We start from the raw sequence: 144,179 nt of genomic DNA, 5'->3' as shown, positions 1-144,179 counted from the left end.
GGGCGCCACCACTTTTGCATCCGTTCTGGAGCACCAGGAGTGGGTGGTCCCCGGGAATGCCCCGTGAGCAGCCCCGTTGGGGTGGTCATTTGGTAATTTGTCCACATGTGCTCATTTTTTACACTTGGGGGTCCCCGAGGCAGCTGGGGGTCCCTGGAGCTCCGGGGGTCCTTGGAGGGTGTAGTTTGGCAGGTAAGGAGTGTGTGTGCAAAATCTGGCATGGATCGGGGCAACGGGTGCGGAGATATGAGCAGGGCAAAAGTGTGACGGGACGTGTGTGACGGAGGGACGCACGGACACCTGGAGCAGGTTTCTATAGTAAATGCGACCTACGGTCGCAATTAGTCCTCCCTAATGCTCATTATAAGATGGCACCATTTATGTCTAGCCTGGCATGGCCAGACTAATATCACTGCGAAGATATTAGTCTGGAATCTCTGTGTGGAACCAGCATTTCGAGGGGCAAATTAAAAAAAAATGCTTCTAGTGATAAACCCGCCGCATATTTGCATCATCGGAAGGCAGGATTGGTCATTGGTCATTTTTTATTGGTGCAAAAACAATGGCTTCCATTTCAGAACACTAACTTTCCAGGAAGAGATAGGCTGTAGTTTCTATTAGCTTGGAATCCCCATCGATGATGTCATTGGTAGGCAGGTTTCTGAACTGTTCCAGGCCCACCAAAGAGTCACAGAGTGAGTAGACAGAAATGGTTAAATCGTGTACTGTAATTCAGGAGGACTGGTGAATCGATAGTGTGCATCCGTATAAGTGACAGTGTGTCAGTGATTGTCTGCCCTGGAAACCTGTCCCATCTCTTGCCTTCTGCTCAATGCATCCTGGGATACTCTCAGGCCCATGTCACGGTGAATTAGATAAGTGGCTCTCAACCTTTCCAAGCCGCGACCCCAAAATGTTTGCCCGTTTCTTATATTATTTGACAATTTGGTCAAAATTTGACCAGTTTTTTTTTTTCTTTTTTTTCCTATAGTGTAGTTTGTTGATTACTTTTGATGCAGTATCAAAAAAGGTCTTAAAAGTCCTTAAATTGTTACTTTACGGTCATCTGGAGACCCACAAAAAATCATGGGGACCTACCCACAGGATTCTTTGCGGCTTCCCGACCCACAGGTTTGATCAAGCAGGTCAAGAAAATGAACGAATGACTCTCAATTTGCAATGGTGTGTCAGATGTACTTTACTGACATCGCTTTTAGACACGCATACAATAGAGCTGATTGCGTTCTTGTTAGTTGTGTATTGCTGCTCTCAAACCACAATAGGCTCTATGCACAGCAGCCATGGCCTATTAGAAAGAAAGAAACTTCCTTATTTCCTTCACAGGTCTTACCAATTATACTAATTAAGGCTCTGTTCCACTTAATGTATTCCAGACCAGAATAATGGCAGTAATATTAGCCAACTACTTGAATTTGATGCATTAAGACCAATTCATCTCACTTCCGCAAACGTTTTATAACGGTGGCTCTCAACCTGACAGCGCAGCATGTGAGAGTGGTGAGCCTGAGCGGACTGCAGAACAAATAATGACCACCTGTCCCCTGTACAGACCACCTTCAGAGGCCAAGTGGGACCAGAGACAATGGCGTGGCTACATGACACTGAGTTGGACATTTGACTATAATGAATTGCATTTTTATAGCGCTTTTCCAAGTGCTCAAAGCGCTTTACAATGGTTCATTCAATCATACAGGGGGGGGCATTGGGAGGTGGAGCGGCGAAGAGTCAACGCCAGCGCCCCCACTTTTTCCCACATTCACACACCAATGGTGGCAAGCTAGCGCCGACCGAATCGTTGGAGGCAATGTAGGGTTCAGTGTCTTGCCCAAGGACACTTCGACATGTGGACAGAATTCAAACCGCCGACCCACGGATCATTGGACGACCTGCTCTACCTCCTGAGCCACAGCCGCCCTCAAGACGATAATACACGACGATGACACACGAAAAAAGAAGTCAACCTGTGGGCCGGGGATCACTAGCGGGCTGTGTGGGTATTGCAAGTGGGCCCCCCGAATAATTGGCACAACACAAATGTCAAGGGGTTTTTCTTTAAAAAAACGTGAAACGTTTGAAAAGTGAGTTATACTTTTAGTATCAATACTGTTTTAAGTAAAACATTTGAGTACTTTTTCCACCACTGCAGAGATGCAATGTTGGTTAGGTGTGAATGGGGCATTACTCAACAGCACAATGCTGTAGTAACACACATGCACCACAAGAAGGCAGCAGTGGTCAAAAATAGTCTAAAAATATCCCCTGTGACTGCAGAAACACTGCGCCACAACTTCACATTTAAGTGAGAGAACTCCAACTAAAGAGTATGGAAACAATACAACAGCATAGCAGCGTGAAATTCACTGATATTAGTCATGAATATAAAACCAAGCAACTCAACAAATCAGTTTCTACAGGCAGCACTTATCTTGTACTATACTCTATCAAAATTCTTAGTCTGGATTCAATTCAGGCAGATAATACTGATAACACAAGAAAAGTGTCAGATGTCTATCCACCTATACATGATTTTTGTGCTTTAGTGGTGGGTTAAATTGGGAGATCAAGTGCTTCTCAACTCCGTTTGAAGTTTGAAGCCCACAGTGTTCGTTTATAAAATGCGGTTCACTGACATCAAGTCTTTATGCAACAAGCCTGTCCACTGGTTTTGCTGACTAGACCTGTGAATAATAATAATAATAATAATAATAATAATAATAATAATAATAATAATAATAATAATAATAATAACAACAAAACGTTATCATCAAGCAGCTCAAAGTGCTTTACATTAAAGAGATAATGAATAGGAAGCAAACTAATTTTCATTAAAAAAATATGGCAACACCCCCCCCCGCCCCCTCCCCCAAGCAACCCACCCCACCCCACCAGTCCAGTGTCAGCGTCACGCGACAGGTCCTGCACTCACCTGGTCGTGTATCCTCATGGTGTTGATGCGCTCCAGCTTACTGGTCCAGTACTGAGCCTCTTCATCTGGGATATCTGAGGATCCACAGGGAGGAGGAGGAGGAGGAGGAGGAGGAGGAGGAGGAAGCACAAGAAAGTTAAAAATGAATGAGAAAGTGCTGGTGTGGGCGCTGAGAGGAAGGCAGGACACAAGGAAAACCCATATAGATAGATAAACAGACAGACAGACAGACAGACAGACACCAGCGCTGGAAGAGGTACTCAGATATTTTACTTAACCCACTAAGGCCGATTCTAAAAATGTCTTCTAAATCCTATCAGTTTTTTTTAAAGAACTTGTGTTGCAATATCAGTGGTGCTCAAAGTTTTTCATGCCAAGGACCCGTTTTTTTTCGGAAAACTGTTAGAACTGTTAGAAGACATTTTTAGAATCAGCCTCAGGTCTTAATGGGTTAACATCAACCATACAGATGAACTAGTTATATTGTATAAAGATACACAGATTGATTAAAATAACATACAGTATATTCATTAAAAGTTGTGGATTGCAGCCTTAACACCTACTGTACTGACAGTCAGATGGAGAAAGTGTGAAAGTGCTTTCAGAGAGATTGGTGATTTGAGTGTTTTTGGTGTTATATATCGGGAGCACACTGGGTTTTAGGGATTCTCTTCAAAACCGTGTCAAAAACTGTGTGTGCGCGCGTGTGCGTGCGTGTGTGTACAAACCAAAGGGCAGCTCAAAGCGTGTGTCCAGCAGCACTTGGTGTGGCGTGGGGCTGGTGGTTCCACAGATCTCATCCTCTCTCATCAGAACCTCTGAATCCAGAGAGGTCCATTCTCCTGGACCCTCCTGGAGGCAAGCGAGAGAGAGAGAGAGAGAGAGAGAGAGAGAGAGAGAGAGAGAGAGAGAGAGAGAGAGAGAGAGAGAGAGAGAGAGAGAGAGAGAGAGAGAGAGAGAAAGAGAGAGAAAGTGAGTGACTGAGTGAACAGGAAGCTAAAAACACAGACAAAGTCATTCATCAAGAACAACGGTGTCATCAGAGATGAGGGCAAGAATGAGGAAGTGAAGAACACAGTCCAGTTCAAGTGGAGACAAAACACAAGGAATAAATTCAAGGCGAGGAGGAGAGGAGGGCTGAGGAAGAGGAGTGAGGAAGATGAGCAAAGAAGAGGAGTGAGGAAGAGGAGTGAGGCAGCAGTGCATGGTATTAACCGTTTGAGACAGAGTACACAAGTCCAACATTAACAGTTGCATTATTGATGACCACGCACGGACTGACTCACTTTAACACTGAGGAAAATGTAACAGGAACACGATGCAGAGGCAGACGGACCGCCCTGCCTCAGAATACTGTCTGCCAACATGCTGTGTTGTGTGTGTGTGTGTGTGTGTGTGTGTGTGTGTGTGTTACCTCATCAGACTGACGGATAGCGTCCAGGGGTATGAGGGCCGTGCCAATCAAAGTATCCCAGATCAGACCTTTGTTCCACAGCTCTACCACCAAGCCAGAGTCCAGGTGACTGATCTCACTGCAACACACACACGCACACACATTTTAATTCTATATTTGAATCCACAAATTAATATTAATTTACAGGGAAACAAATATAACAGCGTTAGACAGTTCATGGACACCTAAGGGTACATACAGTACTCTATAGCACCTTCTCCTCCACACAGTCAAACTGCCTATAACAACTGAAACAAAGCAATAGTTGGCAAGTTGTTTGGCTTTGCCCTTTGTCATGCCAGCGATTTTCAGGCCACTTGTGGTAAGTTTACATGCATGGCCCAGGCTTCCAAATATGAGTATACAGAGTCTACATCTGTACCCAAAGTGTCTTATGATTCCAAGTAACGGTTGGTACTTTGAATGTTTAGTTGTAATTTACTGTTTTATTGGAGCATACTGTAGATTCTCTTATAATAAAATGGAGAGCGGACACTCCCCTCACTTTGACAGTATGAAAGCTGACCGAACGACAGTGCAGAGTCAGACAGTAGGAGAGCTGAGAGCGAGACAGTGTAGGAGAGACAGACAGCAGGAGAGCTGAGAGCGAGACAATGTAGGAGAGACAGACAGTAGGAGAGCTGAGAGCGAGACAATGTAGGAGAGACAGACAGTAGGAGAGCTGAGAGCGAGACAATGTAGGAGAGACAGACAGTAGGAGAGCTGAGAGCGAGATAGTGTAGGAGAGACAGACAGTAGGAGAGCTGAGAGCAAGACAATGTAGGAGAGACAGACAGTAGGAGAGCTGAGAGGGAGACAGTGTAGAGAGAGACAGACAGCAGGAGAGCTGAGAGGGAGACAGTGTAGGAGAGACAGACAGAAGGAGAGCTGAGAGGGAGACAGTGTAGGAGAGACTCAAAGTAGGAGAGCTGAGAGGAGACAGTGTAGGAGAGACACAAAGTAGGAGAGCTGACAGTGTAGGAGAGACAGACAGTAGGAAAGCTTTTGGGAAATGTCCGATATGTTTGATATTTATGTTTGACAATATCACAATTTAACAATTTAATTTAAAATGTTAACCCTAACTCTAAGAAATGTGATCACATTACACCCATCCAGGGGTCCTCACCATGCTGGCTTGTGCATTTTTGTCAAAATTCAAGTTTTGCCATGGACATACTTTTGTGCACTCTCAGAGTAATGGGGGTCCTTTATGTTATGAAAATAAAAAGGTGAAAACCACTATTTTACTCCTAATGTGCCATAGTGTCACAGTAAATCAGTGTCACATATATTCTGAAGAAAACCTGGAGACTGACAAATTGGGTCTTATGATCAAAATGACATTATGTTATGTAAAGATTTGCCACGGAAAAGGCCAAGCCTTGCCACGGACACATTTCGTCCATGTACAGTACAAACACATTGATGACCTCTGCACCCATCTTAGCTGCACTTCACTGGTTACCTGTTTTCATTTCAGAATAGATTTTAATGATAACTTTTAACCCAAATCTTTGCTTCTGGAGGTCCCTAGAACAAAATATTTTGAGATGGGGGGGGGGGTCCGCGGACAAACACATATCATTTTGGGGGTCCTTGACATGAAAAAGGTTTGAGAACCACTGATATTATAGCAACATATATATATATATATATAATTATTTTTTACTGTTAGGATTTAGAAGAAATGTGTAGAATCCCCAGAAGCAAAGATTTGAGTAAAAAAGAAATTCACTTTAAAAAATATATATTTGCTAAATCTGGCCTCCAGCTACATCAAAGACATGCTGACCCTCTATGAGCCTGCAGGGCGCTGCCTTAGATCCTCAGGTAAGGCTCTCCTGGAAGTCCCCATGTCTCGCCTCATTACTCTTTGGCAGTCCGGACCTCAGATCCTCGGGGAGGGCATTCCAAAGCCTGGGTGGCTTTGGAATGCCCTCCCCGAGGATCTGAGGTTATCAAAATCAGTGTCTTCTTTTAAATCACTTTTGAAAACATACTTTTATGTTAAGGCCTTTTCTTAGTGGTTTTGCCTTTTTATCATTTTTTGTATTATTCGTTATTAATAGTTTAATAATTACCGTGTGTTACCCATTGATTTTATGTGCTGTTTTAACTCTTATGATTATTATGCTGCTCTTTTATCTCGTTCTTTATTGCACTTTATAACCTTGTTTGGAAATACAAATAAATTCATTATCGTTATCATCATAACTCCTATCATTATAGCGTCCCTATTTTGCACCAATTTGCAAGATTTTCCAAGATTTTCCAAAACTCGCATTGTGAGCTTGTATAGATCTGCTATTTCTGCTGTTTTTAATGATTTATTTTTGTTTCTTTTTTTTTATTGAACCCTGGCCATTTCTATCCAACCCCACATATAAGGATGCAAGGCAGAGGACAAGAGCATGTGCGTCTAAACAGTCTTGGATCATTCTTACTTTTGGAATTGAACTTGCCAGTAAAAGCATTAGAGAGGTTTATTGAAAGAGACGCAGAAAGGTCAGCATTTGTTTAAAATCAAAACACACGGAAACAACAGCCCACACAGACAGACAGCCAGACAGACAGACAGACAGACAGACAGACAGACAGACACCCAAACAATGACAGACAACTCTGAACGTTAACGCCAGCTTTGTAAATCACATCAAAAGATTGTGAAAGAGAGGATACAAAGAAAAAACTCAGCGCCATTCTAAATGAGACTGATTAATTGAGTTCTTTATCCAATATTGGCATCTTGGGACAGGTGTTTAGTCGACGAGCCTGGGTGTGTGTGTGTGTGTGTGTGTACGTGTCGACTGACAGCGTTGATAATAACATTCTGTCAAGACCTACGGTATCAGCCAAACGCTCAACCCATAATGAATCTCAGCACTTCCTCAAAATAAAAAAAAGGCCTTCTGTTTATTATGAGGATGTTTTAATGCGACATCGGATCATATCTGTTTACTGAGTGTTGTGAATATTATACAATGTATGCGTGCTGACCTTTTCTCTACCGAACGTTCTCTACCTAACTCCTCGTATGCAGTTTCACATCACTGACATAATGAAAAAGTAATTGGCTTTCTTTATGCTAGGGGTGCAAACCCGAGGTGCAGTGCCTCTTAACCTTATTTCCTGTCCCCTTGTCACTCTACCGTTTCGTGGTTACAGCTAGTCTAGCAACGTTTGCAATGTTTGCAGAGGTGATTCGTGGATGGATGTCTTATCTGGTCATCTCGCAGCCTTCCTTCTACGAGAAGAGCCACATGCACCAGTGGAGGAAAGCCACAGCACATCCTACCATCAGCACATCTGTCTGACAAACCAGGATGTGGCAAAGGGGCCCTGTCGATGTCTTCACTTATCTCATCTGATGAACTTTTGCACTTCACTCCACATACAGTACACACATATAGGCATCATTTATTATGCCTATATGTTAGGCATTAATAGCTACACCAATACGAGACCGCCTCGGTGGGCTGTCCAACACAAATTCTGACAAAAATGTTTAAATGTGACTGCCTGTCTTTCAATAAATTAGAACATGTTGACTCGTTTGAGACTCAATGTGTTCCCGATGCATCGCTCTTCTATATGCTGCTATAACTGAGAACCTTGTGTTTTCCAATGATCCACATCATCTGAGTAGACTTTGAAAGACTTCAAGAATAAAAATCATTACACTGAGTGACATCATCTTGTGAAATTAAACGCTATACAGTAAACCTATACCATTCAGACATGGATACACGAGGAGCTGGAGTTGGATCTATTGAAGATAGCGGTTTTAGCAGCCGATACAATCTCGCCCATGAATGACCACAAAGAGAAATCACACTTAACCACCTTAACGTCTAACTATGAAACTAAAATAGCTCACAACATAATCTACGAGATCTACCAAGCTCAAGCCGTGAGTAGCTTTTAAAAATGTTGAATAGGGCCATCATTCTGATTACAGTCTGATGAACCAGGATGCATTTGAAATTGTCAAGTGTACAGGGAATCATTGTGAACTTATTACCACTCAAAAATTATGATCCATTTCTAAGAGGACAGCTCCTTTCATTTGTCTGATGAGACCTTTAATACAGTGGTTCTCAAACCTTTTCATGTCAAGGACCCCCAAAATAACATGTATTTGGCCGCGGACCCCCATCTCAAAATATGTTGTTCCAGAGACCCCAGAAGCACAGATTTGAGTTACAAATGTTCTCTTTAAAAAATATATATATATATACGTATATATATATATATATATATTCAAAGTTTTCAAGTTTTCACAATTTTTCTAAAATAGCAGATCTACAAGCTCATAGCACGGCACTCGGTGCTGCGCTATGCTTGTATATCTGCTATTTCTGAATAGCCAAAGTATAAAAGGTTAAAAATTAATGACTATGATGCTATATTAACACATGCTGGGGACCCCCTGGAACGCCCCCACGGAGCCCTAGGGGTCCCCGAACCCCACTTTGAGAACCAATGCTTTAATAAACTCTGAATTCAATTCAATTCTATTTTATTATAGCGCCAAATCACAAGTTTTCTCATGACACTTTAGATACAGCGCTGCACTTACATAGCTACAGTACAGGAAATAGCCCGCCTATAAACTCACGATATTGTGAACTTGCTACCCTTTTTTTTCTTTTTGCTAGTTTCGAAAATGTTTAAATTTGCCTATATTGACATGCCCACAATGCGGACACCAGGCTGAAAGTGGTTAAACTTTACGCTGAAAGGAAAAGCTAAGTGTTTCGTCTGTCAAAAACAGTTTGGGGTAAAGCTCAAGGCTGCACTGAAAGCATCACCACTTAACCCATTGAGACCGGGAACACATCTGTGTCATTTTAGATTTGAGCTACAGTATAACCATTATTTTTTATACTTTGGCGATTCAAAAATAGCAGATCTACAAGCTCGTAGCGCGGCACCGAGTGCCGCGCTACGAGCTTGTAGATCTACTATTTTTGAAAAATCGTGAACAATCTTTGAATACATGTATTTTTTTTAAACAACATTTTTAACTCAAATCTTTGCTTCTGGGGGTCCCTGGAACAACATATTTTGATGGGGATCTGCGGCCAAAAACATATCATTTCGGGACATTTGACAGTTACAAAAGTTTGCTTGAAAATATATATATTCAAAGATTTGCACAAAATGTTGAGGAAAAAATGCAGATCTACAAGCTCATCATCGCTATGAGCTTGTATATCTGCTATTTTTGAATAGCCAAAGACATCTAAAATGACACAGATGCGTTCCCGGTCTTAATGACTTAAAGAGAGGCAGAGACCAGGGAATTCTATCAGCAGGAGTGAGATTACAGATTTAGAGTCTAGAGTGCAGTTCAGAGAGCAGAACATTTTATTTTTTGTCAAGCCTGTTACAAGTTTGGTCCAATAGCAGTGTGTGGCTCAGAGTACTGAAAATAAAACTACGCTGCATCATTCTCCTCTCTATCCAGCCTTACCATCCACCACACCTCTTATCTCGCTCTAATCTGCAGGGCGTTTGTCCAGGACAGAGTATGAGTATCTCTCTCTCTCTCTCTCTCTCTCTGTCCCCGTCTGTCTGTCTGTCTGTCTCTCTCACACACACACACACGCACACGCACGCACACACACACACTCACACACACACACACACACACACACACACACACACACACACACACGATTTTTGAATAACCAAAGTATAAAAGCTTAAAGCGGTTACAATTATTGTGATGCTATATTAACACATTTTACTGGGGACCCCCTGGAACCCCCCCAAGGACCCCTGGGGGTCCCCGGACCCCACTTTGAGAACCAACGCACTAGAGTCAAGCTGATCATCCTTGCAGGGTTTGAATCCCGTGTAGAACATAAATGTTAGGATTGTAGCAATAACTTTAACTATAACAATAAGGATTTTATAGTGGGTGCTGAGGACAATATGGTGAACATCATTGCTGCCTTATGGGGTGGGGTCAAATTACCTTGTGCGTGCCCCCCTGACTCTGGCTGTGTTAATATGTGCACGTGTCATGTCTGAGCTGGGAGTTAGGACACACGTCCGCCACTATACCCCACTGGTTTACGTGCCTTTTCTAAATCTCAGGTTACAGTTTGAGGAACGCAATTTCTGTTCTTCTGCGAGAAACCTCCAGCAGAGCTCTGCCCAGCACGTTGTCGCCGCTGTCTGCCACTCCCCACCGCTCCCCACCGAGTCAAACTGTTGCTAATGACGGCGGGCGCTAATTAGCCATTTAGCGCTAGAAGTCCTGGGGTTCGGTTGCTCTCTATCTTAAAGGAATACTTCGCCCCAAAATGTTTTTTTTTACGGCGTGGCTCTGCAGGAGGCTAGCCGTCTATGAGAGGGCCTGTGTGTGTGTGTGTGTGTGTGTGTGTGTGTGTGTGTGTGTGTGTGTGTGTGTGTCTGGACTGTTCAGCACCAAACTAAGCACATATGTTTTATATTTTTTTATATTTAACTTCAATGTTATAATGTAAGTCAAAGGGGGCTGTGTCTGGTCGCGCTGAAACTTTGACTTCAGCATAGATACAGTACGTATATGTCATAGGCGAGAAGTTCCCAACCCCCCAGTTGGTATCTTTATAACCAACCTCGAGCGTATGGCGTAAGTCAATGCGCGAATTCACTGTCCCATGGCAGTGACAACACCGACGAATCCTTGGTATCTTTATCCTATACCTCTTTTCAACCAGCGTCGCCGCGTCGAGCGTACATACATCCATGCTACAAGCTGTATTTTTTCACGCTTGCGCTAATGAAACACTAGCAGGATTATCATTTAATGTCAACATTCAAGTACAACTATAGAATGTGTGATAAAAAATGGGAGATCCGGGCACTCAAGAGTTAAAAGAGGGAGCGGCCTTTATTAAACCAACATGTTTCGACCACAAGCGGGGTCTTTATCAGGACTTTAATAAAGGCTTTTAACTTGAGTGCCCGGATCTCCCATTTTTTAAATCTAATGTCTAATCCCGTTCTGATCCAGGAGCACTACTATTTTACTACTTTGTTGACTTTTGCGTCTCCGGTGAGCACCTGGCTGTCTCGTTAATTCTCTCGCCTATTAGAATGTGTAACCCAGATAAAAGAATGTGTCCCTGAGTTGACATAACCTTTTGTAATCATCCTCTTGTGGATAGAACATGATATAATGATAACATAATAATATATATAAATAGCAGTCAACTTCTGTTTCTTGGTGCGGTTGGGCAGTGGTGGAAAGTAACTAAGTACATGTACTTAAGTACTGTACTATAGACCAATTATTTGTTTACCAACATTGAGACGCACAGGTGATTGTTTCACGCAATCAATTCCCAACCTGTTGTTTCGGGGTGCGCTGGTTTCAGCACACCCCGACCCCCTCTTGTGTGTTGGCTAGTGAGGCGCGTCCTAGCGAGACCTGATAGAAAGGGTTTCATTGCGCGCATACTGGTTGCACGCATACTGGTTCTTATCAGTGTGACGTCGTCTGTTAAGGGGTCTATAGTACAATTTTGAGTTACTTTTTACTTTACTAGAGTATTTCCAATTTGCAATACTTTTACTTCTACTCCACTACATCTCAGAGGCAAATATTGTACTTTCACTCCACTACAATTATTTGAAAACTTTATTTACTAGTTACTTTGCAGATATAAATTACTATATTATAAAACGTACATTAACCACTTTAGCCCTATTTTACACAACATAGGCTACTTGATTGATTGATCTACAAGCTCACAACGTGTATCGTGACGTGTTGTGAGCTTGTACAGTAGATCTGCTATTTTCAAACATAAGTACTTGTACTTTAAGTATATTTTGATGCCATGACTTCTGCACTTTTACTCAAGTAGCATTTTGAACACAGGCCTTTTACTTCTAACAAGAGTATTTTTATATTGTGGCATTGCTACTTTTATTTAAGTAAAATATCTGAGTACTTCTTCCACCACGCAGCTGATCAGCTTGCCTGGCTCAACTCAGAGCCAGGCAGAGAATCGGATTCAGCTAGATAACCATAGATTTACTATCCGCTCATGTTCGGGTCACTGTGCAGTTTCTCTTCCCATCCGTTTTATCCAATTCTGACCACAAATTCTCATTTGCCAGCCCACCAGGCTGGACCCCCACAGGCAGCCAACAGTCCCAGTCAATCTCAGTCAGTCCCATTAGAGTCTGCTAGCAAAACTAGCCGCACAGTGAGAGATGTCTGGGTGTCATGTCTGGGTGTCAGCAGATCTACAAGCTCATAGCGCAGCACCGAGTGCCGCACTATGAGCTCGTAGATCTGCTATTTTTGAATAATCATGAAAATGTGTGCAAATCTTTGAATATATATATATATTTTAAAGAGAACATTTGTGACTCAAATCTTTGCTTCTGGGGGCGTCCCTGGAACTACACATTTTGAGATGGGGGTCCGCGGCCAAATACGTATAATTTTGGGTGGTCCTTGACATGAAAAAGTTTGAGAACCACTAATATTAGAGCAACGTAAGTGTTTCAGAAAACTGTTAGGATTTAGAAGACATTTTGTAGAATCGGAACCTCTGGCCTTAATGGGTTAAAAGGGGAAGTCAGTGTGAAATCACGGTCAAAACTGTCAAAGTTGTGTTGACGGCAAAAATCACTTATCAGTCATGATTCTGAAATACAGTATGTGCTTTCATTTTAACTTCATGCCTCATTTCTCAGGCTGGGTCACATAATGGTTTTCAAAGTGCCCCTGCAGGGGTCTGTAACTGTGAGAGCGTACAAATGGAACTAAATGGACCCGTACGGGTTTTTTGTACGCTCTCAGAGTTAAGGGGGCGGTGGCCTAATACCAAACTGAGGGTCCTTAAAAGTAAAAAAGAAAAAAATGTGTATTGAACATAATAGATCACCTGTCCTGCAATTGGAAGGAGAAATTACTTGGGAAGCACATCCTCAAAGGGAAATATAACAACAATTAAAGAACACACACACACACACACACACACACACACACACACACACACACACACACACACACACACACACACACAGTGAGACTTACAACATGAAGTCTTGTTCCCAACATGGCTGGTTTCCACGGACCGTGATGGTGGTGCTTTTCACATTCTGCACTTTTAGAGTCACGTAGGCATTGAACTTATCTGGAACAGAGCAGAATGTCACAGCTGGATTAGATTGGATACTGTGGGCACACCTGAAAAGGGCTGAAATGCTTGATTTTTGCTTGAATGCTTGATTTTTCAAAAAAAGCAGATCTACAAGCTCATAGCGCGGCACTCGGTGCCGTGCTATGAGCTTGTAGATCTGCTATTATTAAATAGCCCAAAGTATAGAACAGAAACATAAAAGAAAGTACTCCAGAATAAGGAGGTCTGAACAGCCATGTGTTTCAATGTAATTCCAACAGTCAACAGTCAATGTCACAGGGTCTGTTAAAGAACAGTTTAACAACTTAAGCCCTATATGTTTTATTCATGAATTTAACCTATATTTAATCAGGCAAAGCAAGTTAAGAACCAATTACAACCGCGGCCTCTTGAGGGAGAGTGGAACGGGGGCTAAAAGAAACCCACAATCAGGTTAAAACAATAAAAATCCCCAAGTAATGATATATACAAAACACAGTTTAAATGCACACAGTAAACCACGCATTATAGACGAGTATGAGCCCAAGCTAAACGAGGGACAGCAGCATTAAGCTGTATAAAGCTTGATGACCTCTGTCACTCTGCTATCCGGTTTGCTATAAACAGAGATATATACAGTACGTGTGTGTGTGTGTGTGTGTGTGTGTGTGTGTGTGTGTGTGTGTGTGTGTGTGTGTGTGTGTGTGTGTGTGTGTGTGTGTGTGTGTGTGTGTGTGTGTGTGTGTGTGTGTGTGTGTGTGTGTGCGTGCGTGCGTGCGTGCGTGCGTGCGTGCGTGCGTGCGTGCGTGCGTGCGCGCGGCTGCGCGCGCACGCACACACACACACACACACACACACACACACACACACACGCAGGGAGGGGTTAAAATAAAAAAATAAAGAAAATAAAGAATTCTGTTTCTTAAGAACACACGCCCATTTCACCTGCTGGGCAGAGAGGACGTAATTCAATAAGTGAGCAGCTGGAGAAAGTAATTTAGACAGATTCCAGGAGAGCACGGCCTAAAGATGAAACGGACTGGAGGCATTTCATTTCCAGAGCAACCGAGCTGGACGGAAGGGGGATCAGATTTGAAATGCCACGGTGGCCCTGAAAGCCTCACCGTCTCTCCCAGCGGGAGAAATGGAACGGGCGACAGGTCGGGGAGGTACCCGATTAGACATGTCTCCTGGGACCTCGGCAGCCTGAAAAAACGCCGGGGAAGATCATTTACCAGCTGTTACCAACACATTTCAATTTTCACAACCTGCTCTCAACTGGCTGGCAGGGCACACGTTTTCTAACCCATTCAATCCGGGGACGCATTCTCTGTCATTTTCTTCTTTCTTTGGCTATTCAAAAATAGCAGATCTACAAGCTTATAGCGCGGCACCGAGTGCCGCGCTATGAGCTTGTAGATCTGCTATTTTTGAAAAAATCTATATTTTAAAGATTTGCACACATTTTCACGATTTTACAAAAATAGCAGATCTACAAGCTTGTAGATCTGCTATTTTTGAATAGCCAAAGAAATCTAAAATGACAGAGATGCGTTCCCGGATTGAATGGGTTAAGTCCCTGTCCACACATGTCCCAATGGTGTGGTTTAAATCCTCAGACAAATCATCTCCCTTCAATAAATGTACATGTTGGGGGGGGGGGGGGGGGGGGGGGGGATTGGTTAACCCATTAAAACCGGGAAAGCGTCCGTGTCATTTTCGATTTTTGCGTTTGCTATTTAAAAAATAGCAGATATACAAGCTGCGTGTCACTTCGTGCCACGCTGTGAGCTTCTATATCTACTATTTGTTTTACATTTTTGAAAAGTACGAGTTGCCCCTCCACTGACGCACAGATACACAGAGGGGGGCGGGGCACGTGGCTGGAGGCCATTCCGATATCTTGTAATTAACAAAAAGTGTCATTTATTGAGCGAAGCAAGCTGCAACACAACCTTGTTCGGAAGGACATTAAAAAAGGAAGGTTGTCAGTCGTGATGGACAAACAAACCAAGGACAGCTGCACATCACTGAATGGTGTATGGGTTCAGCAATATCACCAATGGACAGCAACAGGCCATGTGTGCTGCCATATATATATATATATATATATATATATATATGTTTTAAAGTGAACATTTTCAACTCCGATCTGTGCTTCTGGGGGTCCCTGGATCAACATATTTTGAGATGGGGTTCCGCGGTCAAATACATATCATTTTTGGGTGGTCCTTGACATGGAAAAGTTGGAACACCACTGATATACTGTACTGTAGCAACATACTGTTAGGATATAGAAAACATATTTAGATATGCATTTGGCCCGTGGACCCCCATCTCAAAATGTTTCGTTCTAGGGACCCCCCAGAAGCAAAGATTTGAGTTACAAATGTTCACTTTAAAAATATATATATATATTCATAGATTTGCACAAAATGTTCCAAGATTTTTTGAAAAATAGCAGATCTACAAGCTCATAGCGCGGCACTTGGTGCCGCGCTATGAGCTTGTAGATCTGCTATTTTTGAATAGCCAAACACATCTAAAAATGACACAGATGCGTTCCCGGATTGCATGGCTTAAGTGGTTAACACGTGGTTGGTTTCAGCAAGAGACTCAGATATGTATTTGCATAAAGGTATCACATGGCATGACAGTGTGGTTTTGGGTTGTATGTAGCTGTACTGGTCAGCTCCCGGTACAGACCCCATACAGCTATACTGTTGTACTGCTGAGCACTGGCCAGCTTTAAACCATTTAAACCGGGAACGCATCATGTGTAACCACTTAAACCATTATTTTATACTTTGGCTATTTTTTGAACAATCTGGACAATTTGTGCAAATCTTTGAATATGCCGGTATATATTTTTAAAGCGAACGTTTGTAACTCAAATCTTTGCTTCTGGGGCAGGGGTCCCTGGAACAACACATTTTGATGGGGATCGGCAGACAAAACATCTAATTTTGGGTGGCCCTTGACAAGAAAATGTTTGAGCACCACTGTGGCAACAACTGTTTTTCTGAAAAATTAAGACATTTGTTGAGACATTTGACAGTTACAAATGTTCGCTTAAAAAACAATAATTGAAAGATTTGCACACATTTTCACTATTTTTCAAAAACAGCAGATCTACAAGCTCACAGCCAAAGAAATCTAAAATGACAGAGATTGCATGGGTTAACGCAGAAATCCCAGCCAGTTCAGCTATTCAAACATTCAGCTCAGCTATTCAACCTTCCAATTAAAATAATTTCATGTTCATTTTTCCCGAAATAATCACACAAAAGATTCAATCAGAAGAGACCAGACGGGAATGCAGCATGTATACTTTCAGCCTGCCAACCATGGTCTCCAAACCACTGTTTCTCAACGTCAGGTCCAAGGACCAGCAGGGGTCCAAATGGTCCACTTGCGGGTCTGTAACTCTCGCAGTTAAATAAGCACTGAGGATTTTACGGTGTCTATTGGGGTTCCAGTTTATACTGTAGCTTAGTTCATAGATTCTCAACCTTTTCAATTGCAAGGATTCCCCGTTTCATATGCATATAAGGCCATGGAGCCCCATTTGATACAATGTAACCAAATGGACCATACGGGTCAATTTGGTTCCATAATGGAACTTCCATTTCTACACTCTCTAAGAGTTACAGACCTGCATAAGGGTCCCTTTGGACCACTGGTGGTCCCTGGTGGACCCGACATTGAGAACCAGTCATCTGAAACTGGATAAGTTCAACCATGGATGAGAAATGATGTCTATAGCGGGTCCTTTGTCCTGCGTCAACAGCTGGATAAGGAGACAATCTACCTGAAATGGTAATTACACGGCTCTGAATAGAAGTACTATATTTTCCTCTCTCTATCTCTCTCTCTTTCTCTCTCTCTCTCTCTCTCTGAGTGTCACTTTGTCCTTGCATTCTTTACTGAGCAAAATAAACGACCTGAATGTAAAGTAGACCCCCCCCCCACCCCTGGTCGTTATGCCAATTCTTGAATTCACCACACATTTCGGGACTCCCTCTTTCCTTGGTGTTTCGCCTTGATTGAGTCTAAAACCCTCACATTTAACTTCACTAAAACTACGCCTAAACCTAACGCCAACCCTAACCTAACAAACACTATGCCTAACCGTAACCTTAACGCTAAGCTCACCGAAATAATGCCTAAACCTAATCTCAAAACCCACCGTGTCCGCCTGGGCGAAACACCGGGAAAAGAGACTCTCAAAATCTGCAAAGTAACTAAAGCTGTCAAATAATTGCAGTGGAGCAAAAAGTACAAGTTAACCCATTAAGACCGGGAACGCATCTGTGTCACTTTAGAATTCTTTGGCTATTCAAAAACAGCAGATATACAAGCTCTATGAGCTTGTAGATCTGCTATTTTTTTTTAAATCTTGAAAACATTTAGTTTTTATTTTTTTCAAAAAACTGTACATTGTACTTAGTAAGTAGAGTACTAAAGTCGAGTAAATGTACTCCACTGCTTTCCACCACTGGGCATAATGTGATCTTTAAAGCTCATTAAAGATGAATGGCAGATAATAAGAGCTGAGGAACTGAATCACAGGTGATTTCTGAGAGCAGAGGGGAAGAGAGAAGCAAAAATAATTCAACTAGCAGCCAGAGAGAATGAGATCAAGAGCACAGCTCTGTGGGGAAGCAGATTTCGGGCAGAATTTTTGTGTAATTCACTGATTTAAGGGAGATAGAGCCATTATCCCATTCTGGGCTCATTAAATACAGCACTGTGCACGGTTTATGCTAATTCTAGAGCTTGTTGTAGCACAATCGGCCTTTAATCTCAATCTACTTTGCATGGAGTGTGTATTGAAGACGGCACATCTTGATATGATTGGGGAGAACTTTGTATCCGTTTATAGCTAGCATAAATCTGTATAGGGTAGAGTTTGTTATTATGATATTACTAGTGCAGTGGTTGGGAGGTGGTCCCCCAACTCTTGCTTTGAGAAACTGGTTGACAAGTAGTAATTCCTGAAGCTCATATAGTTTTGTATAATCATATAAAGTTCCTTATAATAAAAAGAATGACGTTTTTAACAGTTCTCTTATGGGCGTCTCTGACTCTCTGACTCTGACACATAATCTGTTCAGATGGAGGTCCGTGGCTAATACGTCTTTGGGGGTCCTTGACCTTTTAGGTCACAAACCCTCCAAAAGAATCATATTTGAACTGGGGACCCCCCACCCTTACAAGCACATAATTCATTACATTTATTTGACTCTTTTGACTCTACATTTGTTTGACTCTGTTCCACAGATAAATTGTAGTTCGGCAATGATCGACAATGTTTGCCTCTGTCTTATATGTAAAATTTGCCAATTTGGCCAATTTGGTATTAAAAAGGTCTTAAAAGTCATTCAATTGTAACTTTAGAAATGTGAGATACCCTGTATACACTTGTACTGTATGTTGGTTTGTTGACTGTTGAGTGAGAAAACAATGTTGCACTTTAAGCTATCATCTGCCCCCCCCCCCCCCCCCCAGACAAAAAAAAAAGAAAAAATTGGGGAACCCCAAATTTTCGTCCCCCAGTTTGAGAAACCAGTGAAAAACAGAAACATGCCAGCAGCTGCCGTGCCGCCGTGCTCGCCGCGGGCGACAGAGAAGAGGAGAACAACAGCGCTGTGAGACAATGAGAAATCAATGAAGAGGAGAAGTGAGCCTAATCAATACATCATCAGAGACAGGAGGGCCACCTGCTAACCTGAAATGACAAGCTGCCATCTGCGGAAAACAAAAGAGCAAGATGAAGAGAAATCTCTCCTCGTCTTGTAAGAGACATGGAGACTTCTGATACGTTCCGTTGCTTTTGGTCTGTGATTGCAAAGAGAGCCCCCATTGGACGAAAGCAAGACACACATAAACATACAAAACGCTCACGTCAGTGGTGGAAAGTAACTAAGTACATTTACTTAAGTACTGTACTTTATTACAATTTTGAGGTACGTATTTGTACTTTACTTGAGTATTTCCAATACTTTTACTTCTACTCCACTACATCTCAGAGGCAAATATTGTACTTTTACTTCACTACAATTATTTGAAAACTTTACAGATATAAATGCATTACATTATAAAACATACATCCACTTTAGCCCTATTTTATACATAGGCTATTTGAAAATAGCAGATCTACAAGCTCACAACGCGTCGCGACGCGTTGTGAGCTTGTAGATCGGCTATTTTCAAACATTTTAGTACTTTAACTTTTGGTACATTTTGATACCAATACCTTTGTACTTTTAATCAAGTAAATTTAGAATTCTGGACTGTAACTTGTAACAGAGTATTTCTATATTGCAGTATACAGTAGATACTTTTTACGTTGAAGTAAAGAATTTGAGTACTTTTTCCACCACTGGCTCACGTATGCACGCAGGCATGCACACACAGACGCACACACACACAGACGCACACACACACACACACAGACGCGTGTGATATTATAAATATCACACCTTTTAGTCGATTGAGGACAAAATCCATATGCAGTTCTATCATTGCGACGTGCTTGCTAAATCCATAAATCAATGCAACGTGGCCCACTCTAATGTCCCAGTTTGGGGACCATGACATGATCCGATTTAAGTTAATGGTAGTGAGCAAATAGATTCTTACTCCTGTGGGAGGGGAGCTGCCATTTCCCCAATCCCACCCGTAGCCCCAATGGCGGAAGACCCAAGGGAGACATTGGATAGTAGAGACACTTTTATTAGTTTGGGAGGGGGGGATTTTAGGTATTATCTCTTCTTTAATGAGTGCAGGTGGTCCATTATTCTGTGTTCCTTTTTGACACGGAAAGCTTTGAGGTTGAAGTTTTGTCAGAAATCCTACCAGACCCTCTCGACCTCTTCTGCAGCCTGACCAATTAATGCTAGATGTTTGGAACTGATGACAATCCTGATTTTGGTCCTAGACCACTGATTACCGATGTTCTGACTCATATTTGATGAACAAGTAAATATCAAATACACACATGAACTGATGACTCATGACTCATTTTATCATCTACTCAGGTTTTTGTGTGCACCCCAGACAGCTTTAAGGTTTCTTTTTTCAATATTTAGATAATTTGATATTCATTTTGTCAGATATAGCAATATAACCCATTAAAGGGGAAATCCACCCATTTTCAATATTTAACTATGTCATTAATATAGCATAAAGGAGTTGTGTGGAAATAAGAAAAAAGTTCCCCCCTTTCTGTGTTGCCTTGAACTGGAGGATTGATTGTGGGTTTAACATTGCAAATTACAACGTGATGACTCATCATGTTGTAATTTGCAATGTTAAACCCACAATCAATCCTCCAGTTCAAGGCAACACAGAAAGGGGGGAACTTTTTTCTTATTTCCACACAACTCCTTTATGCTATATTAATGACATAGTTAAATATTGAAAATGGGTGGATTTCCCCTTTAAGGCCTGAGGTTCCGATTCTACAAAATGTCTTCTAAATCCTAACAGTTTTTAAAAAAAAAAGTATGTTGCTATGTCAGTGGTTTTCAAACTTTTTAAACTATACAAAAAAAAACTGGTCAAAGATTGGCCATATTGTGAAATAATATAAACATTTGAAAACAGCTGATCTACAAGCTCACAACGCCTCGCGTTGCGAGGCGTTGTGAGCTTGTAGATCGGCTATTTTCATAATATTTATCTGTGGAACAGAGTCAAACAAAAACAAAATCCTACATTCCAAGTGCTTGTCAGGGTCGGGGGTCCCAAGTTAAAACATGATTATTTTGGGGGGTCACGGTCTGAAAATGTTGAGAACCACTGGCCTAGAGGATGGAGTGCGGAGGAGGCGAGTCAACAAAAATTAAGGTATTGGAATTTGGCTGATGTCCTTATGTGTGAGGGAGTGTTTTTTCAATTACTTTTTTTCATTTATTTATGTATTTTAATTTTACTTCTTTCATTTTCAACAAAATACATTTAAGAAAAATGTAAAAATGAATGAATTGAAAAGACACTGCCTCCTCACGCTTTAGGACAGATCAGCCAAATTCCAATACCTTAATTTCTACCTACTCTCTCACAGCCCCCTCACACATGTTAAAAATAGCCGATCTACAAGCTCACAAGACGTTGTGAGCTTGTAGATCAGCTTCTATTGAAAAATTTGGAAAAAGTTTGAACAAGTGTTAAAGTCACAAACCAATACAGATGTTGTCAATAAAGTCATGTTCAATATATCAGCCAGACCGATATATCTGGTACTATTTGGGTCTTGTGCAGTTGACAGTGAAAATAATAAGAAACAATATCTTGGATGTCTATTTGTGTTTTGGGAGGGAGCTGTGCCAAATAATTAGGTTTCTCCCATAATTCAATCTCTCCATCTGTGACAGAAGTGTCCTTTTGGCGGTCCACTGTGGCTTAATATGGCTGTACTTTATTAGCCTGCACCTCTACACTGTCTGAGTCACATAGTCATTAAAGTCCACACTGAGTCCACTCATCTTTAAACGAATAAAACCGGGAAAGAATCTGTGTCATTTTAGATTTTAGCTATAAATAGCATATATACTGTAGCATTAGCAACATGCATTTTTCAGAGAAAAAAAAACACTGTTTAGAACAGTGGTTCTCAAAGATAGCAGATGCACAAGCTCCCAGCGCGTCACTTTGTGCTGAGCTGTGAGCTTGTACATCTGCTATTTTTGAACATTTTTGAAAAATCTTGACACTGTTTTTAATCATTTATAATATTGTTTCTACAATCTTCTCTTCTGGGGGTCCCTGGCACAAATCATCTTCAGATGGGGGTCCGCAACCATATATATATATATATATATATCAATTTGGGGGTCCTTGGCACGAAAAAGTTTGAGAACTACTGGTTTAGAAGACATTTGCAGAATCGGCTTCAGGTCTTAATGGGTTAATGGCCAGCTGTGAGTGGTTCAGAGACACAATTGCATGTGATTAAGGCTGAAGGCTGAAGTTTGAAGTCTTATTTCTAATAATTAGAGTTAATTCAATTGGTTCAATCAATTTACAAAGTTGAAGAAACGTGAGCACCTACTGCATTATATCCTTGTTAAAGAGGCGTTCATGCTTGTGATAAGCTGTTTAAAAGCATTGTCATTCCCTATTCATAACCATCCTTATGTACTGTTCGTAGCCTTTCCGAGCCATGTGGCCCATAGGACCTATCTCCTGTTTCAGTAGCGTGAGGCAAACTTGATGTACAAGTACACCCCCTGGACATGACACTATAGTATGTCGCAGGGTCTTACCCGAACCCTACCCTTGATGCTGAGTGCCAAGCAGGGCAGGCATTGGGTCCCATTTTGTAAAGTCTTTGGTATAACTCGACCGGGGAATCGAACCCCCAACCTCCCAGTCTCAGGGTGGACACTCTAACCACAAGGCCGCTGAGCTGGTATCTACAGTATGTACGTGAATAAGCCAAATACAGTAACAAACAGTAAAGTGAAACAGATTTACAAGCTCACAATGTGTCACGCAGTGTTGTGAGTTGTGAGTAGATCCTGTAGAAACTTAATAGGCTCTATGCACAGCAGCCATATTGGAAAAACTTTGGCCCCCTCCCTTACTTCCTTCACAGGTGTTACCAATGGTACTAATGAAGGCTCCGTTCCATTTAGTGTAGCACAGTGGTTCTCAAAACTTAATTTCAAGAACCTCCATAACTCTGAGAGTGTACAAATGGAACCAAATGGACCTTACCATTTGGTTCCATTTGTACACTCAGAGTTCCACCCCGTAAGGGGCCATTTGGAACCCCCTCAAGGAACCCTGAGTGTTTCCAGTGGGTAACCGCCTTCCATTCCGACATCTCGCCACTCCGACTAGTGGCTTCCGTGTGCGGTTAAGGTTAGGGTTAGGTATAGGGTTCGTTAACGTCGGAAAGGCGACATGTCGGAAAGGCGCCATGTAACCTTCCAGTGAGCCAACATGCACAATATCAGCACCCTGACTCTGTTTGACCAGAATGGAACAGAGCCTTCATTAGTATCATTGGGTGACACCTGTGAAGGAAGATGCCCAATTTCTTTCCAATATGGCTGCTGTGCATAGAGCCTATTGACTTTCATTAAAACAGCTTCTTTGATCGTTTTGATGCTTGTGTGAAATCAGGTACAGTATTTGAATGGACGTGGACTTAAAGCTGTCCACAGACTCTTGTTAATCGCTGACTGAATGAAGCGATTGCATTACGGCAAGCAAGACTTCCCTCTCATAATTTCCCCTACACCTAATTGCTTCAGTTTTTTTTTTACGGTTTTATCCACCCATGTCCTTTCAGACAAAATGACTAGCCTCTGCCAGTGGTGGAAGAAGCATTTGGTTAAAATACTCTGTTACGAGTAAAATGCCTGTATTCAAAACTGTACTTGAGTAAAAAAAGTATTGACATTGACAAATATGCTTACAGTTCCAAAGTAAAAGTACTCAGGCCTCTGGGCTCTCTGTCTGCCCTCTTATCCTCCGTCTGTCTCTCGCCCTGCCCTCATCCCTCGCTCCATCCCTCCCTTGTCACACGGTAATAGAGTATTCATTACTGTAGACGGCTCGGTAAATGTCATCTCGCCTGGCCATGTCACACACGCCCGTGTGTAACTGAATATAACTTATTTATTTTCATAAGTCATGGCCACTTAATTATAAATGACACCGGCTGCTCCCCGGGTGTCCTGCTGCATGCTGGGATATGTCCTCCTCGCCACTGTGTTTGTGGGGAGGTGGGGGAGAGCAGGGGTTTGTGGGATGCATCTATGCATGACTGGCAGATACGTCTGTCTGTCTGTCTGTCTGTCTGTCTGTCTGTCTGCCTGTCTGCTTGTCCGTCCGTCTGTCTTCTTTCTTTCTTTATAGGCTCTATGCACAGCAGCCATATTATCACTTCCTTCACAGGTGTTACCAATGATACTAATTTCCACGACCCCCATAACTCTGAGAGTGTACAAATGGAACCAAATGGACCCTTACGGGTCCATTTACGGGTCCATTTGGTTCCATTTGTACACTCTCAGAGTTACACACCTGTAAGGGGCCATTTGGAAGCCCATGAGGGTTCCTGGACCCCAACTGTAGACCCACTGGTGTAGCAGAGTGTTTCCAGTGAGCCAACATGCACAATATCAGCACCCTGACTCTGTTTGACCAGAATGGAACAGAGCTTTCGTTAGTATCATTGGTAACACCTGTGAATGTCTTCATAATATGGCTGCTGTGAATAGAGCCTATGACTACTCACCACTAGGCCTGTGACAACTATAACATAGTTGATTGCAATTATTTGACAATAATCACAATTATTGTTTGTATAATCATCATAAGTGTTTCCGTTCACCTGTATACATTCATCTGTTGGAAAAAAAAGTATATGGCCTGTCCTGGCCATAGTACCTACATCATTTTGATTATTGATACTGGTTTATTGTCAGTCATTTCTTTGTATATTGAAGTTTTTTTTTGTCATACAGTATCTGCCCTGTGCTATTTTTGATTACAAAGCTTAAAGACAAACAGGATATATAATGTTGATATGTTCCAGTGTTCAATGCCAAGAAGTTGAACACAATTAAATCATTAATTGCAATTATTTGTACGACAATTAATCGTCAGCTAAAATGTCAGGACGGTGACAGCCCTATACCGACTGTGTGAGAGACCCTGCTGCCTCCTGTATATCACACACGCTGCAAAGCCTTAAGTGAATGATGGATCTCTTTTCAGTTAGCTCCTTTCACCCTCGTGGCTCCGGTTTCACATTCTAGCCATGCAGGCTCTAGTCTACTCAGACAGATGAAGACCAAACCAACATTGCAGCAGGAGTCCCAATCGTTTTTACAGCATGGCGCCCGATACGGCCAGCCGTCTAGAGCCTGGTTCTCGGGGTCCTTGAGGGAGTTCCAGGGGGTCCCCAGCTAAATGATAGATAGTTAGGAACTAAATTGACCCTTATGGGTTTGTAACTCAGAAGGTGTACAAATGGAACCAAGTGGACCCGTTGGTTCCATTTGTACACTCTCAGAGTTAAATTAACACAGATTTTACAATAGAAATCAGGGTCCCAGAGATAGAAATGCCATTAAATGGGGGTCCGTAGCCTAATGCATGTCAAACTGGGGGTCCTTGAAAATGAAATGGTTGAGAATCACTGCTAGAGCTGTAAAAATCTTCTCTTATGGCGGGGTCCTTGGCATATCTTTTCAAATGGGGGTCCGCGGGCTAGTAAGTGTCAATTTGGGGGTCCTTGACATGAAAAGGTTTGAGAACCACTGGTCTAGAGCACGGTTTGTCTACATCCCTAAATGTATCTATAAAGTATTTACTCAAGTACTGTACTTACTGTAGGTACAATTTCGAGGTATTTTTTACTTTACTGGAGTACAGTATTTCCAATTTTCAATACTTTCACTTCTACAGTACTCCACTACATCTCAGAGGGAAATATTGTACTTTTACTACAATTATTTGAAAACGTTAGTTACTAAGTTACTTTGTAGATTTGGATTATTATTACAAAACATACATATAGACCACTTCAACCCTATATACTTTAGCCGATCTACAAGCTCACAATGTGTCGCTTTGCAACGCGCTGTGAGCTTGTAGATCTGCTACAGTATTTTCAAAAGATTGTTATACATGACAAACTTGTGAAATGGGACAGCTTTAAAGTTTTGCACTTTTTGGTAGAAATAAAAAGAGATACAATAAGAGTAAGACAGTAGAGACACAAGTTACAGAAGCAGTTGATTTTATTACCAACTTCATGTTAAAATGTGTTTTGCAGATATATCAGATGGACAAAGATGTGGCAAAATAATCATACGATGTAATCTATGCAGAAAGAATAAATTAAATGTATGTAAGTAAAGTGCACAGTGCAAGAACTGGCTTAAGCCTAAACGTGTGTAATAATTCACTGAGTGCTGCTTGTGAAAAACTATTCAAAATCTAAAAGATTCAAGACATTTAATAGGACAAAAATGCACATGTTTTAGAATGTCCCATGTGGAGGGGGAATAACAACACTAAAGGCTTCCACTATAAATTATTGACCATGTTTCAGCTTTTATTTTATTCCTGTGAGCATTTTGGAAGCTCATTTTATATGATATAAAGATCTGCTGGTCGCTATAGTGCCAGCTAGTGCCAGCTCTCTAAACCAGAGGTCTCAACAGGGGGTCCGGGACCCCTAGGGGGTCCTCAGAGTTACTACAGGGGGTCCGCCAAATCTTTTTTTTTTTTTGTGTGATTTTTACATTAACCACTTCAACGGAATATCCCTATTCTGAGGAAAGCTTTAGCCAAAAATGACAGATCTACAAGCACACAACACCTTGCGCTGTGAGGCGTTGTGTGCTTGTAGATCTGCTATTTTAGGTAAAGAGGTTTGGTGTAGAGGGAAAAAAGAGCAGACCAAGTACAGAGTGAAAGGGTTTAAGTGGTTAAATGTCTGAAAAACCACATTAGCATGAATCCAACATTAGCATGAATGACGGACAGATCGGTGAACCAATGGGATCTCACAGAACTTTTCTCCGGATATTTTGAACCCGCCCCTCTAGACCAGATATCAGACACGCTAGGGCAGCCTAGTCCATGGCTGACTATACTGTATGCATGCCACCACCACAACCTTTATGGGAAACTTGTAAGCAGGGAAGGAAAAATCAAGCAAAGCTGGCTTATTTTCAGAGAAGGCTTCTGCTGCAAGCTGTTCTCCCAGAAGGAATACAAACTAATTAGTACTGGACTACATGACTGCAGGAATTGTGCCACCACTCAAAAATGCACAAGAACAGTCCAGATCATGCACTTGTCATCATGGAAAGAATTAGAGTTTCACTTACAAAAAGGTATTCAAGTTATTAGGTTATTTGAGAGTCTTGCTGACTTGTTGTCAGCAACACAACACTTGTAATGTTGTAAACCAAGTGTGGTTGTTTTTCTGTTAGTGTGAAAATCTGGTGGCTTGATAGCATTGTCGTAAGACAATGTGAAACTTAGTTTCACATTAGCACGCAGTTGTTTTGTTCGATATTTTGGGGAATTTTCTGCCTGGACTCACAATCACTTGTAAACAGAAATGATCTATCTGCCCACAAAGCCATTTTGTTCCTTGTACCTGCATTGAGTGAGTGATAAATACACCTCTTGAATCTGTTGTATGCAAATATCTCACCCATAACATTATCGGACCAGTTGATATTGATTAACCCCCAATCAGAATGGAAATGGATGGATGGATGGATAGATCAATACTGCAGATAGATAAGAAAATCGATCCTCCGCCGTGTTGACATCAACATCCCAAATAATGACAAACAACGTATTTACCTTCCACACAAATCATCTATTCCAATGAGATTAGGAAGACTTGCCATCCTTTAGAGGTCCCACAATTGGTTCATCAATAGCGTAATGAGAAAGAAAGAAATATAGAGCTCTAGCTACAACGTTGCTAAATTACCAGTGCCAGCCCTAGCCAAATACACTAATTTAGCATTATGCCTAATTCATGCCACACTTCCTGCGTAAGGATTTTTTGGCCAGCTGCCCGAGTGAAATTGAAGGACACCAAAACAAGAAATTTGAATTTATTTTGATACGTTATTTTTTCAGCATTTCCGCTTTGTTGCTGATAGTGAGAGAGAGACAGGAAAGGTGAGAGATGGGCGGGGGGGGAGGTCAAGCGCCTTTGTTCGTATTCAAACACTGCCAGCTATGGAAAGGACAACCCATCCATGCCACACATGCTCTTACCACTGGAGCACCCCTTGAAAAAGTTGATTTTTTATGACATACCATAGAATATCGTTCATAATGTAATTTGATAAGATGCATGTTGTTGTGATTAGATGGGCCAATCACTGGAAGTTTCTCCTCTCGTGGTTGAAGAAAGCAGCATTGCATCCTGTATTAGTGATCAGCATAATGCAATAAAGACAGAGAATAGAAAACTATTCTGAATATTTTTTCCCCCCAGCTTGATTATTTTACAGGAAGGTCAGCAGAAAAATAACCCATTTCTTTGCCAAGAGACCAATGCACAAGTACAATGAGAGGTGATCAATGTGCTCAATTTAAAGTATTTAACCTTTAAAATGTTAAACCTTGACACTGATTTATGTTAAAGTACTGTGTAATCAAATATAGATATATTCAGCGGCTTTGTTAGGATCTTGAGACATTGAGGGCTTAGCCCATGCAGCCAACACATCTTTACACCTTACTGCTGCACTATTTCAGAGTAGAATGAATATAAGATGTGAAACACTGTGCTCTACCAAAACGTTCTACCAGCGTATAGGCTGACTTTCACTTTACTTTTTTTAACATGAAATCACAAATAAACTTGTAAAAAAAAGAATTGAGTGAAATCTGAGTTCAATTCAACTTATTTTTATTTTCTGGAGCAGGATTAAAAACCGCAAGAAAGAAATAATGATGTTGATGTTGATGAGCGTGTGTTTGCCGCACTACTCATCTCCTCTGCTCTCTCATACTGTTCTCTTCTGCTCTCTAATGTCCTGCTCATGAAAGGGATGAAGTCAGCACATAATGCCAACCAAAATCTAACCAAATCTCATTAAAATTGATGTGATGAAAGTTTGCTATGATACGCAAAGTTTTACAGACAGGTTGAGAGTCAGGAAGGGACTGGGTCCGTCTGTGACAGCTCACTCACGGTCACGGACAGGTACCTAGTACAGTATACTGTATAAAGAAGAGCCAACATCTGGGCACCATTCAAGAAAGGCAGTCTAGAAGAGTTAAGTGGTTCTCAACCTTTTAAGGCTGCGACCCCCACCCCAAAAAAAAATATCACAATTGAACTGGGGACCCCTCCACCCTGACAAGCACTTGGAATTGTAGGAGTTGAGGCATTACATTTAGTTTGACTCGGTTCCACAGATAAATAGTGAAAATAGCCGATTTACAAGCTCACAACGCCTCAACTAGATCGTCTATTTTCAAAATGTTCACCTCTTTCTTCGGTCATATTTGACAGGTCAACCATTTTTTTGCGTTGTATAGTTGTGTTGCTTAGTTCTAATGCAGTAATGGTTTTAATATTTTTACTTTTTTATTTTAGAAGTACTAAAAATGCCTTAAAAGTCCTTAAATTGTCACTATAGAAATGTGCAGATAGATACCCTTATACTGCATGTTGGTTTGTTTACTGTTGAGTCAGAAAAAATCTAATCATCTGGGGAACACCAACCATCACTGGTCTAGAAAGAGGATTGTTAGAGATTATGACTTGTATTGACTGCAGCCCGTGTTTCTCTTGTTCATGAACGCTACCAAATTGTAAATAAGTACAGAACATCATTCGTGTCCACTGCACAAAACATCTACAGAGCAGCGCTCCGGTGCTCTCTTATAGCATTGGATCTCAAAGTCCTTGGGGTCCTTGGGGGGGATACCAGGGGGTCCCCAGCAAAATTAGTTAATAAAGCATCACAATAATTTTAACCCCTTTATCCAAATGTTATACTTTGGCTATTCAAAAATAGCAGATATACAAGCTCATAGTGCGCCACCCAGTGCCGCGCTATGAGCTTGTAGATGAAAAATGTGTGCAAATCTTTGAATATATCATTTTAACATTTGTAACTCAAATCTTTGCTCCTGGGGGTCCCTGGAACTAAATATTTTGTGATGGGGGTCCAAATACATATGATTTCGGGGGTCCTTGACATGAAAAGGTTTGAGAACCACTGTCTCATAGCACTACACCCCATGCAGAGGCATAGATATTGTTGGTCCCCCGCACTTCTGAAATGATACCGGCGTCCCTGATATAGTGAATGCCAGAGGACAAGGACAACGACTATGTAAAATGTGGGCTTGCTTTCTCTCTCTCTCTCTCTCTCACACTCACACAAAATGTGAGAATATTTTAGTTCAGTGATTCTCAACTTTTTTGAATTTCATGAACCACCAGTTTCATATGCATTAGTGCACAAACCCCCATTTTATTATTTTTTGTCTTTTTTGTCTAACTCTGAGAGTGTACAAACGGAACCAAATGGACCCATAGGGGTCCATTTGTATATTCTCAGAGTTTCAGACCCCTAAACGTCCATTTGGACCGCTGGTGATTATCCCCGGACCCGACGCCGAAAACCAGGGGGTTACAGCACATCCACCCAATCACACCAGGGTGTGATTGGATTCTCTACGATTTCCCCGGAGACGCCACAATGCTCTGTTGGTAATCACTGTATAGATTGACTGGAGCATTCCGAGGCTAAGTGTCTTGCTCAAGGGCACGTGGGTACGGTGTGGTACGATCATCCCACAATTCCCCAGATGGTCCAAAAAGTTTCGAATAGACTCTATGCACAGCAGCCATTTCGGAGAGAAATTGGGCCTCTTCTTACTTCCTTCACAGGTGTTACCAATGATACTAATGAAGGCTCTGTTCCATTCTGGTCAAACAAGAACTGGAAACACTCTGCTACACCATTGGATCTCAAAGTGTGGTCCAGGCAGGGACCCTCATGGTTCCTTGAGGGGGTTCCAAATGACCACTTAAAAAAGGTGTGTAACTCTGAGAGTGTACAAATGGAACCAGATGGACCTTAACGGGTCCATTTGGTTCCATTTTTACACTCTCAGAGTTATGGGGGTCCTTGAAATTAAAAGGTTTGAGAAGCACTGTGGTAAAACATGGGCCAAATTTTGGTCCAATATGGCTGCTGTGCATGGAGCCTATTAAGTCACTGGCTGAGTTTCGGAATAGCATACTTGTATACTATTCTTCCTAAAAGTACTATAAGTAGTACACAGAATGTGAACATGAATAAGTAGAGAGTGCAAAGAGAACAATGTAGTGACTAGGATACTACCAGGTGAACAGCTACCTCCATTGTGTTCTGCATCCCACAATAATAGTCATTTACAATTCCCTTTTCAAAACAACAGACCTTTTTAAATGCTCCCGCAGGTGAACTTAACGGCCTGGTAGTCATATGAAAGTATAGTACATGATAACATAATGGATATTATACTGCATGCCACTACTACAGTATTCCAAATACAGCCAAAATGTGGTTTCTGTGTATGTGTGTGTGTAGTAAACGCATGCATAATGGGTTCTTTTCTTACCTGGGAGGCCATGGAGTTTGGCTTTCTTCACTGAAAAAGAAAAAAGACAATACAAGTCAGTCTAAAGATTACACAAAATATGTAATGCACAAATAAATGTGATTATCTAGCAAAACGGCAGGCTTTCAGTCTCGAAGCTGCGCTGTGCAATATGTTTGATCATCACAAGGCCTGAAAATATGTGTTGTATGCACATATTATCACACACTATCCCATCCTTTCAAATGAAGATGGCAATGTAAGTTCACTAGTTAAGACCTACAATTTATAATTTAGCCATTCAGAACACGTTCTCATCCAGAGTGACTTGGATGAGAGCGTGTAAGATCAGAGTCAATGGCATGAACCCTATAGTCAACCAACAACAACTTAGCGCTACACTAGGATACCAGGTAAACATCAAGACGGAAGTCAGTGAAGAGAACGCAGAAAGAAAGATCTAGGGCAGTGGTTCTCTAAGTGGAGTTCGTGGACTCCCAGGGGTCCTTGAGGGGGTTCCTCAGCTAAATTTGTTAATATAGTATCAAAATCAGTTTAACCACTGTAACCATATGTTATATACTTCAGCTATTCAAAAATAGCCAATCTTGTAGCTCACAAGCTTGTAGATCGGCTTTTTTTTTTCTTGAAAGAAATGTTGCCACTGGTTAAATAGTAACATCATTTTCAACACAAATCTTCTCTTATGGGGTCCCTGGCACAAATATTTTCAGATGGGAGTATGCGGCCAAATACATATCAATTTGGGGGTCGAGTCAATATCACCATAAGGTACATTTGGGACTTAGCTTTTTTTTTTTTTTTAAACTGTGATTTTCCATTTAACTTTTTACTCATTGTATTAAGTGGATGTTGTACAGTTAGAAATGCATGTTGGTCAAGCTCCCACACTTTTTATGAATTAACTGTAATATATGTCAACAGTAAAATATGTCCACCCTGTCAGGAAAAACCCATAGGGTGGACAAGGACAGGGTGGAACTTTTGGGTCAGTTTTAGGATTTAATTGGCACATGCTGGACCTTCTGTTAGCAACTTAGCTCAGTTAGCAAGGTGACTCTATACTTTTTAACAGATATATTTAAAATTTCAGAAAAGTTTTTATATTCATTGATATTTCAGTATGACAGAGTGGACATGCTAAGCTTGACAACATACAACTACACACACATAAACTATGAAAAATACAATATATATAAGTGTAAATATTTACTGGCAACTTGCCACAGCTTCAGCCTCCATTGAAGTAAGACAGGAAGAAGACAACAAGGGAACTTGAACTTAAGTAAGTTTCTTAAAGGGCCAGTTTACCCCCAAATGACAGGATGGACAGCAATGTCAGGGACACACAAAAAATGTTCAATATGATTATAAAAACAGACTATATCATATGATTTAAGATCAAAATGACTTGTTTTATCAAATAAGGTGTTGTGGACAATCAAACTATGTAAAAATAAAAATAAAAAATAAAAAATGTACCACTTATTAGACACACTGTAGTTAGCAGAGTGGTGTGTGGGACATGCCAAAACCATATACATCCAATGTTACAGATCTGTATAAAATGAAGGAAACACATTTCCAGAGACTCATCATTGTACTGATAAGTGTGTAAATGTTTGGCCATTCATAATAAGAGTTTCAGAGTTTCATTATTTTGTTACATTTTCATGATATTTGAGTGATTGTGGTGAGGACACCCAAATGTACCTTATGGTGATATTGACTCGGTCCTTGTTTTGAGAACCACTGATCTAGGGAAGTTGCAGACCAGGTGTGAACAGCATTCTGCATTCAGTTGTAGGACCCCGTTTGACATTATGGCCGTGGTGTTGCTAGAGAAAAGCTCATTGAGTCACCAAAATCAGAACGGTTCATTCTGCAACCTGCCTAAATTAGATCATGAGATATGGTGTGTGCAAAGGTGGCATTTTGGCCTGAGGGTGGTAGAAAAAGTCACCTCGCCCTAAAGAACCAAACAGTGTTTGAATTGGCTTGCCTCCTTGAGCAAACTAAAGTCAAATTATGAAACTTATTATATAACTATAATAACATATCTCCATGTTGTTTTGAGGGGTGTTTTGCATCAACATCACTGCGTGCTTTCACAGTTCATCAGGAACTGGACTTGGATTGATCTCTGTGTGTGAGGGGGATACTGGAAACTTCAAAACAACATGGATAATATGTATTTATGTTTTCATACTGTACTAGACCGGATCGATGAGAGTCGGGAACGATGGCAGTGTCTCTTTCTATCTGGCTGTGTCCCTTTCATGCACATACAGTACGTACGTATATTATATTTCTGTATCTGTCTGTCTGTGTCTCTTTTATGGCCATCTATGGAGTTCCGTGTGAGGCATGCCCAAATATCCAGTTTGTTCTCCAGGACTAGGGGTCACCAAAATCTGAAGGGTTCATCCTTCGGGAAGCATGAATCCGCTCAGCAGGTGTGGTGTCAATCTGCCTATTAGATTTACAGACGTCTGTGTGCAAGTGAGAGCCCCTTAGAGCCCTGCTGCCTGCGAGGCTAAAAATAGTTTAATAGAAATACACTGAGAACACCAATTGTAGTCATTCACAATCATCAAAGAAGAGGAGAGAGCAAGAGCGAGAGAGACAGAGACAGTGACAGAGAGAGAGAGACAGAAAGGAAGCAAGCAAGCAAGCAAGCAAGCAAGCAAGCAAGCAAGCAAGCAAGCAAGCAAGAAAGAAAGAAAGAAAGAAAGAAAGAAAGAAAGAAAGAAAGAAAGAAAGAAAGAAAGAAAGAAAGAAAGAAAGCAAGCAAGCAAGCAAGCAAGAAAGAAAGAAAGAAAGAAGAGAGGGAGACATGATCTCTATTCTGGGAATTCAAGAATCAAGGGTTTATTTGTCACTCAAGTACAAGCAGTGAAGTGCTGGTGTGGCATGTTCCACAACGACTGTGCAAACAACATCAATGTAACATAATACTGATAATAGTGGATGGATTTTTTTTTTTAAGGGAAATGATATTCTTCCACTCTTTCCTGAAAACTATAAATGATGGAGTTTGTACGGGAAAAAAAGAAAACATAACTGCACCCACTCCTTGTAAACCTGTGATGAATCTGATTCCAATTCTGTGAGTTCCTCCCCTGTCTTACAAATATATTGTTTAATCCATGTGTCATGCAGACTGCTCTGTAAGACATCCTTCTGACCCAGACAGACCTCAGGTGAAAGATTATAGAACACACTGGAGCGGAGGTGAGTTATGTAGTCTCAGTCTACCTGTTACATCCCTGCCCCTCATCCAATCAATGACAGACAATTCGACGGGTCAGCGTCACACCATAGCCAATGACACTGCTAGTTGATTTCACTAGCTGCTCTGTGGCCAATGAGAGGGCTAGATGGTAAAAGTGTCAGTAAAGCAGGGCAGATATAACAGTTGGTTCTCAAAGTGGGGTCCTGGGATCCCCAGAGTGTTTCGAGGGGGTCCCTAGCAAAAAGGAACAGTTTAAACATCAAAGCCCTATTTTATAGTATTTCAGCAGATCAGAAAACAGAAAAAATAGCAGCTCTACAAGCTCAAACTTGAACAACTTTTTTTTTAATATTTGAAGATTTCTGTTTAATAATTTGATAGATTATTAATAATCTATCTAATCTGCAAAGTAACAAAAGGCGTCAAATAAATGTAGTGGAGTGAAAACTAAGTACAATATTTGCCTCTGAGATGGAGAGGTGTAGAGGGTATAAAGCAAGGTAGACTACCTCGAAAATGTACTCAAGTGCAGTACTTGGGCAAATGTACCTAGTTACCTCACTTCGTTGCCAATGAGAGGACTAGCTGGTAAGAGGGCCAGTATAAAGCTGGCCAGATAGTAGCAGGTTGGAATGATTGTTTGCAGTACGGCTGCGTGTTTGTTGGTGAGCAGGGCTGTGCTGTGCTGTGCTGTGCTGTGTGCCTGCTGGGATAATCCCTCTGGCCTAATGCCTTAAGCAGTTGAAATCTACCAGATCCCGCTGCATTGTGAGAGACCAGCGCTGGGTGGGAAACTGTGCACATTTTCCCCTCTGGATTAGGTTACAAGAACCGATACCGTGGTAGTACTTTTACCCTTAAAAAGCATATTATTGTCAGCTTTTATACACATCTACAAATGATTTACAGTCAACACTAATGGCGTTGCCCTCTGGTAGGCACTATAGAGTACTCAGAAACACACTAGACTGCATTCAGTAGTCTGTTTTATCACCTAAATGCCTGATAAATCTGAAATATCTGCCAGCTCTCCAGCATGCAGTGGAAGTCTTTGCTTTTTACTCAACACGACTGATTTAGCTGTAATGAAAACTGAATTACAAATGGCTAGAAACATAATATATGTGTTGTTTTAAAGGAGCTACACCATGAATTTAAAAAATAATAATAATATTTGATATCATATTGTTTATGTCCCTCAAACGTTTTTCAAAAGGTTTGAGCCTAAATCAAGCCTCAGATATACTCATTCCAGCTAACTTCTCTCTGGCTTATAAAGCACTTTCACCTGCAATACCACATTGTCCTGTTTGTCACAGGGCGCTATTGAGCCAGTTTGTATGCATGTTATGTCCTGGTTCTGTGCGGAAAAAGTAAAAAAAAAAAAAAAGAAAATTGTTTAAAAAAAATAAAAATTAAAAAAAATGTTTTTCTTTTTTTTTTTTTCTTTTTTTTTTTTGGTTAGAACTGAAAAACGGGAGGAATTGTTCCCAGACGTGACGTAGGGTGGGGGAACAAATCTGACGGACTGTTTTCAGACCAATTTACATAAAAACCACAGATAGCCTATGAAAGCCTGCATGCCCGAAGTCGGGTATTTGTTGGAACAGAAGAGAGGTGGGGGAGACCAAAAACACACAAAAATGAAGAAAAAGTTAAAATTCATGGTGTAGACCCTTTAATTTGTTTTATTATCTTAGCACTGTAGCTATGCGTGTTCCCTCCTCATACAGTATCACTCACCGTCACGCACACGCACACACACACACACACACACACACACACTCATACGCACACGCACACGCACATGCACATGCACACGCACACACACACACGCAATGAGTTGGCAGCCTGTGATAGGCCGTGACCATGTCACCTTACTTAACTTTGTCTCTAGAGAGCAATGGCAGGTTGTGATCTTGTAGATCTGCTATTTATGCGAAATGTTCGCCTATTATGACATGCCCAGCATAGGGATGCTAGGATTCATGATGTTAAAAATCAAAAGCAGGATAAACATTATAAGCAGTAGATTGAAATAATCAAACCCTCAAAAAAATTGAGAAAATCAAATGAACCTTTGTCTCTTATGTGTGTTTCCAGGCATGGAATGAGATTCCTGCAATCAATAGTATCAAATATATTAGAAAGAATATTCTTTTTAAGTCTGCCCGCAGGCCTGTAAACAGTGAATATGCCAAATCCCATTGTAAAGCACACGTGGCAAATTGAATCACTCTAGGGCAGGAAATGGAAAAATTAGATCACCCTTCCTCTGGAACATGTGATGTATATGTACTAGTAACAGATGTTAACCCATTCAATCCGGGAACGCATCTGTGTCATTTTAGATTTCTTTGGGCTATTCAAAAATAGCAGATATACAAGCTCATAGTGCGGCACCGAGTGCCGTGCTATGAGCTTGTAGATCTGCTATTTTTGAAAAATCGTGAAAATGTGTGCAAATCTTTGAATATATATGTATTTCAAAGCAAACATTTGTAACTCAAATCTTTGCTTCTGGGGGTCCCTGGAACAAAATATTGTACCAATGTTCGCTTAAAAATATACATATTGAAAGATTTGCACACATTCTCATGATTAAAAAAAAAAAATAGCAGATCTACAAGCTCATATTGCAGCACTCGGTGCCGCGCTATGAGCTTGTATATCTGCTATTTTTTGAATAGCGAAAGAAATCTTAAAATGACACACAGATGCGTTCCAGGTCTTATTGGGTTAAGGTCGAGACAAAGGAGGTCACCAAATCAAATTTCAGTGGAGCGTAGACGTAATCAAAGTGGATACGCTGCATGTCATCTACCTTCATTAGAGTGAGTTCAAACTGGACCTCATCCTCTTTGAAGTGATGCTTGTAAATACAGGCTTAGAAAGGAGTCCTAATAAGCACTCAGGAGACTATCAAAGACTGATGTTTAGCTATACGGCATAACCTGGTCCCATAGAGTTAAAAATAATAGAGAGGGCACCGGATATCGCCTCCCATCCACTTGCATTGAGTTGCTCACCCAGCGCATGAAGCGAATTCACCCCTTCTTCCGGGTTGTACAGTGTGATGGGCGTAGCCTATTTGGGGCCACTGTGATACGTTCTGCGTCACAGAAGTGACGCGTTTTACGTCACAGAGGTGCGCGGCCCCGTGCGCAAGCTCGTGAGTCAAGCCCATTGGTCGAAACCGTTTTCGCTCGTACATTTGCAGTGGCCCCGTCCGTCTAAGCTGCAGTACCTACGAATGGCCAGCATGTCCATTTCGCTTCAATGCAAGCACTGGGTTCTGGGGGCTTGCCTGGTCCTCACTGGGATGATACAGCTTGGCTGGACCTCCCTGGAATGTAGGGCTGCTGCAGCTATTGATTCTTTACTTAGCGATTATTCTATTGATTACTTTTTGGATTCACTTTTGGGTACCACTGTAATCGAGATGCACTTTTTAATAGTTTGTAATTGTTTTCAATGAATCGCTGCAAAAAAAAAGGCTGATTAACCACTTAAAGGGATAGTTCACCCAAAACATTACTTATTTTCTCTCACACCCCATGAAGCCTTGAATTGTTTTTGTTGCATTTCTAGGCCAATAATTTGATGACCGGAGGAAAGATGCTAATGTCTCCGGTATGAGACTCGAAGTTGACACTTGTGAGTCTCCTACCGGAGCACATCAAATTATTGGCTTAGGAATGCAACAAAAACAAAAAAATCGCCATGAATTCAAGTCTCCTTGGGGTGTGTAATTGATAGAAACAAAGTCATTTTGGGGGTGAACTATCCCTTTAAGCCCTTTGTCGTACAACATTGTCGCACCAACATTTGCGGATAGCTTGTAGATGGGCTACTTGCGCTATTCTTTTTATTTTTATTTGAAAGAAAGCTAAATTTAAATTCTTTCTCCCAAAATCCATATTTTTTTTATTTAAAATAAAAAAATATTGATTATTTTGTGATTAAATCGCAATTCCGTACTGGAAGGATCTCACACACTGTCACACACAAAGAATTCTACATGCAACAAATGTGCATGCCTTTAAAGCTACATTTGCTACGTTTTATGTCTGAAAAGGTTGAGAACCACTGCTTTAGTGGAAAGGTAAATGAAACAGGTTAAAACAGTAGTTACCCAACGTGCTCAGCAGGCAGACAGACCTATACTATAACCGAGTCATTACACCAGACCAGACAGCGGTTCTATATTTAGCCGTGGTCTTTTGATTTACGATGGTCTACGCGAGTGAAGGTGTGCGACCTGGTGGCTACTGTATGTTAACAAGTCCCGCTGTCATTTAAACACGGCTGCAGCCACTATAAAACCACAAACAAAGAAACAATGCAGCTATATCTATGTTGACAAGAACACACTGATGGAAGTGCGTGCGTGCGTGCGTGTGTCTTAGTCATGAATTGTCTCTGTAGTGGCAGAACTGTCTCAGTAGTGCCAGGGCAACAGCCTCTTCTTGAACGTCAGACTAACCAAGGAGATGATCGTGGGCTTCTGTATGCAACAGCAGAGTTCCTACACACCCCTCTTGATCCAACGGGACACCAGTGGAGAGGGTGAGCAGCTTCAAGTACCTCAGGGTGCAACAATAGTGTGGATCTGACTTGAAAATGCACACGGAGACCGTGGCAAAGACGACTAGACAATGCCTGTGTGTCACCTCAGTCAGCGGAGGAAATTCAAGGTCTCAGAGAAGGTCCTGAAATCCTTTTACTACCTCCCAGCAGTGGTGGAAAAAGTACTCAAATTCTTTACTTAAGTAAAAGTATCAATACTGCAATATAGAAATACTCTGTTACACGTAAAAGTCCAGAATTCTAAATTATTGGCATCAAAATGTACTTAAAGTACCAAAAATAAAAGTACTAAAATGTTTTAAAATGCGCTGCGATGCGACACGTTGTGAGCTTGTAGATCGGCTATTTTCAAATAGTGTATGTATAAAATAGGGCTTAAGTGGTTAATGTATGTTTCATGATATCATAATTTATATTTGAAAAGTAACTAAAGTTTTCAAATAATTGTAGTGGAGTAAAAGTACAATATTTGCCTCTGAGGTGTAATGGAGTAGAAATAAAAGTATTGGAAATTGGAAATACTCAAGCAAAGTACAAATACCTCAAACTTTTACTTAAGTACAGTACTTCAGTAAATGTACTTGTTGTTACTTTTCACCACTGCCTCTCAGATCATGTTGACAGGGCACCATCACCGTCTGCTACCGGACTAGCTACTCCCAGGACCTGCGAGTCCACCCCAGGGTGTTCCCTCCCTACAACGACAGGTGCTTGGGCAGATCAAAATGGATTATGAAGAGCAAACATCACACCAGCAGCCTTCTCTTTGTGCCGATGCGAACAGGCAAGAGCCTGTGGTGTCTCAAAGCCCTGGGATCAGAAAGGACTCAGCAACAGTTCCCTGTGGCCACGGACAAGGACATCGCCAAGGACAAGGATCATAGCCACGGACAAGGACCAAAAAATAAAAATAAAAAATAACTAAGCACAACAAAACTGCAAAACTGCCTCAACTCAAAGTGTATAAAGCACATTTAAAATGACATTTAAGCCAACCAAAGTACTATGAGGGGCAATGGAATAAAACACAAAAACACAACACAATAAAGTACAAGGTAGAAAACAAAAGGGAATGCAACTCCAATTTTCGCAATTCTGGGAAATTGCAAAGTGTGGTTGCGCCGGCGGGACTCGAGGAATACGCTGGGAGAAATACCGTCGGAGGCTGCGCCAATTACATTGTCACGTCACTGTGGTTGCCCTGTTAGGGCAACCACACTAATTAAAACAACACACAACAGTGGTAATGAGCAAGGTCAAGGTCCTGGGGTGCTGGTATATCTCAGCTGTGCTCAAAGGCCAGAGAGGAGAAGTCTTCGTTTGTACACTGTCAGAGTGTACAAACTCAGAGCGCACCACTGATATAGCAAAAATAGTTCTACAGAAAAATTAAGGCATTTGTTGAGACATTTGACAGTTACAAAAAATATATATATTCAAAGATTTGCACAAATGTTCACGATTTAGAAAAAAAACAGATCTACAAGCTCATAGCGTGGCACTCTGTACCGCTTTGTATATCTGATATTTTTGAATAGCCAAAGAAATCTAAAATGACGAAATGTGTTTCCAGATTGAATGGGTCAAACACAGCTGCAGCCAATCCATCAATCAATCAATCAATCAGAGTTGTACACCCTCAGATATATAGGTCTGTGGCCTAATGCATAGCAAACTGGGGGTCCTTGAAATTCACAGGTTCGAAAAGCACTGCCGTGGACACACAGACACAGCGCAGGCCCGCACAAATGGACACATGCGACACCAGTGCCCTGCTGTTTATTGTCAAGATCCAAGTTCCGTCTTACGCTTGACACAGATGAGATTAGTCTGCCACCGGGATCCATGCTTCACCTCCCCACTCCCATCTACCCTATGGCTAACCTCCTGTGGCTGGTGGCGGAGGAAATAGCCTGCTGCTCACATTCTTAAACCACCACTTAGCCCAGTGATTTTTTTTTTTCGTATCAAGGTCCATTATTTATTCGGCATTTGAGCCACGGACCACCGTTTGATGAGATTTAGCCTCTCAGACCCAAAACTTTGAATATTTTGTTTTCGTTGGATAAAGATTTTGTCCACAATTCCATGCTGTATTGATATTGGTACCATAGGAGAGATGACAGGCAAACGTTGATCAAAACAGCAATTATTTGATTAAGTAATGCAGATGTTCAGCAATAATTTAACTCTTGAGAGCGTAAAATGAAACCAAATGGACCCGTAAGGGTCCATTTGGTTTCATTTTACGCTCTCAAGAAAGAAATGCAAAGAAATGACTGACATTCTGACAATGACCAATAGATATACTATGTCCAAAACAGGCCATATCCTTAATAATTGTATTCTCTAAATACTTTCAGAAATAGTGAAAATAGCTGATCTACAAACACACAATGCATTGCGATGCGATGGGGTGGGAACAATGATGGAAACCTCACATTTCTGTTAATGTCATCCAGCTGTTATGTGAATGGAAACGATTCTAATGACTATGCAAAACAATTGCGATTAGCCCCAATAATTGCGATCAGACGATTATGTAATCATTGTGACAGGCTTAGTAACACAGAGGCTGATATGCAGCAGACCCATAATCACTGTTCCCTTGCTGGATAGTCATTGTTTCATGGCTGGTCTGTGTTTCAGCACAGATTATCGTTTTTTTCAATGGGGTCAGCCCTGTGCTCCCTCAGTCTTATGTTCCCTCAGTTCTATGCTCCCTCAGTTCTATGCTCCCTCAGCTCTATGTTCTCTAGACTGTAGCACGGGTCTGCCCGGAAACGAAAACCTGAGCCCCGAGCCAGCTGGGGGTCAAAGGTGATTATTATACCACAATCATCTTTGATATTCTGCACGGCTGGACCTGCATGGATCCAATCAATTAAGTGTAATTGTATTATTACACTTAATTGATCAGAGACACTCTACATTTTCACTGTAATCTAACTAATGCCTGAAGACAGGCTTAAAACTGTGTGCATCAATTTGATCAAGTGAACTATATACACAGGGTCAGTGAATAAAATGATATTACATTATATTACGTGTGAGTAAAATGATACTGCATTATATTACTGGACATTCCCATTTCTTTCACATTTTAACAGCCCTATCCAGAGAGAGAAAGGTGTGAGATTGGTGATTTTGAACCGATGATACATATAAACTGCCTTTTACAAACTGTATAGACCGTGGCCCCACAGAGAATGCTGCATATCAGATCCAGAATAAGCTGTTGGTTAAAACGGAAAGACATTGTTTCTAGCCTCTTGCTGCTATCAAGTCCAAACAGTCCAAAAAGGGATTGTCAAAAGCGCTCAAAAAATACTGATTTATACTTAGTTTTGCGCTGGTGTTGCACAACAAAAATAGCTCAAAAACACGTCGCAACTTTCCTTGGATCATGACATGACATTGACAACTCTCAATTTCCGCCTAACTTGATTTCCACCGTTCTACATTCTTCAAAAACGACTTGCTAGTCCTACAGATGGAGTAGTGTGATGAACATGCATGATTCAGATGAGGTCTATTTCTCATCATGAACCGATCAACACCAAACACATTGGAGGCCTCTAAAACAATGCAGAGCCAAAAGCTATTTCACTTGGATTGTCACGGTTAGTTGCAGAAAAATGCTCTGCCAAATTAGGTAGGCGTAGGCCTACAAATAAGTGCAGGTGTCCTGTAACCATGAACGTGAAAGAATCAGGGTTTTGTGATTTTGTAGTAGGTGTAAAAGTATTAATATGGAACCGTTATGTAGAAGGCGTTCGGTTCGGCAAGCACTACGCACTGAATGATATGTTTCTCATCATCTTCGACCTATGCGCTCTGCCGTTGTCAAGGCAGCCCAAACAACAGGCAAGTTGCAACGAGAGAGAGAGAGAGAGAGAGAGAGAGAGACACAGAGAGAGAGAGAGAGAGAGAGAGAGAGAGAGAACAGTGGTGGAAAGTAACCAAGTACATGCACTTAACTCATTGAGTGCCCAAATTATTATTATCTATTTCTGGCCATTATGATTTTTATTTTTCTATTTTTTCAAAGTAAAAAAAAAAGCGCTTAGGAAGCGAGATACAGCCTTTTTAAGTTATAAGTTAAACAAGGAGTGTATGAAGCTGCAAATCTTCAGATAATGATATCTTGGGTTCTAAAAAAAAAAAAAAGTTTTTTCTATTTTTTGCAAAAACACGAGAAACACGTTAATGGCACGTTGCACCATAGCGGTAAAACACGTGAAACACGTTAATGGCACTCAATGAGTTAAGTACTGTACTTAAGTAAAATGTTTTAATTATTGGTACTTTACTTGAGTATTTCCAATGTCCAATACTTTTACTTCTACTCCACTATATCTCGGATCCAAATATTGTACTTTCACTAATCTATTTGAAAACTTTAGTTACTAGTAACTTTGTAGATTTTGATTATTATTACAAAATATACATTCACCACTTCAGCTCTATATACATTTCGGCCACTTGAACATGGCCGATCTACAAGCTCAGTAGCTCGCGACGCATTGTGAGCTTGTAGATCTGCTATTTTCAAAAGATGTTCATACATTTGAAAACTTGATATGGGACATTCTGCATGATGAGTTTCACTTTTTGTACTTTAAGTACATTTTGATGCCAATACTTTTGTACTTTACTCAAGTACATTTTGAATTCCCGACTTTTACTTGTAAGTGACTATTTCTATATTGCAGTATTGATACTTTTACTTAAGTAATAAATATGAGTACTTTTTCCACCACTAAGAGAGAGATGGTGACCATTAGTCCGATGGACCAATGGTCTGATTTTCTTTTTAGTTTAGTGTGAGGTTAGCTTTGGAGTTAAAGTAGCACTTAACCCACTTTCAACCTTATCTTCTTATAATTGGTCGTTTGGCTATGGATACTTCAGAAACCTGCCTACCAATGATGTCATCAATAGGGATTCCAAGCTAATGGAATACAGCCTTTATGTTCCTGGACAATCTGAAAAGTAACTTGTAACTAAAGTTTTCATATAATTGTAGTGAGTCAAAAGTACAATATTTGCCTCTGACAGTACAAGAAGTACCACAAAGCAGTGGCGCTCTCTCTCCAGATTTTCCAAATATTAAAAAAGAAAATATCAAAAATATCAGATGTACAAGCTCTTGTAGAGCTTGTAGATTTAATAGCCAATGTATAAATGGATATACTGTCAGGGGTGCAATGCTCACTGGACGGCCTTGCACGCAGTGCCGGAACCTATTTGACCAGGAGCACACGCAGGCACACGCAAAGATTTAAAACGACTTTAAATTCGCACCTCAACAACGTTTTCAAAGGCTCCGACTCACACCTAGCGAATTAACATAGGAATAAGCCTAGATGCATGTCAATTGTCCATTGTGTGACTTGGTGTTAAGCAACGTGCGCGTCACGTCATTGAAATAGATTGCAAGAACATGCCAAATGAGCATTGCATGCCTGTATACTGTATATAGCTATATTAACTACTTTTGCTCCAGGGACCCCCTGGAACCCCGCTCAAGGATCCACTTTGAGAACCACTACTATAAAGTATCGAAAAATGCAAACACTCAAGTGAAATAAAATAACTTCAGTAAAATGTACTTTGTTACTTTCCACCACTGGTTAGGTCTGATTAAAGGTGTAGGAGGTGAGATGGGGATGTGATTCAGACCAGGAGGACATGAGCTGCTTCCGGAAGAGAGGAGTTCTGTAATTCCACCATGGAGGAGCCAGAGACCAGTTGACACCAGATGGAACATAATGACAGAGGGAAACATAGTAGCCTACTGAGTAGGCTACTATGTTTCCCAGAATGACCGCACTGCTATGTTTCCCAGAATGACCGCTATGACCTGTCAGTATGTCATCAGCTGAAGCAAGTTCAACCCATTCGATCCGAAACGCATCTGTGTCATTTCAGATTTTAGCTCAAACCATTATTTTATACTTTGGCTATTCAAAAATAGCAGCTATACAAGCTCATAGCGCGGCACCGAGTGTCAAATATTTGCTTCTGGGGATTATACAAAATGTCTTCTAAATCCTAGCAGTTTTTTTTTTACTTGCTATAATATCAGTGGTTCTCAAACTTTTTTCATTTCATTTGTCCGCGGACCCCAACTCTCAAAATATTTAGTTCCAGGGACCCCCACCAGAAGCAAAGATTTGAGTTACAAATGTTCGCTTAAAAATATATATATATATATTCAAAGATTTGCACAGCTTTTCACGATTTTTCAAAAATAGCAGATCTACAAGCTCATATCGCGGCACTCGGTGCCGCACTATGAGCTTGTAGATCTGCTATTTTCGAATGGCCAAAGAAATCTAAACATGACCGACACAGAATGGGAATTTGAAACATCAGCAAACTGACAGGTTTTGAAAGAGTACGTGCAAGAGAATCTTTCCCTTTTACAGAGTCAGTTAAAAGGCAGCAGACAGGTTTCAAAGGACGGGGCGTGAGAAGGGAGAAAAGCAGCCCTGTTCCACGTTCAAATATCCTGGCCATGGAATTTGAAAACCTTTTTTAACTTGCACTTTGCATTTGCCTGAGTCTGAAGTCAGACGTTCGACCAGCGTGAGGCAGGAGTTTACTACATGGTTTCTTTTGTGTTCAGGACCCTGGACAGCACCCTATAACACAATGCATGCAATATGCTGTTCATCCATGACTGAGGAAAAGGCACCAGCAAACTAGTAACATCTAAAGTGGTCTCCCTGTGTTTCTGTTTAATAGATCTATTCATATTATTTTACCTTAATAGATCAAAATAATGTATTACTTGAGAAGCTTCCCACACCAAAGATATACAGCAAGCTACTGTAAACTGCATACTCCATCGCAATGGTGTCGCTTGCCAAAAAGAACAGATCTACAAGGAGTATGACTTAGGCATCAGGAGGACGATATGATTTTCAGAAGTATGAGGAAGTGGCAAAACCGTGCAAGGGAAGGAGGAAGCAAAGTAGCATGCTAGCTACACCCTGTCCCATGTGAGAGGCACACACACACACACACACACACACACACAAAGCAGCAGATGGCCAAGGGATTATTCCCCCTCTATCCCTAACCCCCTCTTCCCAGACGGAACGAGTAATTCCAACACTCTCCCCGTGCATCTGTGAAGGCATTTACGTCCGTTGTTCTGTGTGTGTGTGTGTGTGTGTGTGTGTGTGTGTGTGTGTGTGTGTGTGTGTGTGTGTGTGTGTGTGTGTGTGTGTGTGTGTGTGTGTGTGTGTGTGTGTGTGTGTGTGTGTGTGTGTGTGTGTGAACAGTCCCAACCTATGGCATCTGGTGGCCTATATTACATAACACTGACTGCTGAATTCATGAATCAGTACGGGGCTTTCCTGTGAATGAAGGCCTGTAGGTCACACAGGCCACCCGATATCTGTATTTTCAACCACTTTCAATCTGGCATCAATATTTTGGGCGATATTTTTGAATAGCCAACGTATAAAATATGGATAAGTGGTTAAAATGATTGTGATGCTGTATTAAGACATTTAGCTGGGTACCCCCTGGAACCCACCTTGAGAACCACTGCACTAGAGCTGCAACTACTCTATGGATCACTTTTCTGATTAATCAGATAATCGAGAAGTGATCATTCAAAGAAAAAAAGACGTTTTTAATCATCTATTTTAATTCTATACTTTGTCGCACAACAGTGTGGTGCGAAATAGTGAAAATAGCAGATCTACACGCTCAGCTATTTTTACTACTTTTAAGTTTTGTTTTCTTTCTTTTAGCTATAATGATATACCCAAATTAGGGATTGATTACTAATTGATTATTTTATTAAATTATCGATTATTTTTTATAATCAATTAGTTCGATTAACTAAGTGCACCATCTACCATTTTACCCAGAATATAACAACTACACGTAAAAGCGCCAAAAACACACCAAAAACAACACCAACCAAACACCCACACAGACCAAGTGTTCAGATAATTATCTCCTCAGAATGACTTCCCTGTCCTGGCCTCCTCCAGCACAAACCCATTCATTTTTCTTATTGAGCAGCTCTGGGTTCAACATTTAGCAGACGATGATGCAATACCATTATGCATTCATTCCCCATTCTAATTACCATCCAGAAATAGCAGGGGGGTGGGTGGGTGTGGGGGGGGGGGGGGGGGGTGGGGGCACTGTCAGAGCTGTCAGTGAACTTTTCATTTCATAGAGCAGTCACTCCTCGCCTCGGCACGCCGACTGCTGACACCCCGACACCACTGACACCATTGACGGCCATGTGGTGGAAGAAGTACTCAATTGTTTTACTTAAGTAAACGTATCAATACTGCAATGTACTGTAGAAATACTCGGTTAAAAGTAAAAGTCCGGAATTCAAAATTTTCGATTGGTATCAAAATGTACTAAAAAGTAGAAAGTACTCATTGTGCAGAATGTCCCATTTCACAAGTTTTCAAATATATGAAACGTATAAAAATCTTTTGAAAATGGCCGATCTACAAGCTCACAATGCGACGCATTGCGACGCATTGTGAGCTTGTAGATCGGCTATTTTCAAATGGCCGAAATGTAGCCTATTTAGGGCTGAAGTGGGTATAGTATCCAAAAATGTAAAGTAAAAGTACCTGGAAATTGTACTTAAGCACAGTACATGTACTTTAGTTACTTTACATCGCCACTGCTGACAAACAGATCGAGGTACAGACAGATCCAACGAGGTACAAGACTTGCCGTTAAGCCGCTGGTTCTCAACGTCTCGTCCGGGGAACCAACAGCGGTCCCAACGGACCCATACGGGTCTGTGGATATTTTTAAGAGCCACCTAAAAACACTACTGTTTCAACAAGCATTTAGGGAATGTCCTTGAGCTTCTCCTCCAGCTGTGAAACGTGTCTGCTGTTTTGTTTTTCCTGAGATGCATTGTGTTTTTGTTGTTTCTAATCATTTGAACGTGTCTTAATTGCTGTTTTTAATTTCTGTTGTATCTAAAGCACTGTGAGAGTTCTCTCTGTGAGAAGTGCTCCACAAATAGCACATACTTACATTATGTACATCATGCTTACTATAACTCTGAGTGTACAAATGGAACCAAATGGACCCGTAGAGGTCCATTTGCTTGAAATGAATAAGGTAGAGAATCACTGAACTGAACTATGGAACCCCAATTAACACTGTTAAAAAAAGTGCTTATTTAACTCTGAGAGTGTACAAATGGTCCATTTGGTTCCATTTGCAAACTCTCTTGAGTTATAGACCCGTAGTGGTCCATTTGGACCCTGTGGGGGTCCCCAGACCTGACGTTGACAACCAGTGAGTTAAGACACACTCAAGGAACAAGGAACTAAACTTTGCCATTATGCCACCTGAGTGCAACAAACCGGTTTTGTGAGGTATTCTAACCACTGGGGACAGATAAGGCATGCCACAGACAACATACGTAGAGGCCTGCTGATGCAAAACATGCATCTGGTTCACACGCATCACCACCGTCACTTTTTCTTGTCTTTTGTCAGTATAACAGAGGGAGAACGTCACCTCGACGCCACTCTGTCTATTCCTTGTCTAATTGCCCAGTCTAATGCTACTAGGTCCATATGGACGCAGAAGAGAAGAATAGCTGCTGTGCTCACAGTGCATTTTATATGGCCGTGCGTGTGCGTGTGCGTGTGCGTGTGCGTGCGCGTGCGCGTGTATGTGTGTGTGTCTAGATCAGTGGTTCTCAACCAGTGGTCCTTGAGGGGGTTCCATGGGGTCCCCAGCAAAAGGTGTTAATACTTTTTCACCCCTTTATCCATATTGTATACGTTGGCTATAAAAAATAGCAGATATACAAGCTCACAGCGTGTCACTTGGTGCCGCACAGCAAACTTGTACATCTGCTATTTTCGAAAAAAGTCTTTGTAGAATGATTGGAGCAGATGTGTGAACAGCCTGAGACATTTGAAGACGCTGAGATTGTTGAGGGAAACAAACTTGAGCATCACCACCAGACAGAAGCATGGAAAATAGTTGTGCAGCATTCTCCTGGCAGCCATACTGACAGGCTCAGCTGTTATGTCATTATATTGTGATGTATTTGTGTTGACAGGGCGTGTGGACTCCAATGTTTCAATCGCAGGCCATTAAAAGCTAGTAGTTTTGTACTAATCGTGTTCCTAATACTGTAAACATGACCACAGTAGCGGCTCTCTTATTCACAAAGCTTCCTGTGCTAGAACAGCCTATTGTGAATATCGTCTCTGTCAGGTGGAGAAACTGTTAGTTTTCAGGATTCAAATATAAAATAGATATGAAAGTATAAGAAATTGTTGCTGAATGTTGCAGAAAACCTTGTATGTCCAAAACCGTAACTTTTCAGGAAATGGGTAAAATAACCTCCAAATGGATACAATGTAGTTAATATTTTGTCATAAACTCTCATACAGTAGGCCTACTTTTCATTGGTTAAATATGGTAAAACACGTGACACTCTTGTACGGTAAAGTAGGCCCTACTTCATCGTACAAGAGTGTCGCAGAAGGGTGTTCATTTACCAAAACAAAAACATGAAAAGTTGAAATACAAGGTTTCTGCCCGACAACAACAAAATCAGAGTACGTAGGGAACGTCAAACTCAGTTATGTCTTCCAGTTGTACATGGAGGTGCACTGAGAAGCTCTACATTGATTCAGACCTTTTGGTTTGTTGGTTTGTTTTGTGTTTGTTTACAAACATTTTGCACTCACTCAATAGTCTGCATTTTGCAGACTATTGAGTGAGTAGAGCCTGAACGATGCCAGATTTTTCATGAACACGCAAACAAGTAAATATAAATTACACACCACGCCCTATTCAAAAAATGTTCAGAAATAGCTGATCTACAAGTCGTAATGTGAGCTTGTAGATAGGCTATTTTAGAATCATTTGAATATTATTTTACTACGTTTCAAATAGGGATGCCAGATCAGCTGCATAATTGACTATACAAAAAAAATTGCCAATATATCGGCCACACAGATATCGGTCTGGCTCTAATTGAGACGCACCTGCTGTCCCTCCAGTCTATCATATCTCATCATACAGTAATAGAGGCCTTTCCAGGGACTTTCCAGCCCCAGGCAACAACACTCACAGCCATGATGGGAAAACGTTCAAGACCAGTGATGGGGAAACAAAAGGGCTCCGGGCTGACAGTCAGAGATAGGAGGACAACAGTTTGGTATAGTTGCGAAAAGCAACGCACGCCTCCATGAAAGAGCAGCAATTTACTATCTGGACTAGGGCCACTTTTCTTAAGTAGGCTCCACTGACAGCTTTGCAGTGGCATTCTCAAAACTATTTTATTTATTTTTTTACAAACAATGCTTCCTGTTAATTAACGTATACTATGCATGGGTAGCCTTAATTAATACTCATTCTTTAGGTATTTATAATCTGGTCCCATAGCAGTCTACAGTATATCTGTGCTGCTGGTGACTTAACAGTGGTTCTCAAAGTGGGGTCCAGGGACCCCCCCACTGGTCCCCTTCAAGGGGGGTCCCAATTAGGAACCAGTTGGACACTTTAAAAAGGTCTGTAACTGCGAGAGTGTACAAATGGAACCAAATTAACCCTTAAGGGTCTTTTTTGTTCTATGGGGTCCCCAGCTAAATGATTGATAAACAAATGAACCACATACTGGTCAACACTGACAGTAGTGTACATTTTGTACAGGACTACAACATGTGGCATCACGATGCGTTGTGAGCTTGTAGATCAGCTATTTTCAAACATTGTAGTACTTTTATTTTTGGTACTTTAAGTACATTTTGATGCCAATACTTTTGTACTTTTACTCAAGTACATTTTGAATACCAGACTTTTACTTGTAACGCTAACGGAGGATTTCTACATTGAAATAGTGATACTTTTACTTAGGTAAAAATAATACTTTTTCCACCACTGCAAGTACCAATGTAGCCTACACTGTCAGAGTATGACAGTGTATCTTGTTCACTCTACCCATTAAGACCTGGAACGCATCTGTGTCACTTTAGATTTCTTTGGCTATTCAAAAATAGCAGATATACAAGCTCATAACGCGGCACCGAGAGCTGCGCTATGAGCTTGTAGATCTGCTATTTTTGAAAAATCTTGAAAAAACATTTTTTAGATTTTTTTTTCAAAAAACTGTTAGGATTTAAAAAACATTATAAGAATCGCCTCAGGTCTTAATGGGTTAAGAGTTATGAGGTCTGTGGACTAATGCATAGGCCTACATCTACCTACGGTAACTGGGGGGTCCTTGAAATAAAAAGAAAGTTTGATAACCACCGTTTCTAAAAAGTTGGCCATCAACTAACCAACTTTGTGCAAAGTCAAGTCAACTGTAAAATGGAACTCAATTCAACTGGCTGTAGTGACCCTAGTGACATAATAAACACACCAAGCACTCATTCATGTTTTGGTTCTCAAAGTGGGGTCCAGGGACCCCCAGGGGACAGGGGTCCTTGGAGGGATACCAGGGGGTCCCCAGCAAAATTAGTTAATAAAGCGTCACAATCATTTTAACCGCTTTATCTATATTATATACTTTGGCTATTGAAAAATAGAGATCTAATTTTTTTTTTTAAATGCAGATCTAAGCTCATAGCTCATGAGCTTGTAGATCTGCATATTTTTTTTAGAAAAGTCGGGAAAATCTGTGCAAATCATTGAATATATATTAATTTTTAAAGCGAACATTTGTGACTCAAATCTTGGCTTCTGGGGGATTCCTGCTGGAACTAAATATTTTGAGAAGGGGGTCCCGGGTCCACGGCCAAATACATATCATTTTGGGGGTCCTTGACATGAAAAAGTTTGAGAACCACTCATATTAATCCATCTCACTCTCACTCGACACAAGTTCACGCAAATAAAGTCTGCAGGTCGTAGTAGGCTATATCATTCCATGTCCAACTAACTGAACCCCAGCGATCTACTACACGTCAAAAGTCAAATTGAATATTGAAATCAAAGTAAAAAAAGAACTAGCAGCTTGATGATGAATAACAGCAAGGGTTTTAAATGTAAAGCAGACGCACCTCTCACACACAGCAGAGACATCGCAGCAGCGCTGTGGGCGCAACAGTTTCTCCTCAAGGGATCACACAGCCTTCAGTGACTGTTATTATAATAAGGTCCAACTGCGTGCGATCGCAGTCCGTCGCCGCTGTAGGTTGTCATCTGGGACACTTCTAAAAGGGTTGTTGGCCTCCAGTTCAGAGCTTCCGAAAGAATGATAACGATAAGGGGGAGTTTAATTCTAAAAGCGGGCAATATAGCCTTACTTGTAGCTCCGTGGCTGTTTGAGATGACAGAGAGAAAGCAGGAGAGGCTTAACTCCGTCCAGCCCAATGGGAGGGCGGCTCTTATCGCTGCGTTTATAATCCGCTCGTACGTACGACGGTGTCGCGCCCCCGCCGAAAATAGCCGATCTACAAGCTCACGGAGGGTCTCGAATGAGCTGACTGACCTGTGGTCAAGTGCAGGTCAACTTGAACTTATAGTTATATATAGTTTTTTTTATATATATATATATATAAATATTATATATTTATAATTAAATTATTGAATCATATTTATATAATAGCTTTATTTATTTTGGTGGACACAGTACATATACAAGTATATGTACTGTATATTATGTATATATATATGTATATATGCACACACACACACACACACACACACACACACACACACACACACACACACACACACACACACACACACATATAGTATATACACTTATTTATATATTATTATTGAATAATATGTCATTATGTATTTCTTTATTCATTTATTTATTTATTTTGGTGGACACACAGCCTAAGTCTAGAGCAGGGGTCTTGAACCTTTGTCAGGCGGCAGGCCACCACTTCTGCGTGAGAGATGAAGCAGGACCCCACAACTTAGAGTAAAGTAATCCTTTTCATACATTTCAGACTTTTTTGACAGCACTATCATCAGTGTTGTGTAAGTTAATGTGCTTGTTTATATGTAACTGCTTAAACCATCAATACTTTGTAAACTTGACCTTTGGCTCTGTACTTGATCTGCTGCTCTTTTTTCCCTCTACACCAAACGTCTTTGCCGGAAATAGCTGATCTACAAGTTCACAATGCGTCGCAGCGCGACACGTTGTGAGCTTGTAGATCCGCTATGTTCGGCGGATGTTCCCCTCGGAATAGGGATGCAAGTGGTTAGAGTAAAAAAAAAAGTCCCTATCCACACAAAGATTTGGTGGCCCCCCCCCTGTAGTAACTTTGAGGACCATTTAGGGGTTCTCAAACTTTAAGATTTCAAGGACCTCCATAATGAATAAATAAAGGTCATAAGGGCCGCAAGGGTCCATTTGGTTCCATTTGTAGTCTCAGAGTTCCATTATAAAATTAATTAAAGTAAAAAAGAAAAAAAACATGCAGGCAAAAAAAATATGTGAAGGTACTTCCATGGCCTACTGGCAGCTGGGTACACAACAAACGTGTCCAGCAGTTTTGCGATATTATCCCCGGACACAGCCACCCACCCCTGCGACAGACCCGCTCTCAGACGGCTCCGCTTTCTGGTTCAGTGAAGAATATTGTGCACATCCAGTTGTCGCTGGTGTAAGACAGGATAAGTAACAGTTTAAAAAGGAAAATCCTCGCAACAGCCAGACCCAAGGGGTCGGCCTACAGGAGGCTTTGTCGGTCTGTCCCTCTTTTCCTCTGCACACACGTCACGCGAAGTATTTCATTTAACATAAATACACAAAATGTTTGTCTTTTAAATTTCCTCAGTTTTTTTTTACATTGCTTCATATAGAGCCACACCATTAAAAATGTTTAAAAAAATAATAATACAAATTTGTGGTAATGAGCTCAACTCTGCATGACAAGAAAAATGTTAGTATGGTTACTGTCCCAGGTCTTAGGTGGCGTTCAGCCCACACCAGTTTAAAATTCAGGCAAAATCGAGGATGACCTCACTAACTACCAGACTTGTTAACTCTCAAACAAGAGGAAACAAATGGAACAGTTCACGGTTTGTCAACGTGGAGTGGCTGTTTTCGACTAAGGCTCGCTCATCCAGAACCTTCCATAACCTGAAACCTTCCAGAACCCCCAGAAGCCGTAGTGTATGGAAACAAATCCAGATTCAATTGTAGCCGAAAAGAGCTATAACTCAGGGGTCAGGGAGATAAAAAATGACATCAAATAGGGGTCCGTGGCTTAAGGCATATCAAACTAGGGGTCCTTGAAATTAAAAAAGGTTGATAATCACGCTGGTTCAGGAAGTATCCATGGTCTGCACCGTCTCCTCCACAACCTCCAGGTCCAATCGGATCACGGCCTTCTTCAACACCTCGGTTGTCCCGCGTTTGTACTTGTAGTCTCCAGCTCTGACACCCTTCTGGTTGGCTACGTTGTAGGGCCTCAGGTACTCCACGCCGCCCTTGGTAATGACGCACAGGTCGACGTTGCTGCCCGACCCCAGGTCATTGAAGATCCCCGCCGCGATGGCGTCGCACACCAGCTGCTTGGCCGCGTCCTTCTCCATGCCGGGCTTGTAGCGATCCTCGAACACCGCCATGGCGGCCAGCGAGCCGGAGCCCATGGTGACGTAGGGCAGCTTGTCGGTCGAGCCGTGGGGGTAAATGCTGTAAAGGTGCGAGCCCATGCAGTCCACCCCGCCCAGCACCAGAGCCGCTCCGATGTAGCCCTGGTACCTGAAGAGCATCTGCTTGAGCATGCGGCAGGCGGTGGCCACGCGGGGCAGTCGGCCCGTGGAGAGAGCGTGCAGCTCCAGGTTGGACGAGATGAGCGCGGTCGTCATCTCCGTGTCCGCGGCCGTCCCCGCTCCGCAGCAGTAGATGTTGGGGGCAATGTAGTGGATCTTGGAGCAGTTCTTGTCGGCCACTATCATGCCCTCGGTGGCCCTGGTGTCGGCGCCGAGGATTATCCCGTCCTTGAAAACGAGCCCGACGATGGTGGTGCCCGTTTTGCGAGCGGCGGGCAAGTTGCACCCCAGTTTGGCAACGTCAGCCTCCAGTGCTGCGTTTCTCCTGCAGTTCTCGAAGTTAAAGCCTCCAGCTTGCGGCTGGCAAACAGAGATGGTGGTCGCCATGTTTTGTCCTTGGAAGAAGTCGGAAAGTAAAAGCATACAAAATCTTATATAGTCTGACCAGGGCTCTAGTCTGACATCATTCACAACCTGCATGCATGCCTCACAACACTGATTTGCGCAGGCACCCTTTCAGAAATGAAAAAGAATATAGACTGACCAGCCCTGATGTGACGTCATACACAACACAAACTGTAGTACACATCATCAGAGTACTTACTTGGAGGTCAATCTATGACATCTAGACATCTATGATACCAGTACTACTGTATGTCCATATTTGGGCTTATCCGTAGCACAGTACCCCTTATCACCTGGTTACCTACTTAGAGGCCAAGCTGGAGCTGTGTGGATCTCCATATTTGGGACTGCTGAACCCTTTGGTGATGTCATCATTATGACATCAATCATTTCCATATTTGGGCCTATTTGGGGACTATTGCTGATCCAACCAACTCCACACAAAAGTCTTGTGTAGGGGTGCGACAATTAAATTGAATTAAAAATCAATTTAGAATCAAATCGATATTAAAAAAATCATAAAATAATCTATTAGTAATCAATCCCTATTTTGGCCATGTCATTATCGGCAAAAATTCTCAATTACTGACATTGTACATTACAAGCTTGTAGATGTGATATTTTGTGTGAGTTTGTAGATTTTCATATTTTTGTTCAAAGTCAAAAACAACACTTTAAGTGGTTACCGGTAATAAAATTGTTGATATATAAAATGTATATTTTATATAGAACAAAAGCGCTTCTTGATTATTCGATTAATTGAAAAAGTCGTCAATAGAATAATCACTAAGAAAATAAATCAAAAGTTGCAGCCCTAGTCTCAAGATATATGACGTACAGACATACACAGTACTTGGAGGCCAGTCTGTGATGTCAGTCATACCCTCTCTGTTAACAGCAGAATCTTTCAGCACCACTGTCTTAAACATGTTATGTTGTTAGTAGGAATAAACACAGAAGCACCCGCGGGAGGAAGTGGACTAAGAAAGGGGAGGAGCCAAACCAAGTTACTGCTTCTACACAAAAAAGGAGGTGGTGCCCCCAGAGGCAAAACTTGCTGGGTGCACGGCTCCAAAAGTACATCATATAAGAAATGATAGCCAGCACTCACGTTCTGTCCATTCAGGCACTTCTTTTTTTATAGGCAACAACACAAACAGGATGCGATTTCGGCTACAAAGCCTTCCTCAGCTTTACACCTGGCCATGGACTATGGAGGAAGACTAGCCTTTGGGATAATTCCGGCATATTTTACACTAATGTTTAATAATATGCACTATCCCTGAGAAATGAAAATCTATGATGCACCAACTTGACTGAAACATTGAGATTTTTATTACGTATCATTTTATCTAGTTTTAACCTTCCCCCTATAAATGTATCCACGTTTTATTTGTATTTATTATCTTAGTATAGAAATGTTCGCCTACTGTATATAGCTTGAGGAAGCCACTTCTACATTGAACTCAATGGACGTGTCAGCCATGTTGGTGTGCATGTTCTTGATAGCCTATGCCTATTTATGCACTGTACTGTGTATGATGTGACCTGACTGTTTACATGCATTTTACACTGGCACACTGACTGGTCTTTTTTTGTACTACTCCCATTCTCATTCATCTACTTAAGTCATGCATAGCTGACTGTAGATTCTACGTTCTCATACATGTATATATATTTGATATCTACCTCTACTGATGGAAGACCAGGGTTCATCCAGCAGAAGAGGTGAAGTTATAAACGAACATCCATACTGTAAGATCCAGCAAAGTGAAGAGCGACACAGTAGCTGGGTGTAAAAAAAAAAGAAAGAGAAAGAAATATCATCACAGAAACACCATCAGCAATGGTATACGACAGAATATATCCGGTACTGTATCCTGCACTGTGCAGAAACAAATACACACAATCACAGTGCCATTGCAGTACTACGCTCTAAGCATAAACAATAGACACAATCACAGTGTCATTGCAGTATTACGCACTAAGCTCAGACAATACAGTGTTGTTACGACATCAACAGTATACAGTGATATCAATACAGTGTTCTTTCCGTGCGGTATGTCAGACCTAAGTGTCTACAGGTACGGTAAATGTACTGGTGTTTCAGGTCCAGAGTCATTAGTCTACAGAGCGACCATTGAGTGTCTCGTATATCCTCATGGCTACCAGCACAAAGGACAGACCAAGTCTATCACACCTCCACCGAGAGATGAATCTGTAGATTCCCCTCTTACTCAATTGCCCCACTATCTCCTCATGGACTGGAGTGGGAGGGAGTTGGCCATTATAGTTTACAGCTTACCCCCTGTTCTCACCTTCGCCACCTCCTCTGTCCCATCCAGTATGGCACCGACAATGGAGCCAGCCTTCCTCACCAGCCTGTTCAGACTGTTTGCTGTTCCCGCACCCTCAGCAGGCAATTGCAAAGAGGGCACTAGCCGTCAGAAAACTTGTTATTTCATATCAGACACCATATCAGACTCCCGTAACATTCAGCAGCAAAATGAAAAAAAAAAGAAGTATTGCAGTGATGAGCTCAACCTCACGGAATCCATCACATACCACATTAATGCGGTTATTGTCCCAGCCTACTCAAGGTCAAACTAAAGGCACGGCTCATCACTACCATTCACTGTTCCCTATTTATATGTCCTCTTGCTGATGAATAAAAGGGGACACAGACCAAGGGGAAATCCTATTTAGGTGAGGATGTCATGGGCCTGTTTCTCCACTAGCGTCGCCATATTCTTCACGTCACCGCACCAGAAGTCCAACCTCTTCTCCATCCCCTTTATCTGCTGCTGGTCCAGCACTCTGGGTTGGACCCAGGTCATCTGAACCCTCTGGTCCACCTCATCGATGTTACCTTTAATCAGGCCCACGGAGAGAGCCTTCATCACCAGAAGTTCCGCCTCGTTGACAGGGATTTGGGCACTCTGGGCGATCTCATGGAACGTCAGCTGCCTGTGGTTGGCAGGACAGGTGAAAGTCATCTCCATCACACAGAGCAGTTGGATTTTCTGCATTAGCTTTGCCTCGTGTGCTGCAAGGTCAGGCTGCTGGCCCCAGGCAAACTTGAAGCTCTGGAACTTCTCCACGTTGCCTCCATTGAAGGCATAGAGCGTGTCAATGAGCCACTGCTTGTCCGTGTTCCTCAGGGTCTGGAGCACTGGATGCATTAGCAATTCTCCAAAGTTGTAAACTCCTTCTCCCATGAGGCCAGCCCGGCCCAATTTAAATGCCCTTTCCTGCTTCTCCGTGTCTGGCAAGTCCTGAATGTCTACACAGCCGAGGTAACGCAGGGCGTCCTTATAGTAGCTGGCATGGTCACTAATGATCCAGTAATATTTGCTGGAGAGATCATAAAAGTCCCCGTGGACCGACGTAACCCCAGGCAACTTATCCAACATCTCATCCACCTCTTCGATGAGTTTCTTTGTGGCAGGAAGGTCATTGATCTCCAGCTTAAGACTGCCAATAGATGTCTTGCAGAGAATGACTGCCTCTTCACTGGTCTTTACTTTTTCGATAGTCTTCTCCAGGAAAGGAATGGCATCTTTAGGATCTGACATCTGTCTAGCAACATAGAGTATAATTTCCACTAGGGATAATGGATTGATTCTGTGTTCAAAATCACAGAGGAAGTTGTCATACATCTGTATGAGCCCGTCTCCCGTTTCGAAACATGGATCTTTCACAAAATCTCTGAGCTTCAAAGTTAGCTGATGCCACAGTTTCTTTGCGTACAGATCCTCCAGCATGTGCCATTCTGTCGCCAACTCCGGAGTGGAGCTGTTGCTCTGTTGTTGTTTGAGGAATCCTGAAACATCTCTCATTGTTGCTTTAAATGCAGTCTGAAATGTATGTATTTAGTTGGTTATTTATTATTCTGATGCTCAGGAGTCAGGAGTGTTTAGCTAATGTTAGTTATAGGTGCTCTCTGTGTCAATGTCTCTCTGTCCTTGGCAGAAGTTGAAGTCTAAACCCATAGACCACCTTATATAGACTAGAGCTCTGACCTAACATCACACAACACAAACCGTTGCCATGCATGCCTAAAGGTCAATTTAAGTGATGTCAAAACAACCAAAAGATTGGTTGCAGAGAATTAAAGGTTGCAGACACCTGTCACAGACTGCTTGTTTACATTATACAGATGGTATTCTATAAACAAACACACTGTATTCTAGGTACCGGTGGTATTGTATCTATGAGCTCAGAAGGCGTCACATCGCAACGTGTTATGAGCTTGTAGATCTACATAATGTTTTTGTTTCTTTCACCCCCTTTTTCTCCCCAATTTAGCCGTTATGCCAATTGATTACCTCCCCACACACATTTCTGTGCTGTCACTGCTGGTATATCCTACTGACTCACCTGCCAGTGAGGAGCCCCACCTGGAGGACGTAGAGCCTTCACACTACTCCTACCGCCCAACACTCCCTGCTGACAGGTGTCGCGCCAGACCGTAGGATTACTTGCAGGCTCCCCACCCGACTTCCCTCCCCCGAGCACGGGCCAATATAGTGTTCGTGTATGGCCGCTCGACAGAGCCAGATGCACCACGGTAGATTCAAGAGATTTTTTTTCTTTTTTATCAAATGGGGGTCCGTGGTCTAATATGCATATCAAACCTCCTTGAAATCCTTGAAATTGAAAATGTTGAAAATCACTGTTCTAGGCAGCTCGCCCCTTATGAGCCACTGTCAAAACCCAATGCAACGCTGGTAGTTGAAAGATAAAAAACAATCTTAAAGGTGCAGTAAGTGATATTGTTTTCTTAAAATATATGTTAAAGCTCTATTTTCTGATAGTAATCGTTGTTAGATTGTTTGTTCAGTAACAGGAGTCTCCCCATCTCTCCAGCTCTTTAGTAAACAGAAATGCATTTCCGATCGTGATACCAATTTTCAGGACTGAGAACTCAACTCATACAGGATACAGGATAAACATGTGATATTGGAAGTGATGTCACAGATATGACCATAAAACTGCTGATAGCTGATACATGTGTACTATCTCCTGAGTATATGAAATTGGCAGTCCAAGAGCTGGAGACATGGGAAACCCCCTTACTGAACAAACTCTATAGCAATGATTACTATCAGAATATAAAGCCTCAACTTTTTTCACACAAAAAAAGTATTGTTTTAATCCAAAAATATCAGCTTTAATTAAAAAATAATAACATAAAATAATAATAATCTGATCATTAACTCTCTGTTGAACTGCTCTCCTTGACCTGCTGTTCTTCGTTGCGGGGACCACAGAGGGGACACAGCTCGTCCAGGACTTTCCAACACTCGGGACAAAATATAGCCTGGCAGCCTACAGTAGGACACCTCACCACTACCCTCGTCCCAGCACCCCTCTGCCTCTCCCCACACCCATAGCACCACTCCAACCTCCAACCACCCAGCCTCTCCAAACCCCGCACGATACCAGGGCACCACGTCGCTCCGAGTCCCTGGCTGATGACACGCCTGCGCAGGTGGAAGGCGTAGGCCCTCCGTCTGTGGATATGGAGGTTGTAGAGGAACAAAACACGCGTCTTCTCTCTCTTGGGGAAAAAGAAGGACGCTGTGACCCTTCTCAGGCGATTGCTGTAAGCCTGCGTGAGGCACATTAGCGCCAACATCAGGAGAGGAACCGTACTCCATACATACTCCGCCGAAGTCAGGCTGACAGGAATAGGAAGACATTGAATGTTGGTAGTCTCCATATCCAGGCCAAAGGAGGCGTTAAAGGCTCCGATAGTGTTCCTCAGTAGGCGGGCCATCATCCCGTCTCCTTCCACCTTAATTTGAATATCCTGCACGCTGGTCAGGTTGAACTCGGTGAAGGTGTGTCTCTCGATAATGCCCAACATGTGGTAGAGCACCCGGTCTGCTCCCAGGAGAATACCCACCACCACACCTATAGCCAACACCTGCAACAGACCTCCCGTCACCAGTTTAAGCTCAAAGGAGTTGACAGAGACACTATTGGGAATGATGAACTGCCCTCTCTCCGCTTTCCTCGTAGGCAACAGGTAGCTCTTGCCAGCTTTCTTCCTACGTGTGTCTATCTGTCTGAAATACGTGGTGATGTACATGTTGTCAAATTGAATATCCCGGTTGTACTGTCTGGCATAGCAAAAAGCAGAGATGAAGACGGTGATGAAGGTGAGGGACATGAGGAACTGGAGGACTTGAAAGAGCAGGTCTGTCACAGCCTGGATCTCCTGGAATTCTTTCTTCAGACCTTCCGTGACATTCTCCTTTAGGATTGTGTCCCCGACCACCTCCTCTTCCCCTATGCCCACCTCGGTGTGGAACTCACCAGCCAGCCGATCAATAGACTGGTTCAGTTTGTCGTACGTGTTACCAAAGTTCCCCTCCACAGGGATCTGCTCCCTGCACCACGGAATCATAATTTTCATGACATCACAGAGGAAGTCGAACTTCATGGACACACACAGGATATCGTTGATGAGGGGGACTTGAATGGCGTCCATGCATTCACCATGTTTGGCCTTAAACCAGTCTTGACAGCGTTTGATTCCCATCCCCACCACGTTGTCACATTGCATCATGGTATTGGCAGTGAACTTGTCTTGCGTGCTCTCGTTGGCAGTGACGCTCCTCGCTCTGATAGGATCATAACCGTGCTGAGCCATGAGCTCATCTGTAAGGTTCTTAAAGTCCGCCTTTACCTCCGTGAGGTTCTGTTGGAAATGACTGCTGCTGTTGACTATGTCCTGGAGCACCTCCCTGAACGGACTCATGACTGCCCTCCACATGACCTTAGTGTGGTTTATCTGCAGGTCAATGTTACAGCCCAGAGTTAGTGATATTGCCTGCATGTTACGCTGGATATTAGAGATGGGCCCACTGGCGAGGCCCGAGAAGAGTAAGAGCATCACGTATGCCCTGCCCTGAGAGCTAAGCATGCTGGGAATGGTCAGGAGGACTGAACAGCAGAAGGAGGAGGAAAATGCTCCGCCCACGGCACACAGGGCGACAAACAGAGATGCCGCTATTATGCGTTGGTGGAAGCTTAGGGGAAGGTTGTAGCTGAAACCCTGTAACAAGCCTAAACCACACACAGCACCAAACAGAGCTCCAATGAAGTAGCGAGCCACTGGAAACTCCTGTGGCCGGCTGAACAGAAAACGATGTAAAATCCCGGGTAGTCGTTTCAGAGACATCCGCTCCAGGGTGGTATGTGGAGATGTGGGTCGTCTCTGCCCTGCCATGTGGACTGGCCCCGGTATTATCAATACATCTTTCAAAGTATCTATCTCTTTGTCTCTATTATCTCCACTCTATATTTCTGTATATCGACCAGAGCTCTTGTCTGACGTCACAAACACCACAAACTGTTGCTATGCATGCCCACCAACGCAGATCTGCGCAGGCACTCTTGCATTTCAAATGACAGTTTATAGAGGCCCACCTCTTACAGAAATCATCAGAAATTATTGCAGATATAAGTTTGAATAAAATGTTATTTTGTCCAGGCCTCGGAAGAGATACCGGTATCAGTATGTCAGTGCTTTAGAATGTTGAGCTCATAAATGGTGTTACTTGTGCTTCTTACCGCCCTTAGCGGCGGCCTTGGTGATGGCTTTCTTGGTCATTCAGGCATTCTTTCTTTTGACTTCTCTCAACAGCTTACAGGAATTAACGATTAAGTAAGGAGAAGGGAGATCTGGAACAGGGCTCTCAGGTATATCTTTAACTTTGAATGCACCAGAACTCTTAGGGATATCTTCAACTTTGACTGGCCTAGGGCTCTGAGGGCTATCATCCCGCACACAGATTGGACCAGGGCTCTCAAACATGTGTTCAGCCTCAGTGGACACTTTCGGCTATTGTCTGCTTTTCACTATTTTGACAGATGGCTTCTGCAGATTCCGTTGTGTCAGCTACTCCTTCCGGTTCATTATCTTTAATTTCCGAATCTGTGTCTACAGTACAAGCGTGTGAAAAATATTGAATGAGCTCGGTACAGCTCTTCCCATGGCGGGTGTCTCGCAATCACCGTTCGTGGCTGTATCCACTTTTTCCAGAGCTTCCCAGATCAGCCTCTGTTGCTCTTCTAGCTCCTCCAGTGTCAAACCATTCAACACATCTTCTCCAGTTTTGTCAAGCGCTTTCCAGGAATGTCCTTGCAGTGCTGGAGAAAGGGTAGGTGTGGCAGGAGGGGTGTCTTCAGGAAGAGGGGGTGGAGTCGGAGTAGCAGGCGGTATACTCTGGGGTAAAGGAGGTGGTGAACTGAAGGCAGGTGAGAAAGGAGGCTGTAACTGACCGCCATGTGAACTTGGGTAATGACCGAGAGTGTTTATGTCTGAGTCTACATCCATAACTGATTTTCTGACAAGACTGGACCTCCTTTTCTTTCTCTGCTGAGATGAGACAGAATCATACCTTCTCTTGTTGCAGATCGCACCAGGCTCAGGATAATCGGTGGACATGTAGGCAGCGTGTTTTGCAATATTTTTGTCTTTGGCCAAATTTCGTGGTGAACATTTGCATAAGTCTCGGATCTTAAGATATGTCCCAGTGGCCACAGCAACTTCCGTAAACTCGGGTGTATCCTCAAAATGAACAATGCCAGCTGCAAAATTACTCCGATGGGGTACTGCTGTTATCTTCTCGACAGATATGACACCTACAGCCTCTTGAGTAGGGAGATCTGGAAGAGGATGGCTTTCAGGGCTATCTTCTTCAACTTTAAATGGACCAAAGCTCTGAGGGACATTTTGCTCTCTAAGTGGATAAGGGCTCTTAGGGCCATCTTCTTGGACTGTGATTGGACCAGGGCTCTGAGGGATGTCTTCTTCAACTTTGATTGGCCTAGGACTCTGAGGGCTATCTTCTTTATCTATGACTGGGCCAGAGCTCTGAGAGCTGTCTTCATGCAAACAAATTGGACAAGGGCTACCAAGCTTGTATTCTTCAGCATTAGTGGACAGCTCAGCTGGACAGAGGTGTCCACTAATGGCCGAGTCCACTTTTGTCTGCTCTTCACTATTTTGACAAATCAGCCTCGGTTGTTCTTCTAGCTCCAGTGTCTGGATGCCCTCCACATCTTCTCCAATCTTGTCAAGCTCTTTCCAGTTACTTTCTTGCAGTGCTGGAGAGCAATTAGGTGTCGCAGTCGTAGTAGTAGTAGTAGTTGGGGTAGCGGGTGGTATACCCTTGGGTAAAGGAGGTGGTGAACTGAATACAGGTGAGCCAAGAGGCAGTGGAGGCTGGAACTGAAAGTTACAACCGGGAGTGTCCTTTTTGGAATCTAAATCCAAATATGAGCCCCTGTCGGGACAGGACCTTATTTTCTTTCTTTGGGGCGATGAGACAGAATCATGCCTCCTTCTCTTGTTGCAGATGGAACCAGGCTCACGATTATTTAAGGATTTAGCAAATCCATCCTCTTCTTTATCCCAGTACCTCTGGTTGCTCTGGGTGAAATGGTTGCTGCTTTGAGTAAAGTCCTTTCGTCTTTCATTAATTATGGCCATATTCTTTGGCTTGGGGCAGTCTTGCAGACGATGACCACCCAGTCCACAATTGAAGCAAGTAGACTTAGGTGTTTTGTCTTTCATTTCTTTCTCTTGTCCATCGGTACCAATAACTTGGGTGAAGATCTGCTTATATGTTGGAACTTCCCACCCTTCAGTCAGCTGGGGGGTTCCGTTCAGCAAAGGCTGTCCCAATTTATCAATACTGAAAGTTGTAAAATATGAGACACTTTCCATTTTCTTCATACAACTGGTGGACTTTGGCTTCTGATCTTCCTCCATGACAAAAGTTGAGTTCTGAGGTTGGAAAGAACCGTTTTGGTTCCTTCGATTCTTGTGCTTCTGAATCACTCTACAGATACAATCCACAATTATCTGATGACACTGCTTTGCTATGGTATGGTTTGCATAAGATATTTGCATAAGTGGCCCATCAAGATTGTCAACTTCGACTTTGAGGCCAGGATCACTGTCTCTCTCTGTGGCTTTGTGTCTCTTTGTGTCTTTGTCTCCCTCTGTCTCTTTACAACACTTTGTGTCTTTGTCTCTCTCCGTCTCTTTCCGACTGTGTCTATCTCTGTATATGTCTCTCTGTGTCATTCTGCATCTTCTCTGTCTGTCTCTGTCTCTGTCTGTCTCTTTGCGGCTCCTTCTACCTCTGTCTCTGTCTCTGTCTCTCTGAGTCATTCTGTTTCTTCTCTGTCTTTCTTCACTCTGTCTTGTTATTCTTATTCGTTCCATAGCTCTGGTCTGTCATCATCTTACAATCCTATATTAAGATTGGCTTAGCTGGACGGACCTCTAACATCACGCTCATGTCACCATGACTCAGCTACGCCCAAATATGGAGTGTGTTGTCTAACCTCAAAGTGTCGTCATGGCATCAGGCGCAACAAATCACTCAGCTCCATATATGGGCACAAAAGGGGGCATTGCCCATAGGGCATATAGTGATGACATCAGGGATCTCCATATATGGGCATAAAGGGACATTGACTGACAGATACAGAAATCTCCATATATGGGCATATCAGTGGGATTGGCAGTGTGTCGTAGGTGTCTGAACTTCTAGTAATAATAAATGAACAAAATCTCTGTATGCCCGTCCGTCGGTCTGTAGTTCACATGTTAAACATTTAGCAGAGGCTTGTCAACGTTTTAAGGTTTTAAATGGTCTTGCACTTCCTCCACTGCAACAGTTCAACAGAGCGAAGGAAAAGTGGTGACAGAGCAACAAGGGCAACTACCAGAGGGGACTGCGATGTACCATTCAGACGTGGTGAAACAGTCTTCTCTGTTAGAGGCTCCCATCACTGGAATAGTCTCCCTACCGAAGTAAGAGAGACCACCAACTATTTGAACTTCAAATTCAACCTTAAGAGATGGCTTAAAGGAAACCAAATGTGTAATCATGGGTAATTAACAGCTCTTTGTCACTGGTGTCATTTCTCATATTTTACTGTAATTGCTCTGTCCTACTACTGTATGTCTACCTGTCTACTGTATTGATATGTCTGTTTTTGTATGGATAGTTTTATCACCACTTTTTAAGGGTCATACTAATTACGCAAAAGTACCCAAAAGTACCCAAACGTGTACCCAAAAGTACCCAAGAGTGTACCCAAAAGTGCCCAATTAGTATGACCTTTTTAACAGCCTGCTCAGGGACTACAGATGAAAATTTGCTTCTGGCCAACTCTGGCTCATTTACATGGATGTGAAAACTGACATGTTGATTAATGTGCACCGTCCCTGGTAAATAAATAAATAAGTATCTCCAGAACCGTCCAAACGACTGACTTCAAACTCGACGCACCGACTAGAGGGAGTTGGGACTCGCGGCATCGAGTTGGTCGAATAATGCGGTTGTCCAGAACCGCCGATCTTACCGATACCCCATATATAGGCATATACAGAGATTCAGTTTTGCAGAATCGCAGATCCGACCGCTATGTCCATATATGGTCATGCGCATACTGTATGGGACCGACCAACTTCAATCTCGGCGCACGCATTGGCGAGGACTTGAGGGAGTGCGGTGCCCGCCGTGGAGTCATTCGGATAGGTGGTTGTTAAGGAACCGCCGATCCGACCGATGTGCCCATATTTTATAGGCATAATAGACATCCAGTTTTCCAGAACCACTGATCCAACCAATATTTATATGAGAATTGGTGACATCAGGGATCTCCATAAAAGGAACACAGGCAGACAGACTGACAGATACAGAGATCTCCATATATGGGCATTAAAGGGGACACAGACCGACAGACGAGTACAATCTGATAATGGGTACAACGGGTATAGCATAACTGGGTGGGGCATGTATTCCCAACTTGCATTGTTCATGACTTGCACGCCAATCCGACCGATATGCAGATAGGTATTATGGAAATCCGGTTGTCCAGAACCGCTGATCCGACCGATATGCCCATATGGGCAGTCATATGGGCATGCCCATACATCAGGGATCTCCGTAAATGGGCATAAAATAAAATGGGCATCATGTTTTGCTCAGAGAGCCAGAGTGCTCGGGGAGCAATAGGCTCTACATGCACAGCCCCATACTGGAAAGACATTCACAGGTGTTACCAATAATACTAATGAAGGCACTCTTCCATTCTTTGTCAAACAGAGTCAGGGTGCTGATATTGTGCATGTTGGCTCACTGGAAACACTCTGCTACACCAGTGGGTCTCAAAGTGTGGTACAGGTACCCTCATGGTTCCTTGAGGGGGTTCCAAATGGCCGATTGCGCGTGTGTAACGGGTCCATTTGGTTCCATTTGTACACTCTCAGAGTTATGGGGTCGTTGGTACACGAAATGGAACAGTCTTCATCAGTATCATTGGTAACACCTGTGAAGGAAGTAAGGAAGAGGCCCAATTTCTTTCCAATATGGCTGCTGTGCATAGAGTCTATTGGGGGTTAAGAGTCTTGCTCACGACACATTGTTGGCCTGACCTGGAATCGTATCTGGACAACCAGGGGCTCTGGCGCCCCAGGCGGGCTCACTAACCACTCAGCTATGGCCGCCCCCAGGTGGGGCATGCATTCACAACTTATGTATTGTTTCTGACCGGGCTAGAATTATAACACAAACTGTTGCCATGCCATTGCAGCCATTAGGATACGAGGAAGCTGGGTGAGGAAATAGCATTTGTATGAACATGCTGGAAATGTTTTCCCATGTTAGCCGCCCCTATGGGTAGAAGTGAAAGTTCTTTTAGAAGGTGCGCTCTACAGAGGCCCCTCAACATGCCATCGCAGTTTGGGGTTGAGTGGATGTTGCGTTCATGATGTATGGCATTTTGTGTAAGAAATAGGCCCCACCCACTCGTTTTTGAAGCAATTACAGGCAAAATGTATAGTGCTATATATCAAAACCTTGTTTGACGCTCATCACATGACTCACAATATCATTTGTACCTCATTTTCACGTTCTGTTTTTCTCCTCCTCACTCCCGGACGCATGAGATCTGTCTCGCTGCTAGAGCACTTCGCACACAGTGCTATTTATCCATGGTTTCTTCTCATTTTGGACAAACCCTTACATAGTTTTAGTTGGAACTATGTCGGCTAAGCAGTTCTTAATGGTGCATATATTCATATATTCACATGCCAATGCACACTGTCAAAACAACTTTGTAAAATGGTATCTCATTCATCATACGAGCAGAACTATTTTAACAACTGGTGACTTCTACTTAAGCTCCTGCGGAGAATGAAAATCCTCTTTGACAGTAATTGTCACGTTTCTGCAACAAATGATATTTGTAGCATTAGTGGCGCCTCCTATGGGTGGAAGTGAAAGTGCTTTTGGCTCTGTGTTGTTTTGAGGCCCTTCAATGGGTGTTTAAACCCATCGTAGCCTAACCTATCGTAGACAGACAGACACAGACTCACGGCGGAGAAAACATAATCCCTGCCCCCGTCCATTCCGGCCTGGCGGAGAAGATAATGTAGGCAATTAAGCATTACATCATGTTTTCAGCTTGGGCTGGATAAAGATATGAGTATGGTCCCATGTAATTGGAAAGGTGATATGTCATCAACGCACTACATCATTCCATGAGAAATCATGCATTCACTCAGGACAAAAAGACACAGGAGCCACCCGTTTGTGATCACATGAGTACTTTGTTATTAACATCCATAGTTGGTTGATAATGCCATACACTCACATCATATAGCATGGACACAGAGAGAAGAGCAGTGTCACTGGCGCTAACAGTATGTACAAGCATGGAGGAATGGCTTGATTTCAGGGCGTGAGGGCAGGAAGCAGGAGAAAAGAAGAGAGAAAGCAGAGCTAAAAAAGGTCTGAGAGCGAGGTCAATAGTTTTTCATTCTTGACAAGTTTTGCGCTTGTGGCACTCATCATGGCATCAACCTGTTAACATTTCAGGAAAACATTTAACAGGTCAAAGCTGTGGGGCGTATTCGAATTGAAAGGTGCAATAGACAACATTCAGCCACTAGATGTCAAACTCTCAACACCTCTGTTGGATAAGGTTCCTTACTTCCCTGACTCAAAGGTGCAATTATGCAGTGGGTGCTGCCTCCCAAGTGTTTTTTTAGGAGGAAAAAGTACCTTTACCAATGACAAGCCACATGGACAGTGGCTGCCATCAGCTTGAGATGTAAACAAAAACAATAGTTTTGACCCAACAAAATTATTTAAAATACATTCCTCAATCACAATATTTGTTTGGGTGTGAAATGATACTTTTATTCCACACTCTGTGGATGTATCATTTTCTTTTTATTATTCTATATAAAAATGTTATCAATATGACCCTTAATCTCTTTTTGTTTTCTTTCTCTCTGCTCTAATGTACTGTAAATCCTGAAGAGCTGAGGGTGGCATTTGGCTCTTTTCGACTGAGAAGGGCAGAATATTCCAGAACCTGAAAATTACCAGAACCTGTGACGTCCTGTGATGTTTTGTTTTTTTGTTTACTTTATTTACAGTAGAACCAGAAACACCCTGAAACCATAAAACCAAGCGTGTAGATTTCTGTCATAGATTTTCACTATTCGAGAAGCATTTTGAAAGTATGACTTCTGAGTTGTGGGTTCCCTGGGTTCCCAGGAACTCAGGAGTACCACGTCCAGAGCAGGGCCCAAATTAGGTTCTGAGAACCGAGCCGTAGAATATGGAAACAAATCCAGAACTTGTTAAATCCGTCATACGGCACGGTTAGCTAAGTTCTAGCAGTCGAAAAGAGCCAAATAAATGAAACGCTAACCGGGTTTGGAAGACTGACAGAGTAGGAACCGGTACGTGACTCCTGTGTGGCCTCCTCGCCCTTCCATCCCTTGCAAACCTATGGTCATCAGCAGGACGTTAGCATTGAAGCTAAAGCTAAACCTTGCTTCTGATGATTAGCTATCTATATAGACCTCTCTATGGCAGAAATAAATCACTGGAGGATTTAAATATATTTACAGTTCCGAGGACAAAATATTAAATAGTTTATGCGGAATTACATGAGAACAAAATATAATAAAAAAATAAAAAGGTCTGTACAAAAGCAACAAAAAATGGTCAAATCGTGATCTAACGTTATATATACTTTTCACAAACATAAGCTTTCATTCATACAGGCGTAAATGTACATAATTATTTTTCTTGTTTCATGTATAGTATTTGGATCGGGCAAGTCATAAACTGTACACACAACCTTTAACCAGGTATAATAACAAGCTATAACTAACCCTTTACCAGCTGTATAATACAGCTCAGTCAGAACCTAAGGCCACATTTTATACCTTGGTGTGACATGTACAAACTCGATAGAAATGCCCGAAACTCCACCACAAAATGTGTTTGGGGGGGGGGGGGGGGGGGGGGGGTTCCCTTTAACCTGCTATCAAACTGTCAAAAAAATATTCACATATTTCCTCGAGAATGCTCATCTATGATGTTGCCTACAATCTCTTATAAGATAATACGCTTGGGGAAATTATTTTGTTGGATGCATCATAGCATATACATATGAAACATCTGACCGGGACCAACATTAGGCCAATAGACTTGAGGGCTTGTAAGACAGCAATTCCCCCAATTGGTTCTTTCCCAAGTGCTTTAAGGCATAGATATGAGCATTTTGTCCCTTACTGAAAAGCAACACATTGAAATAATTGCCATTTAATTAGCTTAATGGGGTACAAGGGAGCAGAGAATGCCCAGTACATTCATAAAAAACCTAAAGCCCCCCAAAGCTTTACTTTCACTCGATAATATCCTTCCATTCTGTCTGTCTGTCTATTCACATGCATGCCTCAGCTATACACAATACAGTTAGTCAGTAAATAAATAGAACTCGCCATGAGCGTAAGTGGCATATGCATTTACAGGTAAATAGATACAATGCAAATGTACAGCTACAGGTTTTAGCATTTGTCTGCTCGATTCTGTTCTCTTCTGAAGCTGTACACTGTTCTCTGATGAGGGGTAAAGCATAATTCATACTACATCGCACGGAGGTGTCACTTGCCAGAAAGATCTGATCTATAAGCTAACGAAGCATCGCGACAACAAGAGCACGTATGAATTAGGCCTAAGGGACATGGGATTTGAGGATCGGGGGGGAAATATGGACAGTGGCAAAATACAGAAAGGAAAAGTCGCTAAGATTACATGCACTAAGCCAAGGTCCCCCCACACTTACTCTCACCTGAGGCAATACCTTCATCTGGCATCAATTACAACAAAGAAACCACAGGATGTTAGGGCTGGGCAATATGGACAAGATCAAATATGTTCTTTGACCAATTACCTCTATCGATATTGTGACGATATTGTATTGTGATATCATTTTCTTTTTTTACATGCTCAAAAACAGTGGAAATATATTTTCACTCTTTTTGAACATTTGACACATTTTTGAAAAGTATAAAATAGTGCTTAAGTGATTAAAACCAGGAAAAGACAACACTTATGCCTTATCACGACATTACAATATCTCTATATATTGTGTCATATCACAATATCGATATAATATCGACATTATTGCCCAGCCCTAGGATGTACAGTATTTCGTCTGTGCCTGTGTGACTATGAAAACAGGCCTAAGTGATGAGACGGATGAGAAGGAAAAGCAAGTTCAAACGGTTTGTTTTTTGGGGTTGTTTTCACCTGAATGGACTGCAGTCTTTAAACAAAGCCTAGAATGGTTTTCTACTCTGTTAATAATAAGTGTTGAGAAGACAACGGGAGTGGCCCAGCCGTTTGCTGAACTACACTGTGGCTTTAATCACATTACAAAGTGACAATGTTTTATAAAATATATATTTTGTTTAAACTAATCCACCCAGCTAAAACCTTGCTATAAAAGCAAGGATTCTACTACCCAAATTGATGGACAGCCATCTGTCAGCGAGATGACACCAGTCTTGGTTACCTTAGATAGCTGATATCACTTAAAGGAGCACTTTTCTTCACTTATTCTTCATATAATTTCCGTCCACTCACTCTGCGTCTCATTGGCTACCTGGACAGTTCAGAAACCTTCCTATCAATGACATCATCGATGGGGATTCCAAGATAATATAAACTACAGCCTTTCTCTTCCTGGAAGGTTAGCATGCTGAAATAGAAGCTTGTTCTTGAAATTTGTATTTTTTTTTATTTCACTGGTAGGCAGGTTTCTGAACTGTCCAGAGTCCTCCTCTGAGACACAGAGCGGGTAGACAGAAATGGTGCCATCTTATAAGGAGCATTAGTGAGGACCAATTATACGATGACAGGTGGAAAATGGGTGTAATCCTTTAACTACTTGAAGAGGTTGAACCTTGGTAGAGGTTTGGGTTGTGTAGTGACATTGCCATGACGCAACTCCAAATATTGGCAAACTGATATAAACTGATATTCCTAAATAATCTCACGTTTGAATGTTCTGATCTGGATCTGCGGATCCAGTCCTGTTTTCCTTCCTAATTGAAAGAGTAAAAAAGAAATACAAAATTGTTTGTTAGTTTTTTAGTATAAAAAAGAAAAATGCTGTACCGGGTTTATAATGTTATAACTTGGCAGAACCGGTTTTGTTTCTTTCATGTGCTAAATGAGTGACTTTGAGACCTATTTCACTGTAAGTCAATGAGGAGATTATACTGCTCTGCCAAGGCAAAGTGCACTAACTACGGGGGAAAAAAATCACTGAAAAATGGGTTTCAAAGTGATTCAACTGGTCAGCCAAATGAAATATCTGCATATAAGTGATATTACACTAATTGTACATCTGTTCTTGAGGTAATTGTTTATCCCCCAAAATCACAAAGGCTAATTTGACCTTTGGGATACACAAATTCGGTGTGTCCAAAAATGTAGTTACTGCACTTTGGCTTGGCAGGGCAGTATATTGGAATATCAATTTCTAATCAACTGAACAACTATTGAAGACATCTCACCAATATCTGGAGTTACCAAACCTCTACCAAAGTGTCATTTTGCTTTAAGCGTTGCATTCAAAGTGTGGCACAGGTACTGTAGGTGAATAATAGTATGTAAGTATGTGAATGGAGAGCACAGAGAAAAGTGCGTCTAGGCATTGTAGGTACATCTACTACAGTCTGTGGCTAGCCTCATCTCATTCTATTAAAACTTAAAGATGTATGGGAATGGGACAGTCCGGTTTATCGTCTTGTCTTTTGGTCTTTGGGATGTATGCATGCATTCCGGACTGGATGTACCGTTGGGAGTAGATATACGTTTGTGTTTTGTGCCTGCATGCTTTCCTCGCATGTGTCTGTACACCAACCACGTTTCGAATAATGTGTTTGTTTGTTTTTTGTCCAATCATCCTCTTCGAACTTTTATTCCATTTAAACCAGCCATAGTCTCCGTAAGCTCAGTCAAAATGGAGATTCTGTATGCCAGTGGTTCTCAAAGTGTGGTCCGGGGACCCCCAGGGGTCCTTCCAGGGGGTTCCAGGGGGTCCCCTGCTAAAAGATTGATAGTTACGAACCGAATGGACCGTTTACAGGTCCATAACTCTGACAGTGTGCAAATGGAACCAAGTGGATTCGGTTCCATTTGCACTCTCACAGAGTTACGGGGGTCCATGGCCTCTAATGCATACCAAACTGGGGGTCCTTGAAATTCAAAAACCAACACCCTCGTTCTATAGTCGCCGCCTGCCTTTCGTCTTCCGAGCCTCTCTCCTGAACGGGTGTGGCTCAACGCTGGCCTGGTTCGGCGGGCTCTCTGCTGTCGTCCATGCCGGCGAGGGTCACGTAAATGATGGGGACGAGGCCCTGACTGGCGCCCAGGGAGCAGAGCAGCCAGTCGGGGTCAGCCTTGCTCAGGACACGCAGTACATCCCCCTTGTGGAAGCTCAGCTGGCCGGGCTCAGTAGCTATGTGGTGGCACAACGCTCGTACCTCGCTGGTGGACAAAGGCAATAAAATAGGGGTGCAACGGTTAATTGAACTAATCGATCTAATTGATTATGAAAAATTATCGATAATGTACTAAAATAAGAGATTACAAGATTTGGATATGTCATTCACATTTTAAAAACAAAGAAAATTCAAAAACAGTGACAATAGCCTTGGTGGTTAATCGATTCATTGATATATATATATTTTTTAAAACAACTTCGGGATTATTTGATCAATTTAAAAAGTAATTGCTAGAATAATCGCTAAGAAAAGATAATCCATAGTTGCAGCAGCCCTACTTACCACGGAGACTTTTTGGTTTGAGTGGTTTGTACAGCCGGTGGTTGTGGAGGAGGAGGTGGGGTTTGGGTTGGAGGAGGTAGGGGTGAAGACTTCTTCCCTGCTCCTATGGTCTGTGCTACCAGATCCAGGACAGACCTGTCCAGGCCAAGCCAACCCGACGGTGGCCTGACGTTTTCAATGAGAGCAAAAACAAAGTGTGCATTTTACATTTCCGGGTTCGCTTGTTCATGGAATAATTCAAGTTAAAATGTTCTTTAAATAATATAGAAGTTGTTGTTTTTTCATCAAAAAGATTATTTGTTCATTTGTATTTGTTTGTTTGTTGATAATTTAAAAGTTCTCATACAGAAACTTTCATCAGTTCATCAAGTTTTTCAAATTGATTTAACGATATTGCACTTAAAAAAAATAACAAAATATCAGTCAAAACATAGGTAATCCGTTGGCTTGGATTCTCCAAAAATCGGGATCGGACCCAAAAACTCACCTGCTTCTCTGAGGTTTGGCCTTCTGTTCAGGTCCCTCCGACCTGGATGGAGAGCCCGTCGTTGACCCAAAGAGCCTGCCCCAGCGCATGGGGCTCTGTCCCTGTGCTGGGCTGCTGATCAGGGATGCTGCCCGGGATTCAGTCGCCGCAGTCCCTGGAGCACGTGTCTCTTTGTCCTGGGTGAGCACCGACTCCGGCGGGCTGCCCATCCACGACCACGAGGGCTTTCCCCCGGCCGCGGCCACCGCTGCCGGATCGCGGCCGCCGCTTCTGTGCTCCTCCCCTGCAGCATGGCAGGACTCCGCCCCTTCCACCACGCCCTCTCTGGTGGGCGGGAGCTGACACGGCCGCCTCTCTGACGACTTCCTCCTCTTCTCGCTCTTGACAAATTTAGAGCCCTCCGTGGACTGATCGATGTACACCTGGCAAGGCAAGGCAAGGCAAAGTTTATTTGCCACATGTCGACAACCGGGCAATTCAATGTGCTTTACATCATGGGTTCTCAAACTTTTCAGAAAAGTCCCCAGACCTGATGACCTGGGTCATTCATGATATATTGCACAAAGATGTTGCTTTATAAACCAATGCTTTATCAATTATTTGGCAGGGAGTGTCAAGATTAAGAACTGGAGTGATATGCTCCACTATTATTAACCCATTCAAACCGGGAACGGTATGAATAGTATTTTATACTTTGGCTATTCAAAAATAGCAGATCTACAAGCTCATAGCGCAATGAGCTTGTAGATCTGCTATTTAAAAAGAATCATGAACATTTTTGCAAATATTTGAATATGTATATATTTTTAAAGGGACAATTTTTGACTCAAATCTTTGCTCCTGGGGGTCCCTATTACTAAATATTTTGAAATGAAAAAAGCAGTTAGGATTTAGAAGACATTTGTAGAATATACATTCAAAGATTTGCAAAAATGTTTATATTCATATTTATAGCTTGTAGATCTGCTATTTTTTTCCAAATAGCAGATCTACAAGCTCATGGGCTACGCTACAGTATGAGCTTGTAGATCTGTTATTTTTTTGAATAGCCAAAGAAATCTAAAATGACACAGATGCGTTCCCGGATTGAATGGGTTATGGAGGACTTGGGCAGCAGCGTAAAGAATTACCTGAGAGGACTGCATGAGCTGGTACCACCACCCGGCCTGTCGGTCCTGCCTCTGACGGCCCTCGTCCTCCACTGAATCCCTCTCTCTCTCCTTCCTCCGTTCCTTCTCTCCATCCTGGCTCTCTCCTCCCACACCTCAGGATAATCAAGAGGGTTTATTTGTCACTCGCTGTAACAGGTACAGTAATTGTTGGTGTGACATGTTGGTGTGACATGTTCCACAAGACTGTGCTAACAACAGCAATATAACATACGGCAAGATAATTATAGAGAAAATACTGGATTGTAATGAATTTTTAAAAAAGGGGGAAAAAAAGATAAAGACTAGAAAATGTGCTCCTCGGAGCACAGGTCTCCGCCAGGCGAGGTGGTAAAACTGTTCCTGATTAATTCTGTCTTACCTATTTATATTACATATTGTGATATGTTAGGTGTTCACAGACCATGTGCCCATGTATGGAGCTGGACGGACACACACACGGACGTACAAAGTGAAAACAAAGTGTCTCCGCCTTCGGCCTGGCGGAGACAATAAGGTTTAAAATGAAGGTTACAAAGTACAGGTAAGACACACACTGTAATCCAGTTGTTCTCAAACATTTCATGTCAAGGACCCCCAAATGAATATGTATTTGACCGTAGACCCCCCATCTGAAAAGGAACCCTCATGAGAGAAGATCTGTGTTAAAGAATTTCTAAATTATTCAAAAGCTTTCACATCTTTTCAAGATCTTTCTAAATGTTTACATTTCTAAATGTTTCTGCGTTGTGAGCTTGTAGATCAGCTATTTTTAATTGCCAAAATACAAAATAGGTTTCAAGTGATTAAACAGATTTTTATTCCATGTCAGCGAATTTCACTGGAGACGCCCTGGAACCCGTTCCAAGGACCCCTGGGTGTCCCTGGATCTCACTTTGAGAACCAATCTATTTTGGGGTAAACATTTGGGGGGAAATAGCCAATCTACAAGCTCACAACATGTCGCAAAGTGAGCTTTTCCATGAAAATATTTGGTGTAAAAGGAGAAAATGGAGGGTGCCTAGCATAGAGCCCTGTGGGACTCCGATCAACGAAGTATAGGGTTTAAGTGGTAAAAAAATAAATAGGCAATGTGCATACCTTTCAGTCTCTGTCCACTTGCCCCCCTCTCCTTCCATAGATTAGTGAGGCCTAATTCCATCATGGCCTGCGTGTCAACAAGCCCGGCCTCCATGCTGTCCATCACTGCCTTGTCGCTCCTCAGCCCCGACTGCAGTCCCACGCCCTCTCGTCTGGACCCCACACCTTCCGTCCTGCAAGTGTATTACAGTTAACTAAATATTAAAACGAGGCTTTACAGGATAAACGATAACTAAATGAAACTGTATTGTGGTGCTCACAAAACAAACTAAAACTGTAAATCAAGTATAGAAAATGCCCTTAGTTTTAGTCTTTGTACATTTATTCCGTACATAAGCCTAGTATTTTGGTTGTATATGAAATTTATCTTCCATGTGTTTAACTGTACCAGTTAAACTGTGAATAATTCCATGAAATGGTTTACTTATATTACATCTATGAATCTGGCACCTGACAAATACACCATATTATGAAAAAAAAACTGACAATAAAACTAATAAAAACTAAACTAAACTAGCAAACCCACATTTAAATACCAATTAAAAGTAACAGAAATTGATCAATATACAGTCAAACGATTATTTTTGTTATGACAATTTCAAGATTATAATAACCTTGCCACCCTGGGCCACGTTCCGTCTCGTCTGAGCCCCGCCCTCTCTCTCCTCCCTTCGGCAGCCGACTCCGCCTCCTCCCTCGCCGCTTCGCCCGCCGCGGTGCTCCACCCTCTCATGAGCTGGAAGGTGGAGCGCGTGGAGTGGTCGGTGCCCTGGCCCGCAGAGCACAGCAGCTCCTTGCGACGGAGCTGCTCGCGGCCCTTCTGGAGGAGGTGCGGCTCGAACAGCAGGTCCAGGTCGAAGGGGAGGAGCGACAGCGGCTGCAGCAGGAGCAGGACCTCCTCGAAGAGAGGCTGGCAGGCCCCCTGAGACATGGGTAGGAAACCCCACACGTTGTAGTGCGCTGCTACAACATCTGAGGACAAGAAAATGGAAATAAAATAAGTGTTTTACCACTTTGAATCTGACTTCCCTTTTTGGGCATGTCTCATTATACAGTATGTGAACATTTTCAAAAAAATGTTTTTTATTTCTAACCTTTTCAAAAAGCCTAATTTTGTAGTTTTTTTTTTTTCACAGTTCAGGTTAAAAACTACAGCAGAGCAAAACATGGCAGACAGTAAGTAACACACCTGCAACTAATCAAATTAGTAACGAGTGTGTAAGGTCCCAATACTCAAATTTCTGCCTCCTCCCTCCTCTGTCCAACAATATGACCATCTCCATAAGATCAACAATGTAAATCACTGCCGTTTGTTTAACAGAGTTAATCCTGGTGGTATTTAGGCCAAGACCTCAATGTGCGTTAGGTGTGCTGTAGTTTTTAACCTGAATCGTAAAAACAAACTACTGTACAAAATCAGCCCAGGCTTTCATCCCCCTTTTAAGTAGTTAAAGTACAAAAGCGATAGTAAGCATTGAGAAACCCTGGAGTCCTACCTTCATGTGTGTAGAGATGATTGAACCAGAATTCCAAAGATCTCAGGCTGAAAAGGAGAGACAGATGTGAACGTGTGATCCATGTGTGATGGTGTCAAGGATGCAAATATATTTGGTGTTATTTGTCTTGTGACAGTCTGTGACTACTGTATGTTGTGCCAGTCATTGCGACTAATGTGACACTGATGTGACGTCTGTCTATGTTTGATGCAGCGAATGATTTTCAGTACATAAAGCTCTCCATTGTTCAAAGAAAAATGATGTAAGAATTAATAAATGGTAAATGGTCTGTATTTCCATAGCGCCTTTGTCCAAAGCACTTTACAATGTGTATTACATCCTCTCTCTAACACACACACAAAAAAATATTTTGGGCTTTTCTTCCTTTATTGATAGTTTTTAAGTGGAGATGGACAGGAAACAGATAGAGAGAGATGGGGAGAGACATGCAGTAAAGATCGTCGGGAACGGGACTCGAACCCGCGATGCACTGTCAGGCTACATTAGAGCCTATAAGTGCCCGGACCGCTAGACCAGAGGCTTTTTTTTGGTTTGTTATTAATATCACATTTTAGTCATTATGCCAATTCCCTGATGTCCCCACACACTTAATCTGGTCACTGCTGACCCCTGCTGGTTGGTCTTCAGACTGGTTGGTCCTAGGGACGGTATTGTAACCACTGTCCAGAAAAGAAGCCACTGCCACTTGTTTTCACCTGACAGTGAGGAGTTTCACCAGGAGGGTCTAGCACGTGTAGAGGAATTCTCTATTCCACAAAGTTCAACACCCGTTAAAAAATACAATAATGTGCATTTATTTAGTCTGTGTGATTAGATGTATGTTTGTCCTTAAAAGCTGTGTCCTGTTAAGCCCCATTCAAAAATAGCTGATCTACAAGCTCACTATGCGTCGCTTCGTGGGCTTGTGGATCAACACTTATTTAATTAAAGGGATAGTTCACCCCCCAAATGACATGTTTTCTATTGATTAGTCACCCCATGGAGACTTTAATTCATGGAGATAAGCCAATAATGTGATTACCGGCGGAAAGATGCTAATGTATCCAGTAGGAGACTCAAAGGAAAGGCTTTGAGTCTATACCGGAGAGACCACCGATCATCAAATTATTGGCTTAGGAATTCAACAAAAACAAAAAAATCACCATGAATTCAATGCTTCATGGGGTGTGTAAGTGATAGAAAATAAAAAAAATTGGGGTGAACTACTCCTTTAACATTGAAACGCGAAAGGCCAAACAAGCCCAATTTAATACATGATATTCTTGGCTCGAAGCAAGCTATGGGGCTTCTCCTTTTTCTAAGTCTATGAATACAAACCTTGCATTCACCTGGAGCCAGCTACTTTACAATCGTGAGCACCTCTATACATTTGCTCTGAAGAGTTTACTTGGACTTGCTCTGAAAGACTTAAAACAAATACTGTAGCTGTGAAACAAAGAGGCTTGTGAAGGTGAGGACTTACTTGAGCAGGCCAAAGATGAAGGCGTTGAGTCTCATGCTGTGGCTGGTGAGTTCGGAATACTGGCTCACCTTGGAGAACAGGCTGTGGAGAACACGTGTGGATGGACCTGATGGAGACATGCATATTAGAGCAGTGGTTCTCAAACTTTTTCATGTCAAGGACCCCCAAATTGATATGTATTTGGCCGCGGACCCCCATCTCAAAATATTTTGTTCCAGGGACCCCCCAGAAGCAAAGATTTTAGTTACACATGTTCACTTTGAAAAAAAAAATCAAAAATAGCAGATCTACAAGCTCATAGCGCGGCACTCTTTTTGGCCCTGGAACTGTCCCGGTTTCAAGCTCGGTGTCCCAAGTCCTGACAAAATATCTCTAAAAACATACGAATGTCCCAGTTTTCAACATTACTACCAAATTGTCCCGGTTTTCACCACAGTCAAAATAATAACACTTCTTTTGAGTGCTTGCATAGATGTTTATCATGCAAATGTATTCTGCATATCAAGGGAAGCGGTCTCAAAGATAGTCACCAGACAATAAGCAATCCACTGGGTTGTCCCTACAATGTCCGTTCATTGTGATTAAAGTGTAATAAAGTGTAATACGTTTTCATTCACTCACAGCAGTGGCTAGTGGTTTCAGAAAGTCGCCAGTATTATCCCCAAATGATACATACTCCTGTAGCTGAGCAAGTAGGCAGTAGAGTTCAAACATTCATTTAAAGCTATAGTCTTTCTAGTCAAGACAACTTTTCCACACCTTTTTTATACCTGTTGCTGCACCTTATGTCGAACCTCATGTACATGCTGTACCGGATGAATGTGCTATGTGTAGCCTACTGTATATATGTAGATATTTGTGTTGATTTGTCCTTTTTTTTTTGCTCCCCCTGAGCAGGGTTGCCAGATCTGCTTATTATAATTTGAAAATAGCCGATCTACAAGTCGACGCGTTGTGAGCTTGTAGATCTGCTATTTTCAAATAGCTGATGCATATGTTAAAGTGCTCATGCAGCCCATAGTCGCTTCTTTTGGGCTGGTTTTCCTAGACCTGGTTGCTTGTTTCTCTCACAGAGTCTGGCAACACTGCCCCTGGCCCCCTCTTCTTTTTCTCCTTTCTGGAAATACATTTTTTTTTACACCTGTAAACCTGTGATGTGACAATAAAGCTGATTGCGCTCGTCACCTAGCTGCGTGGCTGCCTCCACCACGCTCCAGGGCTGGCAGCGGCGCTGTCCAATGATCAGGTCCAGAACGTAGGCCTTCAGCCCGTCCTGCAGCACCGCGTGCAAGGCCGGGCACAGATACTTCAGGATGAGGTGACCCACGTTGGGACTCACCCAGCTGTTCCCCAACTTAGCCTGGTGTAGGACAGGGGGGGAGCGGGAGGGGAGGAGTGATGGAGGATTCGGAGGGTAGAACGAGAAGTAAATGAGTTGAAAAAAACTAAAGATCAAGCAGTTCTCACAGAAAACGATGAATGAAATGTGTCGTGTCATAAAATATATTTTTGAAAAAGAATTGCAGTCTCAGATAATGTAATATAAAGATAAGTGGATTTCATTGGCTGTTCGTGCAAGTGATAAATCGGTTTAAACTAAATTACGCCCATTTGCAATGATGTCTGGAATCTCTATGTATGGGCATCTGATGTCAGAAACAACAGAAACTGTTGCCTGACAACGCCGATACACAAAACTCAAGCCAATCAAATTCACTTGTTGCTATTCCGCATTGCCTACGTTTTCTTCCAGTAATACATACAGTACATACCTTCACGTCAGGGTCTCGACTCGTGCTGAAGTGAGCTACGATCAGATCCACTGCTGTGTTCACAGCCTTCACCAAACCTGAGGGGGTGGGGTGGAGCAGAAACAGAACGGGTTAATTAATTGCATTCATAAATTGTCAAGTAAGCCCGTTAGCCCAAAGACTAAGAAGGTCGTAAGTTCATGTTATAGTACTTGTTATAAGTCCGTGGATTTTGCTCTCAATGCCAGTTGATTATCTCTACGATTATGTTTTCGGGGGTCCACGTGTGACCATGTGTCTGTGAGCAGCTAATCTCGGACTTCATGTTTTCGTCAATAACTCTTCGATCAACAAAGTACATATAGGGCACTGGTTCTCAAAGTGAGGTACAGGGTCACTCTGGGTTACTTGAGGGGGTTCCAAATGGACCGTTACGGGTTTGTAACTCCATTCGCATTATGGTGCTCCTTGAAATTAAAAACGTTTGAGAACGACTAATATAGAGTTTAATACATTAAGACCGGGAACGCATCGGTGTCATATTTAGATTTATTTGGCTATTCAAAAATAGCATACAGATATACAAGTAGATCTGCTATTTTTTTTTTTATCGTAAAAGTGTGTGCAAATCTTTGAATATACATATATTTTTAAAGCGAAAATTCGAGTTTAACTCAAATCTTAGCTTCTGGGGATTCTACTGTACAAATGTCTTCTAAATCCTAACAGTTTTTTTTTTAAAACCTATGTTGCTATAATATCAGTGGTTCTCAAACTTTTTCATGTCAAGGACCCCCAAAATTATATTTATTTGGCGCCGACCCCCATATCAAAATATTTTGTTCCAGGGACCGCCAGAAGCAAAGATTTGATTTTAAAATGTTCGCTTTAAAAATATATATATATATATATTCAAAGATTTGCACAAATGTTCAGTATTTAAAAGTAGCCAAAGAAATCTAAAATGACGGATGCGTTCCCAGATTGAATGGGTTTAAGAAGTGGTTAAGACTGGGGTTCTCTCTCTCTCTCTCTCTCTCTCTTTGACTGTGTCTCACCTCTCTTCTGGACCAGGTCCACAGAGATGTGTGTGGATGAGGAGGTGGAGGAGGAGTTGGCATCCGGGGAGAGGCAGAACTCCTCAGGCGGCCTCTCGGCCAAGGAGAAGTAGTCTGGGAGGAAGTCACTGTAGCTCTGCTGCAGCTGCCTGGACGATTGGCTCCCACCTGACGCACACACACACACACACACACACATTATGGTGGGGCAATTAACCGAAAATGTATGGAAAACCGACATTTACAACCGCTCACTGACTCATTCAAACGTGCAAAGCATAAATTTCCATTAGAATTGTAGAAGACGAAAGAGAAAAATCGGAAAACCAGAAAAGCTCATCAGAACGGAAACTATTTTGACCGATGATGGGTCGTGTTAGAATCGGAGTGAATTTGGCACGATTCCAAAAAAAGTTAAAAAGTATTTAAAAGTAGAAAAGTATTTCTACTATTTGTTTCCTAGCACAGCAGAAACAGAGAAACGGGCACAGAAGAACGATAAAGCCAGTAAATTGGCCTATAGGAAGTAGAGAAATTCAAATATAAAGACAGGTAGGTGAGAAGGTGCAGTGTTTGAACATGCTAAAAGAGTGCATTCATTGAACATCCTCGTGTTTTTGGTGAACAGTGATCTTAACGTATCCGTTTGCAATCGATGAATGTGTGCGTGAGCTAGAATGTGAGATAGCTAAACTAGCGTGGAATCAAATGGACCCTGACGGGTCCATTTGGTTCCATTTGTATACTATCAGAGTTAAAGGTTTCATGACATGCTGGTTTTACAAAACATTAAAGTCTTTATCATGGTCCTTCAAACTAAATATGTCAAAGGTTTTAACTGAAAAATCCACTCCAGTGAGGCATGGCAGGTTTTTTTAGCTGTGTTCTGAGGCTTTTTCAGCTGCAAAAAACAAACAAACATACATTTGCTTGCGGGTGTCGCTGTTGAGGAATTTCGCCTGTCAATCATCGCCTCCCCCCCCCCCCCCCAAAAGGGGCAGGCGAGGAGAGGGGCGGGCAGGAGAGGGGGCGAGATTAATGGACTTTGACATCAAAGTCCACAGGCCAAATCACAGCACTTTTCTGAGCCTGCTTATACAGAAAACCCCAGACCATAGAAAATCCACTGAATCTTCAATCAAAGTTCAGTTTTTTGGGGTGTAATTGAGGTCAGGGAACCCCCAAAAAACACCCCAAACAAAATAAAATAGAAATTCGATGTCATGAAACCTGTAAGGGGAGAACCGTCGATCTACAGCACACTATCACTACCACTGTGGGCAGCGGAGCGTTATCTTCTGCAAAGATCATAACCCGCACTACAAATGGACAATAGAAGAATGAGCACCATTGGTCCGACCCAGCAGCCCGAGGCTGGAAGAGGAGGAGACGGAGGGGAAGTCGAAGACGTTGCGTCTGGCTGACCGCTGCGCCCCGCTGCCGCCACTCCGGGGGGGCTCCAGGCTCACAGAGCCACCTGAGACCCTCTCCACCCTCTCCACCCCTAGAGGGTTTCGACGACGGTACTCCCTCCATTTCAGAGCCTGCGGTGACAGGTGGTGGGCTTTTTTTGGTGGTGGTGGGGGAGAGTGTGGTATAGGATGGATGGATGAATGAATAGGAGGATGGATGGATAGGATGATGGATGGATGGATGGATGGATGAAGGAGGTATGGTGAGAGACAGAGAATGAGAGGAATGGGAGTTTAGCCGTGGGGGGAAGAAGGAGCAGAAATGACAGGTATTCATGCGAGAGATGAAAAGCAAAGAGGAAAGAAAGAGAACGACAATTCTGTGATAAGCATTGGGGCTTCTCTGTCATACAGAATGAACAGTTTCCTTCCTTAAAATCCCTAGCAATCCCTGCAATTCCTTCCTAGGTTTTGCATCACATACATGGGATTGGAACCCAGATTGCAGCTTAAAGGTAGGAAATAATAACTACTACTGTTCTGACTAACAATGGCTCACTAAGCTACTGTAGCTCCAAAAAATAAAAAGTGACAAATTGTCCAATTCACTTATAGCACCAACAATCACTGAAATCCATCTCTTATAGAAAAGAAGGCAACATAGGAGAACAAAGATGAGTGGAAGTAGAAAAAGACAGCAGGGGTAGAGATCAACCAGATTTGTTAACTCTCTCTGTGCGTGTGTGTGTGTGTGTGTGTGTGTGTGTGTGTGTGTGTGTGTGTGTGTGTGTGTGTGTGTGTGTGTGTGTGTGTGTGTGTGTGTGTGTGTGTGTGCTTGCTTGTATTACTATAGTTGTGAGGGCCTCACAGTATAGTACAATTTGAGTCCTGGTCCTCCTTATTTTATGGTTACAAAAAAATATGTTTTAGAGAAAATGTGATGCGATTATTTCACATCAAACTGTTCATTTGGTGAGATGTCTCATTCATATTGGTGGATGATTTTATTCACTGTGAAAAATCAACCAAAACAAAACTTAAATAAGATTGTACCATTGTGTGTCCTGGCTCCGTCCAGCTGCTTTGAGGGTTCCACGCGTGCCAGGGGACTCAGGCTGTCACTGGGGACCCCCGTGTGGTGGCAACAGTGGCTCTGCACCGGCGGCAGCATGGGGGGCACCGCGCCTCTCTTCACACCCAGGGGCAGGGCTGTCAACATCAGGACATTTTAGTTGAAGATGTCGTACCGTTTAAAGGATCGCTTCACCCATTTTCAACCTATCTTCATGTAATTGGTCCTCAGTAAAGCTCATTATAATATGGTACCATATCCGTCTACTATGTGTCTCAGAACTGTCGTGTACTGATAATTGCAATTAAATGGTCGTTCACACAAACTACAACGACATCACATTCAACACAACGCCATCAAATAATTGGCAAAACATTCAAAATATACAACACTGTACTTGTAGATTATAATATATCGTTGCTGTCGGGCAGAAACCTCTAATCTCCTTTTTTTTTTTTATCGTAAATTAACGCCATACTTGATCATACTTCAGCGTCACACAAAAGCATCAAAAGCAGCAGATCCGCAAACAGCGTTTTGACAGGTTTCGAGCTTGTAGATCTGCTATGTTTTTATTTCAATCCTGAAAACTAACAGTTTCAGACATATGAGGTTTCCACCCGACAGAGACGATATATAACTCAGATATAACTGCGATCGAGCGGTTACGTAATCATTCATAAAGCTTACAGAGTGGCGGAGGTGGAGGAGTAAGGGGCTTGGCCGTGAGCGCGGGCGGGGGGGTGTGGAGGGGCATGAGGCCGGCCGACACGGGACAGGACAGGCTGCGGGGGGGCTGCTGGGGGCTGGGGGTGCAGGTGGAGCAGGTTCCAGAGCTGGAGCAGGGCGCCCCCTGGAGACGAACGGGGGAATAACTCCCCAGAGGCGAGGGTCGCACCGAGCCAGGCGGAGGGCCCGCCGCCGCTAGGCCTGCAACGATCATCAAAGTTTTAGTTGACGGTTATTTGTCACACAAATAATTGCGGTTAATAATTTGAAGGCGGGTGGATTGAGAACATTGGAACATATGAATAAAAGTTCCATTTCTGTCTGCATTAGCTTTGTAAACATCGGTCAAACATCACAAATTACTTAAGCATGTCAAACCAAATTAATCAAAATAAATAATGTACCACGGCCAGAACAGGCCGGATATTTAATAACTTTATACACTTTAAAACATTTCAAAGATAGCGGAAATAGCCAATCTACAGTACAAGCTATTTTCACAATTTTTCAAGAATTGTAAGGATTCTGACAATTACGCAAAAATAATTGTGAATATCTCAAATAATTGCGACCAGGTGATTATGTAATCATTGTGGCAGGCCTACCTGCCGCGGTGGTGCCCTGTTGGAATGTGTGCACGTTTTGGGCTGCGTCTTGGCTCTCCTCTCCGGCTCCCGGACCTCCAGAGACTCCCGAGGTTTTCCTGGGCTGCATCCCTGAGCCTAGTGACATCATCATTCATTAAATATTAGTTGACGAGTAATTGTCATGTAAATCAGTGGTTCTCAACCTGTGGGCCGTGAAGATATTGCAACTGGGCCCCCAAATAATTGCCAAAAAAACAAAGATTTATAACATTAACTGTTCTGTTTGCCTTCTAGGCCTTGCAGACAAAACTTGGATAAAACTTAGATATGACACATAACTTAAATATACAAAGAAGGAATGGCTGGTACCCATTAACAAAATAAACAATGTGCTAAGGCCATAGCAGGCCATGCATTTACTAAGTTTCTACATTAAAAAATGTTAAGAAATAGCTGAAATAGCCAATCTACTTGAAGATCAGCTATTTTCAACAGATACATTTCTACGTGAATGTAAGTCTTACAAAGGGAACACTTGTAACTCAAATCTTTGCTTCTCTTCTACCAATGTCTTCTAAATCAGTTTAGCTAAAACAGTTTTTTGAAAAAAACATATCAGTGGTGCTCAAACTTTGTCATGTCAAATACCCCCATTATTATATGTATTTGGCCACGGACCCCCATCTGAAAATATTTTGTTCCAGGGACCCCCAAAGAAGCAAAGATTTGAGTTAAAAAATGTGCTTAAAAAAACATATAATTCAAAGATTTGCAAACATGTTCAAAATATATTAAAAAATAGCAGATCTACAAGCTCATAGCACGGCACTCGGTGCCGCGCTATGAGCTTGTAGATCTGCTATTTTTTAATAGCCAAAGAAATCTAAAATGACACAGATGCGTTCCCGTATTGACTAGGTTAACGTAATATCTTGTGACAGGCCTACCTGAGGCAGCGTGGCCTGCGAACAGGGGCAGCAGGGCTTTGGGCTGGGGGGGCTTAGAGGCAAACTGATGGTGGAAGGTGAAGGGCTGGATAGGCAGGGTGGTGGGCCGCTGGTCCTTGCTGTAGCGGACCACCGGCTGACAGCCGTCTGATGAGCTGGACAGACCACCTGTTAGAGAGAGAGAGAGAGAGAGAGAGAGAGAGAGAGAGAGAGAGAGAGAGAGAGAGAGAGAGAGAGAGAGAGAGACAGAGACAGAGAGAGACAGAGAGAGACAGAGAGAAACAGCCAAGTCATGATTGAGAAAGCTTGCCCTTATCACACACAGCCAAGCTCCTGCTACACACACACACACACACACACACACACACACACACACACACACACACACACACACACACACACACACACACACACACACACACACAGCACAGCAGACCTCAAGACAGCCGTGCCGAAGAAAAACAGTAGATTAGAACCATACTTTTTCTGCAGCCCTTCTCTGTCACTGAACCAGTGCTGTGTGTGTGAGTGTGTGTATGTTTGTTTACAGCATGAGTTGGCGCATGTACCTCGGTGTAGGCGCTGTGTGAGTGACAGGAGCGTGTGTGACGTCGGGACACATTGCTCAAGATGTTGTTCTTGCGTGTCTCTGCAACACAGTGCAGTGACAGATTTCGGCCACAAGGGGCAGCATTGAGCTGCTGTGGCACAGACTCAACACGCCCAACTCTGACAGCTTGCATCAGCAAAGGAAAAACACTAGCTCTCTCTTTCTCTCTCTCCCTCTCACTCTCTCTCTGTTCAATTTATTGACATGACATGCTACTTTGTAACCTCAGGCACTTACCTATTACTTACAGTATATGCTGCTTTAGTGCTTTCATTGCATTGTTACGTCATGTACTGTACATTATCCTGTACATTCCTATTACTATAAATGCTGCTTCATAACCTCACATTATTACCTTTCTTATGAATGGAATATATTTGCATATATGACTTCAGTGTGTGTGTGTGTGTGTGTGTGTGTGTGTGTGTGTGTGTGTGTGTGTGTGTGTGTGTGTGTGTGTGTGTGTGTGTGTGTGTGTGTGTGTGTGTGTGTGTGTGTGTGTGTAGTATATGTCTTCACTCTACTCTGAACTTTTGAGTCCTTGACCTTGAGTATCTATTCTGTTCCGCTTGCTCTTCTTTCTATCTGAGGTTCGATCCCCGGCTCCCCCAGAGTTAAGGTTGTTACACACCGGCGAATATAGCGAATATACGCAAAATTCGGACTCGTTCCGAATAATTAAAAGACGCTTTTTCGCTTTTTCGCTCCATGTACGGAGCCATTGACTTTATAAGGTTTTTTTTTTAAAAACGCATTATTCGCACGAAAAGATCGCCCCGGTGTGTAAGGACCTTTAGTGTCGAAGTGTCCTTGAGCAAGACGCTGAACCCCTAATTGCTCCCGATGAGCAGGTTGGTGGCGCCTTGCATGGTTTCCTCCACCATCGGTGTGTGGATGTGTGTGTGAATGGGTGAATGGAATGCACAATCATTGTAAAGCGCCTTGGATAAAGGCGCTATATAAATGCACCATTTACCATTCATCTTCTTCCCCCTTCCTGAACACTACACACACACACAAGCTTGTACAAAAACGAAAGTTGCCCACTTGTCTACGCCTGTAAATCTGTGATGTGACAAATGCAGCTGATTCTGACTACATCTAGTCTTCAAAGTAACGGGGACCAAAGTTACTAATCCCACACTTGTTAAATACAATAGATATTATGAAAAGGTGATGTTTTAAAAATATATATATTGTTGCTGTCGGGCAAAAACTCTCCATCACTCTAAAAATCTCCATATTCTAACTTTTTGTGTTTTTTCATAAATCAACGCCCTACTTGATCATACTACAGCGTCACACAAAAGCATCAAAAGTAGCAGATCTACAAGCTCGTTTTGAGCTTGTCGATCTTCTACTTTTGCCATCTTTGAATTTGAATCCTGAAAAGCGACCGTTTTGGACATAATAAGGTTTCCACCCGACAGTTGACGATACAGTATATAAAACTTTAACCACTCGCCCATCTTTCCTCAGTTGGTCTTTAATATCTCTCAGCCTTTTCTCTCTGCTTACTGTACATCCCTCCCTCTTTCCTCCCTCCCTCTCCCTCTCTCTCTCTTCTCTCCAGCCTCTCCTATTTCATGGCGGTATCGATTAGCCAGCTAAGGGTTTCGCTGCTGGTGGCTCATCGCGTCACGTTAGCATCATTAGCCAGCCTTCTGAAGGGCTTTAGAGCAGTGGTTCTCAAAGCTCGGTCCGGGGACCCCCAGGGGTCCTTGAGGGGGTTCCATGGGGTACCCCAGCAAAATTAGTTAACCCATTTAGACCTGGAACGCATCTGTGTCATTTTTAGATTTGAGCTAAAAAGCATTATTTTACACTTTGGCTATTTTTGAGAAATCTTGAAAATGTGTGCAAATCTTTGAATATATATTAATTTAAAGCAAACATTAACTCAAATCTTTGCTTCTGGGGGTCCCTGGAACAAAATATTTTGAGATGGGGGTCCGTGGCCAAATTCATATCATTTTGGGGGTCCTTGACATGAAGTTTGAAAACCACTGATATAGAAACATACGTTTTTCAGAAAACTGTTGGGATTTGGAAGACATTTTGTAGAAACGGCTTCAGGTCTTAATGAGGATAACAGCTACTATTTTCAACACATCTTGGAACAAATAATGTGGAATATCTTAAAACATTTCAACAACACAAATCTTATAATAATAATAATTTGGGGGTCTTTGACATGAAAAAAATATGAGAGATTAGAGAGCTCAGCCGTTGGCTGTTTGCTGCAGTGAAATAGCAGCTGAACTGAAGAGCAGCTGAATGAATAATAAATGCTTTGCTATACTCGACAGCAGATCATTATGAATCACCACACGCTGTGTGTGGGTTTAAGAGTCCACCAAAGACTGTATGTGGTCCATATGGCACTGGCTCTCAAAGTGGAGTCCGGAGACCCACAGGGGTCCTCGAACGGTTAAATTGTTGATAGGAACCAAAATGGACCCCTGCAGGTCCGTAACTCTGAGAGTGTATAAATGGAACCAAACGGACCTGTAACACACTCAGAGCTAAATCAAATGTTGGGGATTTTACAGTGGCATCCCAGAGATATCAAATGAGGGGGGGGGGGGGGGGGGGGGGTCCGTGACCTGAAGCATATCAAACTGGGTGTTCTTGAAATGAAAACATTTGAGAATCATTGGCATATTTTCAAGGCTTTTTCACCCGTTAGGACCGGTTCTCTCTCTCTCAGATGAACACCTCTGCCTGTAGGCTACTCTGGCTGAACCAGGGCTGAGCTTAATTATGGGCCTGCATGGATGTCTCTATTCTATCTGTGTGTGTGTGTGTGTGTGTGTGTGTGTGTGTGTGTGTGTGTGTGTGTGTGTGTGTGTGTGTGTGTGTGTGTGTGTGTGTGTGTGTGTGTGTGTGTGTGTGTGTGTGTGTGTGTGTGCATGTCTCTCAGCCTATCTCTCTGTCTGTCTCTCTCTGGCTAACACTGTTCCCATTTGTAAATTATAAAACGATTCAGCTCTCTGCCACGCGCCAACAAGAGCTCTCTGATTCCACAGCGAACGCACGCATAAATTATACGCATAAGTTATTTTAATTTGTGGCCGTTGTATCCCTTCGCTCACATGAACCCTAGCGTCCCTAATTGAGATGAAGAGATTTGGGGTCCTATTCAGGACCACATGCCCACCCCTGCTACCGTTAAATAGGGAGAATTGGAGCTGCGCACCCCCTATTGTTATTCTAGCACCTGCTAGCACCTGCGCTCCCCGTCCCCCATTATGCCGACGCCGTTAGTTGCGCGTGGAGGTGTGCCCGTGGGCGTGTTGTTGCTATCTCCCCCACATTGCCATTCTCAACCCACACATGGGTACGGCTTGGGGAGGGGGGATAGTGGATTCTAAAAGCACCCGCCCGTTTCTCAAACCACCCGCCAAGTGCACACAGACACTGCAATGGCTTTATGCGTTGGACAATGAGCCCTGTTGCCATTCAGCCTTGAGAAATAAGCAACCGCATCTATGAAAACAAAAAGAAGCAACTATAAGGCCACATGAGCACTTCAAACTACTAACTAGAGCTTTCATATCCCCTAAATATTTTAGCCCGGCTCGACTAATAATTGACAAATTAGACCCAGCCCAGCCCGTCAGTCATTTTTCTAAAGAAGCTTAATTGCTGCATTAAATCTTGGTAATTCGTTCAGAACAGGAGTCATTCCACCCTCAACAGTCTATATTTTATTTAAAAAACAGCTTGGAGCAAATAGGGCTATATAAATATATACACTGCCCCATAACCATTTTAAGAATGATATTCGGTTATTACGAAATATACTTTTAATTGAGATATTTTCGTTTTTTCCATATTGCTGTCATGTCTTAAAAAAATCATGCTTTCAGCAAGCATAAGCAGTAAAAAAAACAGTTCGGATTACTTTGTTTGATGGGAAGGAGTTGCATGGAGTTTTTTTTTTTTTTCGTTGCCACTGTCGCAAAAATTGCTTGTTCAGGGTGGGATTGTTGGGTCTCTTCTCTACATGTAAAGTGTCTTGAGACAACTTGTTGTGATTTGACACTATAATAAAATTGAATTGAATTGAATTGACATCCAATGTTACCTCGTAGTCGTAGCCTACTGCCCGCCTGCTCTTGTCATTTGAAGAAATAATCCAATTTGTCTGAAGATCCATTCTATGTCATGTTGGTTTAAACTTTAAAGAGTGCCGCGCAGTGACAGAAAACAGCTGGCTGATTGATTGATTTGACCTACTTTTGCGCTTCTGCCCTGATGATTAATTATTTGGCAACAGCTGTGTAAGAGTATAACTATTTTAAATGGCTTTCATATACTATTGGAAAGCCGTTGCTTATTGGGACCACAATACGCTACAAATGAATTAATATATGAATTTATTTGGATTAAAAAAAAACGTCGACCCGGCCCAGCCGGTGCCGACGGGCCGGGTCCCGTTGGGTTTGGGCTAAAATCTTAAGCACTTACATTTTTTATAAGATGATCGGATCATCTAGTGTGATTTTCATTTTGGCTGCTGTCTCGTTAAACCCATGCTGCGGGTGAATATTATATTATATATATTATATTATTATTATTATATTCCCCACGTAAACGCTACGTTCATGTTTACTGTTAAAGGTTCTCAATCTTTTCAGGCCATCGACCCCCCAAAATAACCATATTTGAACTGGGGACCCCCCCCATTTTGTTTGACTCGGTTCCACAGATAAATATTGTGAAAATAGCCGATCTACAAGCTCTCAACGGTGGACGTGTTGCGAGCTTGTAGATCTGCTATTTTCAAATATTTTAGTACTTTTACTTTTGATACTTTAAGTAGCCTACATTTTGATGCCAATACTTTTGTACTTTTACTCAAGTAAATTTTGAATTCTGGACTTTTACTTGTAACAGAGTATTTCTATATTGCAGTATCGGTACTTTTACTTAAGTAAAGAATTTGAGTTCTTTTTCCACCACTGCATCCAACATACATGCGGCATCCAACATACAGAGCACACTGCTATTATAGCACCGGTTAAAAAAAAAGAAAAAAGACGCATTTTGTCATCGCATCGCACACTGCTCTACACACTCACACAGACACAAGCACGCAGAGATTTAGCTATTTTATGGATAGATATAGGCTATTAGATGTCATTAATTTATTTACCGCAATATTTCACCCGCGCTTTATCCGATATTAATTAATAATTATATTTGATTGACCCGAACCCACCCAAACCGCGGTTCGCAGCAATGTGTCTGGGTTTGAGAGGATATGATTGATGTAAACTTAAAGTGTAGCTCTGTTCGGGATTACTGAACAAAGGTGGATGATGAAAGATAACGGGAACAATATGGATGTATAAGTTAACTTTAACTGCGTCACTTCAGAGGAAACTATGGAGCAACTTCACACCCCTGTTTACACACCCCTGGAATCCATTAGAATGGTGGAAATAGAACAATAACAGCCAAAGTGAGTACATATCTTTCCTAAAACTGTCCCATTTATTATACCCATGTGCTACTGTATGTCAGTGTACCACCGCCCAGCCCTGTGGTCGACCAGCTGGAGGTCCATGGGTGCCTGTAGGAGCGTTGTGGCAACATGATGTAATTAATTATTTGGGAGCAGCCGGTGTGTACCAATAGTATAAATATTTTAAATGGCTTTAAGTTTCATAATACTATTCCGGATCTGACTAATATGACACGCTTATTGTTAACACAATAGGCTACACATTAATATAAAAATGTATTTGGATAAATAAAATAAAAAAGAAGGAAAACAAGCCCAATGTGGCTTATAATAATCAGACCAGGCAACAGTGCAGACGGGGAGATAGGCTAGAGCATATATTGGATCGGGGATGACGGGGATGACGGCTAGCGCAGTCTTCTCTTAAAGGCAATGGCTTCTGGCACGGTGATTGGTTTTATCATTGTAACGCCCAAACCACACCTATGCATAATGTAACGAGGAGCGCAGGTGTTTTGCGGGGCAACGCCTCTTGCCTAGTGCGCACTCCGAAACTAGCGGTTTGCTCAAAGTGCACGCTGAATAGGAGCCTTGGTGTAGAGGGAGAGAAGGATGGGACCAAGTATAGACCCTGAACACCGGTCAACGAAGTATATAAGACTGACTGGCACTGTTTTCAATGGGAACAGCTGGGACATTTGAGGACATTCCAATCCCAATCGTCCCCCAGTTCTTATGTGGAATCCCAAGCACTTCCTGTGAGTACTACACACTCAGTGTGTGCGCTACACATGTGTTTATGCAAGCAGAGTCATTCTACATGCCTGACAGGCCAGTTGAGAGAGTGCTTTATAAGGTGATGAATAACAGAAATACTGTATATCGTCGCTGTAGGGCCGATACCTTGCATCTCCGTATATATGTGTTTGCTTTATTCATAAATTAATGTATCAAATTGTCACGTATCCAAAAAAGACAATCCACAAGCTCACAACGCATCGTGACGTGTTGTGAGCTTATAGATCTGCTAATTTTGAACATTTTTGCATATCAATAATAAAAGAATACGCCCGCACACTGCCGAACTGCACGGTACAGGAGTAGATTTGTTGAAGGAGAAGCAACGTTTCGGTCACTGATAACCTTCTTCAGGAACATTTTTGCATAAAGCAGAGACACTAGGTTTAAAGTCTGCCTGTGGGTTTTATAAACATTTAACCAATGAAAAGTACTGTATTAAGTGTGTGTGTGTGACTAAATAGCCTGAAAATAACTACATTGTAGGGTCCGGGGACCCCCAGGGGTCCTTGGGGGGTACCCATCAAAATGAGCTAATATAGCTTCACAATCATGTTAACCACTTTAACCATATTATACTTTGGCTATTCAAAAATAGCAGATATACAAGCTCATAGCGCGGCACCGAGTGCCGCGCTATGAGCTTGTAGATCTGCTATTTTTGAAAAAAAACTTAAAATGTGTGCAAATCTTTGAATGTATATATTTTAAAGCGAACATTTTTAACAAAAATCTTTGCTTCTGGAGGTCCCTCAAACTATTTTTGAGATGGGGGTCCGCAGCTAAATACATATCAATTTGGGGGTCCTTGACATGAAAAAGTTTGAGAACCACTGCATTGGAGCAGGTTATTTTTTCCATTTTCTGAAAAGCAACGATTTTGGGCATACAAAGTTTGCTTCCCGACAGTGACGACACCCCCTGGCCTTACATACAGTAGCAAGCTGTTTCACATGCTGTGATGTGACCCATGCTGAGATCCTTATTATACACAGCCAGCTGACAGTTAGTATCGGCTAGGTTCTCAAGGAGGCTCAGCCACTTAGCATTCACGACCCACACCTGCTTGTGCCAACATGGGTTTTCTTTTAACCTCATGTGTCTGTTACTATATGCTGCTATTTTAACTGCCTCGTGCCATTGCCATTTCTTACTGTATGTATGTATCGTATGCATACACTGTATCTTTACTCATATCAGAAATGTCTATAATATCTGACCTGTTTTCCTTATTCTTATCTCTATTAGTCTTCTCTTTCCTGAAAACTACTGTGCAAATGATGACAAAGAATTTCCGCCACTTCTTTACACCTGCAAACCTGTGATGTGACAATAAAGTTGAAAGTCGATGGGTTGGAATCCAGTGCATGGAACTACTACTTTCTTGTAGAAATGAATCTTGTAGTGAAAATTTTAATAGGATATGTCTATATTATTTATGGTCAAAAGAATACAAGTCCACACAACAGCATTGCTCCTAAGTGTTCAGTTTACTTTAAAACACAGAAAAAATGGCCACAGTTGGCGTTCATCAGGTGACATCGTTTGTGACCCACCCCCCTATAGTTGTGGGTCACAACACGTGACCACGGTGACTTATAGGGCAGAAGTAGGTTACTTTTAACACCAATCTGTGAACTGTCACTCTGTGTCCATCACCAGCAACGAACTGGACGTGCGCAACCCACCGTTTTGAACTATGACATTTATGTTGCAATATTTGGCAACCGTTTTAGAAAAGCAATAAGACACGCGAGAACGTGGTTTAACTGCGCATTTTACAACGGCTAAGAGGGTCGGAGCAAAGGCACTCCGTTCTGCCTCATGAAAGTTGTAAAATGCACGGTAAACCACGGCCTTGCGTGGCTTATTTATTGTTTCATTGGACAATGAGGAGACGGACCTTGTGTGATGTGGTGTGATAGTCAGGTAACGTACCTTCAGTCCTGGCCCGTTCCTCTCGGGTCCTCAGCGGGTGTCGGTCCGCGCTGCCCTGGCTGTAGCAGCGGGTGAAGGGCACCGGGGACAGTCCGCCGAGGAAGTCCGCTTGGACGCGCTGCTCCGGGATGGGCGAGAAGTCGGCCGGGGAGTGCGAGTGTGCGGAGTGCATGGAGGAGAAAGGATCACCGCCCGCCGCCTTTTAAAACACAGGGCAATGGATTTTAAAATGCTGGATATTCAAATAACGTCAAACAAGCAGTACTTTTGTCATAATTTGGCATTCCTATGAACCAGGGGTCTTCAACAGGGGATCCGGGACCCCTAGGGGATCCTCAGAGTTACTACATGGGGGCGCCAAATCTTTGTGTGATATGATTTTTTTCTTTTTACATTAAGCACTTGAACCCTAGCATCCCTATTCTGAGGAGAACTTTAACCAAAAATAGCGGATCTACAAGCTCACAACGCCTCGCAGTGCGAGGCGTTGTGAGCTTGAAGATCGTCTATTTTTGGCAAAGAGGTTTAGGTGTAGAGGGGAAAAAAAGTAAGGTAAAAAAAGTTTTTAAAAAAATGTATACAATATAGAGGGGGCCCCTGCTTCATCTCTCTCTCAGCTAGGGGGTCCTTCGCCTGAAAAACCTTGAAGACCCCTGCTATAAACAACATATATGTTTTATAAATGTTGGAAAAAAGGTGTTTGAACAGCTTGAACAGTCTGGTAGAAGTCCACCCTGTTAAACTCCCTATAAACAAATGCAAGGATACTTATATCATGAATATACATATCATTTAACCTTTTACAGTAGAGAGGTTACATTGTATTGGCAAATATAGCTGGTTTTGAATGCTGGGCGATGTGCATTTAGAGGCCAATATTGTACTTGAAGTACTGCCAATACAGTATGTACTGACTGGATGACATCACTTACTCCACACGTGATGTTATCACTGTGCAATTCCATTCTGTTTCCTTTACAAAACTCATTTTAGTCGTTTCCATATAATTCTATGGAAAAATAAACTGATATTGTTGTCTAGATCAGTGGTTCTCAAAGTGGGGTCCGGGCACCCCCAGGGGTCCTTGAGGGGGTTCCAGGGGGTCCCCAGCAAAATGAGTTAATGGCTTCAAAATCGGTATAAACACTTGAAACCTCTACAGGCTCAGCTTGTATTTTCAAAACAATCTTGGAAAAAATAAAGAAAAACTGTGGAAAATTGGGAATATCTTTGAAACCTTTTAACAAAACAAATCTTCTCTCTCTGGCACAAAAGTGGTTCTCAAAGACCACTCACTGGTCTAGATATGATCTATAGCTGCATGTAAATATCAGACGTCGTCCCTTCTTCTGTTGTCCTACCTTTAACGGCGGCGATCCACCGCCCGCCACCGCGCCCCCTCCGTTCCTCCTCTTGCTCCGGGCGATCTCGGCGAAGGAGGTGACCCGGGGCGGCGGGGGAGCGGCCGGCGAGGCGGCCCCCTCGCCCCCCTCGCTGAGTCGCACGGGGCAGCTGAGCATGCGCTCCAGCGAGCCCAGACGAGGGGGCGGGGCCTCGTCCAAGTTGCGGTCGTAGCTGCGGGAACGGGGCGGCCGGTTCGCCAAGGAGGAGGAGGAGGCCCCGCCCCCGACGACGGCCCGGCCAACCACGGGAGGGGAGATGTTGACGTACACCTGGCCCTCGATGACGGCGTCGCCGCGGTTCTTGTTTTCCTCTTCTTCTTCCTCCTCCTCCTCCTCCTCTTCTTCGTCGTCATCGTCATGTTCCTCTCTCTGAATGGATAGAATGATGTTGTGTTACTGTCTGTCCTGTATGGCCACGTGACTCTCTCCATTATTGCTTTGTGTTATGGCTGTTTTCTACTACAACGGGTAAACCAGAACCTTCCATAACTAGGGCTGGATCGTGACATTTTACTTGACAATTATGGTCACACAAATAATTGCGATGAATGATTTAATTGTTTTTGGCATTGAACACATTGGAACATATAAATAAAAAATACATTTCTGTTTGGCTTCTAGGCTTTGTAAACTAAAAGTCTACAGGGCAGATATGACAAATAACTTAAATATACAAAGAAATTACTGGTATGTTTAATAACTTGGTTGGAAATAGTCGATCTAGAAGCATTGTAGATTTGCTATTTCCGCTTTTTTAAATTTTATTTATGAAAAAAAATCAACACGATGGCCCAAAAAATGTATTATCTCAAATAATTGCGATTAGGCATGTAGAAAATCCCCTCCTGCAGTTTTATTGGCAGTCTGTGTACAAGGCCATTATATAATAATAGTTACAGGCATATAGGTTCACTTAAACGGCATGGTTAACTTAATTGTTGTAGTGGACAAGAGCCATTAAACTATCATTTCTTTACTAGGACTACTAATGAATAGGGTTATGAAAGCTAAAATCCCTACGTTCTGCGGATGGGGAGAGGTAAATGTCAGAACTACAATAAAGATGGCAGTGAATCTATTGTCCAATCCGGTGCACAGTCTGCTTCAAATAACTTTACTGACATTGTCAACCAGTAGCTTCCCTACCCAACACCAGGGTCTAAAAATTTAGGGAGACCACTACCAACTATCACTACCAACATGAAACATCTTAATGAACCTCTTTTGGTGCTATATAGCACCTATCTTAAAAGGTGCTATTTGCACCTTTTATATACTGGTCTGGTATGCAGTATAAAACCATTACAGGTGCCCTGGCAGAACAAGTTCTTTATACGGTAGCGGTGCTGCTATATAGCACCTCAACCATCCAAAAAAAACACTGAAGAATAGTCTTTTTTTCCGTTCTCAGTGTTAATGTTGTTATCTGTGTTATCTTCATATAATTTGTCCTCACTAATACTCATTATAAGATGGCACCATTTCCCTCTACTCACTCTGCGTGAGTAGAGGGTGGTGGGCTATGGACAGTTCAGAAACCTGCCTAGGGGATTCCAGGCTAACAGAAACTACAGCTGCTCTCTTCCTGGAAAGATAAAATAAAATAGAAGCCATTGTTCTTCCATCATTTAAAAAGTTTGAAATCTTGTTTGAAATGCCTCCTTCAAGGGCAGGTTTCTGAACTGTCCATAACCCACCGATGAGAGACCGAGCGGATGAGACGGAAATGGCGGCATCTTATAATGAGCACTAGTGAAAGTGCTCTTTGAATAAAAAGGCATCGAATGTACAAGTCTCCACTTGCCTTAGACGTTTCTCCAGCTCCCTCCTCCTCCTCCTCCTCCTCCTCCTCCACACCCCCCTCGTCGTCGGGCCACCGTCGGAACAGGTAGTACTCGCTGGGCTGGGTGGTGGGGGTGGGGCTGTTCTTGCTGTGCTCCTCGGAGCAGCTGGTGACCGAGGAGCCCACGGGGCTCGGGGACGACTGCGAGGACAGGTCGCAGGTCACCAGCTTGTAGTAGTTCTGCGTGGCCACCACCAGCCGCGCCTGGCTCTGCAGACAGGAGGCCAGGTCGCCCGAGGAGCCGCCCGAGTGCGGCGGCGGGAGGTACGAGTTGCAGTTGGCGTCCAGGTCCAGCGCCCCCTGGTGCTCGGCGGAGCAGGAGCAGGTGGAGGAGGTGGACGGGAGCGGCTCGCGGAGGAGGACGGGGAAAGGGTTGCGGTGGAGCGAGGAGGACCGCTGCTGCTGCTGCTGCGGTCGCAGCGGCGGAGGGGGTTCGGTGGGGGAGGTGTGGAGGTCCAGATAGAAGGCCTCTCCGTGGGGCTGTCACAATTACAAAGTTGACGCATTGAACATTGGAACATGTGAATGAAATAAAAAACATTTCTGTTTGCGTTGTAATAAAAAAATGCACAGGGCAGATATGACAAATAACTGACATATACAAAGAAATTACTGACATATTAATTCATTTATACTTAAAAAAAAAAAGGTAAAAAATAGCGGAAATAGCTGCTCTATACACAAATCCACAGAGCACTGCCCTGTAGGTAACCATTGCTGTGGTGTCCGAATCAGATAGCTGCTGCTGCGGTGTCAGTCAGCTGCAGTCACTGACTGCTCACGTTACTCTTTTACCTGCTTTTTACTAACTTTTACGAACACTAACTTTGCAAAAATGTACAGAAAATCGGGACGAACCACCTACGTCAGGTGCCAGTAGACTAGTTTATGGCTGCTCTGCTAACGTCAAAAGACGGACAGAACCGCAGCAGCAGCTGACTGACACCACAGCAATGGTTGCGCCACCTACAGGGCAGCGCTCCGTGGTTTCGTGTATAAGCTTATAGAGCAATTATGATTATGTAATAATTGTTGACAGGCCTACCTCTCCGGTCGACGACTCCCGGTGGCCCCCCAGCCCCAGGGTCTCGGAGACGGAGGAGGTGCAGGAGTGGTCCGTGGAGCTGTTGAGGTTGGTGGTGGGCCCCGGCCCCCCCGGAGCCGCCATGAGAGGCTTCTCGGCCGGCACGGCGTTGTTCATCTTGTTGTAGATGGCGCTGAAGTTGACCAGCACGCCGTCCGAGCTGTTGCAGGACGAGTCGCTGCCGTAGCCGCCCTGGCCGCCGCACTCGGAGGAGAAGGGCTCGGGGAAGGCCTCGGGGAAGTGCTCGGGGTAGTTCTGGGAGAGGCCGCAGCACGAGCAGCGCTGGTGGGCGGACGTGCTGGACGAGGACGAGCCCGTCTTGCTGCTCCGCCCGCACCTAGGGCCGTCACGGTTACACATTTAAGATGACGATTAATTGTCACTTAAATAATTGCGATGAACGATTTAATGGACCCTTCGCTAAACCCCACCCCAAAAGCGATTGTCTAATGCTAGCTTAGCGACCGTTGTTAAGCTGGCATAGGTCTGGCAAGCTTTCGTCACCTGTCATAGCTGTCAATGTTATTTCGTCCGCACACACACAATCATTTGCAACATAATAGCAAGAATAGAAAATACCACGATAACGCAATGGTGACTATGAACAAGCAACAGATTCCACGTACCCAAACCCATTGGAGGGTGCTTTTCCCAAGCTGAAATGGCTGTGTTGTTGACCACATACACAGCTTAACGTCGGGAAAGTTACACGACTCACTCGCCCAGGTGGTGTCAATAATACTATACTAATCACCGTAATCGTAACAAAATTCAGAATCACATCGCTGCCTGTTTCGGATTCCGCACGGTAAAGTATATTAATGAATGTGTTCGTCTATTTATTAACTGCTACTGTAGTCTTACCCTGCGGTACATGAAAACTCCTGTTACAGTCATGGATTAACTTCACCCTGGTGTTTGCACGTTCTCCATTTACGGTCCGTACATCTATATAAAAGTTCAGATTTCAAATATAAAGTGGTTACCCCATTACCACGGATGTTACAGTTATGCACGGGCCTCTCAAAAGTACCTGTATATTCCATATTGTTCAATGAAAAGCATTTTAAGCCGATCGGTGGCCATTTTCTCATAGAGTTATAATGTATCAGAGTGCAATACGCCTCCCAACCGATAGGGTCGCGCAGTTGGAGACAATGTGGAGAAAATGGCCACTGATCACTGATTAAAATGCTTCTTATTGAACAATACGGATGATACAGGTACTTCTGAGAGTCCGTACATAAATGTAACATCCGTGGCCATGGGGTAAGCACTTTATATTTGAAATATGAATATTTATGTAGATGTACGGGCCGAAAATGGAGAAAGTGCAAAGACCAGGTTGAAGTTCATCCATGACGGCCGCGACAGTCGACTGTCGTATATCCATGGCTATTACTCCCTCTAACATTTCCCGTGTTTTTAATTTTTTGAAATAATGTCATGCACATTTGTCCAGTGCATAACCTACTGCAGGCCTTGTTGACTAGATTTAGAAGAGATTTTGAAGCTCTTGCTCCTGAAATGATCGATTATTTATAAGGGGAAAAGCACAGAGTGGAGTGGGTGGGGCTTAGCGAAGGGTCCATTGTGTGTTTGGCCATTGAATATTATTGGAACATATGAAGCCTTTTAGGCTTCGTAATCAAAAGTTGCACATGGCAGATTATGACAAATAACTGAAATATACAAAACTTATGATTTGTAAAAAATGTAAAAAAAAAAATGTTTAAAAAAAATGTTTGTCACGATGTAATACAGGCCTACCCGCACCTCATGAGGTGATCCTCATCCTCTTCGTCGTCGTCGCCCCAGTCCTGCTCGCCGCAGTCCATGGACATGTTGGAGCCGCTGCTCCCGTGGCGCCGCTGGCCGCCGTTCAGCCCCAGGAGGTCCAGCTCCTCCAGGTGGGCCGAGAGGTCGCACGCCATGGCCCTCAGGGACTCCCGGCTGCCGCCTCCTCCTCCTCCGCCCCCCATGACGGAGGAGCCCCAGGGCTTCCCCATCATCATCGCGGAGGAGCTCTGCAGGAGGAACGGCTGCGCGGCGAAGCCCAGGTCGTGCAGGTGGAACGGCGCGATCACGCCGTCGAGGGCCGCGTTGGTCACCTCGCCGTGGAGGTGGAAGGAGGAGTCCTCGAAGTACCCGCTGAGGTTGTCCCCGTCGTCCTCGTCCTCCTCTTCCTCCTCCTCCTCCTCGTCTTCCTCGGCGTTGAGCAGGAAGGGGTTGTGACGCAGCGGGTTTCGGTTCCGGGTCTTGTTGGCCCGGGGCAGCGTGTGGGCCGCCGTCATCAGCTGGTCCTCCGAGTTGCTGGAGGCGAAGGACGAGTCGTCGCTCGCCGTGCTGCCGCCGCCGCCTCCTCGGGCGTTTTTCCTGGCGCCGCGGGAGGACAGCGACCCACTGGCGGTCTGTATCGGAATCAGAATCAACTTTTATTGTCACGTTAGAGGATTTGCAGTTCTAAAGAAGTGGGCTTTTTTTGTGCAAGCTCCATCATTCGTAGTCAAAAAGAAATAAATCTAAGCTATGTACGTGTACATTTATACATATAGCATGAAAGAATTGCAGAAATGTACATAAATATTAGAGGTGTGCATTGGCACAGCCCTCACGATTCAATTCGATTACGATTCACCAGGTAGCGATTCGATTACGATTAACCTTGTAATAATTTGATTCGATTCGACGATGCATCGCGATTCATCACACTTTTCTATATTACTGCACAAAATGGCAACTTTTTCATCAGTCAATAATACAAGCAGTCAGATATACTGAACAACATATACATCTGGCTGCTGCTCTATGCAATTAGCAATAGATACAAATAAAAAAAATAAAAAATCATAATCGTCCGCATCACAAATAATCTATGAATCAATTATTTTTGACACCACTAACAAATATACTTACTTTTTATTTGACACTACAACTACAAACACTACAATTATTTGAAAACTACTTGTTACTTTGTAGATTTAGATTATTATTACAAAACTCACATTAACACTTCAGCCCTATATATTTTGGCCATTTGAAAATAGCAGATCTACAAGCTCACAATGTGACGCATTGTGAGCTTGTAGATCTGCTATTTTCAAAAGATTTTTATACATTTGAAAACTTGTGAAATGGAATATTCTGCATAACGAGTACTTTTGCTTTTGGTACTTTAAGTATGTTTTGTTCATTTTGAATTCCGGACTTTTACTTGTAACAGAGTATTTCTACATTGCAGTAGAACAGGTATGTACTGTATGTACGTACCTGTATCAGGCTACTGAAGACCAGGGCCTCTCTCTGCAGAATGTCCCTCTCGGGAAGGGAGGTGGTCCGACTCAGGCCCAGGTTCTCCGGCGGGCTGAAGGGGTTGCCCCTCTTCATGGACCCCCCGCACCCGCCCTGTCTGCCCCCCGACACCTGACAGTGCACCAGGGGGATGTGGTGCACGATCAGGGTCTCGCCGGACAACTTGGGGGCGCTGTCCATTCTTCGGGGACGGATTTTGGACGGATTGGGAAAGGATAAAAGGGTACAGAGAGGCAGAGTATTTTGGGGAAGGAAGGAGGTTACAGGACAGGTTATGTTGTTGTTGCTTTGTCTTCAGACACTTCCTGCCAGGCCCAGGGCTGCGACGCCGCCTGGGATTTGGAAGGAGAGGTCGGGGAAGTCCACGCCGTGGTCCGAGTGATACATCTAGAAGAGAGAGGCAGAGAAACACAGAGAGAGAGAGAGGTCAGATGCAGTGGTGTCGAAATACTCCATTAGAAGTAAAAGTCCTGAATTAAAAATTTACTTGAGTAAAAGTACAAAAGTATTGGTATCAAAATGTACTTAAGTACCAATAGTAGAGAGTACAATTATTTGAGATAATCGCAATTATTTTTGCATAATCGTTTCCATGTGGAAACATTTTCACACAATTTCAAATATTTAAAAAAAAGCAGAAATAGCAACTTGTAGATCAGCTATTTCTGTAATATTTCTATTTTTACATGTATAAAATTAATAAATATGTCAATAATTTCTTTGTATATTTAAGTTATTTGTCATATCTGCCCTGTGGATTGTTTTATTACAAAGCCTAAATGGCAAACAGAAATAAAAAATGTATTCATAATGTTCCAATGCTCAATGTCAAACACACAATGAAATCTTTCACCGCAATTATTTGAGTGACAATTAATCGTCGACTTAAATGTGTAATCGTGACAGCCCTAATCATGTGGATCTCGGGATACACATGGGAACAGCATAACTCCTAGGTGGATCTTGGACTTGTGACCAGTCTGTGACCTCAGTCGTCTATGACATATCTATGATGTACTGTATGACTACAGAGGTTTCAGGCCGGTCAGAGCCCAGCTGACTTCCATTATAGAATTAAAGTTGAATATTTCATCAACATATGTGAACATCCTGTGGCCTACTGGCAGTGTGCACAAGGAATTTGTCAGAGTTAGAGCACACACACACACGCGCACACGCACACACACACACACACACACACACACACACACACACACACACACACACACACACACACACACACACACACACACACAAAGAACAAAATAGTGACGCCACAGCCAGAGTGAAAGTAGTTAAGGAAGACAGAGAGACAAGTAAAAGGAATTATAGAACAAGCTCACAACTCTATAATTCATTAAAATGACAGAGTTGAGAGCTTGTAGATCAGCTATTTTTGAAAAATAGAATCAAATAATGATAGTTTTTGAAAATGATTTGAAAATTCTTGACAATTGTCACCTATAATGATGACCATGCCCAAAACAGAGATGCCAGGGTGAAGGTGGTTAAGGAAGACGGACAGCCAGTAAAGGAAATGTTATCCGTTCATTGTAACACTATAAGCCAAGTTAAAATGGCTTGGAAGTTTCAGACAAAACAATGACAACTGGCCGGATAAATTTAACTCCAGCGACCAGTGCTGCATGAGTCAGCACCAAAGGAACACCAGCCTAGTAATTACAGTAGTATTGTAATTACTACTTACAGTAGTTCCATAGCCTCAGTAAAGCCTCCATTCCACCTTGTCTCTCTGTCCTCTCCATTATAGCTTTAGACACAATAGGAAGATTTATGAAGTTTCCATGTAATTGTGTGGCTGTAGGGATTATGGGCGACAGGTGCCAAAACAGAGATTAGATGAATGACAACCAAATCTCACCATAATCCTGCGCCTACACATATTCAGTGAACTCTAATAGTCTCACTAGGTGGATTAATCCCAATTATAAAAACATATTTCGATTAGAGCCTGACCGAAGGCAGATAGTTGGGGGTCTAATGCTGATCCTGATTTTGGAGAGTCCTCGACCACCGATTACTGACGTTTTGCACTTTCTGTGCAATCTTGCCATGTGTTGAAATTCGCCAAATTAAAAAATATTCAAGTAAAGAAACGAGACAAGTCGGTATGTGTATGTGTGTGTGTGTGTGTGTGTGTGTGTGTGTGTGTGTGTGTGTGTGTGTGTGTGTCTTTTCCTCTAAGCAGAGACGAGGGGAGAGTCATAGGACAACCCACAGCTGGTATCGATAGTGCAGTAAATGAGTAATGAAACCGTTTCAAATATTCAGAATCAATATGCCGTGCCTATTGAAACATTCATATTTATGACAACACTAACCCTGATTGATTCACAGATTAGAAGTGAGTAAACTCAATGGCCAATGTAAAAGTAGTACAGCACCCTCCACTACAGCACGGACGGCCCTGAATTCAATCTTTATTTCAGACCCACGGAGATCCATATCACAATTATACAACACCTCACAATAAAATAACAGGAAAAAAAATAGAAATAGAAAATAATAATAATGCAAATAGCCCACATTGTCCAGTTCCACAGTCTAGAGGTGAACTGCGTGTGGGGTCCGTTATGACAGTGATTATGTCATTTACTGACTCAGATGCTTCACACATAAACCTATACATAAGGTTACGTAGCACAGCAGAGCTGGTGGGTACCCCGACACTAACAAACATCTGGCTTGCACTGGACTGGAGCTTCTTGGAGCTCTCAGCAGCAGCCTCATACAGTCATTATAGGCCACGGTGAGTCGTCTGATGCTGCCTTGTCTGTAGCGACTCCAAAGGTGGGCAGTATACAGTGGTGTGCAAAAGGATCTAAAGAGAGAGATCTTCACAGGTACCGAGCACATGCTAACTTTGCGACACAGCATGTTTGTTGGGCATACAGCTTTTTACTGCTCCTAGTTGTTATAGGATGGGTAAAAAGCAGAGGACGAATTTCACCTATGTAATATACATATATACACATAATGTGACAAAAATAACACCCCAAAGGAGTGGGGACTATTCTATTATATTCTAGCTTGCGCCGCTGCCTATAGAGGTCCTTGTCATCTGAAAGGTCATTGGAAATAATATGGCCCAAATAAGTAATCTCACTGCACACACCAAGGGCAGTGCCAGCCAGATAGAAGTCTGACGTAATATACACATCCTACCTGGGTCGCGTTTTTTTCCCCGGTTCTGAATTCCCATAGACGTGTTTAATATCGCGTCAAATAAGAACTGTGTTCCAAAAATAAACAAATGACCCCGGCGGTTTTACTCTTAACTGACGGTGAGAAAACGCTAATGTTACTCCGACGAATTAGTTACATTTTCGCCAGAAACAGACTGTTTCAAATATGAGTGGCTGACTATCATAAACGATACAGAGCCACCTCCCTGACAATATCGCAGAGACAGTTTGTTTATTTTTGGACCACAATTCTTATATGAGACGATTCTAAGATGACCCAATGTTATTCTCCATAGAGAAATGACTTTACGAACCAGGGGAATGGGGGATGGACGAGTGACGTCAGGACTTCTGTACTCTATACTGTTTCCTAACTGCATACTAACAATGCCTACAGTGTGTTTATGGCAATACTTTTTAGATCACCATTATTTTTTTATAAATTTCCATTTATATATTAATCAAATGAGCTATCAAAGTGATCACATAAAAAGGAAGATGTGATTGGAAACCGTACAGAGGGTCCTCCTCTGGGTGCTCCTGAAGTTTTGATGATGCTCCAAACTTCTTTTTTTAAGTTGGTTGGGAGCACCAAGTAGAGATATTAATGTGGTGCTCTGACACACAGGCACACACAGCTCATGCTGCTACGTGGTCAGGAAACCAAACCACCTCTGGCCATAACACAGGACGAACAGTCTGCACAACCCGGAAACGCCTCCTGACATGAAAGTGAAACTCATGAATAGTGGGAACGTTTTACCATAGTTCAGTGGTTCTCAACCAGTGGTCCTTGAGGAGTTTTCAGGTGGTCCCCAGCTAAATGAACCAAATGGACCCTTATTGCTGTGGATCTTTAACTCTTGAGAGTGTAAAATGAAACCAAATGGACCCGTAAGCGTCCATTTGGTTTCATTTTACGCTCTCAAGACTTATATTATTGTTAAACATCTGCATTAGTTAATTTACAAGAAGTCTACAAAATTAGAGAACGTAGAAGAATTGTTATTTTGACAAAATCACATCCAACTATAACAAAATATTCCAAGTTTTGGGTCTAAAGAGGCTAAATCTCATCAAACTGTGGTCCGTGGCTCAAATGCAGAATAATTAATGGACCTTGATATGAAAAAGGTTGAAAACCACTGCCATAGTTGATAATCTATGCATGTAAAAAAAATAGTCCAGCAGAGTCCATCGTCATCATGCCCACAAGCAGTCAGGTTGTCAGTGCAGCCATGATGCTATCTCGCTTTTTCGCCATCCAACACCACATTTTGATTTGTTCAGCTTCATTCACAAACTGCACATATATTAGTAAGCTTACTATCAACAGCTAGACTTGTTTTGCACAATAGGACCGTTATAATCTCCACATGGGAATCTGACAATTGTCTTAATGCCATACGCTTAAAAGACTGTACTGTACACATTTAACTGACAAGTTAACAACATGAACACTATTCTGGGGCCAAAAGATTTGGTGTAGAGGGAAAAAGGAGGAGACGGAGTAAAGAGCTCTGGGGGTCAACTAATGAATAGGGTTTAAGTGGTTAAGTTTGGAAAAACAACTGAAGCATGCCTGAGTGCTTTAAAGAAATGTGTTGCCTTCCAAACAGAACTCTGAGAGCATGTCACCTTGTTTTCCAGCTTTATTATGTCTCATCTAAAATGCACAATGGTATTATGAAAAACAAATGTGCATTATATCATACGTTAACTTTGACTAAAAATCTTGTTTACTTCTAAATAACAAGGCCAAGCAGGCTACAATCTTTCTTGGAAAGGATAGGATAAGTGTTGTCATAATACAAAACAGAGAAATAGAAAGATAATAAAAGATAGACGGTTTCTTTCTTCTCTGGCTGTGTAGCGCTCTCAACCCTGACATAGACTGTGCGTGACTGGACTGCTGGAAAGAGGTGATAAATGGAACGCATTTCTATAGCGCCTTTATCCCAAGTGCTTTACAATGTGCATTGCATTCACCCGTTCACACAGCGACAGTCAAGGCAACCATGCAAGGCACCAACCTGCTCGGGAGCAGTTAGGGTTTCAGTGTCTTCTTGCTCAAGGGCAGTTTGACACAGGAGGAGAAAGGGATCGAACCGGCAACACTCTGGTTCACCAGGCAGGGGACTCTACCTCCTGAGCCACTGCCAGAATACTGGGATTTACTGTAGGGCTGGGCAATTACCCGAATATATCAAAACCGATATTTAGAACCAATAACCTCAATCTTGCTCCTGTACAGGTTAATTGATTAATCAAGAAGCAGGTTTGTTCAACAAATTGACACGAAACGATTTTAATAGATGTTTTTATAATCGACTAAATTGATTAGTCTGATTATTACGCTCTTAATCAATTTCACGTCGTAGATCTGCTGTTTTCACAATATATTGTTTTCTGTTATATCGCCCAGGCCAGCCCTATTATACTGTGATGTTTACTAAAGAGGAGAAGGATACAGGGAGAGATGTGAAAACTCAAGAAGATGTTTTAGGGTACGGGTGCTGTATGCACACACATGCACACGCGTGCAGCGCTAGTCAAAAGTGTGCGGTTATTTCCCGTTTTTTAAAACCTTTTTTTTTTTTTTTTTGTTACTTTAATTCGGTTGCTTCGGTTCCAGAACACATATTGCACTAAACCCCCCCCCCCCCCCCCCCCATTTATTATTATTATTTTTTTTTTTTCATACATTATTTTCAGGGGGTGCTGCAGCCCCCCCAGCACCCCTACTTCCCGCGGGTATGTGAAAACAACTGTAGACGGAATAGTTCTACCAAATGGGGCAGGCTGTGATTGAAGAGAAATGAAGTGTTATTATCTTACTGAAAACAATAAGTACGTAATTTGTGATAAGCTGCAGCCTGCAACCAACGTTCGCTTTGTGCGTTTTGGACCTACAGTCTGACAGAACAACCAAAAGACTGACTTACTGTATACAAGCTTAGCTTTGTGATCACATTGAAATCAAACTAATGGCACTTTTAAACTAGTTGAAAGGAACAAATATAGAGCAACTGCATGGCCTACTTCTCACCTGAAATGTCATCAGAAATAGTTTTTGTTGGACTGAAAAGATTTAAACAGATTCAATAGAGATTGTTTCATTAGCGTTAAAAGCAAGGGGCCAGCTTCTGAGTTGTAAATTGAGGCTGTAGGAAGTGACAGTTCATATTAGGCATGTCACTATGACTCAGACATAACCATAAACAAACCCGATACGCCCATATATAGGCATTTCACTGCGACTCAGACATAACCATAAACAAACCCATTATATAGAGATTTGGTTGTCCAGAGCCACAGATCCGACAAAGAGGTCTCCATATATGGGAATAAACGGTACACAGGTAGATCTCCATATAAACAAAAAGGGACACAGACAGACAGGTACAACGAGAAAACTGACAAAGCCCACGACACTATGACTCAGACATCGGTCGGATCGGCATAACTTAAGTGCGAGGGCCGCATAGCTGCCCGAATGTCTAGTACAGTAAATGCACTCAGCAGGTATTATGGCAGTCTGTCCATTAGAACTTGAGATCAAATACGTTGTCCTCAGTGCCCTCACAAGCAGCGTTAAAAACATACTGTATGCTTAATTTCACCTATTGACCTGTCAAGGAGCAGCATATTATATCTAACCGTTTAGTGTTGACAATGTAAGTATGGCATTATTATTGTGGGAGCATGCAACTACAGGGAGCAACTCAGTCAGTGTGGGTTATCAGAAACGAAATGTCTTTAACCCATTCAATCCGGGAACACATACTGTGTCATTTTACATTTTTATAGCTATAACAATTATTTTATACTTTGGACAATACAAAAATAGCAGCGCTACGAGCTTGTAGATCTGCAGAATATTTATTTATTTTTAGCAAATATGTGAAAATCTTTGAATATACAGTATGTTTTTTACTCAAATCTTTCTTCTTAAACTTATGTTGCTATAATATCAGTGGTGCTCAAACTTTTTCATGTCAAGGACCACCCAAAATGATGTGTATTTGGCCGCGGACCCCCATCTCAAAATCTTTTGTTCCAGGGACCCCCCAGAAGCAAAGGTTTGAGTCAAAAATGTTCCCTTTAAAATATATATATATATTCAAATATTTGCACAACTTTTCACGATTTAAAAAAAAATAGCAGATCTACAAGCTCATAGCGCGGCACTCGGTGCCGCGCTATGAGCTTGTAGATCTGCTATTTTTGAATAGCCAAAGTATAAAATATGGATAAAGTGGTTACACAGATGCTTTCTCAGTTTTAATAGGTTAAGAGATTAAAAGTTGGGTCAGGTCAGGTTGCATAATGACTAGGGGGTTCTGGTTTCGTACGTTGTTGTTGCCCTGGCATTAGCCTAGCTTACAGTGAATGTTGTCTAGCCCTACATTCCAATCAGTAAGTTCATTGACACAGAAATATCTACTTCAAAGAAAGGACATTGGCACACCTAAATCTAACACACCCATTATTAAATATATTAGCTGCAGCTCTGCTGCATACATCACAGTGTACTATAAAGCAGTGGTTTTCAAACTTTTTCATGTCAAGGACCCCTAAATTGTATTTGGTATTTGGTTGTGGACCCCCTATCTGAAAATGTTTTGAGGCAGGTACACCGAGAAGAGAAGATTTGTGTAAAAAAAAAAAAAAAACGAAATTCATCCAATACTTTCAATATTTTTTTTAAATGTTCAAAAATAGAAGATGAACAAGCTTGCAGCACGGCACAAAATGATACACTGTGAGAGATTTTTTTTAAGTGGATGATGGCTGCAATGGTAGGGCATATACCCATGTGAAGAGCACAAGACAAAGAACGGTTTTATAACCCAGCTGGTCCTGCCGGAGCACACGTTGAAAATGTGATACTCGAAAAACAAACCAACCATTTCTCAGTTTCTTTCCAGATAAGCAGATTATGGAGGATCAAATAACTGGGTGACAAGGACAAAGAGGGTCTTGTCTGACCAATAGGATTCAATTTCATCACACAACAATGACGACAAAGTCAGCCAATCAGGAAAGAAGACTCTATTGGGAAGGCTATCAAAGTCCAGCACACGGAAAAACACAAACCCAAGTTAATCCCAGAATCCAAATGGAGCCTTTTTGGGTCTGTAACTAACCCATTCAATCAACATCTACAAATGTCTTCTAAATCCTAACAGTTCTTTTTTTTTTAAACTTATGTTGCTATATATATCAGTGGTGCTCAAACTTTTTCATGTCAAGGACCCCCAAAATTATATGTATTTGGCCACGGACCCCCATTTAAAAAATATTTTAAAATGTTTAATATTTTTAAAATTTCAAAGATTTACACAAGTTTTCAATTTTTTTTGAAAAATAGCAGATCTACAAGCTCGGTGCCGCGCTATGAGCTTGTATATCTGCTATTTTGAATAGCCAAAGAAATCTAAAATAACATGGATGCGTTCCCGGTCTTAATGGCTTAAATGGACCCTATACAGGTCCATTTGGTTCCATTTGTACATCCTCAGAGTTAAATGAACACTGAGGATTATAATACAGTGTGGTGGTTAGTGATGGTGACAACGACAATGGGAGCATCCTTGTCAAGCTTGTTGATCTCATATGACCTTATGTATCGTCACGATGATGGTGTCATGTCTGTCTCAGTCACCCAGAACAAACTGCGCCGTCACCACAAACCCATTGGTATTGTCCTCTGCTCATCCATTCTCTCTCTCACTCTCTCCCTTTCTTTCTCTCTCTCTCTCTCATCTCACGTCAGAGTCTATTGCTGCTCATCCTGGGGGTGAGACACTGAGACAGTTCCCATAAGTCCTCGTCTGTCCCAGAATCTAGGCTAAAGACCAAGGGGTAACAATGACTTCACTGTGTCAGATCAGACAAGTTCAATGCCATCTTCTAAATCCCTGATTTAAACAGGTTTTTTAAGATTTGAGTTATTTGCTTTATTCGTTTGTTTATCTTGTCTCTGTCATCTCCTTGCTTGGTGTACTCCTAATGTACTGTTATTGTAGTTTTATGTTTATCGTGTTTACTTTCATGCTCTAAAGCACTTTGTAACATTTGTCTCAAAAAGTGTTCCAACACATAAATAAATAAAATAAAGTGTGTGTGTGTGTGTGTGTGTGTGTGTGTGTGTGTGTGTGTGTGTGTGTGTGTGTGTGTGTGTGTGTGTGTGTGTGTGTGTGTGTGTGTGTGTGTGTGTGTGTGTGTGTGTGTGTGTGTGTGTGTGTGTGTGTGGTAACTGAAGGAGCTTTTGTTGTCATACAGCAGAATGAATAGAGCAAAGTGAAGTGTCCTGAACAGAAACTTGAGGAGTTCTTCTTATAGCTTCATGTTATTTCACATGACTAACATTACTATTGCTATTTAAGTATACCTTACTTATATGCTAAGTGTATTTCAGTAAATTGCCAGTGCCACAGAAGTACCCACAGAGCAAAAACAAAAACAAGAACATAGTTTTTTCTACTCGGCCGACTTTGATGAAGTTAAGTCAGGGTTATGTTCAGGGAATTGGTGCAAGTGTGGTAAACATGATATGTATGTATCATAAATGCATTCAGAGCTTGCAGAGCTGCTATGTTCAGTGTGCGACACCGCCATGCAACAAAGTACAAATCAGGCACTCTGTATATTTCAGTTCTACTTGTTGCATTATCTCAGAATGGGTTTGCTTGATTTTAACCGTCATCTCCTCTTTTTGTTTGCCTTCAAGCGTGATCGCTGCCACTCACTCACCAGAGCTAACGTCTCTTGGCATATTAGGCATATTGGTGCTAGTCGAAGGATGAACGCATTAGCGTTCAGTCCATTCCTCTTTGAAATGCCAGTTTTCAGGGTCCACCTTTTTTTTACTGAAGAACTTTGAGCATGCCATTTTTGATGAACGTTTGATATCTAGACTTCTTGCTAAACTGATCTCAAATATAAGTCAAAGTTACCACAGATGAAGTGTGCTCTTCTGTGTGAACTCTCAATGTAACTTCTTTTGGACTAAACCTAAACCAAATGACAATAGTGACTCAAACCGCTGCATGCAGTGGATAAAAGGGAGAATTTTGACTTGCAGAGTTGCGGTAGATAGATAATAGGCAACAAATAATATATAATTTGCCCAGAGTCCGGAGATAGTCTGTCTTGCGTGGCTCGTAATTTGACAATTTTTACCAACTTGCGTTTCTAAGCTCTGCCACTGGGCGAGCAAAAACGTAAACATAAGATAAGGACGGATGGAGATATATACATAAAACAAATGTGCTTTTTAAATCATCCAGTTAATCAAAAATGTAATCGATAGAATAATCGCTAAGTAAGTAAATAATCGACGGCTGCTGCGGCCCTACAGTATATTGAACCTTTCATTTAATAATGCAAGTGAAAGGGGGTCGGCTCGACCTGAAACCTTGCCCAAATATGTTAAATATATAAAGCATACGATATATAAATACATCATATACATCATAAGCGACAGATGTCACAGACTGGTGGACACCCGGCCTGGTAGAGATACAGTATTCTCTCCATTGACATGGAGTGTGTGAACCTCTCTTAGTTCAGTCATGTTTTTGTCTTCCTGTGTGTGATGATGATGTCTGGCCAGTTTCCCTGGCGCCTCTGAGACAATGGACATCACTCACTGATCCAAACAGACACGCTGCCTATGCCACAAGTTGTCAAAGAGAGCTCAAGTAGAGGAAAATAAATAAAACAACCGTAAAGAAGTATATATAAGAATATGTAATTTAATTCAGATTCAATTCATAAGATTAATGTGTCAGTTTAACCACTTTAATTATTGTAGAAAATGTTTTGATAATAGCAAAAATAGCAGATCTACAAGCTTGTATGCTTGTAGCTTTTCGGGGAGGGCATTTCGCAAAAGGGGGAGCCACAGTCAGAGGCTATGGCTATTTAGGGGTCCTTGACATGGAAAGGTGTGTGAACCCCTGCTGCTATACTGCAATATCACCTGATTCGGATGCTATCAATGCATAGAATGGGAGATTATCACGTTCTATCAGACCATTGAATGGGCGAAGTAGGCGACCTACCGTCTACCCCGCGATTTATCAGACCATTCAGTGGGCGTAATCAGGAGCTACTGACCTACCGACGGAGATGACTTAAATACTTTAGTTTCGGTTTTGGTTTTGGTTGTTTCGGTTTCGGACCATGACGGAGGCGCGCAGTCTCAGGCGAGGTGGAGCCCCGCGACGGGCCACCGAAGGAGCTAAGGCGACTGAGTTGCCGTCCGGAGCGGTGCGACCCTCGCCTGTGCCTACTCAGCGCCGTTCGAGTTATGTACCGATATGGACAGAATCGTAAATATTGTTGTGGGGACTGCTCCGCCTCCGTCGGTAGGTCAGTAGCTCCTGATTACGCCCAATGAATGGTCTGACAAATCGCGGGGTAGACGGTAGCTCGCCTACTTCGCCCATTCAATGGTCTGATAAAACGTGATAATCTCCCATTCAATGCATTGATAGCATTCGAAGCCGGTGGCAATATACACGGTTACATGGCGGCTTTCCGACATGTCGCCTTTCCGACGTTAACGAACCCTATACCTAACCCTCACCCTAACCCTAACCGCACGCGGAAGCCACTAGTCGGAGTGGCGAGATGTCGGCATGGAAGACGGTTACCATATACACACATACATACACACACACACACACATCGAACCTGTGTGTGTGTGTGTGTGTGTGTGTGTGTGTGTGTGTGTGTGTGTGTGTGTGTGTGTGTGTGTGTGTGTGTGTGTGTGTGTGTGTGTGTGTGTGTGTGTGTGTGTGTGTGTGTGTGTGTGTGTGTGTGTGTGTGTTATTAGGGCTGAGCTAAAGACGGGCCCACAGCAGCACTGACCTCTAATCCTCTCCTTTCCTCCCCGCCTTCGTTATCAGAGTCTAAGTAGCTTGTAAGACGCTTGCGTAACAGTGCAATAGGGTGCCGTCACCACTGCAGTGTATCGTCAGGAATACCTAGCCACTAGCAGCCTGAATGTGGTCATCCACTATGCATCAGGGTCACGTCTTGTTTCCCAAATTACATGAACTTCAAGGCTGATAGTTTTACATGTATTTCCCTAGAGCCTGACCAATATGTCGGTTTGGATGATACATCGGCCATTCGATATCGGCAATTATGCAGCCGAAGTGTAGCCTTGCAACAATACAAAACAAAAGAAAAACGGTTGCGTGATGATCGCCATGCCTGATGGCCAACACCGCCACCTCGAAGCAAAATGCCGTTAGTGATGTCATCATTTGATCTATTGCCCCAACAGCCTTACAATGCAATGACACCATTGACAACTAGGCTACACGAGAAATGCCAAGGCGATGACACGGATGCACACACCCAGTGGTAACAACAACCACAGTGGCGTAGCTATAGGCAGTGCAGCCAGTGCCATGTCATCATGCTGTATGTAGGCGTTCAAAGAAGTTAATAACTCATATCTACAATCAGTGTCCTGCTGCCATTTGCTATATTGAAAATCAAAACCAATCACAGTCTTTGGTCTGGAGCTGGAACTGTTGCCCCCGCGACCCGACTCCGGGATAAGCGGTTGAAGATGGATGGATGGATGAACCTGCTGACAAGATGATATTATACACCGAAGCGTCTGTCAGTGTGAGGAACGCATTCATGAGCAGTACAGCCTAGACAAGAACCTGTCAACTTATTTGCCAGTGTGCCGTTGTGTGTGGAAGGTAATACGTATGTTATCATGTACGTTTTCTGAAGTCCACATTATGTGTGCGCTTGTAATAGCGTGCACTGGGGGCGGGTTAAATAGCCGCCGTAACTATATATGCCACTGGCCAAACAGTTAAAATACTGTAACTAACAGCAACATCCTGGGTTCAAATCCACATTGTGAGTGACCTTAGGTGTTCCATGCCTTTTCCTTTGTTTCCCGTCTGTCACCCATTGCAGCAGAGGGACAAAAAAAAAATCTACACATCTCCATTCAATACATTCTACAGCAGAGAGATTGAAATAGGGCTGCTGGGCGATATGAACAAAATCAAATATTACGACATCTTGTACCAAATGCCGACGACTATTGGTGCTTTCACTAAATATTTAAACAATGAGATTTTTGATAACTAAGTGGCTAAGGGCAAATAGAACAGCTAGAACAGTCAGGTAAGTTCAGAAAATCACATGACTTTATTGTACTGCAACATTTAAAACCAGGGAGAGACAACCCTGACGGCTTAACACAATTCCAAAATTCCAGATGATATACTGTGGGCCTATAATCACAATATCAATATAATATTGATATACAATATTGCCCAGGCCTAGATTGAAATGTTGAGCTGCCAAGAGTCCTAATTACATTTTGATTACAAGGAGGAATGTGTAACAATGTACCCCCCTCTCTCTCTCTGCTATAGTTTCTTCATTCCTTGATCTCTCCCCTCCTTCGTGTTATCCTGCTGTCTTCCATCATGTTCTGTCCTTCCAACTCCTACTCTTCTTCTCGTCTCTGAGCCTCCCCTCCACATTCCCACACCCCTTCTTCACCCTCTCAACTAGGCCTGTCACAACTATTACATAATTGCCTGACCACATATATTTTCATACATATTCAAAAATAACAGATCTACAAGCTCTCATCATCTATTTGCGCTGCTGTTGACAATTTTGGAATTTGAGAATGATGGAGTATACGACAGGTTTTGCCCATGATTATTGGTATGGGTCATTTATTTGTATATTTCAGTAATAGGCTTTGTATAGTTAAGTTTAGTTATTTGTCATATCTGCCCTGTGCAATTTCTAAAAGGCAAACAGATTTGTAATTTTTATGTTCAACGCCAAAAAACACGATTAATATGAATCGCAATAACGTGTATGCCAATTAATGGTCAACTAAAATGCCATGGCCGAGACAGCCCATCTCTTTCCTCTATCGTCCTGTCTTTGCTCCCTGCTGGGAATAGAGGGGTGTAATTTGTCAAACTCTCTCCCACATTCTGCTGTGATGAGACAGAGACATTATTGTGCTTGTGTGTGTTTGTGTTACAGAGCATTAGATGGCTGTCAGAGCCGAGCCTGAGGCGGTTGGCTGCCTGCTACCAGTGTGTTCATATAATGAAGACAGATGGTTATTAACAGCTTTCATTCATTAACCACTTAAGCCCTATTTCATACTTTCTGGAAGTAACTGGAAGCGAAGTGAGCCTCCCTTGAAAGCATATTAACCACTTTCTTTGTCTTTTAACCTGTACAGGAAAACAACGCTACAAAATCAGAGGGAACGGCAGGCGAAAAGAGACCACCAAACCAAGATAATATTAGATATTACATAGCTTGGTTGAATGCTAGATTCTGATTGTCAATCACAGCATTCAGTGGCCTGTTCTCTGGATAGCAGAGCGCTGCTATGAAGAACAGACCATTGCGAACTGTGTGCCTGGACTGTACCACGTGCTGTTTACATTTCTGACTAATCAAGTATTCAATCAACCAATCAATCAATCCTAGGAGCTTGGTTTTGGCCATAATTCTACATGGCAACCATGTAAACACACATTGTAATTTAACAATTAAACAGTACACTAACAAAAAAAATTGAAAACAATTGAGCCAACAAATAGGCAATTATTGATTCATATTTGATCAACACTTCCTACCGGGGTTTTGTGAGGCGACAGCGTTGCGCTGGACGCACTTGGCATAAGTTACAGTAATGGACTGTTTTCTTTACTACAAGCCATGGAATCCTTGTAAATATAGTGTGACAATTTCTTTATTTCTTTAATAAGTAGCCATGTAATAAGCGGGATAATGAACAGTCAGCCGGGCATTATTGAGAAATAAACCCCTTCAGGGTGATTAGGTTTATTTCTCAATAATGACCGTTCATAATCATTATCCATTAGATACTAGGAAATGGGCTGGGGAAATCCCTTTCAACTATGGCGTCAACTACATGGAAATCACGCACAAACCAGCGCATTATATTTACACACACACACACATTGCCTGGAGACTATGGGTTATATAAGGCCAGAAGACACATTCCAAAGACAACAGCTGCACAGTGCACACACACGCGAGTGCTCATTGTGGCGTGCATGCGTGCGTGGGTGTACTTGTATTTCTATACATGCGAGGGCCATATGTACATTATATAGTAGACGTTGAGGAATATACATTTCCCTGGTCCTGACAAGAGAAATGGTTGTTTAATGGAAAAATAAAAAGAGAGGCTAAAGTCAAAAAAGCCAAAAGAGGCCAAAAATAGCTGATCTACGAGCTCCCGATGCTTTGCACTGCAAGCTCTTAAGAGTGAGCTACTGTATAGCTTTTGGACTTGGGGACCAAAGTGCTAGCAGCTAGCTGATCACACAGGGAGTGAACCCCAACACACTGGAACTCTCTGGAAGAGAAACCATCGTCATGGTCTTCAAGTCATCTTCAAGTCCTGCCCCACCATAGACGTTTGTAAATCATGCTTCATTGGAAAGCACTTTGGGTCAACGGCTGTTGTTTTTAAATGTGCTACTGTGTATAAATAAAGATGACTTGACTAGTCTCATGCTACCACGAGCTACAACAGGCTCCACTGCAAACTATGGCGGCTTACAGTATCGATTTTCTTCATCATCATCTCACTTTATCACATGAGCCCTAGCATCCCTATTCTGGTGCGAACTTTCTGCAAAGATAGCAGATCTACAAGCTCACAACGCGTTGCAACAAAACCCACTGTGAGGTTGTAGATTGGCCGTTCCCTGCAACAATATTTTGATGTAGAGCGACAAAAGAAGCTAGAATAGTGCCCTGTGGGACCCCGGTTACTAGTGAAGTATATATACTGTAGGGTTTAGTTTAACCTGTAAACTGGCGTCCACACATCCTTAAATAGCACTGTCCTATCAGGACAAGCACCACAGATTATGTGTAACAGGATTTGGGACACGTTGATCATGTCAGGGACAAGCTCAACAGATCATCTCAAGTGGTCATTATCTAGCACACTGAAATCCACACATTACCACATTTAATTTCCTACACATTCCTACAAACACATCTCGTAAGTATACTAAATGGAAATAGGCCTAATTGGTCTCCATGTCATTGTTATAGCACACAAAGAACCTGTTAAGCCTCTTAAGATACAGTAGGTGCTGCTAGCACCAAAAGAGGTGAGATGTGACACAATAACCACTTTGAGTGATTTTTAGCACCATTTTTGTTTAGTGTGATAATTATAACCACTACATAGGGTCTCTGAGGGCTCTATACTTGGTTCCTTCCTTTTCTCCCTCTAAACCAAATCTCTTTTGCCATAAATAGCCAATCTATAAGCTCGAAACGTGTCGCATTGTGATGCTTTGAGAGCTTGTAGATCTGCTATTTTCAACTAATGTTCGCTCTAGAATAGGAATGCTATAGGGTTGTATACATTGTTTGGTAAACCTTCCCTTTTTCGTACTATAGAACTGCAGTCGGCTGGTCTCTCCCAGTCCTGATTTACTTTAAGTTAAATCCAGCTTGATGGCTCACATAGGGAGGAGTGCAGGCCTATTTAGGTTGCCAAACTGTCATGGGTTGGATGACACACTGTCTGGTTCAGTCCAGGAACTAATCACACTCACTGTTTCTTTAGCTGGACAGCAACATGAAGAAAAGAGTGCCTTACATAATGGGAGGAATGGAGGATAGACACTTTTCTCCCTCTCTCTCTCTGCTTTCCTATCCCTTCTTGCCTTGCAATAGCGGTCAAGCAGTCTTCTCAAGTATAGGAAAGGCTCACCATAGGGTAAATGATAACTACAAAGCCGTATCCTCTGTGTTAATCTAACTCTGTACAATTCAATCAAACTCAATTCACCATTTAGTTGCAATCATAGTCAGGATTTTAAAGTGTAACACCTTGTCGTGCAACCTTATCGGGCACAGGATCACTTAGGCGTTTTCCAAGGCTGGCAAGAAAGATCACTCTGTGCCAGACAGTGAAAACCACCATCATATTCTATATTATTCTATGCTTGTATTATAACTAGAATAATACAAGCATAGAGTAAGTTAATAATGATGACACCATGGAATACATATGTTGCACTGCTATAAAAATGTAAAAAAAGATAATGCATCATAATAATAATAATCCAAGCAGGGGATGGGCAACATGTCCGGGCACAAGTCCATCAAGATCACCCTGTGTAGATCTTCAAGTCATATGGCTGCCCAAAACCATTCAGTTACATTGTACCAAGTTAGGTCAGTACGTCTCAATGTAGGGTGTGTCTGGGGACCGCCAGGGGTCCTTGAGGAGTTACAGATCTGTAACTCTGAGACTGTACAAATGGAACCAAGTGGACCATTTTGGTTACATTTTGTATGCTCCCAGAGTTAAAATAACAGAGGATTTGACAGTGTACATGTAGATAAGGGTCCCAGAGATAATACATAAATAAATCAAATCAAATGGGAGTCTGTGGCCCTAAATTAGGGCCACGGACCCACATTTGACACTTTTTTAAATCTATTTCAAGGAGCCCCAGTTTGATATGTAATTAGGACCCCCAATACACATCAAACTGTGGGGGGGGGGGGGGTTCCTTTAAATAAAGAAACTTTAGAATCACTGGGTTATATTATAGATGGTTAGAATGCATTGTCACACTGTTAAACCGCAGCAGCATATACTAGCTATTAGCAGCCCTTCCCAGTTCACCATGGCATAACATAGCAAGATGCTTCCCATCCAGCAGCATCATGGTGACTGCCTGTATATGGAGCCCAGTCAGTGCAGAGCTAGGCTGATACAGGCCCTGCTGTAAGATGTGGAGAATGACACCATAATAATGTAGCAATCTGCTCATCGTGGACGATCACTTATGTGTCCTATATATAATGATGATGATCTGACAGAACAATCCACAGTGTGTTAGAGATCTATAATCCACCCACACAATAACAACAACACGCATGTTGTTGTGCGACTGCATTCCATTCCGCACCCGGCAAACCCTTATTGTCCCCCATATTATTATTGGCTATTATTTATTTATTTATCAGCATCACACGGGCCAGTTTTAGCTTAAAAAAAAACTGGCATTTCGGTTCGATTCTTCCGGTGAGACAGTTCTATATAATAGTAGCTAGATCGTTAATGTACAATAATAATTGTCTTGTGATTATAGATTAATACGACTGCTGCGTCTCCCGTTATGTGATGTGAAACGCATCGTTTTCCATTCCAACCATGGACGCGATGCTGCTTCTTTCTCCTTTTGATAGCCGGGGATGATCAGATCTGTATATACAAAAACATCAACAGCCTATACATACCTTTACACCTTATCCGTGGTGTTTGCGGATCCAAAATGCTGTGTTGTCATGGATAAAAGACGGTAATAATAGTCCTTGTCGTTTGGGAGATATTGTTGTCTGATCTCCTTCTCTCCTCTGACTGGAGGACAGAACCAGTGTTGCCAGATTGTGCGAGAGAAATAAGCAAACCAGCAGGGGTCTATGAAAACAAGCCCAAAAGAAGCCACGTGAGCACTCTTATCCAAGACATTGGCTATTTGAAAATAGCCGATCTACAAGCTCACATGCGACGCGTTGTGAGCTTGTAGATCTGCTATTTTCAAAGAAAAATCTTCGGGAAAAGTGAAACATTTGGAATATTTTCAAATCCACAAAATCTTGTATGAGGGTCTCTGGCACAAAATATTTTCAGAAGGTTGGGTCTAAATTACATATTAATCAGGGGTTCCTTGACATGAAAATGTTTTAGAACCACTGGTTTAAACAACATATTAGGAAACCAGCCCAAATAAGCTACACTATAGAATCAAGACCAACTAAACAACTATAGCCTACTTAGAAACAAGCCCAAATAAATAACTATACTTTAGAAACAAGCCCAATTAAATAAACAACTACACTTTAGAAACAATCCCCCCCAAAAAAACGCAACCCGCAATTACCAATATTTACAAGCAAGCAACTTAACAGAAAAACCAAGCCCAAACTAAGTCACTTATAATAAGCGGTCATGGCAACACTGGACAGAACACTACACACAGGCCCAGAGCGCAGCACGCAGGAATGGGTGGGGCCACATGCGTGACGTCACTATGAGCTCCAGGAATGCATTATTATAACATACTCTTTTTGTGGAAATCTTATTTATTTTGGGATTATATTTAAAAATGACAAAATAAGCGTAGACAAAATGTATGTTATCAACCTTCTCTTATTCTTGCAAAATGTAGTTGTTTTTAAAGCCTTATTATTAGTCATTCTATAGAAACCTTAAAACATTGTACAAGCACTAAAGCCATGAATAAGAATCTGTGATGAATATATTGCCTAAAGTCTATAACCTCGAGCCTATTTATGTTGTTTTATGTTTTACTTCTTTATTTAATTTTTCCAGTATTGTAACTGAATTTTGTCCTGTTAATTGTAATTGTAATGTTGATATTTTGTTTTTGTTTCAGTTTTATCCAGAGTGACTTTGTATGTTTCAGTTTTATCCAGAGTGACTTCCAAGTGCAAAATCATCAAATCAGAGTAAATGGGCTACTCAACAATAGTCACATAAGTTACTTCAACGAAACTATACCAGGTAAATATCAAACCTATCTGAATAACATTCATAACATTTGTGATCAAGCCAAAAAGATAATTGAGCTTACAAATGGCATGCAGCATGCATGCTATAGGTAGGCTAACCTGCCAGTCCTTGACCAAGGTACTGGCATTGGTCCCAGAGCACTGCACCACAGCAGCTCACTGCTGCTTAGCATGGTTTCAAATGCAGAGGACACACTTCCTCAAGGGGACATTAAAGTCAAATCTAATCTAAATCAATCAATCAATCAGCAATCAAATAATGAAAAAACTAAGATAATGATAAGTTGGGTATACATAGGAGAAGGTAGAAAAGAGCTTCATTGGGTTAGAGGCAGGTTAGCATTTCCCAAGCTTTGTTTTGGTTTTGGCTGGCTTTTGTTTTGGCTTTGGCTAGCTCTTTCATGTGTCTAATGTGGGGTTCATGTGGGGTTACTTATGTAACCCCAGATAATACTTACCCCTGATGCCCTCTCAGCACCCTATAATTTCACCCACTCTCCCAGTATTTCAGGCCGAGGCAGTGGTATTCCACAATTGGACGTTTGGACGATGAGCTTTCTCATCTACCATTTTCCACGTGTTATTTCATTTCAATAACACAACCAGTGAGCTGAGCTCTATCCTCCCCAAGGTCCACATGGTGACATCCATGAATACATTTACCAGCTCCTTCTCTGAAGATGGCACTCCCCTTATTCTACTGGGTGACTTCAAATGACCTGCAAACAAGTGTCTTCGTGTTACTTCTCTTCTGTAGTCATTTAACCTATCCATGTCTCCATATCTCCTTCTTCTCCACCTCATACAGCTGGTAATGTATTGGACCGAGTGTTCTCTAGAGCCTCTAACCTCTCTGTTAGTCCCCTTCATGTCTCAGACCACCACTTTGTAACCGTCTCCATCTCTCTCTCTCTCCACTCTCCCACCTAAACCAAAGGTTTCACGGTTTAGGCAGCCACAAGACCACTGGCAGAAGAGCTTTCCCCCCAGACAAGTCCTCGTGAGAGCAAAGGAATTGCAGAAACTGGAGGGAGGCAGCTTTCTTGACTGACCGCTGGTTGGCAGTTCCAGATTCCTCCTTCCACAAGGACACTGTTTCTCAACGTTTGAGACCCACCAGGGGTCCAAATGCAACCTTAAGTGCCTGGTGGTCCCTGGACCTGATGTTGAGAACCAGTGATCTAGATTAGAATAGGTGGATGGATGAGATTAGACCGATTTCTGTAAGAAGAAAAGTTGGGGTGCAAGAGGAAAGAGCAGGAATAATGGAAACAATCTATTGAAGCAAACGAGAAATATAAACTGAGGAAGAATGACATATTCTATTGTTATTGTGTGTTTATACTTAACCTTCACTTGTACCTTATGTTGTCATCTTTGTGCCATATGTGATATGACATGATATTTTGCATGTTGTATAGCCAAGATGTCTCCGCGTAGGCCTGATATAGCTATTGTTTTCAGTCTAGCCGGTCTTGTTTTGGTACAACTTGTCCTTGTGACACTAGAGTATAACTGTGATCTGATCCCTTGTGCTCGTGGCAGAACTACCGTACCACAGGCCTGTGTGTCCAACGGACTTCTCCCATGTCACCATGTAATGAAGCACCACACCACCACCATTGACCAGTGAATAAGTGCCTCTTATTTTCTTTAACGATTACTGATTGATCCTGAATTCCACGACAAAACGCAAAGGTGACAGACTCTCCTCATGGCTTTCCCAGATGGAAAATAATAGCTGATCTAAAAAGCTCACAGTCACAATGCATCCTAATTGGCTATTTTCTATGTAGAGATTTGCTGTGGTGTAGAGGGACAAACGGAGGGGGGCAAAGACCCTTGGGGGACCCCAGTCAACGGAGTATAGGGTTTAAGACAGTGGTTATAATTAAAGGGCAAACATTTTCATAAAATGGCTTCTTACGATTTCAGAGACTCATCATCAACGTTCTTGGAAAGATGTGTTATCACTCCTGCAACTTGACAGATTTAAACAAAAATGACATTGCTTTTTTAAAACAATGTTAAAATCACAATTTTATTTTAGCATATTACAGTACATTGAAGGTAGGGTAAGTGATACCTTTTTTTTGTGAAAAGGTTAAAGCACTATATGTTGATAGTAATAATGTGTGTGTTTGTTCAGTAATAGCCAGGGGTCTCCCCATCTCTCCAGCTCTTTAATAAACAGAAAAAAACATTTTCAGGTGGGTGGCACATTTTCAACCAATCAGGAGCGAGTGCCCATTTATCAGCTTCAATGTAGTGTTCCAGTTCTAATTTTGTTTGCTAATTTCTTTGTGTCATCACTTCCAATTTCACTGTCTTATCCTGTATCCTGTATCCTGTATCCTGTATGAGTTCTCTCTCCTGATTGGATACAATTGGTATCCTGACCTGAAAATGCCTTTTATGTTTATTAAAGAGCTGGAGAGATGGGGAGACTCCTGTTACTGAACAAACACTCTCTAGCAATGATTTTATCAGAATATCTAGTTATTTAACACATATTGTAATATCACTTACCTATCTTTAATTGCACTATGATGCGACATAAAATGTGCCACAGCACCATCTGCTGGTAATAATATGGTGTTGCATGTAAGTGGTTAAATCAGGTCAAGCTTTTGTTTTGTCACATGCATATTACATTACAAATACAGCTGGTAACAACATTGCAGGAAGTAACACTCTTGTTTTGCTCAGTGGTGGAAAGTAACTAGTACTTATAATTACCTAAGTAGCCTACTGTACTTAAGTACGATTTTGAGATTAAAGCATGTGTAGCCCCCACAGTCAAATTAGCCAGAACCGGCGTGCAACAGACCTGCCAATCGGGCTCAGCCCTATTGGCATGACTGGTAACACGTCGGACTGGCGAGTGGGAGCCTCGGGTTCAATCCCAGCTCACTGCGTTCCACTACAATCTGGCGTAGTCGGCAGGACGAGGAGCGTAATATCCTCGCGTGAGGGACATGAGGGACGTCGCGTACGGTGGTCCACGGCGTGAAGTGTGAAGCGCGAGGACGCGCTCCAAAGATCGGGGGGGTGATTGTAGCCCCCACAGTCAAATTAGCCAGTACTGGCGTGCAACAGACCTGCCAATCGGGCTCAGCCCTATTGGCATGACTGGTAACACGTCGGACTGGCGAGTGGGAGCCTCGGGTTCAATCCCAGCTCACTGCGTTCCACTACACATGCATTAACCATTAAAGTGCTCACTATTTTATACTTTGTCTGTATATCCACAAGCTCATCATTGTGAGCTTGTAGATCAGCTATTCAAATAAAGAAATACATCAATTACATATATTTTGTAAAGAGTATTTTACTTTGATTCTTCATGTAGCCTACATGTTGATGCCAACACTTTAAAAAAAAAAACTTTACTCAAGTAAAAATTATATTTTTATTCTGTGGTATTGCTACTCATACATAACTAATCTGAGTACTATACTGTTCTACCACTGGTTGTGCTGCCGTTGAATTGAAGCTTGTTATATCCTGATCCTGACACCAATTTTGATTGATTGAATACTTTATTAGTCAGAAATGTAAACAACACATGTTGGCTAAAAGGATAACACAAAAAAGTCCTGGGGACTTTTTTGTTTCCATTGTGGTCCTATGGATTCAATTCATCAACATATTGTGGCCTCTCACTTCCTCTCTGCAAGGCCAGCTGACACATTTCAATTACAGAACAAAAGGATAATTTATTTTCTCCATTAAAACATTTTTTTCATCTCATAGAAAACAAAATCAATTTTCAGTATTTTAGGTCTTAAAACTTAAACTTATATATTGTAGAACTTGAGTGAGTTTGGTTTCATTCCTACTGGACCTTTTCCCCCCTTTTTTTCTTTCTTCCAATAAGCTGTAAAGTCCACCAGGTGGTGCTATATATGCTGCTTATATTTAGTTCATTGGCCACATAGTAGGCTAATGTAACGATCATATGTGCAACAAATTCGTGTAATAAATTCAATATTTTAAATAACAAATGATATCAACATATTTATCAACAATATAGGGACAGTTGAGCAGTTTTGTTTCAAGATAACTCCATGTTTAATGTATTACAGAAAGCAAAGTGACACAATAAGTTATCTCTCACTGGCATTGAAACAGCTGGTTGAGGAGAATTATAAAGATTTGCTCTCCATTCTGGCAATAAAAAGTAAGATTTGAAGATCTACCGCTATAGTGCTATCTCTTATATGTTTGCTAGAGTCATATGTTGTTTTTTAGTGATTGCCGCACATTTTCAAATGGTGTACAGGTTACATCATCTGATTTGGTGTAGTTTGTGCGTGTGAGTGTGCGTGTGTGCGTGTGTGTGTGTGTGTGTGTGAGTGTGTGTGTGTGTGAGGGGATTGTCATGTTTCGTTTGGACTTTTTTTTGTTATTTTGTTATAAAAATAAAATAAAATGAATGGGTATCAACAGCACATTACAGGATACATTATTTGTAGGATTCCACAGGGTCCTACAGTACGTCCTTTGTTCTTTCTGTTACATTAATGACATGAAATCTGTTTGTAGGCAAAGCAAGGCAAGTTTATTTGTATAGCACATTTCAGCAACAGGGCAACTCAATGTGCTTTACATAAAAACAGTAAGCAAAATAAACATATTATAAAAGGACATTTGAATTCGGTAAAAACAAATAAAAAAGTTCAAATAAAGTTACAGTGCAGAAGAAATAATTAAAAGACGACCCTGATAGGAAAAAACATAGAAATAAATACCTAGAAGCCTCATGGCCACTGGGCCACACGTCAACGCTGCCCCATAATATGTAGGGCAGCTTGCCACTGCAAGAAATATGAGTTTTAAAAGTACCTGAAACTAAAACTAATTTTCTGTATTATAACTATTAGTATTATCTATGTAAGATAAGGTGTTTTGGTATATATGAGAACACACATTTTGATTTAACCATTATCCTATCATAACTAGGCTACATGTCTGACATTTGTAACAAACCAAACCGTGTGAACATAATTTGAGAATTCCGCCAGTTATGACGAATACGATTTTAGAAAGACCTCCCGCTTCAGTAGACATGCAGTACATGGGGTATACATGCATTAGGAGGCATGGCTCTCCCTACAAAATATGGCGGCCGCAATTACACATTGCTCCAATGAACAATAGTGGCCAATGAGGTGGCCTACAGTATATCTACGTTTATATATCTATGGGAAAAACCTATCACCTAACAGTATAGACAGGAAACACCTATCTCCCTAAACACCTAACACTCTAGAGACCGGAAACAGCTGTATCATGTTAGTATCGACAGGAAACACCATCATCCTAATTGGAAACACTATTACCCTAATTGTAAAATGCTTCAAAGTGATTTGGCTTTGTAACAATAAGTGTTAGTATTCCTTACTTATGCCAGTGGTTCTCAAAATGGGGTCTGGGGACCCCCAGGGATCCTCGAAGCCATTCCTAGGGTTCCCCAGCAAAATGAGTTGATGTAGCATCAAAATCAGTTTAACCACTTTAACCTTATTTTAGGCTATTCAAAAATAGCCGATTTACAGGTTGTAGATCTGCTATTTTAGAAAAGTTCTGAAAGATCTTGACAAATTGGAATACATTTGAAAATGTGTACCAACACAAATCTTCTCTTATGGGGTCTCTACAAAATCTTTTCAGATGCGGCCAAATACATATCAATTTAGAAGATGTAAATGTTTTAAAACCACTGACTTATGCGATGAAATGCGAAGCAATGCAAAGCGATGCGATACAATAGTGTGGACTAGCGAACAACAACAGGGGACAAGGTAGGGACTTACTTACAGTATATTCCAATAGTTAATAGTTAGTTAACAGAAATAAATGTTCAGGTTTTTAATTTGCTTGCTTAATATTTTGATATTTAAAATAAATTTGATTAGACACGTCCCCCTCATACACTATATAAGCCCAATGAACTTCAAGGGAAGTCTGGAGTTCTGTGCATGAACTGTTGCCCCCGCAACCCGACTCCAGATAAGCGGTTGAAGATGGCTGGATTGAACTTCAAACTCAATTTGATCAATGTTAGACACATTGAAAGCACAGTTTTGGTGACTGATGTTGTCCTTCTAATGATTTTTTTTTTCCCAAATGAAAATGAAAATAAAGTAAAATAAAAAATAAATGAATGGAATTGCATTATTATCTGATGCTGGAGAAATTAATTGTGGTGCGTCACAGGGAAGTGTCCTTGATACTTTGCTCTTTCCGTTTAATGAAATGAAATGAAATATAATATTTTTCTCAATGCCATCAACTCGATGACAAGAACACTGTAGAGACCCTAAGTCATAAATTGAAAAACATTGGTAACTGGCTGTCTGAAAATGGACTGTCTTTGCACCTTGGGAAAACTGAAAATGTATTTTTTGGTTCACAAGTAAGGTTGAGTACTGTACTGAAACGATGGGTGTTTTAAATGTTTTGCTTAGGCTATAACAATCTGGGAACCCATCGCCAAATGAAAAGGAAAAACAGCGCCCTCTGCTGTTTTTTTTACTAAGATTAAGGCTATAGTTACTGCACTTTGGCCTTGTAGGGCAGTATACTGTATGTAATCTGTTATGTCAAATTAATCAAATGAATCACTATGCTGTCGTTATTAGGAGATGGACAAGATGGTGGATCAGGTTCACTTCACTTGGGCTTCAGGTCCTGGCAGCGTTTTTCCTACAAGCAGAGAGAGGGGGGTGGTTAAGACACTATATTCAATACTCATTGCTCCATAATAAGTATATTTACATAGTGTTTAATACATGTTCTTTTTTTTCTTTAAGAAGTTCTGAGCAGTGAGGTGAACTTGAGTCTTACATGTTGATAATTTGTTCAGAGTGAAGTACCAGGCTGTTTATACTGTATGTTGGTGCCTACACACAGCGTGTCATCATCGACTGTGGTTTCCAAGTTTACTGAAGAGATTACGATTTGGCCGACAGCCAAACCACAGGTATGATGACACTCCTGCCTCTCACTACGTACGCATGCACGTGTGCATGGAGGTTCCCTACCCTGTGCCAGTTACAAGGCTAATTGAGCATTGAGTGCAAACTGTGTCAGAGGTGACTATTTTCCTGAATCAACAGTTCACTAGAGAATTGCAAAAGCTGTACTGGAAAGAACAGCGGAATTTGACCTGCATATAGGAAGCATCTCACACCACAGAGGGATAGCTTGAAGTGAGTTTAAAGAGTGATTACATAAGCCCCCAGCATTATATGTCATTTTGGTAGGGTTTTCCTTTACTACCTATACAAATGTTAAGTTGTAGATTTGGAATCAAGGGTGCGAGCACGACTCCAACTCGTTTCAACAATACTTCACTTACTTACCGGGTGCACGGTAAGAAAGTGCACCCGGTTAGAAGAAAGTGCTGCAGCATACCATGCCTACTTAATAATCATAAATAAAAGTGCCTTAAAAGGACTATTCAGTGCAGTGCTGGTATTCTCTTACAGAGATTTATTATAGTGTAGATTTGGAAACCGATTCAATTGAATGTCAGTTAACAACTAGCTCTATTCTGTAATGTTATATCACTTTTAAACCAGGTACCTTGTAGTTGTTGTTCATGCATCTTATCTTCAGATCGTCCACATGTTTCATCAGCTCATGGACCCAGGACTCGTTGTGAGGCGCACACAGCTTTTTATCCCTTCTGGTCATGAAGCTGCGAAGGACAATCAGCACAATCCTCTGTGTTCATTTAACTCTATGTGTAACAATTGACACGTAAGGGTCCATTTACATCTATGTCATTGCTTTGATGAATGAATAATGATAGTCATAGCATTTCTCCTTCAACACAATAACAAGTAGAAATGTATGTACACATTTGTTTGGTGGTTCTTGCTATGTACAAGTAGCACAATGTATTCTACTACACCCAATGCAAATGCAGACAGTGATGATATGTATAAATGCTGATTTTATTTGCTTTTGGAAGTTATAAATCGTTTGTTTACATAATGAATTGTATGTTGAGATTTCATTTAAATAACAGGTCTATTTCTTAAGGTCCAGTGTATCTTTATCATGCATGTAGATCTACATTTAGACTCTACATGCACTTTACATTGTAGAGTGATGTATCTGACAGGCCTCTAAGTATGTATTCTTTGTACAGTGCATTGATACTGTAATTAGGGAGGGTGTAAACAATCATTTGTGTCCTCCAATACCGTGCCTTGATATTGCTGAATTATCACTAACTATTAACATAATATCTCAACAAGGTATGAATCAATGGAATACTTACATGGTGGCATCTATGTCACAGCCCTGTCCGGCAACCTGGTGACTGTAGTCTTTGACCCGTTGTTTTCTAATTGGGTTGCCAGAGACCGCTTTACAGCAGTCAAACAATGTGCCGTGGCCTTCTGTCACTGTGAAATGACACATAAGACAGAAATAACAACTGATTACTTACTTGTATACTCATTGTTAGTGTCAGAAAATCTAGCCATGTTGCACTTTCAGGCAGTTTAGATTTTTAATATAGATAATAGATTCTTTCTTAATTTATGCAGCTTAGTTTTTAACACAGATCACATTTAACACTGAGTTAGTAATGTCTTAACTCTTAGCTGCTGCGTTGTTTTTTAGCGCACAATGAAATTCACGTGCCTTTTACTCTGTAATTGGTATTGCTGACAAATAAAGTTTAACCTTGAACAGTGTTCCAACATGTGGCGGTGAGATTTAGAAACATGATATGAAAAAACACAATGTGGCCTTGCTGTAACTCTGGGATAGACATTCCTCTAACGTTTAGAGTTTAGAGCAACTTGACACTCTTTCTAAGGTTTAGAGTCTAAACCTTAGAAAGAGTGTCAAGTTGCTTCAGAATGAATTAAAAAGTGTGCCTGCCTGACACAGAACAGTCAAAAACAAGTTCCAGTACACAGCAGAGAGAGAGAGAGTGATATAGTATGTGATAAAACGGTTGCATACAAGTGGACAGACTAGCTATTCTGGTGTGTTAAATATTAACAAATTACATCACACATCAGGCATCACACATGGTGGATGGTGAAGGAATATTGGCAGTGGTCCAGTATTAAGCAACACTTTTCTTCCACAAACACCCACGACCCACGTGCATCCGCAATAAAAGTAAACACGGGAAACACTTATGTTCAAAAGTGTTCTGCTCAGTTTCATCTGGTAGTGCAAGAAATACTAACACATATAACTTGCTGACTTTCACCCGTCTCATCATTAAATAATAACAGTATTAAAATACACTATAAATCACATATACTATATACATTAAATTATAATAAATACAATGTAAAATGAATAAGATAAATTCTCTATAATGAATATGAATATTGCATATTAAATATAAAAAATGAACATTAAAACTAACTGCAAGAAATACATCCACTCACAAGATACAGGTCTTATCAAAGATAGGATATATAAATGAAAACACAGACATTCCACAGCTTGAGTTCAGCATTTGGAAAGACTTTAAAATGTGTACTTACTCAGATGTCAGTATATTGAAATGTTTATGAGAGAACTCACCTACAGTACAGCAGTACACAACCAGGAGACACAGCAGTAGCTTGGTAGTGGATCCTACAACCATCTCTGCTCACTGTCTCTGTAGAATGAGGTGGAATGTCTGTGATGCTGCTTCTCTCCCTGGCGGTGTGCTGGTGATGCAATCTTCAGCTCTTGCAGCACTCACTGCACAGTAGCAACAGTAGTGTGATGAGAGGGATGCCGTCTGTCTGCTTATAAAGCCTTCGCCTTACTTTCACTTTCGAGTGAAACTCCTTTCTCAAGTGGCTCAGTCCTTGGGGACTTCCAATTGTTTTCTTTGAAGAGGCAGTGTGTGCACACGTGCGCACGCGCGCGCTTGTGTGTGTGTGTGTGTGTGTGTGTGATAGTTATGGTCAGTGTCAGAGTGCACATCATGTCCTTGGGGACTTCCGTAAAGTTTTCCATTAGACTTTACTTTAAAGAAGCATGTGTGTGCGCACGAAGCGTGTGTGTGTGTGTGTGTGTGTGTGTGTGTGTGTGTGTGTGTGTGTGTGTGTGTGTGTGTGTGTGTGTGTGTGTGTGTGTGTGTGTGTGTGTGTGTGTGTGTGTGTGACAGTTATGGTCAGTGTCAGAGTGCACTCATGTCCTCGGGGACTTCCAAATTGTTTCCTTTAAAGAAGCGGTGTGTGCGCACGTGTGCACGTGCACGCTCGTGTGTGTGCGTGCGTGCGTGCAGTAGTACTGTCTGAATAATACCAGCACACACTCATCAAATAAGAGTAGTAACCCAGCTTAGAGCTGTCAGGAGCCCTTGAGGGCCACACATTGTACAACCCATCTTACTGCAGATAGGGGCCCCCAGGGGGCACATATTGTCGAGGCACACCGTTGCTGCGATCTGCACCATACTTGGCACAAACACTGTGCAGGGATCTGACATGAGAATAGCCACACCAAAAAACACTAAATTGCCCACATATGGGACACTACAGCAGCGTTACAGCAGTGTCAAATGGCCATAATTCCGTTACAATTGCTCTGTTCAGAGACATTTAGGACTAGATTTTCAGGCCTGAAAATTATAAAACCCACAGACAAACTCCTGTTTGTCATGTCTACTGCAGTGACTTCAGAATATCCCCACGGGGATCTGATTGATTAATGTACTTTATTTAGTAAGACATGAGAACAACAGCACACGGAAGTACAAATTCACAATACAAGGTCTACTAAACTGGAAGACTCATGAAGCACTAAGCTTGTTTAAAATGAGATACCCACGCACACAAATCATGATGACATATAAGAGACTAACAGATATACACACTAGAGAGAGATCAATACAGATTAGCCTGGTAAACCCCCCCCCTCCGGAAATCTCATTTGTATCCTGAAATCAAATACAAATTAGATTTCCGGAGGGGGGGGGGGTTTACCAGGCTACAGGTTTGCTGTAAAGTCACAACACAAGTTTACAGGTGTAAAGGAATGGGTGCAATTATTTTCCTAATCGTTTTGCAGTCACAGAATATACAGAACAATGAAAGGATTATCCGCACTCTCTTCAGTTATTTCAGCAGCAGTCTATCTAGGGAAATGGATGCGTTTCGGCACGTCGGCCTTCCTCAGCGTTTTAAAAACAGGAAGGCCGACGTGCCGAAACGTGTCTGTTTTTCTAAATAGACTGCTGCTGTTGTGAACCTATTAAAAAATAAATTAAGAAATAACTGAAGAGATTGTGGATTATCCTTTCATTGTATGTATCCGCAAGAATCTGGAGCCAATTCAACTATAAGAGACTGTGGGGCGCCCGTTGGCCTAGCGTCCAGGCGCATACCACCTAGGCTGGTAATCCAGCCTCTCAGCATGTGGCGGGTTCGACTCCCGATCCTGACGACCTGTGCTGCATGTCACCCCCCATCTCTCTCCCCATTTCCTGTCAGCCTACTGTCCTATCAATAAAGGCAGACCCCCCCCCCCCCCCTAAAAAAACTATAAGAGACTATTCCTCAAGACTCCCATTGAGTAGAGCATGCCTTCTCCTGACGGTATTGATCTGGTAGGAGAGTTGTCTTCGAATATAGAGTAGTCATAGGAATAGAGAAACAAAGGAAAACAGAACACAATAGCAAATATACCATGTATACCACAAATAATAAGGCGTATGGTCAAAAAGGGAAATAAAACAATGTAATTTAGATTGCAACATGCCAGTTTAATTGTTTACCTGGTATCCTATAGTTTCAATATACCGACTGTTATTTAGATATTGTTTAGCATTCTATGTACTGTATGTGATTATTTACCTTGATTGCTATTGTAAGGCTATTGTAAGCCGCTCTGGATCAGAGTGTCTGCTAATTACCGACATTGTAAATGGTAAAATTACCCTTACTATCAGTGGCTCTTGTGGAAGTAGAGACACTTAGCAGCAGATATTAAATATGTAATTTTATAGAAGTTTGGAAGGAATAATAAGTTAGACTACATGTAACAATAGAGGTCATGATGGTTGTTTGTTTGTTTGTTTGATTAATCAATCAAACAAACAAGCAAACAAACAAACAAACAAACAAACAAACAAACACACATGATGGGGGATTCATTTTGCCCCATCTCCTTCTATGTCATGGCATGCACATCCCAGTATAAAGTCAAGGTGCAACCCCATTTCCCTGCACTGAATGTTGTGTTCCTTAACTGTCATATAATTATTCAACAGCCCAATTATCTTTCCTGGAAGTTATTAGCATTTTAAAATTATTACAAAATAGAGCTGTTGCTGGTTTAGAGATAGGGGAAGAACTTATACCATAACTTATATTATTCACATAAAACCAGCAATGTACTCTATTGCTAGTCATGTTTCGTTTTTTAATAAATAGTTGATTTATCATTAAAATCACGTTATATAGCTCTGTCCCACAGTCACACTCAACCCCGTTACACAAGTCATTCTCCTCTCTGTAAAAAGTATAAACTTACCCTTTAGTGGCATCAACAACATGTGATGGCATTCTACAAGTCTTCTGAGCAAGATGCTGCAGAAAGAGGAACATTTCGAACTTCTTATACAGCTATTTAGGGTCATTTATACTTTCAAAGCGTGGTCGTAAAGCATAACAACTCAACCCCGTTACATGAAATAAAGATAGAAAACTATTATTATTTTAAATTGTCTTTGTCATTTCAGCAATATATGTGATTGACTAATGTCATGCATGCCATGTGGTCTCCTCTTAATCATCACAGGTAGAGTTATGGCCATCTTGAGTAAAAAATCTCAACCCCGTTCCACTCAACCCGTTATGAATTTCAACCCTGTTACATATATTATTCCATATAAAAATATTAATTTAATGCCTGAGATGGGAAAATATGTTTTTCTGCATGTTAAATATGTCCTTAATGGTGTGGGCTATTCAAAAAAGTAATTTGTTTCCATCGATTTTTCACAAAAAAAAAGTGCAAAGTGTACCGAATTCGTGGAATGACTCAACTATGAATCCCCTGGGGGTCCCCCGAACCCACTCTGAGAACCACTGCTTTAGCTGTGGTTCAACTCTAGATTGGAAATGTGATCACATTAGAAATTTAAGCCAGTGATATTCCAGTGATACTCAAAGAACTGTTAACTTAAAACACATGTAACGCTGGTGTCCCTATTCTGGCAATATCATAGTGTGCCAAAATATCCCCCCAAAATAGCTTAGGCTGCTTAATTTACATGCCGTACTGTTACAACTGGCTTAAGTTTGTGACAAAAGGGGAGAAACAGGCACAAACCCACAAAAAAGGTGTCTAAAACTGCTAATAACCGCAAATTTCCGACCACACGTGCATGTGTGCCCACCCGCAACTCCCGAGGCCCAGCCTCGGCTAGCGTTCTGGCTACGCCACTGGACCCAAGGCTATATAAATAAATAAACAAACATCTTTACTTGTACTGTACAATATGTGTATGCACATGTATGTGTGCATTTGTTTGTGTGTGCAGTAATACGCAAAGTGTCATACCAGTGTGCGTGGTATGTGTGTAAATATTTAACTATGAGTGTGTGAGGGGTGTGTGTGTGTGTGTGTGTGTGTACCAGGCAGACAGGTAACAGCTGATTGCCTGGGGAATCATTCACATTTGTTGTGCTATTTAACCACATGAACACTAGCATCCATGTTCAGGGCAAGTCAAGAACATTCGGCGAAGATAGCAGATCTACGAGTGAGTGAGATCGTAGATCGGCTATAGTCAGGGACGGGATATTTACAAGCGACTTTGCAGGGAAACAAAACAGACCTGGCAACACTGGTAGGCCAGAATGACAGCTACTGTATAATGCCTTAGCACAACAATGGGCACATCGGCTGACAGTTTGTGCTGAACTAAATGCTAAAGTTTGCCAACAGATTACCAGTCTGTTGTAGTCTGAAGTAGTGTAGACTCTGTTTTACCAGAATGGAACAGAGCCTTCATTAAAATCATTGGTAACACAGTATGAAGGAAGTAAGGTAGAGGCCCAATTTCATTCCAATATGGCTGCTGCGCATAGAGCCTATTGAAGGTGTAACAAAAGATGACCCTCTCCCACAATGCCTGTTGTGGCTGCTGCGGGGGCTGACTGAGTGGTGCACTCACTGCATAAGGCTGCCAGACATACTTGGCCATGCCCCGTAGAGGCGTGGCCAAGAAAGTGAACCGCTATTATTGGATGGCGCTGTGTGGATTATCAAGGAGAATGTGGCACACCTGGACCTGGTATGTTCCAGGTAATAAACAGGCCTATATTCTGTGCTTTCCTTTTTCTTCACTCTCTCCACTCTCACCTTAATTACAGGTTTTCTGTTTGTGTCTGTCATTTTGGTCTACGTGGGAGTTTCTACAACATACACCCACACACTGCCCACACACTGATACTCCTTTTTGTTTTATTATTGGATGCAATCGTGAACAATAGCCAAGTCAGATAATGTATCCATTGGCCAATCATACGGTTCACTGCAGCTCAACAAGTGTGAGAGGTGGACAGGAGATAGATGTCTATGCACTCTGCGTTTAAAGGCTTGCAGACCATTGTCTGTGATGGAACCAACTACATAATAATAATAATAATATGATATAATATAATCTCAATAATTTCCTGATACATGGCTCCATTCAATGCTCCGTTTTTTATGAGGTCTGCCAGTCCCACGAGATGGGAAACAACCCCATGCCATGATGTTTCCACCTCCAAACTTTACTGTTGGTATAGTGTGATTTGGATGATGTGCAGTGCCATTTCTCCTCCAAACATGGTGTGTAGTATGACAGCCAAAAAGTGAAATTTTGGTCTTGTCTGACCAGACAACATTCTCCCAGTATTCCACAGGCTACCGTTTACTAACCATTTCATCCATTGACCACGCGCAAGCGTTTGGCCTATACGTGCATGTCGTGCAGGGAATGACTATCGTATTCCCTCCGAAAAAACCTAGAACACACCACTAAGTAGACACATAAAGGACATTACTGTGCAGGCGAAGAGACCCCGTGGACACTACTAAGCATGCAATAGGGCCCCATGATGTCATCAAATCAGGGCACCAAACATGAAGGAAGCAGGAAAAGGCGAGTATGCGCTTGGTGAGCAACATCATTGAAATGCACGGGCGAGTAGTTCCAGTGTCCACTCTAGGTTTTATAATAACTCTATGGTGGACACGGCCCCTCAGGTCTCTTTGAAATTGTCAGGTGTCGCAGATTCACAGTGGCCCTGTGGAAGGCCTCAAGGTTAAGGTCATGGTAAACTTTATTGTCCACAGGGGAAATTTGGCTTGGGCTTTCACCCCTGCTACAGCCCCATAAACATACAAACATACAGTGCAATTGAAATACATAACAAGAGAGGGACACACAAGTGCACAAATAGTGAGATTCACCTAGCCCTTTACAATAACTACAAAAAAAACACTCCAAAAGCAGTGTTTTGCCTCCAGGTAAAACACTGCTTATGGGCAATTAATAGAGGAGGCTTCTATCTTCTATCTGCTTATGTTACTTTTGTTACACCTTCCATCTTCACGGTTCCCCCCCCCCAGATCATTCAATATAGGTGGATATCAGCGCATAAGCACTGTGTGGGTGGGAGTGTACAGTATGTGCAACATGACTGTGAAGGTGTAAACCAAAAGAACAAACAATGCCAACAGAAACAACATGTGGATTGGGGAGAGAGTGGAAAAAAGGATCCCCCTAGAGTACTTGGAAGTATTCCAAGTACTCTATTGCACGCCATTCCCACAGCCTCTGGAGCGGAGCAGTTGCACGAACGTGCCCGCACATGTGTGCTATGTGCGTGCATGTGCTTGTGTATAATATGTGTGCATGTGTGGGTGCAGTATTTGTAGTATAGTAGTAGTAGTAGTAGTAGTAGTAGTAGTAGTAGTAGTAGTAGTAGTAGTAGGCAGACAGGCCACATTCCTATAGTATAAAAGCATTCATGACCTGATTGCCTGGGGGCATCATTAAGTTTGATGTGCTATTTAACTACATTTACCTTAGCATCCCTATTCTGGGCATGTCATAATAGATGTACATTCGAGGACAGCAGATCTACAAGCTCACAAGTGAGTTTGTAGATTGGCTATTTTTGCCAAAGAGATTTGTTGTAGGGGGCCAAGTACAGACCCCTGGGGGACCCCGGTCAATGAAGTATGTACTGGTTTAAGACTGATTGCAATATTGCTCATACTTGCTTACTGCAATGCAGTGTATTAATTAATACTACTACTACTACTGCAAAACAGATAAGCTTAACACTTTCACATACTAATGTATGTGAAAGTGTTTGCTCATGAGGGGTTCCCAAACTTTTCCAGCTCCGGACCCAAAAGCTACCTGGTGTCTCCCCGGGACCCATACGTACACAAATACATTATGAATTAACCACTTACGCGCTTGTAGATCTGTGAGCTTGTAGATCTGCTATTTTCACTATTTCTTAAAAAACCCAGTATTGAACATTTCTGAAATTATTTTGAAAAACATTAAAAAAAAACATTTTTAACTATGTTTATTCACACCCAACGGTCGGTGACCCAAAAATGGGTCCCGACCCATTGTTTGGGAAACACTGCCCTATGCCTTTGTATAAATTCACGTGAGAGGAGGATTGATAAGAAAGTAAAATTGAAACCCTGAATTTACTGGAAATGTTCAGCCTCTCTGAAGTTAACATGAACGTGTGAGCTTCTATTAACATAAAATCAATGGATATTTAATTTGTACTTACTAGGAGGATAACAGCATATCAGAGCAAATGTTGTACAAATATTTGACTATTAGTCGGTAAATGGAGCTTTAAAGTGTCTGGACAATTTAAAGTACATAAGGTGCATGTTACAGACAAAGATTCGCTTTCTTGTAAATCGTGTGTGTTTGGATTATTCACTTGTAGGGTTTTCCCCTACCAGATAAGCAGATAATTAACAAACACTTCCAGGGCCAGAGACGAGTATCGGACTGGCATGGAGCCAGAATCATTAAAAAAAACAACAGGGGCACGGTGGGAAACTCCACACAATGTTGTTGAAACTTGGACCTAAAACCCTGGGTTCAGTCTACTTCATGGGTTCTCAAAGTGGGGTCCGGGGACCCCCAGGGGTCCTTGAGGGAGTTCCAGGGGGTCCCCAGCTAAATGATCGATAGTTAGGAACCAAATGGACCCTTATGGGTCTGTAACTCTGAGACTGTACAAATGGAACCAAATGGACCTGGTCCATTTGGTTTCATTTGTACAGTCTCAGAGTTAAATTAATATTGATTTTACAGATAAATTGGGGTCCCAGAGATAGAAATGCCATTACATGGGGGTCCGTAGCCTAACCCATGTCAAACTTGGGGTCCTTAAAATTAAAAATGGTTGAGAATCACTGCTAGAGACGTAAAAATCTTCTCTTATGGGCGTCGCTGGCATATCTTTTCAAATGGGGGTCCGCAGGCTAATAAGTGTCAATTTGGGGGTCCTTGATATGAAAAGGTTTGAGAACCACTGTCTACCTAACCACATGAACCCTAGCATCCTAATTCTTGGTATGTCATAATAGGTGAGCAAAAATGGGCAAACATTCATGCAAAAATAGCTGATCTACAAGCTCGCACACATCAGTGCAGAGATTTGTTGTAGAGGGAAAAAAGGACTGGTGTTGTTACCAACATGAAGTGTTCACTCCCAAAAAAGGGCCACAGTCTAGACACAGAAGCAGACATGTGGATAAACCTGTCCTACAACTTCAACAGTATTTCCTCTGTAGACTAGAACAAAATTATGCCTTGTGTTGTACACATGTAGCTGAATGTATTTATTACAATTTAGAAACAGTCTATATATGATAATAAATTGTTTCCTGAACATATGCAAATGATGCCTGAGGTTGGACTTGAGGGCATGTGTTCGTCACATACTGTATTTACTGAACAATTAGAACATGAATCAATGCAGTTTAACATTAGTCCTCATCACTAGAATAAAATACTGTCACACACCTGTACCTCTTGAACACTACTGTCTTTAATTTGGGTATCTCATAATAGGCGAACATCTGGCAAAAACAATAGGTGAACAGTTGGTGAAAATATAGGCAAACATTTGGTGAAAAAAGCAAAGCTCATACTGTAGATCGGCTATTTTCAGTGAAGAGAAGAGATTTGGTGTGTATGGAGAACAAGCTCTCCAGCCAATGAAGTATACAGTAGGTTGACCACTTAAGTTCTAGAGCAAACCATGCATTGCACAGCAGGCATCCTCAGGTCTGCAGCATAAAGGTCTCTGTCATAAACTATTATTTCATCTCCTCTTTGCATGCTTTCCACCCCCCCATCCTGTCCCAGTTTTTTCAGTTAAAGGAGTTTTTAACTTTAAAACACTTCTGGGGTCATTTTAACATTTACTCTGGCTTTTGTGGGAAGCTGTTAAGGTCTTGATTAGATATTTAGATTTTTGATATGAATTTGATCGTACTCGCTCGCCTCTTATTTGAGCCCATTCAACTTCAAACTCCATGTTAGACTTTATTGAAAACCCACATGTCTCTAGTTCAGCTGATAATGATATGGTCCTTCTAATGCATGAGGGGACCGCCTTTTTTGGTCACCTTATGTCAAGGTAGGGAATTAAAAAAGGAATTGTGTGTCACAGGATCTTATGTCCTTTGCTCTTTCTGTTATTACAATAATGACATGAAATATGTTTGTAGGCAAATCAAGTTTATTTGTTTAGCACATTTCAACAACAAGAAGATTCAATGTGCTTGTGTGTGTGTTTGTATACTTGTCTTCAGTGGTGTAAAGTAACTAAGTGCATTTACTCTAGTACTGTACTTAAGTACAATTTTGGGGTATTTTTTTTACTTCACTGGAGTATTTCCAATTTTCAATCATTTTACTTCTACTCCACTACATCTCAAAGGCATTTGAAAACTGAAGTTACTAGTTACTTTGCAAATATAATTTGAATTCTGGACTTTTTCTTGTAACAGAGTATTTCTATGTTACAGTATAGATACTTTTACTTAAGTAAATAAAGAATTTGAGTACTTTTTTCCACCACTGCTTGTCTTGTATGTACCTTTTATGTCTGTTGTTCATGATTTTAAAATAGGTTCTTGTCATGGTTTTCCCACCATGACACAAACATTTATACTGTGAATGTACTAGTCATGGTGGTATCAATCTGGGAAACCATTCAGTAAAAAAAAAAAAGCCTCTGGGGGCTTTTGTGTAAAACAGGAACTCGGGTTTGGCTCCTCCCCTTTCTTAGTCCACTTCCTCCCGGGTACTTCTGTGTTTATTCTTACTAACAACAACATTACATGTTTAAAGGAGTAGTGCTGGCAGATTCAGAATCTGTTTTGAGAGATTAGGGTGGCCCACCCATCTCAGCCATCAGTCAATAAATTGTGCTCTGGCTTGGATCAATAGAAATAACACGTTCCTATTTATCGGTATCACAATGAAAACTCATTTCCAAAAAATACTATGACTTTTATTTGTACAAATCAAATCAATGCATTCACTATGCTGAGACTCTGTTGTTATCGTGAACTGGACAAGATGGTGGATCAGTTTCACTTCATTTGGGCTTCAGGTCATGGCAGCGTTTTTCCTACAAGCAGAGAGAGGGGGGTGGTTAAGACACTATTCAATACTCATTGCTCCATAATAAGTATATTTACATGTTTACTGCATGTTCCTTTTTTTGTGAAGTGAACTTGAGTCGTA

At 42.0% G+C, this 144,179-nt stretch overlaps 7 protein-coding genes across 10 annotated transcripts in view; all 7 read right to left on the bottom strand.

The window, feature by feature from the left end:
- The window catches only part of LOC311043954 (protein unc-13 homolog B-like), a gene marked incomplete at its 3' end in the record, with an annotated part of 110,162 nt that extends 57,437 nt beyond the window's left edge, over positions 1-52,725 (bottom strand). Inside the window, exons 1-6 of the mRNA XM_084055377.1 lie at positions 52,538-52,725; positions 31,670-31,699; positions 13,453-13,552; positions 4,362-4,479; positions 3,676-3,799; positions 2,948-3,021 (exon numbers count right to left, since the gene is read on the bottom strand). Coding sequence (XP_083911503.1) covers positions 2,948-3,021; positions 3,676-3,799; positions 4,362-4,479; positions 13,453-13,552; positions 31,670-31,699; positions 52,538-52,559 — 468 coding nt within the window. The 5' untranslated portion in view covers positions 52,560-52,725. The remainder of the gene's footprint in view (positions 1-2,947; positions 3,022-3,675; positions 3,800-4,361; positions 4,480-13,452; positions 13,553-31,669; positions 31,700-52,537) is intronic.
- A 2,042-nt stretch (positions 52,726-54,767) lies between these two features.
- Positions 54,768-55,604, bottom strand: LOC311043458 (proteasome subunit beta type-7-like; the record flags this gene model as incomplete). The annotated part of the gene is made up of 1 exon (XM_084054709.1): positions 54,768-55,604. One exon carries the CDS (start codon positions 55,602-55,604, stop codon positions 54,768-54,770), a length of 837 nt encoding a protein of 278 aa, XP_083910835.1.
- Positions 55,605-58,320: 2,716 nt separating this feature from the next.
- Positions 58,321-59,461, bottom strand: LOC311043356 (26S proteasome non-ATPase regulatory subunit 13-like; the record flags this gene model as incomplete). Its single annotated transcript, XM_084054576.1, has 1 exon — positions 58,321-59,461. The coding sequence occupies one exon, from the start codon at positions 59,459-59,461 to the stop codon at positions 58,325-58,327; it is 1,137 nt and encodes a 378-aa protein (XP_083910702.1). The 3' UTR covers positions 58,321-58,324.
- Positions 59,462-60,837: 1,376 nt separating this feature from the next.
- dcst1 (DC-STAMP domain containing 1) lies at positions 60,838-62,862 on the bottom strand (the record flags this gene model as incomplete). The annotated part of the gene is made up of 1 exon (XM_084055376.1): positions 60,838-62,862. The coding sequence occupies one exon, from the start codon at positions 62,860-62,862 to the stop codon at positions 60,838-60,840; it is 2,025 nt and encodes a 674-aa protein (XP_083911502.1).
- Positions 62,863-71,248: 8,386 nt separating this feature from the next.
- On the bottom strand, positions 71,249-123,199 carry rusc2 (RUN and SH3 domain containing 2). 2 transcript variants are annotated; one of them, XM_084056288.1, is made up of 23 exons: positions 123,098-123,199; positions 104,511-104,939; positions 103,017-103,651; positions 101,202-101,577; positions 100,114-100,636; positions 98,272-98,678; positions 96,911-97,109; positions 88,092-88,259; positions 87,163-87,279; positions 86,519-86,758; positions 85,810-85,965; positions 84,693-84,908; positions 83,345-83,512; positions 82,308-82,384; positions 81,721-81,895; positions 80,536-80,641; positions 79,053-79,099; positions 78,171-78,528; positions 77,557-77,729; positions 76,438-76,571; positions 75,308-75,729; positions 74,821-74,985; positions 71,249-74,521 (listed from the first exon to the last, which is right to left on the bottom strand). In XM_084056288.1, the coding sequence occupies exons 2-23, from the start codon at positions 104,730-104,732 to the stop codon at positions 74,314-74,316; spliced, it is 5,292 nt and encodes a 1,763-aa protein (XP_083912414.1). In that variant the 5' UTR covers positions 104,733-104,939; positions 123,098-123,199; the 3' UTR covers positions 71,249-74,313. The 2 variants fall into 2 exon arrangements, with proteins under 2 accessions (XP_083912414.1, XP_083912415.1); XM_084056289.1 differs by lacking the exon at positions 84,693-84,908.
- Positions 123,200-128,934: 5,735 nt separating this feature from the next.
- On the bottom strand, positions 128,935-134,130 carry LOC311044326 (C-C motif chemokine 20-like). 2 transcript variants are annotated; one of them, XR_014600673.1, is made up of 5 exons: positions 133,964-134,130; positions 132,690-132,816; positions 131,987-132,101; positions 130,956-131,104; positions 128,935-130,877 (listed from the first exon to the last, which is right to left on the bottom strand). XR_014600673.1 is itself a non-coding variant. In XM_084055819.1 (4 exons), exons 1-4 carry the CDS (start codon positions 134,025-134,027, stop codon positions 131,072-131,074), a joined length of 339 nt encoding a protein of 112 aa, XP_083911945.1. In that variant the 5' UTR covers positions 134,028-134,130; the 3' UTR covers positions 128,935-131,071. The 2 variants fall into 2 exon arrangements, 1 of the variants encoding a protein (XP_083911945.1); XM_084055819.1 differs by having other exon boundaries at positions 128,935-131,104.
- A 9,030-nt stretch (positions 134,131-143,160) lies between these two features.
- The window catches only part of LOC311044594 (C-C motif chemokine 20-like), a 3,851-nt gene continuing 2,832 nt past the window's right edge, over positions 143,161-144,179 (bottom strand). For both annotated transcript variants that reach the window (XM_084056291.1, XM_084056292.1), the window contains exon 4: positions 143,161-144,063. In XM_084056291.1, the coding sequence (XP_083912417.1) occupies positions 144,031-144,063 (33 nt within the window). In that variant the 3' untranslated portion in view covers positions 143,161-144,030. The remainder of the gene's footprint in view (positions 144,064-144,179) is intronic.

This window comes from Gymnoscopelus microlampas (genome assembly GCF_963454915.1).
Source record: "Gymnoscopelus microlampas genome assembly, chromosome: 4".
Taxonomy (NCBI): Eukaryota; Metazoa; Chordata; class Actinopteri; order Myctophiformes; family Myctophidae; genus Gymnoscopelus; species Gymnoscopelus microlampas.
This window is presented reverse-complemented; position numbering and strand designations above follow the sequence as displayed.

What these genes read in the sequence shown, in the direction of transcription:
- LOC311044326 (XM_084055819.1), bottom strand. Translation starts at nt 134,027, where the DNA reads ATGGTTGTAGGATCCACTACCAAGCTACTGCTGTGTCTCCTGGTTGTG. An exon ending in TGTGTACTGCTGTACTGTAG is followed by an intron (nt 132,817 to 133,963) that starts GTGAGTTCTCTC and finishes GTCATTTCACAG; the next exon opens with TGACAGAAGGCCACGGCACA. An exon ending in TGTGACATAGATGCCACCAT is followed by an intron (nt 132,102 to 132,689) that starts GTAAGTATTCCA and finishes TGTCCTTCGCAG; the next exon opens with CTTCATGACCAGAAGGGATA.
- rusc2 (XM_084056288.1), bottom strand. Translation starts at nt 104,732, where the DNA reads ATGGACAGCGCCCCCAAGTTGTCCGGCGAGACCCTGATCGTGCACCAC. An exon ending in ACAGGGCACCACCGCGGCAG is followed by an intron (nt 86,759 to 87,162) that starts GTAGGCCTGCCA and finishes TGATCGTTGCAG; the next exon opens with GCCTAGCGGCGGCGGGCCCT. An exon ending in AGCTCATGCAGTCCTCTCAG is followed by an intron (nt 75,730 to 76,437) that starts GTAATTCTTTAC and finishes TTGCCTTGCCAG; the next exon opens with GTGTACATCGATCAGTCCAC.